Source organism: Oncorhynchus masou, chromosome 15 (assembly GCF_036934945.1).
Source record: "Oncorhynchus masou masou isolate Uvic2021 chromosome 15, UVic_Omas_1.1, whole genome shotgun sequence".
NCBI lineage: Eukaryota > Metazoa > Chordata > Actinopteri > Salmoniformes > Salmonidae > Oncorhynchus > Oncorhynchus masou.
This window is the reverse complement of record NC_088226.1, coordinates 46,310,275-46,432,170: the sequence shown is the minus strand read 5'-3', so window position 1 is coordinate 46,432,170 and position 121,896 is coordinate 46,310,275. Positions and strand designations below refer to the sequence as shown.

Here is a 121,896-nt window from a genome sequence, read left to right as displayed (position 1 = left end):
AATTAAGATAATCACTCTAAGTCTACACGCTCTAAACTACACAATTATCTTGGATACGATGACAGCAAAGACAACTATGTAGCTAGCTAACACTACACTAATCAAGTCGTTCAGTTGAGTGTAATAGTTTCTACAGTGCTGGTAGACGGTGGACGATAGCTAGCTGCTGGGCAAATAGCAGTGTAGACTACGTTAGGACGACGAAATACGATAATTATAGACTAGACACATACCCCTAGATATAGCTAGTCAGTGGTGACACATCTAACTAGCTGGAATGAATGGAACATCCAACCAATACCTCGAGTCATGCTGTAGGTCCACCACATACCCAGAGGGATGTTGAGTCCTTTCCAGAAGCAACCCCGAGTCCCTACCCCTAGAAACTTGTGGAGATCTGAGAGGAATACCACCAAAATTCCACTAAGCCTTTCAGAGGGTAAGGTGTAGCTCTCACCATGTCACCCCACATCAATCCCTCTCAGATCTCCACAAGTTTCTAGACTCTGGACAGTAGGGGCTAGGAGTTGTTTCTGGACAGGCCATGGGTATTATGGAAGTGCAGTCAGTCAGTCTGGCACTGTCTAAAAATGTTAAAGGGGCAGTGCAGTTAAAAACGTGATTTTTCCGTTTTTTAAGAAAACGCTACATTACCAAATGTATGTGGACATCTGTTCGTCGAACGTCTCATTCCAAAATCATCGGCATTAATATGGATTTGGTACCCTGTTTGGGGCTATAACAGCCTCCACTATTCTGGGAAGGCTTTCTACTAGATGTTGGAACATTGCTGTGGGAACTTGCTTCCATTCAGCCACAATAGCATTTGTGAGGTCAGGCACTGATGTTGGGCGATTAGGCCTGGCTCGGCATTGCAATTCATCCCAAAGGTGTTCGATGGGGTTGAGTTCAGGGCTCTGTGCAGGCCAGTCAAGTTCTTCCACACCGATCTCAACAAACCATTTCTGTATGGACCTTGCTTTGTGCAAGGGGGATTGTCATGCTGAAACAAGAAAGGGCCTTTCCCAAAATGTTTCCACAAAGTTGGAAGCACAGAGTCATCTAGAATGTCATTGAATGTTGTAGTGTTAAGATTTCCCTTCACCGGAACTAAGGGGCCTAGCCCGAACCATGAACCATTACAGTTGGCACTATGGTAGCGTTCTCCTGGCATCTGCCAAACCCAGATTCATCCGTTGGACTGCCAGATGGTGAAGGGTGATTCATCACTCCACGGAACACGTTTCCACTGCTCCAGAATCCAGCTTAACGTCACTCCAGCCGATGCTTGGCATTACACATTGTGATCTTAGGCTTGTGTGCGGCTGCTCGGCCATGGAAACCCATTTCATGAAGCTCCCGACGAACAGTTATTGCGCTGACGTTGCTTTCAGAGGCAGTTTGGAACTTGGTAGTGAGTGTTGCGCAATGATTTTTAATCACTATGCACCTCAGAACTCAGCGGTCCCGTTCTGTGAGCTTGTGTGGCCTACCACTTTGCTGGTGGGTCATTGTTGCTCCTAGACATTTCCACTTCACAATAACAGCACTTACAGTTGACCAGGGCAGAAATTTGACAAACTGACTTGCTGGATAGGTGGCATCCTATGACAGTGCCACGTTGAAGTGCCAAGTCACTGAGCTCTTCAGTAAGGCCATTCTACTACCAATGTCCATCCCTCATGTTTCTTGGCCCAAACAAGTTTCTTCTTCTTATTGGTGTCCTTTAGTAGTGGATTCAGTGCAGCAATTCGACAATGAATGCCTGATTCACGCAGTCTCCGTTGAACAATTGATGTTGAGATGTGTGTGTGTTTCTTGAACACTGTGAAGCTTTTATTTCGGCTACAATTTCTGAGGCTGGTAACTGTGATGAATTTATCCTCTGCAGCAGAGGTAACTCTGGGTCTTCCTTTCCTGTGGCAGTCCTCATGAGAGCCAGTTTCATCATAGCACTTGGTTTTGCAACTGCACTTGAAGAAACTTTCAAAGTTCTTGAAATTTTTCGCATTGACTGACCTTCATGTCTTTAAGTAATGATGGACTGTTAGTTTGTCTTTTATTTGAGCTGTTCTTTCCATATTATGGACTTGGTCTTTTATCAAATAGAGCTACAGTATATTCTGTATATGCCCCCCTACCTTCTCACAACACAGAGAGAGACAGAGAGTTCAGAGTAGGCACGTCTTTAATACACCGACCAGGTGAAAAAGCTGACGCCACTCAACACAAATACCCCAAACCACAGGGGAACTAAACTGTATCCGAAAAACAGCTCCCGTACATGACACAGCGTGCCATACATGCGTGTACGACAAGTACACATAGAACAATCCCGCACAAAGAGCAGGCGGGCCAGCTGGCTAATAAAGCCCAACTAATAACCAAATGAACAACAGGCGTAACCAATAAACAGACAAGGAGGGGGAGGAAAAAATCAGTGGCAGCTAGTAGGCCGGTGACGACGACCGCCGAGCGCCACCCGAACGGGAAGGGGAGCCACCTTCGGTAGGAGTCGTGACACTCTCTTTTCATCTCCTTCTCAAAACCCATTGAATGAGAAGGTCAGAGATTCTTCCCCTCTCAACTTCTTATCCAATAGGTTATGAGAAGGAAGCGAGGAGAGGACGTGAGGAATCAATGAAATGCAATTGAGAGTCTCCCCTTGTTTCCTCCCATTCCTCCCCTCCCTCTCAAAGCGCACTGGGGGAAAGGAGTAAAGGTTCCTCCCCTCAAGCAACAATGCACGTTCAATTAGAGGCTCGAGCTCAGTGAGGTTGGATGGAGAGCATTTGTGAACAGCAGTTTTCAGTTCTTTCCACAGATTCTCGATTGGATTCAGGTCTGGACTTTGACTTGGCCATTCTAACACCTGGATATGTTTATTTTTGAACCAATCCATTGTAGATTTTGCTTTTTGTTTTGGATCATTGTCTTGTTGGAAGACAAATCTCCGTCCCAGTCTCAGGTCTTTTGCAGACTCCATCAGGTTTTCTTCCAGAATGGTCCTGTATATGGCTCCATCCATCTTCCCATCAATTTTAACCATATTCCCTGTCGCTGCTGAAGAAAAGCAGGCCCAAACCATGATGCTGTCACCACCATGTTTGACAGTGGGTATGGTGTGTTCAGGGTGATGAGCTGTGTTGCTTTTACGCCAAACATAACGTTTTGCATTGTTGCCAAAAAGTTCAATTTTGGTTTCATCTGACCAGAGCACCTTCTTCCACATGTTTGGTGTGGCTTGTGGCAAACTTTAAATGACACTTTTTATGGATATCATTAACAAATGGCTTTCTTCTTGCCACTCTTCCATAGAGGCCAGATTTGTGCAATATACGACTGATTGTTGTCCTATGGAAAGAGTCTCCCACCTCAGGTCGCAAAGTTCAAGGGGGCCGAATACTTTCGCAAGGCACTATACATACATTCATTCATTCATTCATTCATGTATGTATCAGAATCTGGCAATCTCTCTACAGCTCCAAAATACATGCATATAGGTTCCACTTTCATAGGTACATCTTTTACAGTTAGGGGACATATCTGTTTTCATTCTATGGAGTCTCAAAGGAGTATAATAAAATTTGTATAGAAATGTGTAATTAGATTCTTTCATTTTTACATTGGTAGAGGAGCAGTATACCCTGTTGCAAACCTCCGCCCATAACTCATCACTGATAGACAGACCAAGGTCCTTTTCCCAGATTATTTCCAAAGGAGTAAAGGAGGAGCCTCCTTTCTCAGAAAGGAGTCTATAGATGTAAGATATTTTGCCTTTAATGGATTGTGCTGTGACAAGAAGGTTTCAACTTCATTCAACTGAGTTCTAAACTTCCTCTTGGAGGTAAATGAGGAAATTACATGTCTAATTTGAAGATTTTTTTTTTAATGGATCTTGGCACATCGAATTCACTGCAGAGCTCTTGAAAGGATTTCAGTGTCGTGGTTTTCTGATGAAATGGGTCTGAAAAGGTCCTAAATTCCTAGAGTATGCCAAAGATTAAAGTTGGCATCCCTCAGGGCTTTTGGCAAGTCTGGGTTGCCTACTATAGGTGAGTGAGAACATATTTAGGAGGAAATGCCCAGGTATTTCTTACAGTCCCTCCACGCTAGTAGGGTGCTGTAAATCACAAAGGTTTTGGCTATGTTGCCCACTTCACTAAAGTTATTAATATAATTGAGTTAAAGGGCAATGAACCACAGGATTGGGCTTCTATCTGAATCCACATTGACTCTTGTCTGTTTGTGATCCATGTTAGCATGTTGCGGATTTGGGCAGACCAGTAGTACAATTGAAGGGAGGGAAGGGCAAGACCACCCTGAGATTCAGGTTTCGATAGAGTGGAAAACTTGATCCTAGGTTTTTTATTGTCCCATATAAATTTGGTGATGCTTTGGTTAGTTGTTTTGAAGAAGGAAACTGGGGATTTTACTGATTTTAATGATGTCATTATTGGTTATTAATCAGATCAAATCAAATCTAATTTTATTGGTCACATACACATGGTTAGCAGATGTTATTGTGAGTGTAGCGAATTGCTTATGCTTCTAGATCCGACAGTGGAGCAGTATCTAACAGGTAATATCTAACAATTCCACAACTTAACTTAATACACCCAAACTAGTGTCACACCCTGACCATAGTTTACTTTGTATGTTTCTATGTTTTGGGATGGTCAGGGTGTGATCTGAGTGGGCATTCTATGTTGTGTGTCTAGTTTGTCTGTTTCTGTGTTTGTCCTGATATGGTTCTCAATCAGAGGCAGGTGTTAGTCATTGTCTCTGATTGGGAACCATATTTAGGTAGCCTGTTTGGTGTTGGGTTTTGTGGGTGATTGTTCCTGTCTTAGTGTCACATGGGAATGGTTCCGGGTTTTCACTTGGTTGTTTTGGTTATGCGTTTATGTTCAGTTTTCTAATTAAAAAACCATGGATAACTACCGTGCTGCATTTTGGTCCTCCTCTCCTTCAACAGAAGAAAACTGTTACATCTAAGTAAAGGAATGCAAATATATGGATGAGCAGTGACAGAGCTGCTAAGATGCAATAGAAAGTAAATAATAGATAGTAAGGATACAGTATATACATATAAGATGAGTAATGGGAGATATGTAAATATTCTTAGTGGCATTATTAAAGTGACCAGTGTTCCGTTTATTAAAGTGGCCAATGATATCAAGTCTGTAGGTAGGCAGACACCTCTCTGTGCTAGTGGTGACTGTTAAACAATCTGATGGCCTTGAGATAGAAGCTGTTTTTCAGTCTCTCTGTCCCAGCTTTGATGCACCTGTACTGACCTCGCCTTCTGGATGGAAGCAGGGTGAACAGGTAGTGGCTCTGGTGGTTATTGTCCTTGATTATCTATTTTTCCTTCCTGTGACATCGGGTGTTGTAGATGTCCTGGGGGGCAGGTAGTTTGCCCCCTGTGATGCGTTGTGCAGACCGAATCACCCTCTGGAGAGCCCTGCGGTTGTGGGCGGTGCAGTTACCGTATCAGGCGGTGATACAGCCGACAGGGTTCTCTCAATTGTGCACCTGTAAAAGTTAGTGAGGGTTTTTGGTGACATGCCACATTTGTTCAGCCTCCTGAGGTTGAAGAGGCGCTGTTGCGCCTTCTTCACCATACGGTCTCTGTGCGTGGACCATTTCAGTTTGTCGGTGATATGTACACCGAGGAATTTAAAACTTTCCATTATTATTATTATTATTGTCTATGATTTTGTTGACTTAACCCATTGTATTATTATTATAAACTATTAAAACATCTAGAAATGCTGTTGTTTGTCTTTTTTATTCTTCAGGAATGTTTAGCATGGCTCTAAATGATAGAGAAGTTGACTAAAACATAAAAAGACCTGGCAACTAGGCATGACAAAGAAACATGCAGTTTTCATGTTTCTTATGACATTTTGAATGACATGTAAATGTTTTGTTGCTAGGTTGAGTTATGCTCTCATTTTGCCTACCTATACTTTTATTCCTGTAACTACGCATGTGAAGAAAATCATATTTAAATGTATCTCAAACCATTTTTAAATGTTGACCCTGATGTCAGACATTGGCCCCTTAATTTATAGGAAGACCCATAAGACCCTCAGGTTATGGGACTTGTCGGGGAAATGGCAGTCCCTGATGGATTCTATTAACAAGATCAGCACTCTCTAAAAGGGTTTAATCTCACTCTCTTTCTCTCTCACACATAAACACACTGTTTACTAGAGACAAACACACATGGAAAGATGTCTACTGCAGACAAATGGAGGTGTAAATGAAGGGTTGCTCTGATTCTCAGTGGAAGAGGGATGGAGTCAGGGATGGGAAAGAGATCTATCTCAGTGTCTGGCATATCCTCTCTATATCAGCCTGTTACACATCTTAACAATATTCACATATGATACATTTATATTAACATTCCAGTGAAGAATGGCATACACCAATCATTGATCCCTTTATGCCATGAAATAGGCTACTTTGATCAATATTGCAGGGAAGTTTAGGGCTGAACTTGGAATGCAGGGCAGTGCCGTGGTGTCGGAATGGAGGAAGATAAGGGGGTGAGTAATGGTACTGAGATAAAGAACCACAATGCCATGATATATTTTTTTCACCATACTTACACCATGTGCACTTACTTTCTGCAAGCTGACACAAATCTAACCTTTGAGCAGTCATGTGGATAATACAGATGTTATAGTGGTTGTTCTGAGAGGGAAGCAAAAAAATAGACTGTTTTTGTGAAATACATGATTCTCTTCCATGGGAAGGTTTCACTACCACCTCCGTCTACCATAGGGGTTATTATTGTTGCGGGCGTCCATAACAATCTAACAGTATTACAAAGAAGGGTTGTCCGCTAGGGGTTTCAAATACAGTAGCCAAATCAGGATGAATTATCGACAAAATGTAAATTGTTTCATGAATTGAATAAATAATATCACAGGCAGTATTGTCAAAACATATTTAGAGTATGTGTGAAATCTGTTACATATTGACTGACATCCCATCACGCCCTCCCGCCTCGGTGAAGTAGCTTCGGCGTTTTCCATAGAATCAATCTAATTCATCATGGGGTTCGGAATCGGATACGGCAGCTGGAGTTTGTTACTCCCGTTGGTCTTTCCCAAACCGTGAATTTCCCGGTTTAGATACATGCTCTCTTGGACTAGGACAGTGCAGAATAAAATGTCTTGTAAAGGTTTTCTCTCCGTGGAGCAGAAAAGAGGGTGAAAACTATATTACCCGCCAAATAGGCTATTTCCCAAATCGCTCATTCGCTATCCAAGTCGGAGAGAGAAATTGTTTGGAGAGGAGAGGTGGAAGAGGCCCGACTTTGAGGTAAGATTTATGTTTTCAAGGGCGATTGTTTTTCCAACTTCAAACATATAATACACAAAATGGTAGGTGATTCAATGGCATTATTGAATCATTTGTATTGGTTTACACACTAATAACTAGTAATCACACAGCTACAGCTAACTTTAAAATCCCTCCCTCGTTTTGACACTGTTGTTTCTCAACAAACTAACCTAGTTAGCCAGACAAGTAGCCAACAAGCTAACCTCAGATATCATACATAATCCTATGGGACGCACTTAACTTTTTTCTTATGACCGACACTTAGCTAGTTGTGTCTTTAACTAATGTGTCTCTTTCGTACTGTGTGACATTGTAGCAAAGTTACGCAATAAATTGATGATTTTCTAAAAGTAATTTGTTGTGAACGTTCTTTTCATAACGTAACCATTCTGCTCCCAAATCTTGCGTTCTACGAAGTGGTCGTATTGTGTCGCACAAGGTCGTTATATTTCTTCCAAATGTACCTATGTAGTTTGTTACAGTCAGGGATTATGGTCATCAAGCACTTTCTTATAACATTCATTGGCACAGATACGCTTTCCTCCCGGTTAGTTCTGGACACAGAAATGCACACAAGTTTTGAGTTTTGCGCGGTTGTATTGTATGTAATAGCACCGCTAGAACGTGTCAACAACTCTCACCAGGGTTTCAAATGGTCTTTAATCTAATAATGATATATGTAATTTGTTGCATTCTCCAGTCAACAAACGGTAAATGTTCTGTTCGGAAAAATATTTTATCAGGTAGGATTGACTGGTATAAATGGGGACAATGCGATCGAACGTATCTGTGCCACTTTAGAAGACGAGGTGAAGGCATTCTCTGTTCCTTTTACATTTGGATGTGACTGGCATGATGACAGAGAACTACGGAATATAACAGTCTTGACCTTTGCTACATTCCGTACATTATAGTAGCAATACCTAGCATAATAGCATCCCCTTATATGCAGGAATCTGTTGCCATGTAATCTTTTTATATGTGGAATAACAAAGGATTTACCCCCATACTACAGCTGCTGCAGTCGCTATGGCCATAGCTGCGGCATGGGAGTGACGTGACATTCAGGATGGAAATGGCTTCCTAAACACAACCCCTAACCAACACTACCATCATGCTTGTCCCACTGAAGTAGAAACAAAGCTCAGAGGTGGAGGCAGAAAGCATGGATGAATCAGTGCTGTTGGACTTGCTGGAATGCCCAGTGTGTTTGGAGCGGCTGGATGCCACAGCCAAGGTCCTCCCTTGCCAGCACACCTTCTGCAGGCGCTGCCTTCAGGGCATCCTGAGCTCCCGGGCAGAGCTGCGATGCCCAGAGTGCCGTACGCTGGTGGAGTGTGCTGTGGACGAGCTGCCCAGTAATATCCTCCTGGTTCGGCTGTTGGACGGCATCAAACAGAGACCCCGCAGGGCGGGCCCTGTAGCTGGAGTCTGCACCAACGGCACAGCTGGAGTCAGGATGCAGGGCAACGGGCCCAGAGACTCAGGCACTCCGGGAGCACAGCCCCAGAGAGGCCAGGCAAAGAGCACCCCAGTGAGGGTAAGTAGTCCACTTTCAGGGGGTTGTTAAATATGGATGAGTGAGCATGTATGTGGTTTCTCATAGTTTGAGCCAGGGCTGAAACAAATCAGGGCAAATCTGCAGGGATTAGATAGCAGCATGTTGGCTCTAATCTTTGGCCCAGATGAACAGTTATCATAGTGATCCTACAGCTGGCCAGCTGACTAACAGCCCAGTGCTGAATACAACAGGGACTACTGACCAGATGACAGTTGAGCCAACAAATGTTTTCGTTCTCCTGGCTGCTAAGTACAATGGTGTCATGAGGTTCATATTGAACTGTTGTTGAACCATTCGTTTGATTGGAACATATGTGTGTCAGGTCCATGTTGTAGTGAGGGTTTTGGAATGAAGGTGATGCAGGTGTTTGTTAGGACTGACAGTTACTGTGCAGCACAGAGAGATAGTTATCAAGGATGATGCAGAGCCAGAGGTAAGTGCTAGAATCCTATTAGGTCTCCGACAACCAGCTTGGTGCTCTGAAGGACAAGTTATGCAGCTGAGAGAAACTGTCTCCACTGACGAGAGTAAGCAGAATTATGTTCTTCCCTCTTCTCCTTAGGGGCCACAGGGAGAAGACTGGTTGACGTGTTTGGTTATGTTAGGTGGATATTTGGGATCATATGTAACATGAAACCAGTCCATGATGTTCTTTTCAGATGGTGCCTTCAGAAGGTATTCACACCCCTTGACCTTTTCCACATTTTGTTGTGTTACAGCCTGAATTTGAAATGGATACATTAAGATTGTCACATGTCTACACATTACCCCATAATGTCAAAGTGGAATTGTGTTTTTTTAAACAATTTTTCCAAATGAAAAGCTGAGATGTCTTGAGTCAAGTATTCAACCCCTTTTTTGTTATGGCAAGCATAAATATGTTCAGCAATTAACATTTGCTTAACAAGTCACATAAGTTGCATGGACTCACTCTGTGTGAATGTTTTATATATTCTATGACTACCTCATCTCTGTACCCCACACATACAATTCTCTGTAAGGTCCTTCAGTCGAGCAGTGCATTTCAAACACCGATTCAACCACATAGACCAGGTAGGTTTTCCAATGCCTTGCATAGAAGGGCACCTATTGGTAGATAGGTAAAGAAAAAGGCAAACATTGAATATCCCTTTGAGAATATCCCTTTAATTACACTTTGGATGGTGTGTCAAACCCAGTCACTACAAAGATGCAGGCATCCTTCCTATCTCAGTTGCCAGGGAGGAAGAAAACTGCCCAGGGATTTCACCTCGAGGCCAATGGTGTCTTTTTAAAACAGTCACATAGTTTAATGGCTGTGATAGGAGAACTGAGGATGGGTCAACACCATTATAGTTACTCTAGAATACTGACCTAATTGACAAAGGGATAAGAAGCCTCTACAGTTACTTTTTGTTCTGATTACAGTGTTATGTTTGGGGTAATTCCAACACACTACATTACTGAGTACCACTCCTCATATTTTCAAGCATAGTGGTGGCTGCATCATGTTATAGGTATGCTTTTAATCATTAAGGGCTGGGGGAATGTATTTTCAGGATACAAAATAACTAATGGAGCTAAGCGCAGGCAAAATCCTAGAGGAAAACCTGGTTCAGTCTGCATTCCCCCAGACACTGGGAGAGGAATTCACATTTCAGCATAAGAATAACCTAAAAAACAAGGCCAAATCTACACTGGAGTTACTTACCAAGAAGACCGTGAATGTTCATGACTGGCTGAGTTATTGTTTTGACTTAAATCTATACTGACCCAAAATATAAACGCAACATGCAACAATTTCAAAGATTTTACTTAGTTACAGTTCATATAAGGAAATTGGTCAATTAAAATGCATTTAATTAGGCCCTAATCTATAGATTATTGGTCACAGATACCTTTTAAAAATAAAATATAAAGTAGAGGCATGGATCAGAACCAGTCAGTCTCTGGTGTGACCACCATTTGCCTCATGCAGCGTGACACGTCTCCTTCGCGTAGTTTGCTGTTGATTGTGGAATGTTGTCCCACTCTTTAATGGCTATACAAAGTTGCTGGATATTGGCGGGAACTGGAACATGCTGTTGTACTTGTCGATCCAGAGCATCCCAAACATGCTCAACGGGTGACATGTCTGGCGAGCATGCAGGCCATGGAATAATTGGGACATTTTCATCTTCCAGGAATTGTGTACAGATCCTTGTGACATGGGGCTGTGCATTATCATGCTGAAACATGAGGTGATGGTGGTGGATGAATGGCATGACAATGGGCCTCAGGATCTCTTCACAGTATCGCTGTGCATTCAAATAGCCACTAATAAAAAGCAATTGTGTTTGTTGTCCTTAGCTTATGCCTGCCCATACCATAACTCCACTGCACCATGGGGCACTCTGTTCACACCGTTGACATCAGCAAGCCGCTCGCCCCCACACAACGCTATACACGTGGTCTGCGATTTGACGTACTGCCAAATTCTCTAAAACAATGTGGTAGGCGGCTTATGGTAGATAAATTAACATTACATTCTTTGGCAACTGCTCTAGTGGTCATTTCTGCAGTCAGCATGCCAATTGCACTCTCAACTTGAGACATCTGTGGCATTGTTGTATGACACAACTGCACATTTTAGTATCATTTTATTGTCCCCAGCACAAGATGCACCCGTGTAATGATAATTTAATCCACTTCTTGATATGCCACACCTGTCAGGTGGATGGATTACCTTGGCAAAGGAGAAATGCTCATCACAGGGATGTAAACAAATTTGAGAGAAACTTTTTTTGTGAGTAACTTTTTTGTAATAGGCTAATTTGCACAATCCAGGTGTCGTGTATTTACCATCATTAACTGAAGACTGATAGTTTTTATCAAAGATTCTCTGTAATTAGTTACTACAAGATCAACTGATTAATCACGTAACTAATTAACTAGGAAGTCAGGGCACCAGATTACAAAGTTTATAATTTCCTAAAATAACTTTTCAGATATTTTATCTGATCAATTAGTCTTCGAATTAATGAATTATTTACTTTACCTCATGTTAGTCTCATTCCAAATGTCGTAAATGGTTGCTTATCTGCACAAACCCAGTCTTCACTAAGAGTCATCCATACATCAATTGTCTACAATCATTTATTTATAACTAAGTAATTCACAGAAATGCATAAACAAACAAACAAGGTAAATGTAATGATAGGAAAATGCGCCCTAGTGGGCTAAACCGGCATGGCGGCTTGTTCGACAAAAAGGGGAAGTGGGGGTCGATTAATAAGTCACTACAAAGTGATAACTATAACAATTGAAATGCTAATCCTTTGCACATGAACGCTCACTCAGTCACAATTGCAATCAATATATATATTTACACTCAGTGTCGTCTTGATCGCTGGTGAAAAGTTCATTTCATTTTGTAGAATTGTCCGTCTCTCCCTCTCTCTCTCGGTTAGTGTTAGAGGGGATTGTTCAGAGTGACATTTGTTATAGAATGGATTTTTCGGTGGTTGACGTTCTTTGCGTTCAATGATGCCGAATTCCTAGCTGCAGACAAGTAATCAATATCAAAGACTTTTTCTTATTCTGTCAGTATCGATAGTCTAAAAGTTTAACCACGTGTTATGGTTAAAAGATTCAGCAATGGTTTACAACCTTTGTTCCCCTCCTAATGGAGAAAAACATGGTCTGCAACCTTTAGCCATCTCTTAATTGAGGTAAGCTCGGTCTGCTGATCGAAAACCCGAGTGGGGTTTTATTTGGAAGGGTCGAAGAGGGCTGTCCCAGGATGTCTGACCCTAACTGGGCTCAGGGGCTGTCCTCTGATTTAGTTCAAATCAAAAGGGAATTGTATTTTTCTTCATTAAACAGTCCACAATCATTACACCATTCTACAAACAGTATCATACTCAATCATTCATCTTATACAACAATTAGATGTAAACCTCATATCTGAGGCTATTATATAAACAGTGTTATCGTCTCCCATGAGCTTCCCTAAGTTGTGACAAACGGACCAGTTTGTAGCTGGATTCTTCACCAATCTTTTACACTTTCTCCAGAACATGACATTTGTTCGTACCTCAAGTTCTGTGAGGTGGAAGGATTTCCTTTGTCCTCTATGAAAGTTTACTCTCTCTCTACTATGTGTCCATGAGGAGATTCTCAGGAATTTACGACGTCTCTCTGACCACAGCAACCGAGTTGAAGGAGGAGAGGGGGATGGGTTTGCTATACCCAAAGAGGCCAGCATCATGACACAGGTGTGGAAAGCTCTTAGGGACTTACCCAGAAACTCACATCTGTAATCGCCGTCGAAGGTGCTTCTACAAAGTATTGACTCGGGTGTGAATACAAATATAAATTAGATACATTTGCAAAAGTTTTCACTTTGTCATTATGGGGTGTTGTGTGTAGATGGGTGAGAAAGAAATCTATTTTAATTTTGAATTCAGGCTGTAACACAACAAAATGTGGAATAAGTCAAGGGGTATGAATACTTTCTGAAGGCACTGTAGTCATGGCATGTCATCTGCTCTTTCTCCCCTGCCAACAAAAACTGGATTCTTTTCTTTTTAAATGGAATAATCTGGTAAAATGTTAAGGACCATGTTACTGGCATGGCATTCTGTCACTCATGTCATATGAAATACCAGTGACGAAACAAGATTACTGCATGTACTGTAACAGACACTCTGTAATGTTTAGCCTAGGTATTGTATGAGCTGGCTTCACTCAGTATTTAGGTATTGACAAGTTGTGTTTGGTGTATTGTACCTCATTCAATAATACTCCAGGAAGAAGCTGGGTCAATGGACAGGTTGTATGTGGTCAGTGGAATGTTGTGTTACTGTGTCTGTTTTAACCGTTCAGGTATAGAGATCCATTCTCCTCTGGGTGAAACTACCTAATGCTGGTTGAGCTGCCTCATTTACTGTAGTATCACTTCAAAAGTCAGCCTATTTCAAGCTGGGCCTGTTGGAACTTCCCTCTATTCTGAAAAGCCTGTTTATTGGAGATAAGAGCTAGTCATACTTGTGACTGCTCCATTATATGGTCCTTTTGAGGTTTATATGATCCCCTCAGTAAGGGGATGGAACTCGCAATGCCCTGAGCTATCATGTTTAGCCTAAACAACCGCGTAACACATGAACGCACGCACGCACACCCACACATTACACAATACTGGGAAATTTTCCAGACTCCTTCGCCTTTTCCACATTTTGTAAGGTTATAGCCTTATTCTAAAATGGATTTCAATTTGTAATAGCAAAGTAAAAACATGTTTTTTAAAATGTTTGCTAATACTTTATTACATAAGTATTCAGACCCTTTACTCAGTATTTTGTTGAAGCGATTACAGCCTCAAGTCCTCTTGGGTATGACGCTACAAGCTTGACAAACCTGTATTTGGGGAGTTTCTCCCATTCTTCTCTGCAGATCCTCTCAAGCTCTGTCAGGTTGGATGGGGAGTGTTGCTGCACAGCTATTTTCAGGTCTCTCCAGGGCTGTTTGAGTTGGGGCTTTGGTTGGACCACTTAAGGACATTGAGACTTGTCCTGAAGCCACACCTGCATTGTCTTGGCTGTGTGCTTAGGGTTGTTGTCCTGTTGGAAGGTGAACGTTCGCCCCAGTCTGAGGTCCTGAGAGCTCTGGAGCAGGTTCTCATCAAGGATCTCTCTGTACTTTTCTCCGTTCATCTTTGCCTCAATCCTGGCTAGTCTCCCAGTCCCTACCGCTGGAAGACATCCCCACAGCATAATTCTGCCACCACCATGCTTCACCATAGGGATGGTGCCAGGCTTCCTCCAGACATGACCCTTGGCATTCAGGCCAAAGAGTTCAATCTTGGTTTCATCAGACCAGAGAATCTTGTTTCTCATGGTCTGAGAGTCTTTAGGTGCCTTTTGGCAATCTCCAATTGGGCTGTCATGTACCTTTTTCTGAGTGGCTTCCGTCTAGCCCCTCTACCATAAAGGCCTGATTGGTGGAGTGCTGTAGAGATGGTTGTCCTTCTGGAAGGTTCTCCCATCTCCACAGAGGAACTCTGGAGCTCTGTCAACGTGACCATCGGGTTCTTGGTCACCTCCCTGACCAAGGCCCTTCTCCCGTACTGCTTTCTTTGGCTGGGCGGCCAGCTCTATGAAGAGTCTTGGTGGTTCCAATCTTCCTACATTTTAAGAATGATGGAGGCCACTCAGTTCTTGGACATTCAATGCAGCAGACATTTGTTGGTACCCTTCACCAGATCTGTGCCTCGACACATTCCTGTCTCGGAGCTCTACAGATAATTCCTTTGACCTCATGGCTTGGTTTTTGCTCTGAAATGCACTGTCAACTGTGGGACCTTTTATATAGACAGGTGTGTGCCTTTTCAAATCATGTCCAATCAGTTGAATTTGTATGAAGTTGTAGAAACATCTCAAGGATGATCAATGAAAACAGGATGCACCTGAGCTCAATTTCAAGTCTAATAGCAAATTTTCTGAATATTTATGTAAATAAGGTATTTCTGTTTTGCTTTTGTCATTATGGGGTATTGTGTGTAGATTGCTGAGGATTTTTTTATTTAATCAATTTTAGAATAAGGCTTTTTTCTTATAAAAAAAGTGAAAAGTCTAGGTCTGAATACTTTCCCGAAGGCGATGTGCGCATGACCAAGTGTCTTCAAAGCACTTTCAAGCATAATTTCCCTGCATTTTTCTGCTGTAGCATGTTGTCTTTGTGAAGTCTGTTCTGCTCCCTCCCAAGGCATCTTACTGTAGAGAGAGAGCGAGGGAGAGCTGAATGGGAGAGGGGAGGGTAATGCAGGTGGAATACGTCAAAACATGAAAGGCAGAGATCAAAGCCTGGCTGGGTGCTAGAACGGTTTTATCCCTCCCTCCCTGCCCAGTGAGTCAAGGAGTGCTGGTCGACTCCTCAGGGACCCTTCGCCTCGCTGGCCCCACTTGGTTCTCCTCCTATTGGACTCGGTCCTCCACCACACCACACTGGCTCCCTCTCTCCTATTGGACTCGGTCCTCCACCACACCACACTGACTCCCTCTCTCCTATTGGACTCGGTCCTCCACCACACCACACTGACTCCCTCTCTCCTATTGGACTCGGTCCTCCACCACACCACACTGACTCACTCGCTCCTATTGGACTCGGTCTCTCCTTCAGTTGTTGTTGTGAGTTTCTCATTCTTTGAACTGGCCCCTTCAGATTGGTGCTCCTGTACAGCCCTGCCTGCCCCTCTAATTCTTATCTGGCCCAGAGAATGGACCTGAGGGGAGAGGGGGCGGAGCCTGACCGACAGATGCATAACAGGGATTTGTTTCTGCTCTCCTCTGACTGACTGACATGGGTGTCAGGAGGGACTTGGGGAGAGGGGGCTGTGTTTTTGTGGGGGGGGGGCAGACAAAGGGTAAGGAAGGAATGCTTTTGGAAAGGTGTTAATTGTAAAAGGGTCAATGGTCCCTCCCCTTCCTTGACCCTGGCCTGTCACAATGTAACAGAAGTCACCAGTGGGGTGACACCGTTGCCCTGGCATGTCTCTGAATAATGGGGAATAAAGGAGCAGAGCAGGCAGCCTCAGGGAAAGGCTGTGTGACTGTGGAGGGGACCTCATCACTGATGAGTCAGGTTAGCTCTATGGCTCTCCGATTACTGGGATGTTTTGTCCTCCTTGCTTTGTTGTTGAGTCGTACTAAAACAACACAGTAGTTTTCCATCCTCCCACAGGTTTGGATGAGATGATCATTATCATGTGATGTGGGTAAAAGCCGTTGTAAGTGGAAGTCGGGTCAGGCTCAGGGGTCATGGCTGTGTGGGGTCGGAGCCAGCAGAGACGGATGAAAATAACCTGCTCATTAACACAGAGGGGGAGAGGTCCCTCCCCCTGGATGTCTTTCATTTGCATTTTAGTCTTAGAGAAATTGTTAATCTACTGAAAGCTCAGGCTTGTTTTAAAACAGAATATTTTGTCAGCAATGGATTGCTATAGATGTGTGGACGATTGGCCAAGTGTCTTCAAACTGAAAACTGATTTAGTTGAATGAATCAGTGTACCTGGATCTGAAATTATTCCACAGCTGGTGTCATTATCACGTTGCCACTTTTGATGGGACGTTAGCTTTGTGTGAAACCCAGCGTGTACAATTTGTAGAGGAGGTTATCTGACATCCTGCTCGACGGCAAATGTTGATTTAACGACGCCGGAGGAGAGTTGCGTGAGCTGGACCTCCTGTCGTGTGGGCACGCTAGCGTGTGTGTTGAGGGGAGAGATTCAGCAGTATCCTCTCCTGTCTAGCTGAAGCTCGGGGCTAGAATTACGCCGTTGTTTCCTCTGTAGTAATGATGCGTTAGTAGAACTCATGGCTGCTTCCCTCTCTTTCCAGGGCTGTTAATTGCCGGGGACCTATTATCACGATAGTTAGGTGCCGATACGATATGTATTACGATTCTCACAATTCTACTGTATTGCCATTCTCTGTTGCGATTTGATGTTTCAAACATATTGCTCACCATATGTCTGCTGCAGAGAGACGAGGGAGCCATGAGTGAACGAGTTTGGATCAGTCAGGGAAATAAGTGCTTTATCTTTTTGTTTGTACCTGTTTTTTGTTAATAGTGAGTAATAATGTTGTTTACCGCTTTGTCCTGGTATAAGTGTCTCATTCAATTCCAGTGCTCCTCCTTGCATCTGAGTCCCACTGCTGTTGGCCCTCTTTGATGACATCATATTGTTGCTGGCGGTGTTCTCTGCTGGCTGTCTGGCTCACTTCGGCCTGTGTGATGGAACCACCTCATTACACCCTCACTCTGCCCACACACTGGCAAACACATACTTACACCTCCTCTGGGAACAGATGAACATGCCCTATACTTTTCCCTCTGTCTTTTCTCTCTCCTTCCTTCTCACTTGTCTCACATTGCCTATCTCTCTTCTCCTCTGTATTTCCCATGACAGTCCAGAGGGAGCAGGTAGTATTATTGTCTGAGGTTTTGATTATCCACCTAATGTCCTTTGTGAAACCATCACCCCTTCTTTCACGTCTCTGGGGTGCCCATCCTTTCTGCTAAGTGGCGTCTTCTGCCCGCCCCCGCCCCCCCTTTTCACTCCTCGTGGCTGTAGCCTGTCTCTCTCCATGTTAAAGGGTTCATGGAATTAGACTGGGATTGATTGGCCAGTGAGACAGCACTGCTCACATTCTGGAACTAGCAAACACTTCACTGTGTATGTATGCTCGGAATCAGGGCATTATGTCTGGGTGTACATGTTGCCCATGCTGGCTATGCTATGGGAATGACTGTCTCTCTCAGGTTTGCATCATTCAAAGAATGTTTTCAGCTCAGAAATGTAAGGTGTATGTAGGTCTGTCTCCCCAGACAGAACGGTGTGTCTGTGTTAATGTATGTCTGATCTGTTTATCTGCCTCCCCAGACAGACCTGAGAAGCTGTGCGTGTGTTCAGACAGAGCTTAGTGTGTGTGTATGGAATGCCACAGGTGGTCAACATCTCTGTTTTCTTAAACACTGGGGCTGTTTGGACGAGACCAGACAGGCCCAAGCTCACACACTCAGCTTCTTGTTGTTCTTGTGTGTGGTTTTCTGTGTCTGTCTAGTGAAGTTTGGTAGCTGTTTGATCTTTAGGTTATGCTCTGGTATGATATACGGTGGCTGTACATTAATTAGGCTTTAGCCGTGTGTGTTGAGAATCAGGCGGGCGGGGGGTGGAGGCAGGCGGGAGGGGATGCGGGCGGGAGTGGAGGCGGGCGGGAGGGAAGGCAGGCGGGAGGGGGGAGGGGAGGCAGACGGGCAGAATGGGGGGCCGGCAGGCAGACGGGCAGAATGGGGGGCCGGCAGGCAGACAAGCAGATGGAGGCCCCCAGGGCAGAGTCACCTGCAGCAGCTGTTGCCCCCAGGGCAGAGTCACCTGCAGCAGCTGTTGCCCCCAGGGCAGAGTCACCTGCAGCAGCTGTTGCCCCAAGGGCAGAGTCACCTGCAGCAGCTGTTGCCCCCAGGGCAGAGTCACCTGCAGCAGCTGTTGCCCCCAGGGCAGAGTCACCTGCGGCAGCTGTTGCCCCCAGGGCAGAGTCACCTGCGGCATCTGCCTCCTGTCCTGACAGACTGACACTCTCATATTTATGGGGGGAGATGAGTCGTCCATCTTTACTTTCGTCACGTATTCCAATGTAATGTAAGGCTTAAAGGGACATTTTTCTTCTAATCATTGGCATTACTAAAACAACTGTGTAATTTTAGACTGTAATCAGTTCCAATTCAGTGTGTGTGTTTGTTCTGTTGTCTGTGAAGGTGTGGTAGGAATGTTGGCCCCTGTGTAAGCACTAGACTCTGGGTGGCCTAAACTCAGCATTTGCCAACCCCCCCCCCCCCCCCCCCCCCCCCCACATTCCCCCATCCACATGCGCCCCCCTCCACATGTGCCCCATACCCCCAACAGCTCTGTCGGCATGAGGTTGGGGGGGTGTTGTCTGACCTCCATTTTAATGCAGTGCTGACACACACCTGTGATGACCAACCAAACTCTCTTGTCCATCTACTGGGTCTCCAGAGTGACCGTGTGTGGTCTGGCCACAGAGACTTCCTGATTTTTATATACTAACAAACTCATGGCATGAGTGTCTCAAACACACAACAGCAGGCACCTGGCTATGCAGCCTTTGGTTGATCATAGGGTTGCAAAGTTGTCCAGAAATCCTGGTTGGAGGATTCCTGTCTTCCTGGTTTATTCCCTCTTGATTCTGGGAATTGGAGTTGGGCAGTATCCAGATTTTTATACCATTTCTGTACCATACCAGGGTATACGGTATTACCGGAAGTGCCCACGAGGCGCTTTATCTATCTATCTATCTGCCTTTTGGACGCAGTCTCAACGTGCATCTAACTAGGCACGCTGCTCTATTGTGAGGCTTAAAATCAAAGCAGAGGTTTTGGGATTTGCAGCATGTGAGCTAGCAGCTTTGGGCAGACTGATTTCGTCTGGACAAATAAACTGTTGCTGAGCAACGGGATACCAACGTGTTCTGCTGTGATTGGAGGATGGCTGTGAGGGTTAAATCAAATCAGGATCAACTCCTCGGTTCTCCTCTCTCATTAATGATATAATTAATTTTTGAAGATGGCAGAAAGGCCTGTCTTTGGCAATATCAAATCAAAGTTTGTCACGTGCGCCGAATACTTACAGTGAAATGCTTACTTACAGGCTCTAACCAATGGTGCGGGAAGTAAAGAAATAAAACAACAGTAAAAAGACATTTGAAAATAACAGTAGCAAGGCTATATACAGACACCGGTTAGTCAGGCTTATTGAGGTAGTATGTACATGGAGGTATCGTTAACGTGACTATGCATATATGATGAACAGAGAGTAGCAGAAGTGTAAAAAGAGGGGGTGGTGGGACACAATGCAGACAGCCCGGTAAGCCAATGTGCGGGAGCACTTGTTGGTCGGGCCAATTTAGGTAGTATGTACTAGAGGTTGACTGATTAAGTGGATCGGCCGATTCTTTAGGACCGATTTTCAAGTTTTCATAACAATTGGCAATCGTTTTTTTGGGGCGCCAATTTGCCAATTTTTTAAAACAATTTTATTTATTTTTTAAAATATTTTTTTAAATACTTTTTTATTTAACTAGGCAAGTCATTTAAGAACACATTTTTTATTTCAATGACAACCCACCATTCCTAGGCTAACTGCCTCGTTCAAGGGCATAACGACAGATTTTCACCTTATCAGCTCGGGGGATCCAATCTTGTAACCTTACAGTTAACTCGTCCAACGCAATAACGACCCGACATACTGCACTTTTACTTTCTTCTCCAACACTTTGTTTTTGCATTATATAAACCAAATTGAACATGTTTCATTATTTACTTGAGGCTAAATTGATTTTATTGATGTATTATATTAAGTTAAAATAAGTGTTAATTCAGTATTGTTGTAATTATCATTATTACAAATAAATAAATAAAAATCTGCCGATTTTAATCGGTATCGTCTTTTTTGGTCCTCCAATAATTGGTATCGGTATCGGCATTTAAAATCATAATCAGTCGACCTCTAGTATGTACATGAATGTATAGTTAAAGTGACTATGCATATAAGATCAACAGAGAGTAGCAGCAGTATAAAAGAGAGGTTGGGGGGAGGCACACAATGCAAATAGTCCGGGTAACCATTTGGTTACTTGTTCAGGAGTCTTATGTCTTGGGGGTAAAAACTGTTCAGAAGCCTTTGTCCTAGACTTGGCACTCCGGTACCGCTTGCCATGTGGTAGTAGAGAGAACAGTCTATGGCTGGGGTCTTTGACAAATTTTAGGGCCTTCCTCTAACACCGCCTGGTGTAGAGGTCCTGGATGGCAGGCAGCTTTGCCTCAGTGATGTACTGGGCCGTATGCACTACCCTCTGAAGTGCCTTGCAGTCTGAGGCCGAGCAAATGCCGTACCAGGCAGTGATGCAACCGGTCAGGATACAAGGAGTGGAATGTTAGCGAATGAGACTTGTACTCCGACTAGAATGTCTCTGCTGTAACCAAGAAGCTTGATTTTGACATCTCGCCACTTAATTAGCAAGTTTGCAAACCAAATGCAAAGCTGGAGTCCTGAGCTGGATATCATTTATATGGCACATCTTAGATTTCTTATAGTTAAAAGCAGTGGCATAGCTGCCCCCAACACACCCCCTCTCTGAGTATACGTTATAAATGGTATATGGTATAAATCGTCCAAGCCTACTGTGAAATCTTAAACCAGGATTTGGGAAAACCATGGACGTTATTGGAAGTTCCTGGGATTTTGCAACCCGAGTGGATCATAACTTTTGAATCTCACCATACCTTCTCTGCTATGCAATCTGGTTTCAGAGCTGGTCATGGGTGCACCTCAGCCACGCTCAAGGTCCTAAACGATATCTTAACCACCATCGATAAGAAACATTACTGTGCAGCTGTATTCATTGATCTGGCCAAGGCTTTCGACTCTCGATCACCACATCCTCATCGGCAGACTCGACAGCCTTGGTTTCTCAAATGATTGCCTCGCCTGGTTCACCAACTACTTCTCTGATAGAGTTCAGTGTGTCAAATCGGAGGGTCTGCTGTCCGGACCTCTGGCAGTCTCTATGGGGGTGCCACATGGTTCAATTCTTGGACCGACTCTCTTCTCTGTATACATCAATGATGTCGCTCTTGCTGCTGGTGAGTCTCTGATCCACCTCTACGCAGACGACACCATTCTGTATACTTCTGGCCCTTCTTTGGACACTGTGTTAAAAACCCTCCAGGCAAGATTCAATGCCATACAACTCTCCTTCCGTGGCCTCCAATTGCTCTTAAATACGAGTAAAACTAAATGCAGGCTCTTCAACCGATTGCTACCTCCGCCTGTCCAACATCACTACTCTGGACGGCTCTGACTTAGAATACGTGGACAACTACAAATACTTAGGTGTCTGGTTAGACTGTAAACTCTCCTTCCAGACCCATATCAAACATCTCCAATCCAAAGTTAAATCTAGAATTGGCTTCCTTTTTCGCAACAAAGCATCCTTCACTCATGCTGCCAAACATACCCTTGTAAAACTGACCATCCTACCAATCCTCGACTTCGGCGATGTCATTTACAGAATAGCCTCCAATACCCTACCCAACAAATTGGATGCGGTCTATCACCGTGCAATCCGTTTTGTCACCAAAGCCCCATATACTACCCACCATTGCGACCTGTACGCTCTCGTTGGCTGGCCCTCGCTTCATACTCGTCGCCAAACCCACTGGCTCCATGTCATCTACAAGACCCTGCTAGGTAAAGTCCCCCCTTATCTCAGCTCGCTGGTCACCATAGCATCTCCCACCTGTAGCACACGCTCCAGCAGGTATATCTCTCTAGTCACCCCCAAAACCAATTCTTTCTTTGGCCGCCTCTCCTTCCAGTTCTCTGCTGCCAATGACTGGAGCGAACTACAAAAATCTCTGAAATTGGAAACACTTATCTCCCTCACTAGCTTTAAGCACCAACTGTCAGAGCAGCTCAAAGATTACTGCACCTGTACATAGCCCACCTATAATTTAGCCCAAACAACTACCTCTTTCCCTACTGCATTTAATTAATTAATTTATTTTGCTCCTTTGCACCCCATTATTTTTATTTCTACTTTGCACATTCTTCCACTGCAAATCTACCATTCCAGTGTTTTACTTGCTATATTGTATTTACTTTGCCACCATGGCCTTTTTTTTGCCTTTACCTCCCTTATCTCACCTCATTTGCTCACATCGTATATAGACTTGTTTATACTGTATTATTGACTGTATGTTTGTTTTACTCCATGTGTAACTGTGTCGTTGTTTGTGTCGAACTGCTTTGCTTTATCTTGGCCAGGTCGCAATTGTAAATGAGAACTTGTTCTCAACTTGCCTACCTGGTTAAATAAAGGTGAAAAAAAATCAAAATAAATAACCCCATATTCACCCTGAACCTTGGTTGTTTGTCAGTTAAATTAATGTTTGACTGTGTGTCAGATGTTTGCAATCAATCACATAGTGGTGCTCCATCTCAATTCCTCTAGTCCCTCTGGCCCTGTAACTCCACAGCTTTAACAGAGCAGCTTGACCGCTGACCTTGTGTTATTGGTCTGTGATTGGTTGCCCATTGGCTGGCCGTCATGTTAAGTGTGCAGTTCCCATCCCCAGGGCTGAGTCATGATTTGGTTTCGTTTTCATTTGATGGCCTCTGACCCCTTGCCCACTGGATGGTGTGTGTGCCTCACCTCTGAGGTTTTGCATACAGATGTGTGGTCCATCTTCTGAAAAGAGAGATAGGAAGGAGGTAGAGCTGGGTGATATGGCCTACAAATCATAACTCAATTTCTTTCAAACCTATGGGCGATTCACGATATCTAGACCAGTCAGCAGTAGTTGGATGAATTCAAGGCTTGTGAAGATATACCGAGGCTAAATAGAAGCCTTCCACAACCATAACACCCAAATAATGATGTTTTTAATCAAAATAGTCCAACCTGCTTTTCTTTTGCAATCACTGATCTCTCAAGTCTGTCTATTAAAATTCCTTTTTTGTTATTTTTTTTTACCAGAACCATGCATAATGCACATTCACTAATAATGACGAACTTCTTGTAGCAAGTATTGTAGAAACGTAACACCGGTCTCATTAACAATCTCTTAAGCACAAGCCCACGAGCTATGAGGAAGTAGGCAGGTAATCTTTATTTTTCAAGTTTAGCCAACTTGGATCTACTTGCTAGCTAACAAGGTAAAACAGTTGAATTATGAACACACCCTTCTGTCCGTCTCCAACTGTTTGAACAGCGTTCTAGCCTGTCCACTTTGTTCAGATGATGAAATCAAGTGGCCTACTTTATTTCTCAGAATGGGAACGAGTTTCCTATTCCTTATGTAATTGTTTTATGCTTACTGCACATTTTATAAAACAGACTAGACAGCTAGTATAACAGTCTTTGGTTAAAATGCTACTCGCAATGCCGCGCCGGTCGAACTGAGCATTAATTTCCCAGAATCTGTTAATTGATACACACGTTTTAGTAGTGTCCGCTCTGCTCGCAATTTTGAATAGTTGAGACATGAAAAGGGTATCGTTAGAAAGGTTATGTTGTCCTCTATTACCGTAAAATAATGTCTCCATGTGTCCCATTCTGTTGGACCAAACCTCAAATGCAAGTAGTGTGTTGAAACCGCTTGTCAGATTCATATGTGATCTCTCACCTTTGTTGACGTGAGTGGCAGAGGGAGGGGCTTGGTGTGTGTGTGTGTGTGTGTAAACCATAGAGGAAGAGGCGATGCGAGAGGTTTCAATTGCGCTAAAAACAGTCCAAAATAACCCTGATGTGTTTATGGGCTTATTTTGGACCTAAACTTGTCGCCCACCTTTGGGACAACGACTCCCATTGTTAGGGTGGAGATGTACATCTTGTCATTACACATCTCTGGTGTAGATGGGAAGGTGCGCACTGCACAGAAGAGTGAAAGACGAGACCAAAAAGACACCCGCTCGTGTAAAAAAAAAAACGGGATTCTTGCGATATAGGCATTTGGAATATCGAGCAAAAACATGCATTCAAATGAATTGGATTATATCGCTCAGCCCTAGAAGGAAGGCAGCCACACATGCAGGCTTCCTCTACCCCCTCCACTCACTTTTCTCTGACTCTCCTTTCAGATCCCTTTCCTTGCAAGGGAAATCAGAGCCCTGTGTTTGTTTATCTGCAGTGTGCCGATAAAGTTTCCAGTTTGTGCTATGGGGCCCAGGGGCACAGTTAATCTGCATTTGTCTCCTGAGTGACATCCCTCTCCCCATCAGAGGGGCACGGGGGAGCCAGCCAGGCACTGATACCAGGGGATGTGGTAGGGCTTGATGTGCTTATGGATGATTATGTATATGGGCTATAACAAGGACTATAGAAATGGGATTACAGTACAGTCACCTCTCTCCCCTTTCTCTCTCTGTCTGTCAGTGGGTGGGTGGCCATAGAAACACTTCTCTTCTGAGGGTCAGGAATCAAAGCCCTTGGTGATAAGCACAGAGCTTAAGAGCCTGGGGAACTGTGTGGGTATGGGAGATTGTTAGAAGTGGGTATAATGGTCAGTGTATATTGTCTGTTACTGAAGCGGTGATTGAGTGATAGAGAGGGCCCTATGAAGCTGCTGCTGGTGGGAGCTCTGGGTTTCAGGTTGATGTTGGTGAAGGGGAATGTGTAATTTAGAAGGCTACTCTCTTAACCTCTGACCTGTCTCCTTTCGGCGCCTTGTCACACACACCCACTGCACCCACTATGTTTTAACTTTACCAGACCGTTTCTCTGCTGGTCCCACTGGAGAGCTGACCCTTGGCCTGTTTGATACTTGTTATTGATGCCTTGTGTCTCCAAGAATAGACCGTATTTATTCACATCCAGTGCTCTTGAGTATGGAGAGAGGGGATACCATTGGATACCGCTGTGAATGGAAACCAGTGGATCTCAGCTGCTCTTCATCAGCCAATTGTTGCATCATTTGATCACCTCCCACCAGTTCTCTCAGCGCATACCACTACAGTCGTATGATTCTTCGATACTGAATCTGTTTCCCACAGAGCCACGGAGATGAAGTGTGTGTGTGTGTGTGTGTGTGTGTGTGTGTGTGTGTGTGTGTGTGTGTGTGTGTGTGTGTGTGTGTGTGTGTGTGTGTGTGGACATCCTGTATGAAGGAGACAGTGAAGGAGATATCAAGTGTTCTCACTCATGTGTGGGGCCTCTCCTGCTGACAGTGTGTGATTTTTAATTATTCAAGTTGGTTTGAATAGAAAACAGGAGCGCTGTTGAGGACCGAGGGAAGGCTCTACTTATTGGTTATTCTGTTTCACACACACATGCTCTCTTGCTCTCTCCCGCTACCCGGACTAGAAACAATCTACCTGGGCACACCTGAGTAATGTCACACATCTTCCTCCGTGGCGGGCTGACCGACCTACTTTGGGAGCCCCGGAGACAAGGATGTCCATTTTTTTTTTTAGTGCTGTTTGTTTATTTGGGTAACTCCCACACTGATCCAGTGGATTTGAATGTCGTCATTGTGGTGCGCTCATGGCTGATTTATAAAATCACACACGTCTCTCTGCTCTGTAACCATGCCGATGCGGTCAGTGCACAGTGGCGAACAGTGTTGAAGTCTGATGTCACATTCCAGGTGTATTGATATTGTGTGAGCTGGGCTCTGAGCTGCTGATAATAGCAGTGTGCATCCCTCGTTAGCTCCTACTGTATCTCACAGCCTGTCCTCTGGAGCCAGAAACACACAGCCCTCCCTCCCATACACTCTTTCCTCTCTCCCAGTCCCTTCCCTTCTCACCACCAGGCAGACCAGAACATAAGCCCCTCCCTGCCTGTTATTAGCCTGCCCTGACACCCTCAGTCTGATAAGCTGATGAAGTCCAGCTGCTCTGCAGACGCTCTGGCCTCTGAGTTCTGTTTGTATGGGCTCTGTGAACAAACAAAACCATTTTGTTTTGCTTACGGAGCTGTGATTGGATGTGTTGCTTCAGGTGCAGAGGCCCAGTCAAGGTCTTGGTAGACAGGACAGGGGTCAGGTCTAGTAAGGGGTTGCATAAGCTGGTGGAGTTCACAACGGTCTGACTCTCTAATGGTCTCGCTCAGGTCTGCCAAAATATGGGGGGGGGGACGAGCGTAGAGCAGCCAGTCTGTTGTCCCTGGCTCTCTAGCTTAGTGGCTCGAGAGCTCTGCCAGCATTCATCAGAGGAGAAGAAATGCTAGCCGTTCGATCTAAGCTGTGGGTGTTTTGGGAGAACACTGCACACAACACACTCCCATACTGGATTACACACACAAACGTGCGCTTTCTAACAGAATGGTAAATGATGGACATAGCTCTGATGGTCTTTGAAAGGGGGAACAGATGCAGCATTTGTATACTGGTCCTTTGCCGCAACTGCTTTGTTTGTCCACTGTAGAGGTGTTCAAATACCAGCCAATGCAAACAACCGTTTAGCTGTCCGCTGTTTCCTTTCTGTCCCCGAAAGGCCAAGCTCGGGCCTAAAGGCCAGTGGTCTGAAACTGGCAGGACCAACCCACAACCTAAAGTCTTAACACTGGCCATTGGTCAGGGCCCAATCACAGCCCGTGTAATCAGTAAATTGACTATGTACTTTCAACTCTGTTCGTGTGTTCCTCTTGTCTAAACGCTGCTAATTCATGTCCTGCGGTGCTGCTGTCTGCTTAGCAGATGATCCAGTCCTCTTTTTTTAAACAATTAACCCTCCCAGTGCCACTACCTCTGCCAAGGCCAAATCAGTCCAGACTGACTCTGCAGGACAGGAACAGCTGGCTCTGCCTCAGTCTAACTGATTGACTTGACTGGAACAAAAGCCTACCGACGACCATGCTGCACCCGCTTACTTCTAGGTGCTGAGCGGTAGTGGAGAGTTCTGAAGAGGCTCTTAGTATTCAGCTCACACCGAGCGGCACTAGATACACCGATAACTGACATTTCGTAAAGTAATCTCTTTGAATTTAGTCCCAATCCCACTTTATTTATTCTAAAGCCTCTGTCAGAGCTCATTCTCGATTAGGAGATTGAAGATTCCTATGTTCTCTCTTGCATTTTCCCCTGAATAGGCAAAAAAGTCATGGATAGAAACATGAGATTTTAACGCTGACTTCCCTCTGAACTCTGTGGTTCCAGAGTGGCCCAAAGGCTGACATCTGTGGGAGAAATGGTGAAAGAGAGGGAGGCTGAGCAGAAAACAAGCCCTTCAGAGAGGGGAGATGTGAACTTGAGAGAGGAGTTAATGTGCGGATGTTGAGCCTCTCGGGGCCACTCTTAAAGCCTGCTCCTCTACTCACCAAACATAAAATCCCAGCCTCCTCTCCTTCAGCCTAGAGCTGCACGACTCAGCCCGTTTAACATGCCTCAGCCAGAGCAAGATGGACTGGGAGAATAGGAGAGGAAAATAGACATAAGTGGAGGAGTTTTTTTGATTCATTGCTTTTAGTGACTGCATGGTCTTTGTGTGGCCAAACTGGCCCAGTGGAAGATCCCTGGTGAATTACTGGAAGAACTTGTAAGTGTACTGCTCTTGCTCGCATCACTGCAGGCAGGGATATAAAGTGAACAGATTTCCGTTTGCTTGTCCTTCTGGCTCCCCCAGCTGTTTCTGCTACATTATATTAGTCCTGGCCAACAAGCTTGCTGGGGCCCCGTCTCAACGTGTCGCTGTGTGTTTCTGGCTCCTGTTGGAGTGGAGGTTCTGTCAGAAGCATCACCATCACACTGACACTCCGATCTCAGTGCCTCTTCTCCCCCCCCCCCCCCAATCTTCCTCTACTCCTGCTCTTCTGTCTTTTGATCATGCTTCCTCCCTCCCCCTCTTTCTCCTCAGTGTAATGTGAGTGGGCTCTTTCCTATGAGAGTCTTTAAGCCCACTCAGTGTATGAACTGACACAGAGATAGAGGGTTCTGTTCTCAGGTCTGCTGCTTTAGCCAGACAGACCATGTGATTCCCCCAGCCACCCAGAACCAGTCTCCACTGCTGGAATGGGGCCAACCAGCCAGGTAAAGGCTAGACACGCACATGCACTCACACGGTCCATGCACACGCGTGCTCATGTAAGATGGCAACCTCACTGCAACGCAACGCATCGAACCAACCAACACACACACACACACACACAACACACACACACACACACACACACACACACACACACAGCCGCTCACAGCTTTATCAAAACCGTATGGTCTCCCATAAACCCAGACCCCCCTCCTGGCAAACGGGTTTCTTTTTGATGACTAATCTGTAGCTTACTACTAAATGCTCCTGCCTCAGCAACGTCTTAGTTGTACTTGTGTTGAATGTTTTTTATAGATTTTTTTAATCCCCCTCTCTTAAAGTGAATTCTGAATGTAGCCTAGTCCCTGGTTTAGACCTACACATGGCTGCCTCATGGGCCCTCGTTTTGTCCAGACTCCAGGAGAGGCTGTTTTGATCAAAGCCAAGGACTGCAATTCCCAGAAGCCCCCACACTGCAGCCCAGTGAATAGGCCGTAAAGGGAAAATTTGTTTGGGTCAACGAGTGGCTACTCCTGAGGTGTGTGTTATATCTGACACTCGGGAAGGGATGCAATGGCTCTTTGTATGTGCATTAGTCTGGATGAGAAAGACCTTCAGTGACCTGACCTAGGAATGAGGCTTGGGCGGTCTCCAGGGTTTTACGGTATTACTGGTGTAGCACACAAGGGTGTTGGAAAAACGCAAGGAAAGCCCATTGGGCCTCTTACCAGAATACCCCTCAAATTATGCAAGTAATAGCGAACTCGCATAGACGCTGAATGCTAACTAACAAAAATGAACATATACTAATTGCAAAGATCAACAACTCCAGCTAATAAAGTTATACAGGCATAGCAAGTAGCTACAGAATGTCATTTTTCAGTGAGTGTGGACATTTTACAAGCGGAAGTGTGAGATTGCTCAGTTGCACAAAGTTGTGATTCATGCTTTTCTGACAGAAGAGCAGCATGTGTACACTGAGGGGAGAGGAGGAGGAAGAAGAGAGGGGGAAAACGCTAATGGGAAGCAAGGGGGAAAAAATAAACTAATCCAGAGCTCTTTGGCTTCTCAAACACGGCAGAAAGCCGGTATAAGATATGTGTTGGCAAACATGTAATAGTAAATGGCAAGTATGACTTCATCACCTCATGTGCACAACAGAGACTCGTGGACTCACCAGCTCCCGCTTTCTCCCGTTGTGCTATTTACAAACACTGGCTTAACTGTTCTGGGGAACTACGGTAAGCTTCATAATGTGAAGAACGCAATCTGCTTCATATCTTAACATTGCACAAGTTGACTGCATATATTAACTTAAAAAGTACTACAAATATTCCAAAATTTTCGAAAAACCTATTGGGGATAGCAGGAGGAACCGGAAGATCATTAGTGCCAGTACACTGAGCCAGTAGTAGAGTTGAGGACTAGTGAGATGTTCATGTGTGAGCCAGACCTCCATCTGTTCACTCCTCTATGGCGTGTTACTGTAGCTTTTACCCGTCTAGAGAAAGTGATAGTCCATTAACTTCAGCACTGCCCTACGCCCCTCCCCTGGCCCCACCAGCCCCCCCAGGAACTGCATACCCCTCTGACTTTGAATGACTCTCTTTCATAAGATTCACTACATTGTAAAGAGGCCCATAAATAGCCCTCAAAAAGGCTTGCTGAGACGAGTTGCCATAGAAACCAGTGGTTGGAAGTTAGTCTTTGTCTTGGTTCCATGCAGGAGTGCGTGCAGGGGCAGTAGGAGCAGTAACGCTAGCTAGCTGCTCTTTGGCCCAATGAACAGACCTGTGAGGTCATTTGAGAGCGCTGGAGGTAGACTCCGATCTGTCTGGCTTCCTGAGGTAACCTTTACAGGACTCGGATAACCTTTTAGAGGACTCAGACAGGGCTAGTAAGTCTATTTATGGCTAAATAGATTTACTAGCCCTCTATCAGTCAACCCACTCATCTTTTCTCCTGATCGGTGCTGTCTCCATGTGTCCGGACTGATCTGCTCATTCTTACCTCTGGTTAGGGACATCAAACGTTCAACCTGCTGCACCCTATGGAGCATCCAGACTAGAGTGCCTGGTTAGATTGTGCTTGGGAGCAATTTAAAAAAAAAAGTCTAAATGGTTAAACTAGTGAGATCTGATTATTGAACAAATCTTTGCTAAATTTCCTATCCTAAATTAAGGTATTTAATTGTTTTGCCATATCTAATTAATGTATATTACTCAGCTTTCCATGATGTGTACAGTATGTGCTACTACATTACACAAACTGGTGTTTTGACCACATTGAATTGGGGGGAATTAAACATCGTTTTTACCTCTGATTGGGTGATGTTAGTATAAAAGTTTAGTCAACGAGATGACACGATCATTTGCTTAAACAGAGCAATATCTTTATTTGGGTATTGTTGATTTTGTCATACACGCTGGAGGTTGCAGGACTTAGAATGCAACTGTCATTTTCTTTCTCAAATGGCACCGATAATTAGGGGGGATCTCTAAAAGTTGCTGGCCACACCAATACGCTGACTTGACAGTCAAACTACCACTTAAATAACAGTGACAACTACCCGTCCGTTGTCACGAGGGATCTGTCCGCAGGAGCCCAAACCACTCCAAATGTAGCATGAATCTGTCAGAAAATCTATTCAAAAGTCCCAAATCGCCAGTTCACAAATGTCTTACTCATTACTTTCTTTCTACTTTCTGAAAATATCAAATTTTGTGACAACTGTGTCTTCTCCTTCAGTGTGGAACTAAGCATGTCATTGGTCGACAAGTAATTTTGCATGCCGAACAACCCCAGTATTAGTAACATAGTCAAACTGCGAGTTGTGTGCCGCCTCACGCGCTGACCAACGAGAGGAACGCCTATTCATGATCGGGCACATCTGGTTGTCACGTTCAGCATTCGAATGTTTTGAAGTGTCCTGCGCAATATTAGTCTTTATTAGTTGAGTGATAACCAAGGTAATTATTTTTCTTCAAATGCGCTGTTGAAAATTATGTTTTAATGGTTTAAAAGTAGCCTAAACTAGCGCGGAGACAACTAATCTGGCTATAATTTACATGCTGATCAGGGCTTGCGCACGCAACTCAATGTTAGGTAGGTGTTCCTAATGTTTGGTATACTCTGTGTATATTCATTGGCTATGTCATACCGTACATGACAAAGTAATATAAATTAAACACTTCTAAATGCAGATGGCTGTCTTCTACAAATTGTCCACTATCCAGTGATGCACACATTTCCAGATTCCGTGTCCGGTTTTTGAGCTGTGCTAGTATTAACAGGACGTGCAACCTCAAATCACCCTCTCGCGCAATTGATTTCAATGTGATAATCGATAGGAGTGATTGACAAACGTGTTGCATTTCTCTTTCTGTTTTGGTGACCCACGTATCAAAATGCAATATTCCAAAATGTTGCTGACTGTGTTTTTTATTTATTTATTTTTTTATGTTTTTTTTTAACAACAAATCAATACATAAAGCACATGAGGGAACACAAGCATACATAGATTACAAACAATGGACAATCGAGCTAGGGGGTACAATATCACATTACAATTACACAAGGACCTTAAGGGACATGCATATACTTACAATTCTAACAGCTTTTTTGTTAGTAGAGCATTTAACCGTCTTAATATACAGTTCAATTTCTTTTTGTAGGATACGAAAATGTGGTTTTCTGTTTGTAAATTTACATTTGTGTATATGAAATTTGGCCAAAAGAATAATGAAATTAATTACATAAAAATGATTCCGCTTATTTCTATTGTATGTAAAGAATACAAACAGTACATCTCTCCACAATAGTGTAAAATCTTCATAAATGTGTTCAATTATAAACCTACTGATGTCTTGCCACAGTTTTCTTACATGCTTACAATGCCAAAAAAGATGCACAACTGTTTCTGGGTGGTCATTACAAAAGGAGCAATTTGAGTTGATGTTTTCCTTAAACTTCTTCATATAGTGGTTGGCAGGATAATATTTATGAATAATTTTAAAGGAAACTTCCTTAATTTTGTTAACAAGTAGGTATGTTTGTGGCAACATCCAAACTTTTTTCCAACCGATATTATCAATAAAACCATTCCAATAAGGCATGACATAAGGTATAGATACAACATTCTGCTGTGTTGCTGACTGTGTTCTGCAGGTTGTCTTCTAACCAGTGACGTGAAGGACCCCCCCCCCCCCCTAAATCTTTGAGCGATTTTACAGTGTTTTCAGAAAGTATTCACACCCCTTGACTGTTTTGCTGTTACAGCCTGAATTTAAAATGGATTACATTTTAGATGTGGTGACACTGGCCTATACACAATAACCCATAATGTCAAAATAATTAAAAATGAAAATCGGGGATGTCTTGAGTCAATAAGTATTCAACCCCTTTGTTATGGCAAGCCTAAATATGTTCAGGAGTAAAACATTTCTTAAGTCACAAGTTGCATGGACCCAGTCTGCAATAATAGTGTTTAACAATGTTTTTAATGACTACTATCTATGTACCCCACACATACAATTATCTTTAATGTCCCTCAGTTGAGCAGTGAATTTCAAAGGACAAGGGAGTTTTTTTTAGGATAAAAAGAAACGGAATAGAGCTAAGCACAGGCAAAGTCCTAGAGGACCTGATTTCAGTCTGCTTTCTGACACACTGGGAGACATTCACTTTTCAGCAGGACAATAACTTAAAACACAAGGCAAAATCTATATTGACTTAAATATGCTTGAAAATATATGGCAATATTTGAAAATGGCTGTCTAGCAATGAGCCACAACGAGCTTGAAGATTATAATTTTTTAAAGAATAATGTGCAAATACTATACAGTCCAGGTGTTAGAGACTTACACAGAAAGACCACTGTAATCGTTACTAGAGGTGCTTCTACAAAGTATATTGATTTAGGAGTGTGAATACTTAGGTAAATGAGATCTGTATTTCCTTTTCAATAAATGTGCAAAAATGTCTAAAACAAAGTGTTCACCATTTCGTTATGGGGTATTGTGTGTGAAGGTGACAGGTGAGACAAATTGAATTCAGGCTGTAACACAACAAAATGTGGAACAAGTGAAGGGGTATGAATACTTTCTGAAGGCACTGTCTCAAATATTATTTTACCATATCAAATCCATTTTTGGCATATAGTGTACTCTATTTGCAGGTTAGCGTTTTTTGTCATGGTGTGATTCATTTATTGAAATGGCAGACATCACAACTGGTTTGCCCTGCCTACTCTGACTAGCTCAAATTAACCAAATTAACCCCCAATTGAAATATTCATTAGGTCCTGAACTATGGATTTCACATGACTGTGAATACAGATACAGTGCATTATGAAAGTGTTCAGACCCCTTTTGTACATTTTGTTACGGGCAGCCACTATGTTCTTGGGGACCTTCAGTGCTGCAGACATTTTTTTTGGTACCCTTCCCCAGATCTGTTGACACAATCCTGTCTTAGAGCTCTACGGACAATTCCTTCAACCCTATGACTTGGTTTTTGCTCTGACATGCATGGACCCTGTCAACTGTGGGACCTTATATAGAAAGGTGTGTGTGCCTTTCCAAATCATGTCCAATCAATTGAATTTACCACAGTTGGACTCTCAAGGATGATTAATGGAAAGCGGATGCTCTTGAGCTCAAGTCACATAGCAAAGGGTCTGAATACTTAAGTAAAGGTATATATATATTTTTATAAATTAGCAAAAATTCAAACCTGTTTTTGCTTTGTCATTATGGGGTAATGTGTTTAGATGAGTGTTTATTTAATCCATTTTAGAATAAGGCTGTAACGTAACAAAGTTTTGAAGTCAAGCGGTCTGACTACTTTCCCAAATGCACTGTATGCATCTGTTGGTCACACATACTTAAAATAAAATAAAATAAAAAATGAATGTAAGAGTGTGGATTAGAAAACCAGTCTGTATCTGGTGTAACCACAATTTTCCTCGCGCGACGCATCTCCTTCGCATGGAGTTGATCAGGCTGTTGATTGTGGCCTGTGGAATGTTGTCCCGCTCTTCAATGGCTGTGCGAAGTTGCTAGATATTGGCACAAACTGGAACACATTGCCATACATGTCGATCCAGAGCATCTCAAACATGCTTAATGGGTGAAATGTCTGAGCATGCAGGCCATGGAAGAACTGGGACATTTTGAGCTTACAGAAATTGTGTATAGATCGTTACGACAAAGGGCTGTGCATTATCAATTTGAAACATGAGGTGATGGAGGAGAATGAATGGTACAACAATGAGCTTTAGGATCTCGTCACGGTATCTCTGTGCATTTTAAATTGCCATTGATAAAATACAACATTCAATTCTCTGGAAACCGCTTTGGTAGACATTGCTGCAGTCAGCATGCCAATTGCACGCTCCCTCATCTTGAGAAATGGTGTTGTGTGAATGGCACATTTTAGTGTGATCTTTTATTGTCCACCAGCACAAGGTGCACCTGTGTAATGATCATTCTGTTTAATCAGCTTTTTCATATGCCACACCTGTCAGGTGGATTATCTTGGCAAAGGAGAGATGCTCACTAACAGGGATATGAACAAACATTTTAGAGAAGCATTTTGTGTATATGAAAAATTCCTGAGATCTTTTAGCTCATGAGACATGGGAACAACACTTTACATGTTGCATTTATATTTTTGCTCAATGTTGTTAATTATTTCCTTGACCTTAGTCCTTTCCCTGCTTATGATCCACAATCAGAAGCCCCCCACCCACCCCAGGATTGGATTGTATGTACAGAGAGGGATTAGAGAGAGAAGGCAGGGAACAGGGAAGGCTGCGCTCTCCCAGTGGTCATAAACGAGACCATTAGGAAGCAATTTAAAGTAATGGCACTTTAATGAAAACAAGATGGCTACTGCCCGTAGCATTCCACACGTCCACATTGTCACTTTCTTACTGTGTGCTTTCTCAACTCTAGGGGAGACTCATCAGTAAAAAATGACATGTTAAATGAAGACCAAATTCCATGTGCTGGTTGGAGAAAGATACTGTTTTGTCCAGGAATGTCTGGGATCTTTCTGGCTTGGGGGGGTGGGGGCTGACAAAGACCGAGCTCAGGGGCAAAAGACAGGAGGCTTGGCTGGAAGAAGAACCGCTCTACAGTCCTCAATCCTCCCAAACTGGGGACTGGAGTTTTCTTTGGCCAAGGTTTTTTTGTCTATGATCAGCGTAGACCTCACTTCCCTAAAGGCCCCTGTAGTCAATGGACTGTGTGTCCGATGGCCATCTATGGCAGTTCCAAACAGTATTCTCACTGTTACTTGGTAGAGTAGCTGTGTGATGAGCAGCAGACATTCTCTTCATAATCTACTACAGTAAATCTAAATCATGGCAGGTATACAGCCTATGATTGCTCAGTTAAAATGGCAGTGTAGCCTAGTGGTTAGAGCGTTGGACTAGTAACCGAAAGGTTGCAAGTTCAAATCCCCGAGCTGACAAGGTACAAAATCTGTCGTTCTGCCCCTGAACAGGCAGTTAACCCACTGTTCCTAGGCCGTCATTGAAAATAAGAATTTGTTCTTAACTGACTTGCCTATTACAATAAAGGTTAAAAAAAAGATTGTTTTTCTAGTGCGCTGTCGTCATTGGTGGCTAGGGTTAGTCTAGTCCACAGGCAATGACCTAAGCTTACCCCTGTGTGTCTGTATGCATATAGTGTTTTGTGTAGTTGTCTGTTTGCTCGCTGGTGGTTGACATCTGGCTGTGCTTTGGAGCAGAACAGTGTTGTAATGATTCGATGCCGTGGAAGTGAATAGTATTAGAGCCAAATCCACGTAGCACTCCACTCAGGTCTAATTGCATTATCTTTGATGAAGGTAGGATTACACACACCATCTGATGCCAGACAATCTTGCCTTACACCAGGGTTCCCCAACTGGCGGCTCGCGGGTGACTTCTACCCGCCCCAAGTTTTGAGCAACAAAAAAAGTTACTCTACTGCCAATGTTTGTCCATGGTGATTGAATGGCGGTGTGCTCAAATTTATATACCTGTCAGCAACGGGTGTGGCTGAAATGTCCAAATCCACTAATTTGAACAGGTGTCCACATGCTTTTGTGTGTGTGTGTGTGTGTGTATATATATATTTATGTGCGTGTGTGTATATATGTCTATATGTGATCGTATACAAATGTAAGCAAGGTTTGAAATGATTGTTTTAGTCAAATATGATATCTGTTTGGACTTCTTGTGGTCAATTTGCTGTTATTTGTAATTATGTTTCGGTCCCCTGACCATCTGCTCAAGAAAAAGTCTTCCCGCGGCTGAATGTATTGATGATCCCTGCACTCACACGCAGCCTGATACTGCTGTTCCTGCACATGCACGCACACAAACACATTTTCTGCAAATTAGAGAGTGCATGGTTGTGGATCGAAATAGTGTTTGTGTAGTCAGCCTCTGTCATGCATGATGTGGAAGTATGTGTACTTGTTGTTCAACCGCAGTCCTCACACCACATCACACTCAGTAGGCCTGTGATGGTGTACTGTCATATCATGTGCTTAAATCTATAACCAGGGCAGAAATGACTAGTTGTGGCCTGTAGTCAGATTCTCATTAGAGGTGCAATGGTGAGATAAAGCTCCCTGCTCGGCTCTGCTCTGTCTGATACAGAGTTATGCTGATGAATGATGACTTCCATTAAACATTTCATTCAGAGCAGCTGTTAATGTGGGCTGGAGCAAGAGGGGGGAGAGGTCGAGGGAGGAAGGAAGGAAGGGGACTAGAGCAAAAGTTTACCCTCTTCCCTTGGCTGTATTTAAAGCCTTAGTATCTGTTGATCTCCATCTCATTGCTCTCCCTGGGAAGGGAGCCCCAGCCACATCCACACACCGGTATCAAGGCTTTATCTGTGGGAGCAGAGTGGCTGAGGAGCAGGGAAGATGTTCCCTGATGCAGTCTGTTCTGTCTGCCTCTCTCCGGAAGGGGGTGAAAAGCCAATCGAGATTGTACCATTTGTGTGGGTGTGGGGGATGCTCTCCCTCTTTTATAAACAAGAGGGCATTGGCATCAACTGGTACATTGTGAAACCCAGTTGTACAGTGACTAACACACTCATGGCGGGAGGGCTGGCGGCCAGTTGTTTGGACTGGACTGGAGCCTGGATTAGACTCCTTCATGTTGGTCCAGTTCAGACACATTCGCATAGTTTCCATGGTTGCAAAACGGAAACGACCCCCCCCACCATCCTTTTTCCATCTCATTCATGCAGACCAACTCTTCCATTCAGAAGCCCCCCTCCCTCTCTTCAACCCCACGACCCCTACTCTATCTCTCAAACTGGGATGGAACAGGGACATGTCAATCTGCTGACGGCTCCTCTTGTGCGAGGCAAGTAGAGGGGTATCGAGTTGAGGCAGAGAGTCTGACTGCGTGTGTGTGGAAAGCACTACTGGACTGCAGAGCACTGGGTTTGTGTGGAGAGTAAAGTCAATACTCGATACACTGACTGTAGTTGTTGTGTACTGACCATTGTTGAGTTTAAAGGGCCCTACACACCCTATGCAAACAGAGCGTCGTATACGGTCCGTTCCAACATTTTAGCCACACAAAGGTACGCAGAAAGCGCCGCTCAGTCACTGCGTTTGCGTACGGTGTGTAGCGATCTTAAGGGTGGTTAACGAACAGCCATGTCATGAAAATGAGGCGACCTGAATGTGCCAACAGTCTGAATGTACACACTTTTATATCAGTTTGTTCTTCTTTTTTTGTCCCTTTCTCCTCTTCTGCATAACATGCCATGTTATTTTTAAACGAGTAGCAGCGCTTTTAACGTTAATGTGCATTTACATCTGGGGGGCTGCCTGGCCCATTCTTCTCTCTCCCCCAGACCCTCCCACCCCCCTTAGCCCTGACCACCCTGTGCAGCGTGTGATTGGCTGAGGTCCAGGCAAGACGGAGCCCAGGTCTAAGCAGGGCTGTGTGATTGTGTGCGGGTGGGTTAATGTCTTCCTGGCTCAGCATCACAGCTATGTGTTCTGTACTCTCGTTCTCGTCTCAGCCGCGAAACACTTCATTAGCCTTTAACGAGACCACAGCGCCTGCCTGCGCCAAACTCTACTTTCACCTCTTTCTCTCTCTCTCTCTCTCTCTCTCCCAGACACTCTCTCTCTCTCTCCCAGACACTCTCTCTCTCCCAGACTCTCTCTCTCTCCCAGACTCTCTCTCTCCCAGACTCTCTCTCTCCCAGACTCTCTCTCTCTCCCAGACTCTCTCTCTCTCTCTCTCTCTCTCTCTCTCTCCCAGACACTCTCTCTCTCTCCCAGACCCCCTTTCTATCACCCATTTTCTCTTTACCTTTGACTGTATCTTTCTCCCGTTTTCTCTTTAATGCTTAGTTTCTTTCCTGTCAGTGTTTGGATCCAGGCACTGTTGGTAGTGATTGTGATTCTGAGCACTTCTAAAGGCCTCTAACAGAGTACAGGGAGGGATAGGAAGGGGGTAGAGGATTTTTGGACGGGTGCCCTCCTCTTGGACAGCCATCCTGAATGGGGCTCATTGATCCCCCTGGTACCCCCTCTGTGTTCTCACCCCTGAATGGTCCTTTCAGGGCTCCGGACTAGCAGGTCGAGACCACCAAGCCTTCCTGTGTAAGAGAACTGGGCCAGGCCCAGGGCGTTTAGACTGCTGCATCACCCCCTCCCCCCGCCAGCCACAGACACCCAAGCTCATCAGTCTCACTCTGATCCTGTACTACAACCGACTTTCTCACTTAAAGGGGCCCTAACAAGACACATTCTTGTCTCTCGCGCACACACACACTCCGACAGATGCAGGTTTTGTTTACTCCTTGTTTTGGGAATGCAGTTTTCTTTTCTCTTTTATTGCTTCTTCTTTCTTTCTGCTCGCATAGCAAGTAGGCCTTCCTTTGGTTTCCATAGTAACTGGTGTCTGTTTTGGGCCAAGCTTCTTTTAGGTACATCGTTTTGAGTCTCTCTCTTTCGGTTAGAGAGAAACAGAGAGGTGAGAGTGGTGACTGAGGCCTTCCCTGACTTGGAGGAAGCCGATGATTCACCTGAGGGAGGGATGATAGACCGCAACACCCTCACTCACCACTAGCCTATCTGAAAGTGTTCCTCTGCTCAAGTCGGGGTGGTTTATTCCTGATTCCCTCGTGTGTGTGTGTGAGAGACCCATCACTACTACCCCTCACTGTGTTCTTGTCCCAAGTGGCTCTGGTCTTCAGTTACATTTTTCAAAATCCAGAGAGGTGTATGTGCTTCTGAGAGGTGCTCCATCAGTCCTGATATTTTGGGTCTAGCCTGAACTCTCTTTCTCTCTCTCTCTACAGGGTGTACCCCAGCTGCCCTGTGCCAAGGCCCTGTACAACTACGATGGCAAGGAACCTGGGGACCTCAAGTTCAGTAAGGGTGACGTCATCATCCTGCGACGTCAGGTGGATGAGAATTGGTACCACGGGGAGATTGGCGGAGTCCACGGTTTCTTCCCCACCAACTTTGTCCAGATCATCAAGCCACTGCCGCAGCCCCCGCCACAGTGCAAGGCCCTCTATGACTTTGAGCTCAAAGACAAGGAGGCAGACAAGGATTGCCTGCCCTTTACTAAGGTGAGTTATAGACAACTTTGTACATCAGTCTCAAAGTGCTGTACAGAAACCCAGAGAGCAATGCAAGAAGCACGGTGGAGGAAAAACTCCCTAGAAAAGCCAAAACCTGAAGAAACCTAGAGAGGGAGATTATAACAGAACATGGCCAAGATGTTCAAATGTTCATAAATGACCAGCATGGTCGAATAATAATAAGGCAGAACAGTTGAAACTGGAGCAGCAGCACGGCCAGGTGGACTGGGGACAGCAAGGAGTCATCATGTCAAGTAGTCCTGGGGCATGGTCCTAGGGCCGCGGTTCAGTTGAAACTGGAGCAGCAGCCGGCCAGGTGGACTGGGGACAGCAAGGAGTCATCATGTCAGGTAGTCCTTAGGGCTCCGAATTGGACAGGAGAAGTACTCCAGATATAACAAACTGACCCCAGCCCCCGACACATAAACTACTGCAGCATAAATACTGAAGGCTGAGACAGGAGGGGTCAGGAGACACTGTGGCCCCACCCGAGGACACCCCCCAGGGCCAAACAGGAAGGATATAACCCCACCCACTATGCCAAAGCACAGCCCCCACACCACTGGAGGGATATCTTCAACCACCAACTTACCATCCTGAGACAAAAGTATAGCCCGCAAAGATCTCCGCCACGGCACAACCCAAGGGGGGGCGCCAACCCAGACAGGATGACCACATCAGTGAATCAACCCACTCAGGTGACGCACCCCCTCAGGGACGGCATGAGAGAGCCCAGCAAGCCAGTGACTCAGCCCCTGTAATAGGGTTAGAGGCAGAGAATCCCAGTGACAGCAAGGGTGGTTCGTTGCTCCAGAGCCTTTCCGTTCACCTTCCCACTCCTGGGCCAGACTTCAATCATATGACCCACTGAAGAGATAGTTTGCGTCTCTGACATGGGTAGGCAGACCGTTCCATAAAAATGGAGCTCTATAGGAGAAAGCCTGCCTCCAGCTGTTTGCTTAAGTAGGGACAATTAGGAGGCCGCGTCTTGTGACCGTAGCGTACGTGTAGGTATGTACTATCTAGAGCAAGCCCATGCACTTTGTAGGTTAGCCTTGTGCTTTGACAGGAAGCCAGTGTAGGGAGGCTAGCACTGGAGTAATATGATCAAATTTTTTGGTTCTAGTCAGGATTCTAGCAGCCGTATTTAGCACTAACTGAAGTTTATTTAGTGCTTTATCCGGGTAGCCAGAGCATTTCTAACCTAGAAGTGACAAAAGCATGGTGCATCATTTTTGGACAGAAAGTTTCTGATTTTTGCAATGTTACGTAGATGGAAAAAAGCTGTCCTTGAAATGGTCTTGATATGTTCTTCAAAAGAGAGATCAGGGTCCAGAGTAACGCCGAGGTCCTTCACAGTTTTATTTGAGATGACTGTACAACCATTAAGATTAATTGTCAGATTCAACAGAAGATCTCTTTGTTTCTTGGGACCTAGAACAAGCATCCTGTTTTATCCGAGGTAGAAAGTTTGCTGCCATCCACTTCCTTATGTCTGAAACACATGCTTCTAGCGAGGGCAATTTTGGGGCTTCCACCATGTTTCATTGAAATGTACAGCTGTGTATCATCCCATAGCAGTGAAAGTTCCGCTAGTGAAAACAACAGCGGTCCTGAACAGCAAATTTACAGTTGATTTGTCAGAGGACAAACCATCCACAGAGACAAACTGATATCTTTCCGACAGATAAGATCTAAACCAGGCCAGAACTTGACCTGTCCAATTTGGGTTTCCAATCTCTCCAGTGGTGATCGATGGTATCAAAAGCAGCACTAAGGTCTAGGAGCACGAGGACAGATGCAGAGATCCATTCATGTCATTTACCACCTTCACAGTGCCGTCTCCTATGATCTAAAACCAGACTGAAGCATTTCATATACATTGTTTGTCTTCAGGAAGGCAGTGAGTTGCTGAGCAACAGCCTTTTCCAGGCCTAGTTTTTTATATTTTCTGGGTCAAGGTTGGCTTTTTCAAGAGAGGCTTTATTACTGCCACTTTTAGTGAGTTTGGTACACATCCGGTGGATAGCGTTTATTATGTTCAACATCAAGCACAGCATCAGTAGTTTAGTTGGAATAGGGTCCAGTAAGCCAGGCCTGATTATTTTCATCACCCACCTGCTTCTTGATCCAGCATCCCACTACCAGACTCACCCTGAGCTTTGAAGGAATACTTTAAGGAGAGTCTGTAATTTGCTTTCTAATAATCATAATTTTTTCTCAAAGAAGTTCTCAGTCATCCCCTACCAGCCCTTCACAGTACCTAATTTTGGATTGTTCTTATTGTCCTCAATTGGAAGCTTAGAGCAAAAGCTGAGTTTTTCAGCAGCCTGCTTCTTTTACTACCAGGGAGCTAGTTTCTTATGAGAAATGTTTTTAGTTTTTAGTACATCAGCAAGGTTAAATTGAGTTCCTCAGTTAGGTGGTTAACTGATTTTTGTCCTCTGGTGTCATTGGGTAGACAGAGGGAATCTGGAAGGACATCAAGGAATCTTTGTGTTGTCCTTGGTTACCTGTATACCTGTATACCTGTATCACAGTACCAAAGCGTAATAATACTTATGATACCAACATTTTAGAATACTGTAGTACCGTTTTCATATAATACTATTCACTTTTTCGGCCCTACCAATCTAAAGAAACCCACTGGCGCCTGTTGTAAAATGTTTCTAAAGTCAGTTTTAGTTCAGTTGAATTTTTGAAGCAACAGCAACTCGTCTCTTGTATGCATCGGTCCAATGTCCAGTTCACTTTCATGCGCATATCAGATGTGATCAGCCAGCCACATCCCCTACCAGCCCTCATCCACCTGCTTCTCTCAGCATCCCCTACCAGTCCTCACCCACCTGCTTCTCTCAGCATCCTCTACCAGTCCTCACCCACCTGCTTCTCTCAGCATCCCCTACCAGCCCTCACCCACCTGCTTCTCTCAGCATCCTCTACCAGTCCTCACCCACCTGCTTCTCTCAGCATCCTCTACCAGTCCTCACCCACCTGCTTCTCTCAGCATCCCAGCATCTCAGCCACCTGCTTCTCTCAGCATCCCCTCAACAGCATCCCCTCACCCACCTGCTTCTCTCAGCATCCCCTACCAGTCCTCACCCACCTGCTTCTCTCAGCATCCTCTACCAGTCCTCACCCACCTGCTTCTCTCAGCATCCTCTACCAGTCCTCACCCACCTGCTTCTCTCAGCATCCCCTACCAGCCCTCATCCACCTGCTTCTCTCAGCATCCCCTACCAGTCCTCACCCACCTGCTTCTCTCAGCATCCCCTACCAGCTCTCACCCACCTGCTTCTCTCAGCATCCCCTACCAGTCCTCACCCACCTGCTTCTCTCAGCATCCTCTACCAGTCCTCACCCACCTGCTTCTCTCAGCATCCCCTACCAGCTCTCACCCACCTGCTTCTCTCAGCATCCTCTACCAGCCCTCACCCACCTGCTTCTTTCAGCATCCACTACCAGCCCTCACCCACCTGCTTCTCTCAGCATCCTCTACCAGCCCTCACCCACCTGCTTCTCTCTGTCTGCCCTCCCTGCACATCTATTCCTCCATCAGTTTTGTAAATATAATATAGCCTTGTGTGTGTGTGTGTGTGTGAACTGAAGAGTAGGTTTCATGCTGTTTTCTTCTTACTGACACAATGACATGCAGATTGTTATGCATGTATATTCCTTACTCCAATTCCGCCAGCGAATCACAGGTAGACCATTGCAAATATGAGAAATCACCCATTCTATGTTATACATTGAACAGTGTGACGTTAAATTCAGTATGTGTTGTATTGAGTAGAAGTGTGAACATCAGTCACAGATTGGTTGTGTAGCACATGAGCATAACACCCCCCCCCCCTCCCAATACTACTTGGTATCGTGACGACACTAGACTTTACAGACGTACCACATAGGACATAGTAGCAAGAGTTTTAATTACAACCTATACTGTTTTTTTTTCTAAGCTGTCATTTTCCTGTTTTGGAGCATCTAACAGCTCAGTAACTGTTGATTGTAAAAGCTCTGTGGCTTAACCCTGACCACACTCTGAGTGCGTTCGTGGCGGTCTTTGTGGACGTGTCCTTCTGAGCTTATGCAATACATGTTCCCTCCTAGTGTAGAGGACCAGTTATCCACGCTCACACTGCACCTGCGCTACAATTGCTAAGCGGGTTGGAACAAATTATTTTCCAATCGTTTCGTTCTGAACAGAACCATTTATTTATTTTTTTCATTCCACTATTCTAACCAGAAAAATAAAGTTCTGAACCGGTTCAAAACCCCCAAAAAGTACCGGTTTACATTGTTCCTTTTTAAACCTCAAATACATAGGGCGTGAGATACAACTGACATCTTTCAGGTGGGGAGAGGGTGGAGCATGAGTCTTGACTTGAAGCGCTGGTCATCTTGACACATGTTATCTGAATTAGATTACATTATAGTATCCTTAACTAGCATTGAAAGAGTTAAATTCTTCTCTAATTAAAAATTTCTCTCCCTAATTTCTGAATCACAGTTGTAACATCGTCAGCATTCTACAGTAACCTATGCAGTGGCAGGTAGCACTGACAGGCAGACACTGGAACATGTTTCTGAGTGACAGAGTGAGGGCTTTGCATAGACGCTAAAAACTGTCACATGAATAGAGCTTTGATGCGATTTTTGTGGGACTAGGAAAAAAATGGCCAGAACGTAAAAGAACGGCATTAACCGGTTCCCATATGTTTAAAATAACGGTTCTGTTTCAGAACAGTATAAATGTAAAATAATTGTTATTTTAACATATCCCTGAACCGGTTTCAACCCCTGTTGCTAAATTACTTAATTCCTGGATCTATTCAAATATAGCCAATGGGTCATTACTTTCTATCTTTGACTTTTATAAGCTGTCTGCTGTTTTTTATGTCTTATGAGCAAAATCTGTAACAAAGGAAAGTGCTTGGCTTGTTCCTTTCTAAACAGGATCCAGTTTATTGCTCTTATAATGCAGTCTAGCCTTAATGTGGGCACTTCCTTTTAGTTTTTAATAAAACATGGTCTCTCTCTCTCTCTCCATAAAGGATCTAAAACTCTGCTGGTTAGCAGCATCTTTAATGACAGTCTGCCCGGTAACAAACTCTGTATATTTTCTCTTCTAGGATGATATTCTGACTGTGATTCGCCGAGTGGATGAAAACTGGGCAGAGGGAATGCTGGGGGATAAAATAGGAATCTTCCCCATATCATATGTCGAGGTAAGCGAAATGGTCCTCCAGGTGTTAACCGGAGCGTCCCTGATATGTCCAGGGGACCATTTTACCTCAGGAAGAGGTTGGAAAATGCTGAGTGTGTTAGTGCTATCATTTTTTCTTTATTGGACATCTTGCAAAATGTGCACATTAGTGCTCTCTCTGCTCTCCCCTGTTGCTTCGCCCCTGAAAACGGTCAAAATATATTTCACCAAAGTACTAAACATGCCAGTAGATTTACTGCTGATTGGGCATCCTGAGGTGATTCACTGTCCTACTAAAGCCTCACTGATCACTGCTGTTTTAGTAGAGAACTGTCTGCTGGGATGATGAACCTTACCTGTGTAATAGACCTGAAACATAACTGGAGAATGTAGAAGTAACATGCAGAAGTAACTAGTGGCACTATGAGAACCTTTTAGAACATCATTTCTCTCTTAATGGAGGAGCATGGTAGAGAGAAACACAGGAGTGGGCGGAGACATGTCATAAAAGGAAGCACAATTTGAGGAAGGCAAGACCTCTTTCCGTGTGAATTCTTTTGTGAAGGTAATCTTTGACTGATGTCGAAATTGACATTCTTAGAAGCAGAGGAGGAGAAAAAGGCCCTATTTATGTGACAGATTTTTAGGTTTGTCTAATATCCCGTCGGGGGCGTCTTTGAAGGGAATGGATGTGAAACCATTCGTGCATATACAATTGGCTGTGTTTTCACAGCAAGAGAAATACTATGTTTTCCTCCAGGGAAGACATTTTTCACTCGTGTCTCGCACACATTACACAAATATCCAAATGATGAGCACTGTGCATTCAGCATATGTCACACAGTAAATATCTTTTTAAAAGAAAATATGAACAATTCTGGCACTGTCATAGAGGACAAACTCAAATCTAGGTCTTGCATAACCACACTTGATTATGGATGGGGAGTTCTGTCTGTGCAGTGATTCTATACTGATACCCGTTCTATATTTGGCTGTATATACTTGGCTGTACATCTGATCTCGTGCTACGTGTATACACGGGACCATTTGGTGAACCCAGCTTAGCACTGCCTCTCCTCAGGATTGGTGTGAAAATTCTCCGCTTTGATGTTCTAAGTAGAGGAAGAGCAGCTCGGGGCTATCTGTGTCGTGGAGTGCTCCCTCGTCCTCCCTGTGATTAGCTAAACCCCTTTTAGTGTTCCTCCTTTGATTCCTGCCTCACACGAAAGAGGCCGTGAAGGCCTGCAGTCTCCTCCGCACGCTGGCTGCCTGAAAACCCTCCACTTCCCCTGAGCCCAAGGTCCTCTCTCAACCCCCTGGCACTGGCTGCATTCTCAGCACACTGCTTTCTCCCATCAGATAACGGCAAAGGCTGGTTTTCACTACGGCTAGTTTCATTATGAGGAGTGACAGCTTTCATTATCATATTAACAACTCCCTTTCTCTCCTATCTACCCCTCCACATCCTGCTCTCCATGTTCTCCCTTCACCTTTTCCCACCTTCCCTTCCCTATATCATCCTGTTCCCTCTTTCTGTAGTTTAACTCTGCGGCCCGCCAGCTGATTGAGTTAGACAAGCCTGGGGACTCCAGTGGGGAATCTGGCGAGGGGGCCTCGTCAGGCCCCCAGAGTAACGGGGGCCCCCACCGGGCCGGGGAGAAGAAGAACAGTAAGAAGCGCCACTCGTTCACCTCCCTCACCATGTCCCACAAGCCCTGTCTGGCCCCGCCCCCCCAGAGACACTCCATGGAGATCAGTGGGCCGGTCCTCATCAGCTCTTCCAACCCCACGGCAGCCGCACGCATCAGCGAGATCAGCGGAGGACTGTCCTGCAGCGCACCCTCACAGGTGAGATAGGAGGGAGAGGGAGCTACTGCTTTCCCTCTTGTCCAGTGTCTTTGTACAGTTTGGTTAGGGGCCTTGTATTCAACGAGGAAGCCACTAAATCGAGAGACCCTTATGTCTGAAGCACTCTTGTATATGATGAATGGAATTAATTTACCCAGAACATAAAGTCTATTGTACCTAGTAATGAATTCCTCCACAATTTACTGTAGAATTTTGTTCTGAACAACCCCCTTAAAAAACAGAATTGTAAAAACTGTCATGTTGGCCAGCAAAACAGCTCATTTGTCAATGGGTGGGTGTCTGTACTATGGACTAGTGTATAATCACTGCCATTGATTTCGTGGGATAGATGATGATGGACTTGTCACTCTGTCACCAGATCTGTCATAACCCTCAGTGTGTGTCCTTCTTCCTGTCCATGTCGGCTCCACACTGTCCATCTGGGCTTGTTAATCAGGCGTAATGAGTGAGGAACCGAGGGAAACTATGTGCACTAAAGGCGCTCACGCAACAAACAAGAAGCAGATTCCACACTCTTGTTTTCATCAGATATTTTTGTTCCCCCGATAAAGATTCCCACTCTCCTTATGTCAGCAATTACCCCCCCCTCTCCCCACGTCATGCAGAACAGGCCAAGGCTTCGTCCAAGCGTTTGAAATTAAGGCTGCGTGACTCCACTCGCCCGCAAAAAAAGACTCCAGCTTAGCCCCCGAGGTTTCCACAGCAACCTCGGAATGGCAACCACTCACAGCTGCTCCGTGGTTGTCAGGCTCTGTAGCAAGAGAGAGAGGGTGGGGTGGCTGGGGGCTTGACAGAGGCAGGCAGGCAGACAGTTTAGCAGGAAGACAGGCACGCAGACTATAAGATTGACAGACAGATGATTAGTTAGCGTGTCAGGCAGGCTGAAGCGTTTTGTGACTGACGGGGGGCTGTGAGAACCTTCAGTAGGTTGCTTAGTTTTTTTCCTTCCATTTTCTCTCCAGTGGAGAACAGCGTAGAGGAGCATTGAGACGACAGCTGCCTCACCCCAGCCTGCTTGGTATACAGAGTAGGGACTTCTATACTGACAATGCCAATGAGCATACATTCTCTTCACATGACGGTTAAATGTTGACTTCATTTCATGAGTATTATTTTGGTTTGAATGACACTATATATACAAAAAGTATATATATATACTCACCCTCCAAAGAGTGAATTTGTCTATTTCAGCCACACCTGTTGCTGTCAGGTGTATATATCTGAGCACACAGCCATGCAATCTCCATAGACACACATTGGCAGTAGAATGGCCTTACTGAACGTAGCACAAGGATGCCGCCTTTCCAACAAATCAGTTTGTCAAATGTCTGCCCTGCTATATCTGCCCTGGTCAACTGTAAGTGTTATTGGGAAGTGGAAACATCTAGAGACAACAACGGCTCAGCCGTGAAGTGATAAGACACACAAACTCACAGAACCGGAACGGCAAGTTCTGAAGCGTGTAGCGTGTAAAAATCTGCTGTCGGTTGCAATACTAACTACCAAGTTCCAAACTGTCTCTGGAAGCAACGTCAGCGCAATAACTGTTCGTCGGGAGCGTCATGAAATGGGTTTCCATGGCCGAGCAGCCACACACAAGCCTAAGATCACCATGCGCAATGCCAAGCGTCGGCTGGAGTGGTGTAAAGCTTGGACTGGAGAAGTATGTTTTCTGGAGTGATGAATCACGCTTCACCATCTTGCAGTCTGACGGACAAATCTGGGTTTGTCGGGATGCCAGGAAAATGCTAATTGCCCCAATGTATAGTGCCAACTAAAGTTTTGGTGAAGGAATAATGATCTGGGGCTGTTTTTCATGGTCCGGGCTAGGCCTCGTAGTTCCAGTGAAGGGACATCTTAACGCTACAGCATACAATGACATTCTAGATGATTCTGTGCTCCAACTTTGTGGGAACAGCCCCTTGCACAAAGTGAGGTCCATGCAGAAATAGTTTGTTGAGATTGGTGTGGAAGAACTTGAACTGCGCGCCTGGCCTAATTGCCCAACATCAATGCTCAACCGCACGAATGCTCGTGGCTTCTTGAAAGCCTTCCCAGTAGAGTGGAGGCTGTTATGGCAGCAAAGGAGGGACCAACTCCATTCTTTTTTTACGAGATGTTCGATGAACAGGTGTCCACATACTTTTGGTCATGTAGTGTATCTTAAAAAATGTGACTTTTCTTTACCTATTAAACCAACATGGCTTTATAGTCTGTCGTTTGACAGCATTCAGTGGTCTCCCTCGTAGTCCCCGGCCTTTTCTGACTGTTGCAGCAGTCAGAAATTGAGCATTTATTTTGGAGGGTGTGATTCTCTTCTTGGTTATATTTTGAGTAGGAGAATAGAATGTACTATTTGAGTGTCTTCTCGCTGTCTCACCCCCTTGGGCATTGGGCTGCAACACATTTCAGACACACTAACATGCTTTACCCACAGCTTCTCCTGGGAAACAGCATTCTCACAAATCCTTTCTCCAACTGCTGGCATTCCTCAGTGTGTGTGTGCTGACCGTTTCTCCAGAAACTGTCTGAGTGTTTTTGTGCATCCATATACCTTTTCATTTCGGGATGATCCAGCTCTCATTATAGCCTTGGCCACACGGGGAGGGGAGAATGATGTATTTTAAACTCTTCAGACTTTATCTGCCCTCATTATGAACGAGACACACTCTTTATTATAAAACCTCCGTTCCCACCTGGGAGGTGAGCCTGCTCTTTGAAATAGGCGCTGTACGACTCACGATGGTTTGATTTCTAGATTAATGGGCTTAATAAAAACACATAAAGATGGAGAGAGACCCCAGGTGGAATCTGTGACTTGGCCTCTCGCCTCTCGCTCCTTCAAAGCAGACTGAAAAACAACAATGGGAAGCAGTTGTTGCCCGGGGGGCCAGAGGGAGGGAGTGTATGGAAATGAACACGCCCTCTGTCCACTGTTTTATTTCAGAGGGAATGGACTTGAAGAGACTGTTGACTAAAGGAGCCTGTAGTGTATGAAAACAGAACTGCTACTCTTTTAATGTGTTGTAAATTGGAAACACTGTTACGTTGTAACTGATGTGCTGTACACATACACTCACATATATGCGGCTCATACACATATAGCTAAATGCTCAACACAGATATAGCCTAGTACAGTACTGCAAGTGTGGGTACTGCAGCCCCTCACGATGAGACTGTTTCTGTGGCCGTCTTGCCTCATTGCACCTTCCCCTGCTACAAAGTTGATTTGAGTTTGACGTGGGTCCTCGGTAATGATTTACCTTTCGGCTGCTCTGCTCTGTCTGGGGCAGTCATGCTTGACTTGCGGGGAGGAAAGGGTACAAGGAGACATTGTGTATCCAACAGTATTGCCCTGTGAGTCAGTGTCATGCAACGTGTGAGTCAGTGTCACGCAATGCGTGAATCACTGTGGTTCACTCTCTCTCAGCAAGGGGCCTCAGCAGTTATCCGTCTTCACCCGGCCAATGGAAACTTGTTCTTGACAGTCATATGACCTCACCCAGCCAAGCGTGTCATCAGGACACCAGCACAGCTTGACTTAGCCAATTGGCTCCATCGCTGTGAAGGCGACATTTCATTTCAATGTGACATTTTAAGGCCATGTGTGACATGTTTTAGAGACTGGGTTGGGTAGGTTACTTTCTAAATGTAATCTGTTAATTACGAGTTACCTGTCAAATTGTTATCAGTAATGTAACTTTAGGATTACCCAAACTCAGTAATGTAAATTGATGACTTTCCCTATAAGAGGTATTAGAAGAAGACAAAAGGGATCCATCAAATGCATTTGGTGTGTCATCATAGTGGTCTCTGACTTGTGGTTAGACTCGCTCAGGTGGAAAAAGTCAGCCTTTTTTCAATGCTGACTTGAACGTCATTGAGAACAGAAATGTGTCAATATATTATTTCGCGAACATCCTTTCTGAATTGAAAAGTAATTCAATAAGGAATCATCTAGTTTTTCAAAAGTATCTCTAATCTGATTACAATATTTGTGCTGGTAATGTAACTGGGTACTGTTTTTTTTTAGGTTTTTTTGTAATCCGATTGCATGTAATCAGTTACTCCCCAACCCTGTTTAGAGATTAAATAACTAGTCGGTCAGATCAAACATAAGTCTTCTGCCCATGTGAGACTGGATGCGAGGAGACAGACTAGCACAAATGGAGGGTTGCAACTATCGTTGAAATACCATAGTTGTTCTAGCACACGGTCCTGTGCTCTGTGTGTAATGCTATTATATTGTAGCAGTAGTGGTGGTATTGAGGAAGTTGTCTGACTTTGTCCATCCTCAACAGGTACACATCTGCACAGCTGGACTCATAGTGACCCCTCCCCCCAGCAGTCCTGTTACTACGGCAACTGTCTTCACGTTTCCCCCAGAGACGAGCTACACATCCATCCCTGTGGTAGGTGGAGTTCTCTCTTCAACTGAAACTACACTACGGGGCCTCTAATACTGGCTTTAAAATATTTTTAATTGGCCCATGGCACTTCACTTACATCAGATTCCTCTTAAAACGGAACCTGCATACAGTAGCTTATGTAGCTTATGGGCGTCTGCTGCCATGGCTGTGCCGTGTTCAGCGGAGTGTGGGGAAGGGTGTGTGGCTGTGTTGCTATGTGGTACTGCTGAGAATGTATACATAAAGGTTGAGCTCTCCGCTTCAATGGAGAACTCTACATGATGTTTCTGTACAGATGATTTCTCTGGCCTGCAGGCAATCTAATTATCTCCGCTCTAGTGTCGGTAACACACACACACACACACACACACACGTAGGCCCTTCTGAGTGCTGTGCCACTCCCTCCCCCATTGCTCCATAGTAGTTATGTCTGTCTGCTCCTCAGGCCTGTTAATGTCAAGTTGAGACACATTTATCTTGTTCCTTGTTTATTTCTCTGCAGATACAGTGCCGTCAAAGTATTCATACCCCTTGACTTATTCCACATTTTGTTCAGCCTGAAATCCATTTTTGTTTCTGTTTCACCTATCTACACGCAATACCCCATAATGACGGTGAAAACATGTTTTTCGAAATGTTTGAAAATGTATTGAAAATGAAATATCTCATTTCCATAAGGATTCACACATGAGTCAATGCTTTATCACCTTTGGTGGCGATTGCAGCTTTGAGTCATCTTGGGTATTTCTGTTTCATCTTTGAGTCATCTTGGGTATGTCTGTTTCAGCTTTGAGTCATCTTGGGTATGTCTGTTTCAGCTTGCACATCTGGATTTGGGGATTTTCTTCCTTGCAGATTTTCTCAAGCTTTGTTAAGTTAGATGGGAAGTGGCTGTGAACCGCAATCTTCAAGTCTTTCCACAGATTTTCATTGCGATTCAAGTCTGGGCTTTGGCTTTGCAACTCAAGGACTTTCACATTCTTGTTCTGAAGCCATTCCAGCGTTGCTTTGGTTTATGCTTAGGGTCATTGTCCTGTCGGAACGTAAATCTTCACCCCCAGTCTGTTTGCACTGTGAAGCAGGTTCTCATCAAGATTTTGCCTGTATATAAGCTCCATTCATTGTTCCCTCTATCCTTACCAGTCTCCCAGTCCCAGTTGCTGAAAAGAATCCCCATGGCATGATGCTGCCACCACCATACTTCACGGTAGTGGTGGTGTTAGACGGGTGATGAGCTGTGCCTGGCTTTCTCCAGACATAGCGCTTTGCATTCAGGCCAAATATCTTTACAAAATTATCATCGGAAGACAGTCTTTCACGTGCCTTTTTTGCAAACTCCAGGCGTGCTGTAATGTGCCTTTTTCTCGGGAGTGGCTTCCGTCTGGCCACTCCCATAAAGCCCAGATTGGTGTAGTGCTGTAGAGACTGTTGTCCTTCTGGCAGGTTCTTCCATCTCAGCCAAGGAACTCTGTAGTTCTGTCAGTGGCCATTGGGTTCTTGGTCACCTCCCTGAACAAGGTCCTTCTTGCCCGGTTGCTCAGTTTGGTTTTGACGTCTGGGTACTTACATATTTTTATCATTTCCCAGTGATGGAAACCATGGTGCGCTTGGAAACTTTCAACACTCTAGAAATGGTTAAACCCTTCTCCAGATGTAAGCCTCATCACAATTCTATCTCAGAGATCTACAGACTTCATGGTGTAGTGTCTGCTCTGACATGCACTGTCAACTGTGGGACCTTGTAGACCGGTGTGTTTCTTTCTAAATCATGTCCAAACTGAATTGGCCACAGGTGGAATCCAATCAAATTGTAACGACAACAAGGGTGATCAAAGGAAATTGGATGCACCTGAGCTCAATTTGGAGTGTCATAACAAAGGGGTCTGAATAATTATGTAAATTAGATGGTTCTGTGTTTCATTTTAAATAACTGAGCTAAAATGTCTAAACGTGTTTTCATTTTTGTCATTATGGGATATTGTGTGTAGATGGGTGAGAAAATCCATTTGGAATTCAGGCTGTAACAAGAAAATGGGTATAACTACTTTCTGAAGTCACTGTACATGGATAGTTACACATGTTTAGAAGAAACCCACCTCTTTCTCAGTACACCAATGTGTCTGTGTATGATTGTGTAATAGTTGTTTAGGTCTGGTTTCTGTCCCGTTAGAGGCAGAACAAGTAGAGCCCAGTGGAATCTGCTCACTGCGGGCCTGTGGGCTGAACTATATAATGTTTAAAGAAATGTTTTTACTTTCATATGGTCCTCATTAAACACAGCAATGGATTCACCAGGCCCCAGTGTCATTTCTATAGCAACAAACAAGCAAACAAGCATGCTGGAGATTCCTTCTCAGATCTCAGGGGAAGTTGGGGACAAGACCAAACCTCTGTGTCAAGTGATACTCTCCCTCATTGAACAGAGTAAATGATATCCCTCTTTCACTGACCAGTTTCTCTCATTATGTAACACCTAGGTTAAAAGGCCAGGGGTGGGCCTCCCGAGTGGCGCAGTGATCTAAGGCACTGCATCGCAGTGCTAGAGGCGTCACTACAGACCCGGGTACAATCCCAGGCTGTGTCACAACCGGCTGTGATCGGGAGACCCATAGGGCAGCGCACAATTGTCCCAGCGTCATCCGGGTTAGCGGAGGGTTTGGCCGGGGGTGCTTTACTTGGCTCATTGTGCTCTAGCGACTCCTTGTGGCGGGCCAGGCACCTGCAGGCTGACCTCTGTTGTCAGTGGAACGGTGTTTTCTCTGACACATTGGTGCGGCTGGCTTCCAGGTGACGGGGGGTGCTGCTAAGAAGCGCAGTTTGGCGGGTCATGTTTCAGAGGACTCAAGACCCCCCCCCCCAAGAGCTATAACAGTAATATAACACTGTCATGTTGCGCTAAAGGCAGTGAATTGTTTATTTGTGGTTCCGGTCTTTCTTTCGGCTCCAAACAAAGATGTTTTTGTATGTGAGAGATTTGATTCAAGCTCACTGTAAACTGTTCTAATATGCTGTCTAATCTCTTTCAGACTGTCGTTGTTGATGTTTGTTGTTTTTCATTGACAGGATGCTCGCCCTCCTCCCCCGCCGCCTCCACCACAATCCTCAGCGGTGGGAGCAGCCTCCTCGTTGGCTGCCAGTCAGAGACCCTCCCCTAGCACTAGCGAACAGAGTGGGCGGCAAAGACCCACAGTGTGAGTACACACACACACAGATGCATGTAACACTCTTCCACGTATAAAGTACAAGCACGCTAATCCCGAGAGAACATGCAGTGAAACAGCAGGTTCCACACATGGCTAGGGCATGGGTCCTTCTGGGTGGGTTCTGGGAGTTCTCCAAGCCTCTGAATGACCCCTAAGCTGTCAGTGTGGAGCACCAGAGGTTGACCCAGAGTTCCGTTGACGGATGAAAGGGCAACACCTGTGGGGGACAGTCTCATGGGTCCTGTCTGTCACCTTTGACCCCTGGCCCCTCACATCATTACTCCTCTGAGACTCCAGACACCTGATTGGAATTAAATACGGCCCACCACCCCAAAGCGTGTATCTGTCCGTGTGTCTACATTTTTCTTTATTTCCCCTCCCCTGACACCAGTGAAAGTGTCTATGCTGTTTTTTAGCAGTGGTTCTTTAAAGCCTCTGAGGTTCCTGGAGACATGCCTTTCCCACTCCCTTTACAGCACCTCCGTGGTGCCCTGACCCACATAGCTGTGTCATTCAGAACGTAACCATAGCTTCACTATACTACTGTAGAGGAATGCTGTCTCTTAATGTACTGTAGGAAGATCAGTCCAGAAGGGACTGTCCACCTCTGTCTTCCAGTAAGGGTTTCAGAGAGCGAGAGAGGAGATGTTGACGAACATTCTTTAGACTGTGGTAGGGGGGTAAATTTAGCTCATGTGACAGACTAAATGTTCGAAACACACAACACGTCTTCGTTTGACTCATTTCCTCCTGAGGGTAATTGGACAGTCCCCGTGTGTGTCCATATATGTGTTTGATGTTCCCCGTCTCTCTCGCCTCCTTCTCCAGCTACGTGGCCCTGTTTCCCTACACCCCCCGTAAGGATGATGAGTTGGAGCTGAGGAAGGGAGAGATGTTCCTGGTGCTGGAGCGCTGTCAAGATGGATGGTTCAAAGGCACCTCCATGCACACTGGCAAGATAGGAGTGTTTCCTGGCAATTACATGAGCCCCGTCAGCAGGTCTGACGCAGACATTACACACCCACACACACACACACACTGATTATCTCTGTATATGCAGCGTTCCTAAGGCTCCCCTGCCCTAACCCTTCCTCCCTGTCCTCTGCTTGTCCCATTAGGACGGTGTCCGGCAGCACCCAACCCAAAGCGCCCCTTGCTCTGTGCACCCAGGCTGGGCGAGGGGTCACCATCGTCAGCCCCTCCTCCACTCCTCTGGGGGCCATTGTTCCAGGGCCTGACTTCAACAAGGCCCTCCCCATCTGCCCGGGCCCCGCCCTCTCCAGCCCTTTACCCGCGGGCATGGTGACTGCTGCTCACGTGACAACGGGACAGGCCAAGGTGCTCATGCACATGACGTCCCAGATGACTGTAAACCAGGCACGCAATGCTGTCAGGACAGGTAGGGTCCCCTGGGGGAAGAGGAAGGGTGCAAGCATACATTCTATGTAGCCAGTGTAGGATAGTGTATGTAATTGTGAATTTATGATGAAAGGGGCATATGGTTCTGTGTGTATGGTCTAACCACGTGCCTCTCCTCTGCCCCCAGCTGCATGCCACAGTCAGGACCGGCCCACGGCTGCTGTGACGCCCATCCAGTCACAGACATCTGTAGCCTACCTGGCAGTGTGCCAATCCCAGACCTGTTCCTCCTCCTCCAACCCTGCCCAGGGCTGTGTCCGCGCTGGGGTGGCACTGGGATGTGCTGCTGCCTCCCTCACCCCGCCAAACGTCAGCGCCGCGTCCCTAGATGGCGATGCCCTGCGACAAGTGGCAGTCCTCACCATGCCTGTCGCCCCTGGCAACGGCAACTCCATGTCAGCTAACTCCTCCCTCGCCTGTCGGCTGGACAAGGATGGCAAGGTGGGCACTCGTGATAGCACCCGAGTTGGGATGTGCATCGATCCCTTTCCAAACGATTCTATACGTATCTAGATACTTGGGGTCCGATACCATACAGGAACGATACGTTTTAGTTTGAAACGATGCAATTCGGTTTGATGCATGAACACATTTTCCATTCTAAATTAAAATCTGCTGATGGAGCTCATATATATATATATAGCACAACTTTAGATTTCACCCCTATCTCATAATAAACATTAAGAACACCTGCACTTTCCATGGCAGACTGACCAGGTGAAAGCTGTGATCTCTTATTGATGTCACTTGTTGAATCCACTTAAATCAATGTAGATGAAGGGGAGGAGACAAGTTAATTGAAGAAGGATTTTGAAGCCTTGAGACAATTGAGACATGGATTTTTGTATGCGTGTCATTCGGAGGGATTGATGGGCAAGACAAAAGATTTAAGTGCCTTTGAACGAGGTTTAGTAGTAGGTGCCGGAGCACCGGTTTGTGTCAAGAACTACAATGTTGTTGGGTTTTTTACACAACAGTTTCATGTGTGTATCAAGAGAATGGTCCACCAGCCAACTTAACACAACTGTGGGAAGCATTGGAGTCAACATGGCCAGCATCCCTGTAGAACACTTTCGAATACAGCTGTCCCCATTTAGTCGACTTGTTTGATCGATAATATTGCGCCAGCCATTTTACAAACATTTGAATGCAGAAGGTGACGTGCAGATGTGCCAGATCAGGAATAGGCCTACCTATTGGTCAGCACGCGAAGCTGCGCACGGTTTGGGCTCCCGCGAACCGATGCACTCCATATCTTAAACATTTGAACTGGGGACCGATGCACATCAGTGAATCGTTACATCCCCACAACTTTGCCATCAAGCATTGCTATCTGCAATGGTAGCATATCTCTCACGTTTATATATAGTGTCAAGAAAAGGTGTGTGAACCCTTTGGAATTACCTGGATTTCGGCATAAATTGGTCATCTAAGTCACAACAGATAAACATAGTGTTCTTACAATAATTTGTGTGTTATTAGTTAGTTTATCTTGTATATATTGAATACATCATTTAAACATTCCATTCACAGTGTAGGTTGGAAAAAGAATGGCTAATGACTTCTCCAAAAACTAATTGGAGTCAGCTAACCTGGAGCCCAATCAATGAGACGAGATTGGAGATGTTGGTTAGAGCTGCCTTACCCTATAAAAAACACTCACCATAAGCGTTGCCTGATGTGAAACATGCCTCGAACAAAAGAGATCTCAGAAAACCCTAAATTAAGAGTTGTTGACTTGCATAAAGCTGGAAAGGGTTAAAAAAGTATCTCTGACAGCCGTAATGTTGATCAGTCCACGGTAGGACAACCTGTCCTATAAATGGAGAAAGTTCACCACTGTTGCTACTCCCTAGGAGTGGCCGTCCTGCAAAGATGACTGCAAGGGCACAGTGCAGAATTCTCAATGAGGTTAAGAAGAATCCTAGAGTATCAGCTAAAGACTTACAGAAATCTCTGGAACATGCTAACATCTCTGTTGACAAGTCTACGATACGTAAAACACTAATCAAGAATGGTGTTCATGGGAGGACACCACAGAAGGAAGCCACTGCTGTCCAAAAAAAAACATTGCTGCACTTCTGAAGTTTGCAAAAGTGCACTTGGATGTTCCACAGCGCTACTGGCAAAATATTCTGTGGACAGATGAAACTACAGTTGAGTTGTTTTTCAAGGAACACATATCACTATGTGTGGAGAGAAAAAATGCACAGCACACCAACATCAAAACCTCATCCGAACTGTAAAGTATGTTGAAGGGAGCATCATGGTTTGGGGCTGCGTTGGAGCCTGGACAGCTTGCTATCATCGACGGGAAAATTAATTCCCAAGTTTATCAAGACATTTTTCAGGAGAAGTTTAGTCTGTCTGTCCGCCATTTGAAGCTCAACAGAAGTTGGGTGATGCAACAGGACAACAACCCATAACACCAAAGTAAATCAACAACAGAATGACTTCAACAGAAGACAATACGCCTTCTGGAGTGGCCCATTTAGAGTCCTGACCTCAACCCGATTTGAGATGCCGTGGCATGACCTCGGGAGCAGTTCACACCAAAGAGGAATGGTCCAAAAATCCTCCTGACTGTTGTGCAGGTCTGATTCGCAACTACAGAAAACGTTTGGTTGAGGTTATTGCTGCCAAAAGAGGGTCAACCGGTTATTAAATCCAGGGGTTCATACTTTTCCACCCTGCTCTGTGAATGTTTACACAGTGTGTTCAATAAAGACATGAAAACATATAGATGTTTGTGTTATTAGTTTAAGCAGATTGTTTGTCTTGTTGTGACCTAGATGAAGATCAAATTTTATGACCAATTTATGCAGAAATCTAGGTATTTCCAAAGGGTTCATATACTTTTTCTTGCCACTGTAGCTACTTCTATCATGCCGAGCATATTTGGCTGATGTGAAACACGGCTACAGTGGATTGGTGAAATAGTTCACATTTGCCCGGAGTTTCTGGTGCCCTTGTTTTGAATACCAGGCGCTCAGTATTTTGTTGTTGAACACAGGAGTCATTCCAGTTTATCTTTAGAAACAAATTCTCACACAGAGCTCTGTCTGTTTCACGGGTGGGCCCTGGGAATTGAGTTAGAGAGTGAGAGAAACTCTGCTGGCTGTAGCCCTGGAGCTCTGGCCCTAATGACCATGACAATGGATTATGTTTATGCAGATTTGACTGTCCACACAGTGAGTTCCTGTAAGACAGTCTATATGCAGCTTACACCATTATCAGACAAGTGCATGGTAGTAGCACCGTGAATTGAAATGTTTCTCTCTGTTTCGTTCTTTTGTTCTGCAGAGGGAAAAGAAAGGTATTCTGAAGCTGTTGTCGTCTAACAAGAAGAAGTCTCGCCCCTCTCCCCCCTCATCCCCCACCCTGGAGGCAGAGCAGGCTGCTACGGGGGATGTCTTCCAGGGGGCCATGGGCCCCGACATTACCCCTTCTCCCTCCTCTGCTGGCGTTGTCGTGGGTAACCATGGCCGTGCTGTCCCCTGCCCTGTGGAGCCTGAGTCTACTGCCGCCTCTTCATCCTCCTGTTCCTCAGCCCCGGAGTTAACGCACCGTAAGAGTAGCCCCCTGGACGGATGTGCCCCCATCGCCCCGCCACCTCGCCAGGCATGCTCCTCCCTCACCTCCCAGCAGCACGACGCTCGGCCAATCCTATGCGAGAGGTACAGCATTTCTTATATTGTAGAACAGTGACATTGTTAAAGGTCTGTCTGATGTTGTGATTCTGCTGGAATTGTGGTGTGTGTGTGGCGTCTCTGATCTCCTGTGCTTCTGCAAAGTGTCAGTACAGTATCCCCTCTGATCCCCCCCCCTTCTCAGGTACAGAGTGGTGGTGTCCTACCCCCCTCAGAGTGATGCAGAGCTGGAGCTCAAAGAGGGAGACATAGTGTTTGTCCACAGGAAGAGGGAGGACGGCTGGTTCAAAGGAACACTCCAGAGGAACGGCAGGACCGGACTGTTCCCTGGCAGCTTCGTAGACGGCATCTGACTCACACTTGACCACAGTAGACTGACCGTGACCTGACCATACCATGAACTGACCATCAATGGAACCACATCTGACTTTGTTGTTGCCTTGTTTTGGGATCAAGCTGCGAGCCAACCAGCTGAAGTTGCTAGGGACAGGATGAGATGGGTACATACACAACATTTAAAGTGGTCCTCAAAGTACAGAGGAGAAGAATGATGAAATAATTTAAACTGAGCTGCAGAGGAAGAGGAGCTAGCTGTCAGTTGGAAGCACACTACTCCTGTTGATTTCCTTTTTGTCAGTTATTTATATCTGTAACAATTCAAAACGTTAAATGTGTGCCTTGTACTGTTCCTCACTTTAGTGTATATAAAGAAACAAAGACCAGAGAGTCAGAACTAATAATATGAACTGTTAATAGATGGAAATATGACAAGTTGAAACGTGTTTTTGCGGGGGGGGGGGGGGGGGTGTTCAGTAAAAGATGTGCTTGACCTTTCGAGGTTTAGGGGTTGTAGTCAGCGCCTGTCTTATGACATGTTTCCTACATCACTTTGTGCTCGTCTCTCATTGGCTGCCGTGCTGCATGTTAATATTGCATGGTGTCTCCACTGATTGGCTGTTTGAGCGCAAACGTAAAGAATACAGCAGATGGGAGGAGAATCAGTGATGTTATCATCAGCACATGCAGTGAAGCAAGAAAAGGTGTAGAGGTGGGCCCAATTCCAATCTGATCCCTTGAACATATTATTCTATTGACAGGAAGGTATCAGCTGGATGTCATTAGCTCCATACCCTCTGGTTGGGTAGTTGGAGTTTCTGACATGTCAAACGAATAGATAGGTGTTTGCAATCCAATTTGGCCCAGAACCTCTCTCCAAAAATGGAATTTGCACAACCTCCTCCTGTATCCCTTGGACCTTTTGGTGTTCCAAATGGCTTCTCCTTGGGCTCCAGGACCCCTTATTGGAGAGAGGGAGAGTCATCTTGGTGGAATTATTATACCGTTGATGATCTGATGCCTGGTGAGGTTTTCCAAACATTTCCATAACGTTAAGAAAGCCAGCGTCTGCTGTTGATTTACATTATTATTATTATGGATTTTGATTTGGTCTTGCCTTTTTTGACATGTTAACTAAACACACTCCATAGATGTTGCAATCAAGTGTTACTTACTGTATATGGTTCTGTGTGTACTTAATGAACATTGTAGCTGTTCCCCCCACTCCTCTAATAGTAGACCAACCTCATCGGACATACTGCAACTCAAGATCTCAAGTGAACGACGGACACAATCGCGTACAACACAGGAACCATATCATGTGACTCTGATAGTTCCGTCTTAATAATACATGGATATCTCTATCCACTTGGATCTATACGACGCCAGATGCTCTGGACAGCGCCTCCTACAGCATGGAGATGCAGCAAGACATCTGACAGCCCTGCTCTATGTATGACCTTCACGGGCTCTCAACCCTCATTTCAAAGATGAATTCATTCCTAACGTGTCGTCAATACAAGACAAATCACTGCCTACTTATAAAGCAGATTGTTTTCCTAATGTAACCATATCACTGATATCACTCCCGCAATACAATCTAGTGTTTCTCCTTGAAGTTGCGAGTAGTTTTTTAAATTTCATTTTTTTATAAATACGATCAATGACTTGGACAACATTGATTCTTGGTTTTGTCGGGTTTAACTGTACAGTGCGTCTATATAATGTGTGTGATAATAGGTGTTCTATTGACTTGAATATGATTTGTGTGTGGCTGGTTTGAGTTTTGGTGGCCGTTTTTCTTTTGTTTTCTGTTTGTTTCAAAGCACAAAAAAAGAGAGCGAGGTGTGACTTGATTCGGTTTGGAGGGTGTGAAACCCCAGAGCCCTGGGTCCTACTTTATTCTCAGCCTCTTTTGATTTCAAAATAATCCAGTCCCACTCCACACTCTCCACCTCATCCTCCTCCATAGGCCTTCAGTCATTGTAATGAGATTGACAGCACTGCTAGTAAGAAACACCAGGCACCACACGATGAGCCATTGATTTGATCCAATCTCCTATTTTTTGGCAGTGTAGAAAAGTCTAAATTGGATTATATTAGTCAATGATAGACAGTAAGTGGCTGTTCTATTGTTAGTGGGCTCCCTTCACTATAGCACACCAGGCAGACACCAAGAGGACAGTGTCCTTGGTTTTCCTCCTGCTGCAGCCTCTTCTATCAGATGCTATGGTGCAATATCAACAGCTGAGGCCACTGTGTCTAAATGACAGGTTGGACCTGTAGGCATTAATCCACCGCAACAAGAGATTTGCTCTTAGTTTGCTCCTAGAAACTGGGTATCAACAAGCATAAGGAGGTTGGAAGGCATTTTGGATATTTCATGTCAGACCTGAGGGGAATATTTTCCAAAGCATGTTTAAGTGGGTGTCATACAGTAGCTGGGACCACTATGTGTGACTGCTGGATATGTTGTAGTTTTGTTGTTTTGAAATAACATTTGAGTTGGGAGTAAAGGCTCTATAAAGTGGTACGAAACACTGTTCAGACCTGTTTGCTTCTCAATTTGCCTATGTAGACTGAACCTAATGTTCCACTGCTGTCTTGGCATTCACCATCTCCACCTCACCTCTAATGCTGAACTGGGTTTTGCATTTGGAGTGCTTTCTGTTACTGATTAGCCTTGTTTCATACATTACACACACTTAACTACTGTACCATCAGTATATACAGATGTAGGATCGTAATTTGAGCCGGTTTGCTACAGCATGAGGATGGTCCTGCAGCAACACGAATTATGTGGATAACAATTAGTGGATATTTTTGTAGGGGCTGATACATTTTTTTGTAATTGGACATTTCAAACCTGAAATACTGCAAGTTTTACATTTCCTGCATTGCAGAAAAGTTCTCCTGCAACAAAGTGATCAAATTAAGATCTTCCATATGTACCATAGTCAGTTTAGTCATATTGATTTTCACATAGTTTAATGATCAAATAATGACATTCTCTGACTCGAGAACAACCGAAGCAGTTCGGTGTTCCTGTGAACATGTTTTCACTGTAATCTCATGCCTTGTTGGAACACAAGGTAGCACTAAAGTCTGCTTTATTCAACTAAACAGATTCTCCTCATGCCAAGGTGACTTGCTTGATTTTTATGTTTTTTTTGGCGGGGTTGTTATAATTAGTTTTATATAGTTAGTCTGATCATGGTGAAATTGGCATCCATTCAAAACAAAACATTAAGTATGAGGGAATAGCACATTTTGTAAAAAAATAACTAGAACAATAAAAGCTAATGGTTTCCATGTTTGTCAGTCTTAATTTGTGTGTGTGTCTCTCATTGCGTTTAGCTGGTCTCTTCCTGCCAGTGTAGAGGTGTCTGAAAGCATTACCACAGACATGAGGGACTGAAGACACGACAGCAAAGTCACCTCTCGTCTCTATTCTCATCCCTCTGCAAGATCTGCTTAAGATTGTGCGTATGCATTGAAGCAATCCTCTCTGTATGAGCTATGTTACAATCCCCACCAAGTGGGTTTACCTTATTGGCGCAATGCGTAGGGTGTTTCCCTTTTACACAAGGGTTCGCTTCCCGCTCCTTCCATTCACTACATTGGTGTCAGAAGTGGGATGGTGACCATGGGGCCATTGGAACACACAGACCGGGACTTGTGAGGGGGGCTGAGATTAGTCAAAGCACAGGGATGTGCCTTCCTGTTCAGAGGGGCAGTGTAGCGGTCCTCGCTATATGAGCCATGTTTCAATTCCCACCAAGTGGGTTAACCCTATTGGAGCGATAGGTAGGGTCCCACTTCTGCCTTTCACGTCAGCAACCCAGGCTACACAGTTAATATAGGGCTATACACAGACAGACCAATTGGCAGTTTGCAAAATGCCAATTGGTCTGTGTCTGTATAGCCCTATATTAACTGTGTGTACATAACATGGAGATCGTTTCAATGTTCTTGTATATTTGTTTAAAAAATTTGAAAAAGCTGTTTTCGCTTTGTCATGGGGTGTTGTGTGTAGATGAGGGGAAAAATTAATTGAATCCATTTTAGACTAGGGCTGTAACAAAATGTGGGAAAAGTCAAGGGGTCTGAATACTTTCCAATTGTACTATATACCCTAACATCACTTTGTCAGGCAGACTCAACATTAAACTCAATAACAGAAAATTACTTCTGTTTCACTACTCCACCTTGTCTGCGTCTCACCAAACGATGAGCATCACAAACAGAGAACCTTCCCCTTCGGTTGGTCAACTTTCATATATCCTGCTACCTCAGTAATCACTCCCTTCAATGGAGCCCTTTTCTTGAGAGCTAAATATCTCTTGTCCCCATTTGTTTTAACTTGGAGCGGCTGCTCCCTCTGACCAGCAGAAATAAAAACAATTATCACAAGACCACTTCTGGTTACCTTCACCGATTCCGCAGCACCCTACTCTGTTTTCACCCACCCTAAAACCACAAATGGATCAGCCGAAAGGCAAAGGTCCACTCCTACCGTCACTCCTCTTTATCCTGACCCTCAGTGCAAGCCTCGGGCTCAGAGAACTTCACCACACTTCCGTCTGATGCTTTGCCCTCGCTCACTTCCATTTCTCCTCCTGTCTTCAATACGGTGTAATGCTCACTCTGCTTCAACTTTCTACCATTCTTTAACAAACCATCTCCCTTTTTTCCACCATTTTAACCGATTCAAGCTCACCCTCTTCCCCTCTCTTCGATCTCCTCTACCTCTTTTTCCCTCCATTCCTCCTCCGTATTCCAAATATACGTCTTATGATAATACTGAACTTTTCCTGACATCTTATTCTTGCCCTCTCAAGGGATGCAATTTCCCCCTGGGATAATCCTTTCTCCTCGAGCACTCTGGATGTGTACTGTGATTCTGAAAACTTCAATGTTGCCTTCAGCTGAACTTGCAAACAGCCCCGTTCTTCTGTAGCAGCGACGCTAACTGGGAAGGAACATTTGTGGGTGTGGTCGAGGGGAATTTCTTATTACTTGAATATGGACTCAGACTTTCTGATAGGATTGAAAGAAAAGCAGCGCAGCTCTCGGATCAGCTTTCTCAATTCAAATTTTACCTTAACATTATAATTATTTCACAATTTTGACGGAGGAAGTACCACCTATGGCTGCAAATACGCTATTGAGGCGGCTTATTGGCCTATTCTTACCAAAAAAAGAATGCACTAAATCAAAGATTGGGGCACATCATTGCGAACATGTCACACATCATGAAACGCGTTGAGTCAAAAATTACAGATAGTAGTCTAGTCACAAAATAGAACGCAATTTATTGAACATGAACTTGTTTTCAATATGTTTGAAATAGCCTATATAGCTAGGCCCATGTATGCCTATGTATATTTTAATGCAGTCGTCTCAGTGTTCATTTGAAGCCTCATTTCATCCATCACTTGTTTGTAACGATTGCAAATACTTTGGCAGCTTTGTATTTCTAGTCAACTTCGTTCTGAAGTTATTCGCAGTCACATTCAGACAGCATAAACATCTTGATTCTATGTTTAGCTGAGATCTTTTTTTGAAGATCCACGTTACTAACGAAAGCTCTGGGAACACAGCTTTTGGCTACTAAAGATGCATCGCAAGAAGGTTCTAATGATGATCTTAACGCTATGAAGGATCTGGGAAACGAGATCTTAGTCACAATACAAAGCCAGGTGTTCACTTTAACTGAGGTCAAACACAAAGCCCCAACAGCCAAACACTGCATATAGAGTCTATATAACAATGCATGGCTTAAAGCTCCTTGCCGTGGCTGTTCCCAGAGGGAAATAAACTCCCCAGTGCTGCTCTGTGAGGTAGGTGAGGCATGCAGTAGCCTCCGCTCCTGTATTTTTGTGTGTGATGATGCTGAGCTGGAAAATGTTGAAAAGAGCTGAAAGGGGCTCTGTGAGGTCACTGGTGCACTGACACTTCCTCTAGATGATAGGTTGCCATGGAGATTGGTTATTCCAATTTGTGCGCATGACTCTGGTGGAAAGAGATGGTTAGGTGGCTCGATGGGGGGTACAAAGACAAACAGTTGGATATTGAGATAAAGAGAACGTGTGTTTTTCCATTGCTTTTAATCTGCCTTGGCTCAATTGGCTGCTCTTTTCCCTCCCTCTCTCCTGCCTCTCCTATATCAAGGTGTTTTGGTACCTCCCTTATGTACTACGGTTTTTTGCATGCTAGACTTTTACTATAACACAGGTCAACATACTGCCCTAACAAAGGCAAAGGCAGGTAGCCTAGTGGTTAGAGCGTTGTACTAGTAACTGTAAAGGTTGTAAGATCGAATCCCTGAGCTGACAAGGTAAAAATCTGTTCTGCCCCTGAGCAAGGCATTTAGCCTAGGAACACTGGGTTGTCATTGAAAATAAGAATGTGTTCATAACTGACTTGCCTAGTTAGACAACTAAAAAACCCAGTTACTACCCTTTTAGTCAAAATTGAGCCAAGACTGAAATCAGACTTTGCAGTATCTGTTTAGTCTTGTGACATAGTGTCCCGATACAGTGATGTTCCGTTTCAGAGAAAATGTCGTTTGAAATTTGCAATAACTACAAAATCCAATAAAAACCAAGGCAACCAGCAGTAACTGAAGTTACTGCACTTTGGCTTTGTTCCACTGTGTTTTGACTGCAGTTACCTGCTCTGCCATTACAGAGGCAAAGAGCAGTAACTTTGCAAACAGTAAAACCGAGAAAAATGGCTTTAAAGTTTATTTGCTGTTCAGCCAAATATGTTGTAGGTAGATCAGTTATAATGCACTGATATATTGTCTCATTATGATGTAATTTCTTATGCATATCAAGCATGACCTCTGATTTGACCTATGACCCCTAAGTCAAGTAAAGTTTGATACACTTTTAAGTTGAAGATACTGCACAAAGTCAAATATTTCAAGTATACACATTCTTTGTGACGAAATAGGCCTTACCTTATGGTGAAAGAAATGTTTCAGGGTTACATGAATACAACATTCAAAAAATGAAAACATAGCTACATCAAACCATCATACAGTTGGAATGTAGTTAGAACTCTCAAACTGTTTCCATCAAACAGAAAAATAACAAGTTTTATAAATACAATTAGATTGTAGATACTGCACTTAAAGTTGTTTATGGTCAAACAAAGGCAGATTTCAGTATCTGCATTTTAGAGGTCATACCCACACTGCCAGAGAGGGTACACGCTACAGCAACACCATTTTCTTTTTTGTGACAAAACAATGTGTAGATCTAGAGTTGAAAATGCAATGGAAACCCATTGAACTTGTATTTTTTTATTCAGAACATGGGGATTTAACAGCAAAAGTCATTTTATGTGCACTGGGTATTTATGCACAGACTTTAATCCACAACAAATCAATTTGATGGAAAAACAACTCTGATGGGAAAATTTGCATATTGTGTTTATGCTGATTTTTGAATATTCACATAAATCTGTGGCCAATTGGAAGGAAACCTAGCTATAGACACCTTAAAGACTCTGGCAATTGCGCTAGTCCAGTATCACTTTGATTATGCCTGCACATCATGGTCCACCAGCAGCCCCAAACATCACTGAGGCGCGCACGCTCCTATTATGCACAACAAGCATTTCAGAGACATAGGACACAGACGCATGGAACTCCAACATAAACCGGGAAATATGAACAAAGGAAACCATACACCTGATCCTATATATAGCAAAGGCACCCGATCCTATAGCTGTACAGCAAATCAGCAATCTGTCCACTAGCTCACCTGACCTGTGTTGATTGACAGTGTGCTCGTCCAATCAGTGTGTGTGTTTCACTAGCCAATCTGTTGAAGTTTTTTTTGCAAGGGCGATGCTGTGGCTACTGTCTCTGGCTGCATGTAGAGTAATCCACGTAGACTCTGTGACACAAAATGAGTGACAAAACATGACAAAACCTGGCCAGATAATTTCAAGTCAATCTCAAGATAAAGTTGAGTTCTCAGTCTTGAGGCTCCAAGTCCAGTCTCAAGTCATCAAATTTGTGATTTGAGTCAACCTCGAGTCTAAGTCGTCACTCAAGTCCACAACTCCGCTACTAGTTAGTACCATTGGATGCAGAAAAAAATAGATGAAGTCTGCTCAAACACACAATATTTAAAAAAGGGTGAGAAGTCCTAATCACACCCGTGTGAACAGTAGAACATTTTTTTGTCTGTATGTCTGTAATGTGTCTGTATCTATGTATTTATGTAAAAAATGGAAATAAGTCTGACTTTATTGTGTAATCCCGGTCATTTAAAAGAATGTTTGTACTGTGTATATATATTTAACAAATGTATTGACAAATTAAATTAATCAATCAATTCAAACTGTGCCGCAACCATTTAATAAATGGAAATAGAGCTATATGGAATCATTTTAAGAAAGCCATACCAAGGATCATTTTGCTATTTGATTTTGAATTTTAAGATCCCTTTAAGTATGAAATATGTAAAAAAAATATCAGGAAACTTTTTTATTTTTTACATGTATGAGACACTCACCCCTTATTTTTGTCACTAAACAGTCTCCACATACAGTGGGGAGAACAAGTATTTGATACACTGCCAATTTTGCAGGTTTTCCTACTTACAAAGCATGTAGAGGTCTGTAATTGTTTATCATAGGTACACTTCAACTGTGAGAGATGGAATCTAAAACAAAAATCCAGAAAATCACATTGTATGATTTTTAAGTCATTCATTTGCATTTTTTTGCATGACATAAGTATTTGATACATAAGAAAAGCAGAACTTAATATTTGGTACAGAAACCTTTGTTTGCAAATACAGAGATAATACATTTTCTGTAGTTCTTGACCAGGTTAGCATACACTACAGGAGGGATTTTGGGCCACTCCTCCATAAAGACCTTCTCCAGATCCTTCAGGTTTCGGGGCTGTCGCTGGGCAATACGGACTTTCAGCTCCCTCCAAAGATTTTCTATTGGGTTCAGGTCTGGAGACTTGCTAGGCCACTCCAGGACCTTGAGATGCTTCTTACGGAGCCACTCCTTAGTTGCCCTGGCTGTGTGTTTCGGGTCGTTGTCATGCTGGAAGACCCAGCCACGACCCATCTTCAATGCTCTTACTGAGGGAAGGAGGTTGTTGGCCAAGATCTCGTGATACATGGCCCCATCCATCCTCCCCTCAATACGGTGCAGTTGTCCTGTCCCCTTTGCAGAAAAGCATCCCCAAAGAATGATGTTTCCACCTCCATGCTTCACGGTTGGGATGGTGTTCTTGGGGTTGTACTCATCCTTCTTCCTCCAAACACGGTGAGTGGAGTTTAGACCAAAAAGCTCTATTTTTGTCTCATCAGACCACATGACCTTCTCATGACCTTCTGGTCATTGGCAAACCTCAGACGGGCCTGGACATGTGCTGGCTTGAGCAGGGGGACCTTGTGTGCGCTGCAGGATTTTAATCCATGACAGCGTAGTGTGTTACTAATGGTTTTCTTTGAGACTGTTGTCCCAGCACTCTTCAGGTCATTGACCACGGCCTGCTGTGTAGTTCTGAGTTGATCCCTCACCTTCCTCATGATCATTGATGACCCACAAGGTGAGATCTTGCATGGAGCCCCAGACCGAGGGTGATTGACCGTCATCTTCAACTTCTTCCATTTTAATGAGCGGAGAACAGGAGGGCTTCTTAAAGAAAACTAACAAGTCTGTGAGAGCCGGAATTCTTACTGGTTGGTAGGTGATCAAATACTTATGTCATGCAATAAAATGCAAATTAATTACTTAAAAATCATACAATGTGATTTTCTGGATTTTTGTTTTAGATTCCGTCTCTCACAGTTGAAGTGTACCTATGATACAAATTACAGACCTCTACATCCATTGTAAGTAGAAAAACCTGCAAAATCGGCAGTGTATCAAATACTTGTTCTCCCCACTGTGTACTTCCAATTATGTTTTCAACTGGTACAACTGAGTCTTGTGAGGCCTGTGTGAATCCTATAACAAAACAACTGACATGTACGTGTTCATGAGAGACTTCAGTCAAATCCCATGATGCTTGTGGGGGTCGTAGAGCAGAACGGAGACACCACAGTGTTTGTGAGTGTCTCCGTTTTTCATAGAGGGGTCATAATAGAAACCAACGTTACAGAATTGGGGGGGGGGGTGCATTTTGATACCTTAATGTTGGACCAGCCCTCCCCCATTACATTGTGGACTGTCCCTAATGGTATCGGGTACTGTAACAGATTAAAGAGGTGTCTGCTTAATCAATAGGCCTTGCTCTGGCATGGCAGGGCCTTCCTACTGGAGAAGGAGGGAGGAAATCATTATCCCTACTACAAATAGTGTGAATTTTGTGTTTGTGTACATGTTGATGAGGAGGTGGAGGGCGCGTCAGTGTGTCAGATACACTATATATTCATGTGTGAGGGAGGAAGTGTAAATATGTGTAAGATGTGACCATGATTGATAAAGTGTTTATGGATTGGTGTCAGACTCTGGAGAATAATCCAGAGTCTGAGATCTGTCACGTGCGCCAAATACCAACAGTGACATTTTTAAGTAAAAAATAGGTATTAGGTGAACAATATTCATGCGAGTGTATGCAAGCAAGAAATAGAGTACATTTATTTGAGTTGGTTGAATAGAAAATGTGTGTGTGTGTGTTGTGAGGAAGAGAGCAGAACGTGTGTCTATGTTGGCAGGCGTCATTAGACCACAGGAGTGTGAAGGAGGAAAATGAGGTCCTGATGTTCAGGATGATGATCTGAATACAAATTAAGCACTGTGACACACACACACACACACACACACACACACACACACACACACACACACACACACACACACACACACACACACACACACACACACACACACACACACACACACACACACACACACACACACACACACACACACGCAAACTGTCTCCTTCCATATAAATCATAATACATTTCAGTCGACACCAAATGTTGCTCAACAGTTTTTCTTGTGAGTGGGGAGATGTGCTTCGTATTTTCTTACAACATCTTCTGTGTTTTTCCATCTGAGGGCATAACTCATAAGACAGGGGTCAAATGTCAGCTTGTGATTTACCCACTCCTCTCCTGGAACCAGGTCTCTGAGGACAGCAAATCAATCCTGAAGAACTTACAAACGATTAAAACCCTCCAGCTGTGTTTGACCATTGTTTTTCCACTGGTGACCAGTAGTTACATTGAGCTGGGCTCCTGGACCTTGGGTCAAAGGGAGAGGCACGCAGAGCCAACATCCAGTATCTTACGGGTCCAAAGCGAAAAGTAGGATAAAAGCATGATAAACCAAAGTTAGGGTTGAAGTTGGGGATAGGGTTCAATAATGTATGTAAACCCTGGATTATTGATGCTATATTTTGGCCAGGCTTTGAGAGAGGCTTTGTAGACACCGGTCGGCCATATTGGCACTTCCCAGAAGAAGCAGTCCTCCGTATGAATGAATGGAATTCTACAGTACTTGAATGAAAGGTTTCAAGGACAAAATTACATGTATTTAAGTTTTTTTTATAAAGTATTTGTTTTATTTTTGTTGTTGTAGTGTGAACAATAATATTAAAACTTCCTAAAACTTCCTAAAAATTATACTTTAAGGATTTAGTTTTTAATAAAAATATGCATTAAGGTGTCTTCATTTACTTCATGATTCCATATGTGTTATTTCATAGCTTTGACGTCTTCACTATTATTCTATAATGTAGAAATAATGAAAACCCTTCAATGAGTAGGTGTTCTAAAACTTTTGACTGGTACTGTATAAAAACATGAATAGATAGCATACGATCATCGATTCAATTTGGCTACCTAGGCCTACAATCAATTTACAACAAATAGCAAAAGAACAATAATCACAAGAATGGCGATAGGTCAAAGTCTACGTCGAGATCAAAGGGAGCAAGGGTCTTTAAATTAAAGATCCAGGCAGCCTCTCATTTTAACAATAAATTGTCGAGGTCACCCCCTCTCCTAGGGAGGGTGATGCGTTCGATGCCGATATGACGTAGGGACGAAATAGTGTGGTTCGCTTCCAAAAAGAGGGCCGCAACTGGTACGTCGAGTTTTTGCACCTAACGCTGGACTAATTGCACTTAGCACTTGCACTATGAAACTGCAATTACCCAGCCTATTTGCTCGTAAATATCCTTTGCTATTTTTTTTATGTGATATGTTTTATGGCTGCTGCAAAACGATTTGCCTCTCTGAGGACATTAAAGTTTTCTGAATCTGAATGTCCATATCCCAGTTCCAACCTTAACCTCAACCACAACCACAACCACAACCCTAACCCTAACCTCAACTACAACCATTGCTCCAGGATCGCTGTTAATAATGGCTGATCCCTGGCTCTGACCCCACTCTCCGGGGTTGTCTCAGGGGGAGAGAGAGTTGCAAAAAACATACATACATACATACATTTGTACATTTGTGAAATATGACAAATGTAAGCACCCACCTAATTATCTTATTTTTCCCAGTTCAAACCTAACTGTAACTCTAACCCTTAACCTAGACTAGGTTGAATCATCACGTCTAAACTGTGGACAGACTGTGATGTGGTATGTCTGTGGGTCCAGCTACCTGTGAATGACAGCCTACCTCAGTGGTCCAGGGCCACTGGCACGAGCTGTGAGATTTAGATGCGTATCTCTTGCTCCCCCATGTGGTCGAAATAATAAACGCACTACAGGAAAAAATGGCGACCTCCGTGTGTGTACGGTGTCAATGATCAACTAACGTTTGCACATGTTATTGTCAAAGGACCCGGATACTCAAACGATACCAATTATATGGAGCGAAATGCCAACTTGGTATCCATCTTAAACGACAGCAGAGTTGCGTGAAAAAGTGAGTTTTGCACCAAAATACCTTCAAATTATCTTGCTAGCATAGCTAGCTAACTTAGCTTTGAAATCAACTAACAGCCACACAGACAGTTGCATGCTCTGTCTAGAATAATTTTACTAGCTAGCTAGTTAGCCGGTCTATCAAATATTTGTTTAACTAAACCATTGTTCTATCGGTGGGTCTATTGCCCAGCCGTGTTGTTGTTTTGACAAGGCCAAGGGTGTATTCATTAGGCCAGTTCTATTGCAAAACGTTTTGCAACAGAACCCGTTTAGTTCCATTCTGTTCTTAAAGGAAGTTGTTACACATGTTTTGTTGTTTTGTCTCTGTACTCCAGCATTTTGGATTGAAAATAATACCGTGACTATGAGATTGAAGTGTAGACTTGTCAACTTTAATGTGAGGGTAATGTGTCATTTTGGAATCACTTTTATTGTAAATAAGAATATAATATGTTTCTAAACACTTCTACATTCATGAGGATGCTACCATGATTACGGATAATCCTGAATGAAATGTGAATAATGAGAAAAATAGTGAGAACGTTAGATGCATAAATATCATACCTCCCCAAAAAATGCTAACCTCAGATGTTATTGAAATGGTGAGAGGATAGCATGTCTTGGGGTATGATATTTGTACGTATAACTTTCTCACTCATCTTCATTCAGGACTATTTGTAATCATGGTAGCATCCTCATGAATGTAGAAGTGTTTAGAAACATATTATATTCTTATTTTCAATAAAAGTGACTCCAAAATGACACATTACCCTCACATTAAAGTTGACAAGTCTACACTTCAATCTCATAGTCACTGTATTATTTTCAATCCAAAATGCTGGAGTACAGAGAGAAAACAGCAAGGACCTTGTGAAGATGCTGGAGGAAACAGGTAGAAAAATCTATATCCACAGTAAAACGAGTCCTATATCGACATAACCTGAAAGGCCCTCATCAAGAAAGAAGCCACTGCTCCAAAACCGCCATTAAAAAAGCCAGACTACGGTTTGCTACTGCACATGGGGACAAAGATCATACTTTTTGGAGAAATATACTCTGGTCTGATGAAACAAAAATAGAACTGTTTGTCCATAATGACCATTGTTATGTTTGGAGGAAAAAGGGGGAGGCTTGCAAGCCGAAGAACCTCATCCCAACCGTGAAGCACGGGGGTGGCAGCATCGTTGTGGGGGTGCTTTGCTGCAGGAGGAACTGGTGCACTTCACAATATAGATGGCATCATGAGGAAGGAACATTATGTGGATATATTGAAGCAACATCTCAAGACATCAGTCAGGAAGTTAAAGCTTGGTCGCAAATGGGTCTTCCAAATGGACAATGACCCCAAGCATATTTCCAACGTTGTGGCAATTAAGGACAACAAAGTCAAGGTATTAGAGTGGCCATCACAAAGCCCTGACCTCGATCCTATAGAACATTTGTGGGCAGAACTGAAAAAGTGTGTGTGAGTAAGGAGGCCTACAAACCTGACTCAATTACACAAACTCTGTCAGGAGGAATGGGTCAAAATTCACCCAACATTGTGGGAAGCTTGTGTTAAGCTACCCGAAACGTTTGACCCAAGTTAAACAATTTAAAGGCAATGCTGCCAAATACTAATTGTGTATGTAAACGTCTGACCCACTGGGGATGTGATGAAAGAAATAAAAGCTGAAATGAATCATTCTCTCTACTATTATTCTGACATTTCACATTCTTAAAATAAAGTGGTAATCTAACGGATCTAAGACAGGGACTTTTTACTAGGATTAAATGTAAGTAATTGTGAAATACTGAGTTTAAATGTATTTGGCTAAGGTGTATGTAAACTTCCGACTTCAGCTGTACGTATTTAGACCCTTTACTCAGTACTTAGTTGAAGCACCTTTGGCAGCGATTACAGCCTTGAGTCTTCTTGGGTATGGCTCTACAAGCTTGGCACACCTGTATTTGGGGAGTTTCTCCCATCCTTCTCAAGCTCTGTCAGGTTGCAAATGTATTAAAAATACAAAACTGAAATGCCTTATTTACATGAGTATTCAGACTCTTTACTATGAGACTCGAAATTGAGCTCAGGTGCATTCTGTTTCTGTTGACCGTCCTTGAGATGTTTCTACAACTTGATTGGAGTCCACCTGTGGTAAATTCAATTGATCTGACATGATTTTGAAATGCACACACCTGTTTATATAAGGTCATGCACAGTTGACAGTGCATGTCAGAGCAAAAATCAAGCCATAAGGTAAAAGGATGTGTCCGTAGAGCTCCGAGACAGGATTGAAGGTCCCCAAGAACAGAGTGGCCTCCATCATTCTTAAATGGAAGAAGTTTGGAACCAACAAGACTCTTCTTAGAGCTGGCCACCCAGCCAAACTGAGGTATCAGAGGAGAAGCGCCTTGAACCCGATGGTTGACCAAGAACCCGATGGTCACACTGACAGAGCTCTAAAGTTCCTCTGGGGAGATGGGAGAACCTTCCAGAAAGACAGCCATCTCTGCAGCACTCCAGCAGTCAAGGCTTTAGTGTAGAGTGGCCAGACGGAAGCCACTCCTCGGTAAAAGGCACATAACAGACTGCTTGGAGTTTGCCAAAAGGCACCTAAAGACTCTCAGACCATGATAAACCAAGATTAAACTCTTTGGCCTGAATGCCAAGGGTCATGTCTAGAGAGAACTTGGCTCCATCCCAACATGGTGGTGGCAGCATCATGCTGTGGGAATGTTTTGCAGCGGCAGGGACTGGGAGACTACTCAGGATGGAGGCAAAGATGAATGGAACAAAGTACAGAGAGATCCTTGATGAAAACCTGCTCAGGACCTAGGACTGTGGCGAAGGTTCACCTTCCAACAGAACAATGTCCTTAAGCACACAGCCACGACAACGCAGGCGTGGATTCTGGACAAGTCTCAATGTCCTTGAGTAGCCTAGCCTGAGCCCGGACTTGAATCCAATCGAACATCTCTAGAGAGACCTGAAAATACTGTAATATCTTATGTTTCACAGAGACTTGGCTGAACGACGACATGGATAATATAGAGCTGGCTGGCTTCTCCATGTTTCGGCAGGACAGAGCAGCTACGTCTGGCAAGACGAGGGACAGGGGTGTGTCTATTTGCCAATAACTGCTGGTGCGCAATGTCTAATATTAATAAGAAGTCTTGAGGTATTGCTCGCCTTAGGTAGAATACCTCATGATAAGCTGTAGACCACACTATCTACCAAGTAGTGTTCTCATTAATATTATTCGTAGCCGTCTATTTACCACCACAAACTTATGTCGGCACTAAGACCGCACTCAACGAGCTGTATAATGCCATAAGCAAACAAGCAAATGCTCATCCAGAAGCGGTGCTCCTAGTGGCCAAAGACTTTAATACAGAACTTAAATCTGTTTTAACTCATTTCTACTTGCATGTCACATGTGCAACCAGAGAACAAAAAACCTCTAGACCACCTTTACTCCACACACCGAGATGCATACAAAGCTCTCCCTTGCCCTCCATTTTGCAAATCTGACCATAATTCTATCCTCCTGATTCCTGCTTACAAACCAAAACTAAAGCAGGAAGTACCAGTGACTCGCTTATTACGGAAGTGGTCAGCTGATGCAGATGCTACGCTACAGGACTGTTTTGCTAGCACAGACTGGAATATGTTCCGGGATTCATCCAATGGAATTGAGGAGTATACCACCTCAGTCACCGGCTTCATCAATAAATGCAGCGACGACGTCATTCCCCACAATGACCGTACGTACAATTCCCAACCAGAAGCCATGGATTACAGGCAACATCCGCACCGAGCTAAAGTCGAGAGCTGCCACTTTCATGGAACGGGACACTAATCTGGACGCTTATAAGAAATCCCGCTATGCCCTCAGACAAACCATCAAACAGGCAAGTGTCAATACAGGACTAGAATTGAATCCTACTTCACCGGCTCTGACGCTCGTCGGATGTGTCAGGGCTTAAAACATATTACAAACTACAGCTGCCCAGTGACGCGAGCCTACCAGACGGGCTAAATGCCTTTTTATGCTCGTTTCGAGGCAAGCAACACTGAAGCATGCATAATCAGCTAACACCAGCTAATCCGGATGACTGTGTGATAACGCTCTCCGTAGCCGATGTGAGCAAGACCTTTAAACAGGTCAACATTCACAAAACTGCGGGGCCAGACAGATTACCAAGACGTGTACTCAAAGCATGCGCAGACCAACTTGCAAGTGTCTTCAGTGACATTTTCAACCTATTCTGTAATACCTACATGTTTCAAACAGACCATCATAGTCCCTGTGCCCAAGAAAGCGAAGGTAACCTGCCTAAATGATTACCGCCCTGTAGCACTCACGTCGGTAGCCATGAAGTGCTTTAAAAGGCTGGTCATGGCTCACATCAACACCATCATGCCAGAAACCCTAGACCCACTCCAATTCGCATACCGCCACAACAGATCCAAAGATGACGCAATCTCAATCACACTCTACACTGCCCTTTCCCACCTGGACAAAAGGAACACCTATGTGAGAATGCTGACTACCGCTCAGCGTAGTGCCCACAAATCTCATCACTAAGCTAAGGACCCTGAGACTCAACATCTCCCTCTGCAACTGGATCCTGGACTTGTTGACGGGCCGCCCCCAGGTGGTAAGGGTAGGCAACAACACATCTGCCATGCTGATCCTCAACGCTGGGGCCCCCCAGGGGTGCGTTGTTATTCCGCTCCTGTACTCCCTGTTCACCCACGACTGCGTGGCCAAGCACGACTTCAACACCATCATTGAGTTTGCTGACGACCTAACAGTGGTAGGCCTGATCACAGACAACAATGAGGTAGCCTGTAGGGAGGAGGTCAGAGACCTGGCATTGTGGTGCCAGGACAACAACCCCTCTCAATGTGAGCAAGACTAAGGAGCTGATAGTGAACTCTTGGAAAGGAGGGCCGAACAGGCCCCCATTAAGTGATCACTGTGCTATTGCCTTTGTGAGAGATGGTAAAATTCCTAAGAAATCTCCACGTGTCATTACAAAAAAAGAAACTGGAGGCGGTTTGATATTCAAGGATTTTTACATGATGTATCTAGCATTGAATGGAATTAATCCCTGATGTTGAACTAGCCTTTTCTTACTTCCACAACGCATTCCAGGATGTATGCAATAGGTATGCCCCTTTAAAAAAAATCAGGATTAAGGGCAGAGAGAACCCTTGGTTTACTAATGAGCTTACAAAAATCATAAGGGAATGAAATGCTATGTGGGCTAAAGCAAGAGGGACTGGTTTGGCAGATGATTGGATGGATTTTAAACGTCTTCGAAATATGGGTGTGACTATGATCCGTAAATTGAAAGCAGACCACTACCTGAAATCTACTTCACATAATTTATATAATCCATCCAAGTTCTGGCAAGTAGTGAAAGGTTTGGTGTGCAAAAAAGATACACAGCTTCCCAAACAATTGTTGGTAGACTCACATATTGTAACTGAGAGAAATTCCACCCTGAAAGCCTTGAATCAACATTTTCTAGATGCAGGGAGTTTATTTGAAAAGGTCAAAGGTACAATTGAGACCCCTATGAATTTACCTGACACCCCTGTGCACTCCTTCACCATGTTCTCCTTTTCATCCTACTCTATTTTAGAAGTGTGTAAAGACCTGAAATACATTAATGGGAAAAAATCCCCTGGCCCTGATAAACTAAACCCCCGCTTCCTACACCTAGCTGCAGACATCATTGCTCCCCCTTAACATGTATTTTTAACCTCACGCTTGATGTTAAGGAAATCCCCAAGTTATGGAAATCTGCTCCTGTACTGCCTCTCCTGAAAGGTGGAGATCCTTCGCTACTTGACAATTATCGACCCATATCAAAATTGTCTGTACTGTCAAAGGTACTGTAGTCCTTTAGTTAGTAGGCAGCTGAAGGCCTACTCCCAAGAAAACAACATCTTAAATGGAATTCAATCAGGTTTTTAGGTCTGACCACAGCACTGTTTCAGCAACGTTGAAGGTTTTAAATGACATTCACTGCGCTCTTGATAAGAAGTTACATTGTGTGTCTGTCTTTATTGATTTGTCGAAGGCTTTTGACACCATGGACCATGCTGTGTTAGTGCAAAGGTTAAAATGTTGTGGAATTACTGGTCATGCTCTAGATTGGTTTATAAGTTACCTATCAAATCGTACATAATGTGTAATGGAGGATGGTTGTAAATCTGAGTCCATAGAGATGTGCTCAGGTGTTCCACAAGGTTCTTTTTTGGACCCACTGCTGTTCATTTTGTATATAAACAACATTGGGGATCTTATTGAAACAGCGGATGTTAATTTTGTATATCAACAACATTGGGGATCTTATTGAAACAGCGGATGTTGTTGATATACAAAATGAACATCCGCTGTTTCAATAAGATCCCCAATGTTGTTGATATACAAAATTAACATCCGCTGTTTCAATAAGATCCCCAATGTTGTTGATATACAAAATGAACATTGGGGATCTTATTGAAACAGCGGATGTTCATTTTGTATATCAACAACATTGGAGATCTTATTGAAACAGCGGATGTTCATTTTGTATATCAACAACATTGGGGTTCTTATTGAAAGAATCTGTATGATTTAAAGCTGGTTCTAAATTCAGTAAAACAAAAGGCATGGTATTTTCGAATGCCAGGCATGTTACTAATCATGTCATTGCTCCATTGGCTGGACATACTATAGAGCAAGTTAAAGTCTACAAATATTTGGTTGTGTGGGTTGATGATAAGCTGAGCTTCACTGTGCATGTAGAGAACTTGATAAGGAAGCTCAAGCTGAGAATAGGTTTTTGTTACCGGCATAAGGCTTGTTTTTTCTTATGAGGGCAGGAAGGAGCTGGTACGATGTACATTACTGGCGGTTTTAGATTTGAATGATGTTATATATATGCAGGCCTCAGCCACTACCCTGAGAGCACTTGATTCAGTGTTTCAGTGTATCATGAAGCCCCCAGGTTCATTACCAATCAGAAATGTCTAACACATCATTGTGATCTCTACAACGCCGTTGGCTGGTTGTCATTGACCTTGCGTAGGCTTAAACACTGGTATACACTGATTTATAAGGCCATATTGGGTAAAATGCCATATTATCTCTGTTCTTTTTTAGTCAGGTTGGTAAATAAATATTAATTTAATGTCCCATTCTCATTTGCTTCTAACAGTACCAAAAATTAGAACAGGTCATGGTAGAAATAGTTTTAGTTACTTAGCTCCATGGTCCTGGAATTCTCTCCTGAACATTTTAAAATGTGATGATCTTGTTTGCTTGGTGGAGTTTAAACACTTGATCGATGTATATATCATAGAAGAGTGTAATTCTCTTTTTACGTAAAATGTTTTTGTTGTACTGTGTGCGTTTATAGTTTTGTTTAATGTTGTTGTGTCAGTGTATGTAAGTTGTTTTGTCTGAAACGTTGTTCCCCCTGCTGCTATTGGACCAGGTCTTTCTTGGAAAAGAGATGTTATCTCAATGAGAAAAAACCTGTATAAATAAAGGTAAAATAAGAATAAATAATACATAAACATTGACAGGACTGAAGTGGAGCGGGTTGAGAGTTTCAAGTTCCTTGGTGTCCACATCACCAACAAACTATCATGGTCCAAACACACCAAGACAGTTGTGAAGAGCGCAAGACAACACCTTTTCCCCCTCCCCAAATCCTCAAAAAGTTCTACAGCTGCACTATCGAGCTCATCCTGACCGGTTGCATCAGCGCCTGGTATGGCAACTTCTCGGCATCTGACCGCAAGGCACTACAGAGGGTAGTGCGTACAGCCCAGTACATCAGTAGGGCCAAGCTTCCTTACATCCAGGACCTATATACTAGGCGGTGTCAGAGGAAGGCCAAAAACATTGTCAAAGAATCCAGTCACCCAAGTCATAGACTGTTCTCTCTGCTACAGCACGGCAAGCGATACCGGAGCGCCAAGTCTAGGACCAAAAGGCTCCTCAACAGCTTCTACCCCCAAGCCATAAGACCGCTGAACAACTAATCAAATGGCCAACCGGACTATCTACATTGACCCCCCCCCTTTGTTTTTACACTGCTGCTACTCGGATAAGTTAATTTGAGTTAACTGCACCTCAAAAATTGCAGCCCAAATAAATTATTCTCAGAGTTCAAGTAACAGACACATCTCAACATCAACTGTTCATAGGAGACTGCGTCAATCAGGCCTTCATGGTCGAATTGCTGATCACTACTAAAGGACACCAATAATAAGAAGATACTTATTATTGAAGAAGTGAGACACATAGTAGGTGAACAGATGATATCCATATGTGTGGTTCTCACCATGAAGCATGGAAGCGGAGATGTGATGGTATGGGGGTACTTTGCTGGTGACACTGTCTGTGGTTTATTTACAATTCAAGGAACACTTAACCAGCATGGCTACCACAGCAATTTGCAGCGATACGCCATCCCATCTGGTTTGCGCTTAGTCCCACTATCATTTGTTTTTCAACAGGATAATGACCACACCTCCAGGCTGTGTAAGGGCTATTTTTTCAAGAAGGAGAGTGATGGAGTGCTGCATCAGATGACCTGGCCTCCACAATCACCCGGCCTCAACCCAATTGAGATGGCTTGGGATGAGTTGGACCACAGAGTGAAGGAAAAGCAGCCAACAAGTGCTCAGAATATGTGGGAACTCCTTCAAGACTGTTGGAAAAGCATTGCAGGTGAACCTGGTTGAGAGAACGCCAAAAGTGTGCAAAGCTGTCAAGGCAAACAAATGGTGGCTACTTTGAAGAATATAAAATATATTTTGATTTAAGTTTTTTGCTTTCTACATGATTCCATATGTGTTATTTCACAGTTTGTGATGTGGTCTCTTCTGCAGGGCAGGGGCATGTCCAGGCTGTGTGTGGTGTGTGGGGGCTCCAGGGGCATTGGCAGGGCTGTATCAAAGCTGCTGGCAGAGAGAGGCTGCAGGGTTGCTGTGGTGTCCAGGAACCAGGATGCTGCTCAGGCCACTGTGGTGTCCCTCGCTGGAGGTACAGTATTATACCTGCAGGGGTGTCATGCACCTCTTAGTTGGGCTCTGCTGTTCACAGTCTAACCCAGCGTTTCCCAAGTTCGGGGTCACGACCGCATGTGGGGTTGCCTAATAAAAAAATGTGTAGCAAGAGAATTGCGCTTGTTTCATAGAACCGGGGTTATGTCGGTAACCTCAGGTAGCCGCTAGATGCGGTTGTCATAAACGTCACGTTTTCTGTTTTCTTCCAACAAATGTCTTACTATCTTTTGAACCATTTAAGCTGCAAAAATGTAATGAGCCCATCAATGAAAGATAAGGCTCTCAGGAACACAGAGTGGACAGGGCCAGGCACTAAATACGACTGAGAGAAAAATAAGGTACAGGCTAGTTTCTCAACACATAACATCATACAAAATGATTGACTGATGATCTACTGAACCTCTGTCAATTCTGTCGCTTCAAACCATACTTCCTTCAGATTTAAATACTGTGAAAAGTACTGTCAGAATGATTTGTAATAAACTGTCATAGCCCAATTTAAAACAGTTAACATTGGCCGTTGATTACATAACTTATTTTTACATGGTGCGATGGGGTCGCATATTTTTTTAAATATCAAAATGGGGTCATGAGCCAAAAAGATTTGGGAACCCCTATTCTAACCTGATGATTAGGCCTAAACACAGTTGTAGTTTTCGGGTTTACCTTATGTTTAACCAATCTCTCGTTTTCTAGCTGACCATATGGCCTTTAGTTGTGACGTCTCCAAAGGAGAGGAAGTTCAGAATATATTTGAGACGATCCAGAAGACCTGTGGAAACGTCTCATACCTGGTCAATGCAGCTGGTATCAACAGGTGCGTGCGAAATACTTGCATGAATCAGTACTCGTACAGGTGTACAGGTTAGTTTCATACCTTCAGAACTCCCATGATAGTCCTAAGCCGGTGAGCTTGCATGTGTATAAAAAATGTAGTCATCCATCTCCTGTGTGTGTGTGTGTGTGTGTGTGCACCTTCCTGTCTTTGTGTGTGTGTTCAGGGATGGTCTGTTGCTGAGGACCAGGCCCGAGGACATGGTGGCTCTGCTCCATACCAACCTACTGGGGAGCATGTTGACATGCAAGGCAGCGCTACGGAGCATGCTCCACACCCAGGGAGGGGCCATTGTCAACATAGGTACTGTTACTGTACAGTGCCTTCGGAAAGTATTCAGACCTCTTGAATTTTTGTTACGTTACAGCCTTATTCTAAAATTGATTAAATAAATAAAACATCCTCAGCTGTCTACACACAATACTCTATAATGACAAAGTAAAAACAGGGTTTTAGAAATACCATATTTACGTATGTATTCAGACCCTTTACTATGAGACTCAGGTTGCATCCTGTTTCCAGTGATCATCCTTGAGATGCTTCTACAAATTGATTGGAGTCCACTTATGGTGAATTCAATTGATTGGACATGATTTGGAAAGGCACACAGTTGACAGTGCATGTCATAGCAAAAACCAAGCTATGAGGTGGAAGGAATTGTCCGAAGAGTTGCAAATTGGATTGTGTCGAGGCACAGATCTGGGGAAGGTTACCAAATTATTTCTACAGCTTTGAAGGTCCCCAAGACCACAGTGGCCTCCATCATTCTTAAATGGAAGAAGTTTGGAACCACCAAGACTGGCTGCCCGACCGAACTGAGCAGGGAGCTGACCAAGAACCCGATGGTCACTCTGACAGAGCTCTAGAGTTCCTCTTTGGAGATGGGTGAACCTTCGAAAGGACAACCATCTCTGCAGCACTCCACCAATCAGGCCTTTATGGTAGAGTGGCCACTCCTCTGTAAAAGACACATGACAGCCCACTTGGATGCCAAAAGGCATCTAAAGACTGAAGCGCCACGTCTGGAAGAACCTGGCACCATCCCTACAGTGAAGCATGGTGGTGTCAGCATCATGCTGTGGAGATGTTTTTCAGTGGAAGGGACTGGGGAAACTAGTCAGGATCGAAGCAAATATGAATGCCGCAAAGTACAGAGAGATCTTTGATGAAAACTTGCTCCAGAGCACTCAGGACCTCAGACTGGGGCGAATGTTCACCTTTCAACAGGACAAGGACCTTAAGCCCACAGCTAAGACAACGCAGGAGTGGCTTCGGGACGAGTCTCTGAATGTCCTTGAGGGGACTTGGACCCGATTGAACATTTCTGGAGAGACCTGAAAATAGCTGCGCAGCAATGCCTCCCATCCAACCTGACAGAGCTTGAGAGGATCTGCAGAGAAGAATGGGAGAAACACCCCAAATACAGGTGTGCCAAGATTGTAGCGTCATACCCAAGAAGAACTGCCAAAGGTGCTTCAACAAAGTACTGAGTAAAGGGTCTGAATACTTATGCAAATGTGATATTTCCGTTTTTTTTTTTAAATATACATTTGCCAACATTTCTAAAAACCTGTTTCTGCTTTGTCATTATGGGGTATTGTGTGTAGATTGATGAAGGAAAAAACTATTTAATATATTTTAGAATAAGGCTGTAACTTAACAAAATGTGGAAAAAGTCCAGGGGTCTGAATACTTTCTGAATGCACCGTATGTCCAGCCCCTTCACACTACTGAGTTACTAACCTAACATAGCAGACGTAGAGGAAAGCGCCTGAGCAGAGTTCCCACATCCGGTTTTCAGCAAAAAGGAAGCGAGGTTGAATTTGCTGCATATCCCAGAAAACCGGATACATCCTGTTATTGACATCTCCGCTCAGGGTGCTGAGATACCAGATGCATTCTATGTTGCCATTTGGCCACAAGGTGGTGGTTGTGGTCCAGGGAATAAACAATCTCTAACTTCACTTTACGTTGAGTTAGCCAAATCACTGTGCTCATGGTTGTGATTTGTGTGTACTGTAGGCTCTGTGGTGGGGTCGAAGGGGAACGCAGGTCAGTGTGTGTACAGCGCCAGTAAAGCAGGTCTGGAGGGCTTCACTCGCTCCCTGGCCAAGGAGGTGGCCTCGCGCAATGTCAGAGTTAACCTGCTAGCTCCCGGTATGGAGCTGTCTCTTCCTCCTTTCTTTACTGCTCCTCTCTCTCTTTCATCTATTGTCTGCTTATTCTCCTCAACTTCTCTCCTGTCTTGTCCTAGCCTTTGTACTCCTGTGTATGCTTCAGCCATCTCCTTCATCATTGTCATGCTAAAATAGAAACAGACTTGTACTGCACCTAGGATATTGGTTTCCAATGTCCTCTCAGCTCAAATTCAGTTTTCTTCTGATGCTGACCCTCCCTTATCTTTTCTCCTTTCTCCTAGGTTTCATTCGGACAGACATGACAGTGGGGCTGAGGGAAGGGGAGGGGGTGCGGACCATCCCCCTGGGGAGGTTTGGGGAGCCTGAGGAGGTGGCCATGGCTGTTCTTTTCCTCCTGGAGTCTCCCTACATCACAGGACAGGTGCTGGTGGTGGACGGAGGGCTGCAGCTGGCCATGTAGGGAGGCCCTTGACCCCTCTATATACACCTAGTGCCCACTATACCTCCTAACACTGTCAGCTGGGTGGTTTAGAGACTCTCAGCCTGCCTCTTGGATGAGAATTACAATAGAGAGTTCTGTGATTTCCAGAATATGAATTGTTAGGATGGGCCTGGTTCATGCATAGGAAAGGGATAAATATCTGCTTTTTATCTATACTGAACAAAAATATACACGCAACATGTAAAGTGTTGGTTCCATGTTTCACGAACTGAGATCCCAGAAATGTTCAATTTGCACAAAAAGTGTATTTCTCTCAAATGTTGTGTGGGCTTGACCTTGTAATAGTTAGGACCAGAGATATTTATACCTGTGTATGGTTCATGTAATACTGTTGCCCCTATCTGTACACAGTGCTGAGTCACAGGGTACTGCTCCACATAGCTCAGAAGGAGTGTGAGTGACAGTTTTTCATGACTAACACTGCTGACTCCACTGTGTCTGACTCAGTCTGGCCCTCCACGCTCCTGAGGCCTTAACTTTGATCAGCAGATTTAATGATATTACTCTTTCCATGACTTATAGGCACCTAGTGCTGACCAAAGCTCTCATGTTTCACTCTCCCACTCCCCTGGGGCACCGCGACACAGCGCAGGCCCCAACCGCCGCCCCCCCTTGAGCCCAGCCCTGGAGGGGCCCAGAGAGGGGGTATGGATGGGGTCTGACTGCCTGCCTAGTGCCTACAGCTGGAGGGGATTTTTAGCCCATGGAATATTTTGAGGGTCCAGTTACAGCTCAGGATCGGTGGTGCAAATGGATGGGGTCAGAGGTGACTGTCATGCTCAGTGTGGAGATTTGAAATGCTGTGATCTCATCTATTATTTCCTCCAGTGGAGATTTCACCTCACTGGAGTGTGCTGCCCAGTCCCCTCACACACACAGCTCCAGGGTGCTCAACAGTCACATATATTTACACGTCATTAGAAGCTTTCATGGATCTGGGGCATCTGCACTCATCTGCTGTCTATCATGTGACCTAAGATCAAGGTGGAGACAATGTAAACTAGGGATCGAGGTCAAATCTGATAAGAATTCTCAATAAAGAAAGGCATTTCCCCTGTGATGAATGATATGGCTGCTGGGTATGTTTTTGTATGGAATTGATTTGAGCAGTCTCCTACGGTCTCCTCACTCAACATAAACACAGTACCTCTAGACACTTAGGTTGTTTTATTATCTTTCATAAACTAATGTAATATCATGAGAACATTCCATATACAGGCATAGAAATCAAAAAGGTGTCCTATATGTTTGTGACTGATCACAGTAATGACAGGATGAAACATGCTGTGAACAGATACAGCAAAATAAGCCTATTTAATAATGCAGTAGTGAGAGAAAATATATCATTACTTATTTCAATACAATTCTGTGTATATATTTTCCCTTGACAGCTTTGCTATAATTAATAATAATAGTCATTTGTTATAAGTGCCTCATAAAAACAAGTGATCTTTTAAGGCAATATATATTGTTTCAAAAAGTGTGATATTTTAATACAGACAGGATTATGTTTTGTCATTGAACATTTGAGAGAGAAAAAAATCCCTAATATAATTTATGTCAAGTTTCTTGGGAAAGATTTCTCATACAAAAATAAAGCAGACAATCTGTGGTGTTCCCTCACGACGCCAGGACAGCGGAGTCAATCACCACCTTCCGGAGACACCTGAAACCCCACCTCTTCAAGGAATACCTAGGATAGGATAAGTAATCCTTCTCACCCCCCTCCCCCTTAATGATTTAGATGCACTATTGTAAAGTGGCTGTTCCACTGGATGTCAGAAGGTGAATTCACCGATTTGTAAGTCGCTCTGGATAAGAGCGTCTGCTAAATGACTTAAATGTAAATGTATTGTAATGTGTGTGATCAATCAACTGAAGCCATTATTAGGACTGTCTCACATCTGTCTCACATCTGTGAAGATTTTAACCTTAAAAAATAAACCAAAGAAAATTACTGATCTCCAAAATCAGTCATAACCATCATTTCATCATCAACATAGTCAATTTCTTCTTTGTCATCTACAGTGAATTCTATTCCAAAAAACTTGCTTTCCTCTGTCCTTGACTTTCACTCATAGATCACACAGTTCACAAGCGTTGAAGTGACTGTTGTCACTGGGCTGAGACTGATCACCTGGGCATCCTGGCCCAGGATAACCCTTCTTCCTGTCCCTGTTACAGTCAACCTTCACACACCAGTACCTCCTAGCCAGTCATTCCCTCTCTATCCATCAATCAATCACTGAAGTTACCATGGTAACAGTGAGAGCTCTCAACGGTGTCCGAGTCATTCAGCCAACATTCTCTTTCACAACTCATCTCATCACTAAATAGTTTGAACTTTCAAGGTCATTTGACCTGACAAAAAAAAAACAAGAAGAAAAGTATGTAAGTCCTTGTGCAATATCGATGGTATTTGTGCTAAATGTTGAACCTGACAATGCTGATATCTATGGTATTGTGCTATTAATAACTAAAACCAGACACTATTTATATCCATCTTGTGCTATATTACCAAGACTATGCTGTGATAACCATATAAAAGAACAACTTTGTGTCTCTCAACAGTCCAGGGAAACATGACGTGTGGCTCCCATGCTTTGGACTTTCCATACCTTTACATTGAGTCCAAAGTCTGTCCCGTTTCTATATATCTCGATCCCTATAATTTGGTGCCTTTGTTGGGGGAGTATTTCATAAGTAAGGCATCAATTTAGATAGAGCATTACAAATGGCACCATTGTCACATGCATAATAACACTACTTTAGACTTTAAAATATATATATATATATTTTTTTTTTACAAAGAGTTCATGTGAGAGATATCTTAGGCACTGAAGAGGTGACCCCCTTGTGTGGTTATGGTAGTGTTACTTTGAGAACTAATTTACCAACATTCAAGTCTTCTTCAGTTCCACCACCCATTATCAGAAACTTGTGAACAATATATTGTTTTAATGGACCACAGAATTTCAAACAAACTTCAATGGCCACCAAGGGTAGATTCCTCTGGCTCCTATGGTAGTTCCTATTCCTATGGTTGATAAAATGGAACCATATTTTTATTAAATCTTTATTTGACTAGGCAAGTCAGTTAAGAACAAATTCTTGGGTTAACTGCCTTGTTCAGGGGTAGAACGACCCATTTTTACCTTGTCAGCTCGGGATTCGTTCCAGCAACCTTACTAGTTGGGTTACTAGCCCAACGCTCTAACCACTAGGCTACCTGCCACCCCATCTGATCCTAAGTTGGGATCCATGTTTCACTGACACTGAGATATTATGGGGTGTCACATTGCCCGTCATCCATCTTCCAAAATAGTATCTGTGGGATTGTCGTAATACGCCTCAGATGGAGGGCGTTACATTTCCCCCCATATGTCTGGGGAGAACGGGGTTGGTGCTTGTAGCACTGGGGGCAGTTTTAAGGCATTAGGGGCTTGAGTGGGGTGTGTGAACCCCGCTGGTCTCTACAGGTCATCACTCTCCACCAGGCCTCCAGGCTGCAGGGGGCTGGAGTCAGGGAAGAAGGCTGCCTTCACGTCCAGTCCTCTCTCTGTCAACGCTGCGTAGCGACTCGTAGACGGACGCACCTTCTTAGGCTTGGGAGTGTTGGGCTGCTGCCACTGAGCTGAGGACGGAACATAGGTGGAAGAGATGAGAACAGAGACAATAACAGTGATTTAGCCTTTTACATTTGGTCCTGTGTGTTTAGAGGGTATATAATATTCGGTTGGTTTGTGTGGACACAGAGAAAGACATTGGTGTCTGGGGGACTTACTGTGGACGTCGAGTCGTGCGGTGCTGGACACGATGCCAGCGTCATTTTTGGCTGACACGGTGTACCAACCAGCATCCTCCTTCATGGCTGGCTGGATGATCATACACAGGTAGCCACAGTTGTCCTGGTGCATGCTGGGAAACAGAGTTCAACACACTCCCTCAGGACCGAGTTTCACCAACTGTTGTCATATCATCAATATCTTTATAATTTGCAGGTCCAGTTTAAGAGGCTGCTTACCAATAATATTGCTACACTACTTCCTTAGACTTATATAATACAAGCCATAGACGGTGAATGGTAGAGCTGACTTACCTGATCCTGTCTGTATTGTGAGTGAAAGACTCGTTCTCTTTCTTCCAGAAGATCTTTGGGTTGGGGACAGCCGACACACGGCACTCCAGACGTACAGGGTTACCCTCGGCAACAGCAGTGTTCTGCAGCTTCTCGATGAACGAAGGAGCCTTGTGAATCTCTTTGGCTGGAGACAAGAGAGAGACCACGGTCAGTCAATAGTATATCAAACTATGACATATTGTGATAAGTACTACGGTATTTGCATCAACAAATAAAAATAGACAAAGTGCCCTTATATCTGAAAAGACATCAAAAATATTATGGCCCGTGCTTGACTTGCGCAGGAGGAGTACCAACACCTCAAATGTTCTACTGCTTGAGCTCCTGTTCCTCTTATAGAATAGTAGTTCAAATGTATTGTAGAGCTCCTGTTCCTCTTATAGAATAGTAGCTCAAATGTATTGTAGAGCTCCTGTTCCTCTTATAGAATAGTCCTGCTCCTTTTCCTCTTATAGAATAGTAGCTCAAATGTATTGTGGAGATCCTATTCCTCTTATAGAATAGTAGCTCAAATGTATTGTAGAGCTCCTGTTCCTCTTATAGAATAGTAGCTCAAATGTATTGTAGAGCTCCTGTTCCTCTTATAGAATAGTAGCTCAAATGTATTGTGGAGCTCCTGTTCCTCTTATAGAATAGTAGCTCAAATGTATTGTAGAGCTCCTGTTCCTCTTATAGAATAGTAGCTCAAATGTATTGTAGAGCTCCTGTTCCTCTTATAGAATAGTAGCTCAAATGTATTGTGGAGCTCCTGTTCCTCTTATAGAATAGTAGCTCAAATGTATTGTAGAGCTCCTGTTCCTCTTATAGAATAGTAGCTCAAATGTATTGTGGAGCTCCTGTTCCTCTTATAGAATATAGAATAGTAGCTCCTGCTCTTATAGAATAGTAGCTCAAATGTATTGTAGAGCTCCTGTTCCTCTTATAGAATAGTAGCTCAAATGTATTGTGGAGCTCCTGTTCCTCTTATAGAATAGTAGCTCTTATAGAATAGTAAATGTTCCTCTTATAGAATAGTAGCTCAAAAAGCTCCTGAGCTCCTGTTCCTCTTATAGAATAGTAGCTCAAATGTATTGTGGAGCTCCTGTTCCTCTTATAGAATAGTAGCTCAAATGTATTGTGGAGCTCCTGCACCTAAATATAAACAGTACCGGTACCCAACATGAGTACAGGAACCTATTTCAGTCCAAGTCTAGCACTGATTATGGATACTTTCCTGGGACAATGTTTTAATGTTGTTCATCTGTCTATACTTATACATCTATGTACTGTATGGGTGTCTACCTGCGACAATGAGTTCCAGGTTGAAGGAGTTCTGTCCCGCGCGGTTGCTAGCGATGCAGGTGTAGATGCCTGCGTCGCGGCTGGACACGGGCTCGATGACCAATGAGTGTACGCCATTCTCCCTCACTAGCATCTTGTGGGCGGAGTCAGGACGGATGGTCTGACCATTCAACTGCCAGATCAGATCTGGTGTAGGCAAGCCACTCACCTAGAGGGGGGAACACAACACATACTCAATGACTCATTCATCACACTGTGTTATTTATACAGTGATGTGATGATTTGAATCTAGATGGAGCATGACTCTATCTGCAGTGAATATGTGCTGGTATATATGTGCATTGTGAGTACAGTAATATGGCGTGTCTCTGTCTGCAGTGAGAGCAGCCGTGTTTTATTGTTGCTTGTCTGGAGTCTCCCGGTCGCCTGCATGTTTTCTCATGAGAACTGCCTGGCCTTTAAAAGGACCCGTCTCTCTTTTCAGCACCCGCTGCATACCCCACACCTTCCCCTCCCTCAGGTCTGACCAGTAGAGTCCCCGTGTGTGTGTGTGTGTGTGTGTGTGTGTGTGTGTGTGTGTGTGTGTGTGTGTGTGTGTGTGTGTGTGTGTGTGTGTGTGTGTGTGTGTGTGTGTGTGTGTGTGTGTGTGTGTGTGTGTGTGTGTGTGTGTGTGTGTGTGTGTGTGTGTGTGTGTGTGAGTGAGTGAGTGAGTGTGTGTGTGTGTGTGTGTGTGTGTGTCTCCGTCTCCGTCTCCGTCTCCGTCTCCGTGTGTCCGGCCTTGACTGTATTGAGTGCTGGAAGAAGAATTTATACATTTTTGGTTGAACAACATGGTTCAGCCTGACTGCAGAACAATTCCTGTAGAGACACTATTGGCATGGAAAGTTTGGAAACCCGCAAACGATTTGGAAATAAATATAGTCTATAAATATAATTGACATTCAGAGCCCCAAGACATTGGAGACTCACTGTGTTTATTTTTTGGACGAGTATAAAAAGAGAGTCTTTTTATAGCGTGTGAAATCCGTGTATGGTGTTGTTTGGTTGTATTACAGTTTTGTAGCATAGTTTTGTAACGGTCTGACCGCACAGGGAGGATTAGTGACCAAGGGAGAAAGAGAGAAAAGGGGACGGACAGAGAAAGAGAAAACAAAGAAGGAGAGTGTGGAGAGAGACAGCATTGCAGAAAGAGTGAGAGAGGGATCCCCGTAATCCTAGCAAAATGACCCCAGGATTTACCCTCCTCTTGCGCTCTGTCTGAGCCATTCATCATGAAAGAAGAAATTAACTATATAGCCCGCAGTTTTTTCTTCCCCAGTATATGGAATTAATGGGGAGGACACCTTCCTCAGGCCCCCAGACACTCCTCATCACTGACACATACATACAATTAGAGGGTGGATCTGCACTGCTTTCCTCCATTTTCTATGATTTACTATTTGTTGAACACCAGGGTTAATTTTGGAAAGTTGGAATGTTCCTTTTAGGAATTCTTAGAACCTGCACTGCTTCCAGTAATGAAAAAGTTTCCAGTCCTCCATAAACACCAGGCCTATAATGGTCGAATCCTAAAGGTGTGGCTGTAGTTGAAGAGGTAAGGAGAGGTGGGTTCAGTGTTAAGGGGGCGTGGTCTCACCTTGCAGTCCATCCGGCAGAGCCTGCTCTCCTGGACGATGAGGTCACCGGGCGCCTGCAGGAAATGGGGGCGGAAGTGACGCTCCTGGATATTGTCGTTCTCATCACCACTGTCTCTGGACCGAGACCTAGGTCTAAGAGAGGGAGGCAGAGCAATAATTTTACAGCTAACAGAACCCAGTACTCCCACTACCAGCACCCTGTCTCTCCGTTTTGGAACTCTATGGTGGGTCATGACCCCAGGCATTCCCTGTCCTCCTGCACTATCACAACAATGACATCACCATCCCTCCACACAGTGTAAATACACCCGAGCTGTGCAGAGCGAAGCGAGGGGAAGAGAGAGGGTAAGAAGGAGAGAGATAAAGGGAGAGAGACGTACTGATGGATATCTTCAAAAGCTTCCCTCAGACAAATGAAGGACTTATCTGGGAGTGTCTGTGTACAGATCAGCTTTCCGTAATGCGTGTGTGTGTGTGTGTGTGTGTGTGTGTGTGTGTGTGTGTGTGTGTGTGTGTGTGTGTGTGTGTGTGTGTGTGTGTGTGTGTGTGTGTGTGTGTGTGTGCGCGGTTGGGTGTGTGTGTGTGTGTGTGTGCGCGGTTGGGTGTGTGCGTGTTATTATACGTGGGACAGGTATTATGCAGAACAAATATTACACCTATCAATCTAACAGAGCAGAACCAACAGGTGTTTCCGCCCTCTCACGCTACACTATTCACCTCACATAAAAATGTCAGCACAATGATTTAACACACACTAGTATCAACAATACTGTACATAACTCTTTTAAAATGTCATAGTAATGGTAGTTTGGAATTGATGTTCATACACCTGGTATCATTGTGAATATGAACATTTAGGCAATAATGTTGCTTGACCGGTGGTTAGGCTGGACAAAAGTAGGCTACATGAAAAGTTCAATACTGGTCATATAACCGTGTGTCAGTGTAGGTTATCAGTGAATTTATGGAACTCATAAAGCTCATCTGCATTTCCTGCGATGCAGGTATTGTAGTCTCCTTCTGTGTCAGGTATTGTAGTCTTCCTGTACCTGCGAACATGTCCAGGTGCAGAACGCTGGCTCCTCCCTCTCTGGTTCACTGCCTGGACCATCATCCTGCCAGTACAGCTCACCCTCCCCTGAGATAGAGAGGGAGAGAGAGAGAGAGACATTTGTTCGACATTTATGACTGTTCATACTCAAACTCAACTAAAACCCAACACTTCAGTGAGGAAGTACAATGTGTTGAAGTTGGCCAGGCTCTCAGACAGCCAACAGTACATGAACTCTCGACCCTCATGAAGGCTTTAGTGATTTCCTGTCTCACTCAACGCCTGCTTCCCCTTGCTTGCTGGAGACCCTTATCTTCTCCATGGCTATTATTCTCCAGAACTAATGACTGCTAACAGCATCAGCACCACTGGCTGCCAAATGGCACCACTGGCTGCCAAACGGTTTGGTCCTGATAATGTGCGTGTCCATAGATACAGTGTGTGTATGTCCCTTGTGTACAGTAGATTAGTGTGAAACAACTTGGTGTGAAAGTCTGTGCAGAGTTTTCTACATGGGGTGTGAATCAGTCAGGTCCTGTGTGTGTGTGTGTGTGTGTGTGTTTGTGTGTTGGGTGGGTGGGTCAGGTGTTCTCACCTCGGGGTTTCCAGCCATGATGGTGTAGTTGCCGTCATCGTCCAATGAGGCGGCGGCGGTGTGGAGGTTGCAGGTTCCGTCAGCGTCGCGGCTGATCCTATAGTGTTCACTCCTCTTAGAGATCTGCTTCCCATCCTTAAACCAGTAGACCTATAGGGGACAGGATAAACACAACACAGAGTTACACAATGACCTGCTTCCCATCCTTAAACCAGTAGATCTATAGGGGACAGGATAGACACAACACAGAGTTACACAATGACCTGCTTCCCATCCTTAAACCAGTAGACCTATAGGGGACAGGATAAACACAACACAGAGTTACACAATGACCTGCTTCCCATCCTTAAACCAGTAGACCTATAGGGGACAGGATAAACACAACACAGAGTTACACAATGACCTGCTTCCCATCCTTAAACCAGTAGATCTATAGTATATCTATAGGGGACAGGATAGACACAACACAGAGTTACACAATGACCTGCTTCCCATCCTTAAACCAGTAGATCTATGGGGGACAGGATAGACACAACACAGAGTTAGACAATGACCTGCTTCCCATCCTTAAACCAGATCTATAGGGGACAGGATAGACACAACACAGAGTTAAACAATGACCTGCTTCCCATCCTTAAACCAGTAGATCTTTAGGGGACACAATGACCTATAGAAGTGGATAGGAGTAGGGAGGGAAGGGAGGTATATTATTATATTACATCATATCATACTCCCTCCCTCCATCCTCTATCTATCCTCTCTTCTTCTATCTCTTCCATTCATCTGATGCCTGTCATCACCCAGTCATTACAGAGGCCCTCTGATGCTGCCCGCAGTGGCGGACTCAGAGATGTTAGTACGGCAGGCCACGCCCCTATAACTGTACATGTACCTCCTACTAACAACACCACACATCATCAACTCCACATTATCAGAACAATATGGCAGCACATTAAATAGGTTCAGCATACAACAATACACTATAACTAAATAGTGTAGCAATGATAATATTGACATTAAATACAATTAAAAAAAGACTAGAATACGGCGTCCTGGTATACGAGACCAACGATGAATCAGTCCACTATATTTCCACATCATCACTCTGTGATATGTGTGACCTCTGACCTTTGGCTTGGGGTCTCCGATGACCTTGCAGGAGAAGGTGACGGGCATGCCCTCAAACACCTTGTAGTGTTTGAGCTTGCTGTCGAAGAATGGCACCACCCCCTGGCCTGTAGAGTCTTCGTCATGCTGCACATCGTCGTCAGACTCCTCCGCCGGAGAGCGCTCCAGACGGAACTCCATCTCACTGATCAGGCGCTGCTCGAAGCTGGACACCTTGTACTCCTGCAGAGCACACAGAGAGGGAGCAGGGTTAACCCTGGGAGACGGAGTTCAAGGAGCATCACTATTACAGGAAGAGCCTGAAATCACAGAGGAACGGGGTCACAGAAAAATCAGATGAACAAGAAGCACACTACACCAAGAACATTCTGTCACTCGTGCATGCATTGATTTATCCTTTCATTCATTCAAGAACAGTGAGTTACGGAAAACCAAGATTCTCCTTTTCCCGTCAGCCATTCCTGTCAACTCTCTATTCCTCCCTCCTTTTCTGTCTATTCCTCTTCTCTCTCTCAATTCCTCCTCCTCTCTCTTTCAATCTCAAACTGTCACCATCCTGGCCCAGTCTGTTGAGGCAGAGGCAACATCTGGAGAGTAGAGTGTACTGACTGACTGACTGATAATTACAGGCCTAAGACACAGCTGAAGGGTTATGACATCTCAAGGGGAGGCAAAGCTTTGGTAATGGGAGGACTGGAGTATGTTGCCAACGCTCACCAAAGTGTAAATCTATTTCTCTGCCTCTCCCTCAATCCCTGTCTCCCCTCCTTCTCTCAAACGTTTCTCTCTCTCTTCCCCCCCCCCCTCCCTTGAATTCTTGTTCTCTCTGTTTCTCTCTGTTTCTCATTCACTCGCTCACACACGTACACAAACAAGAGACAAGTATATAGGTCATGTGACACGTAACACACACACACGCACAGCTATGGGTGTAACCCATAGTTCTGATGACAGTGGACCATGTTCATTTTAGCATCTCATGTCTCGTGTTGGAAACAAGCTCATGCAGGCGCCAATATCTGATTGACACATCAAAAGTGACCAATCAACACACCGAGAGTCAATGAATCAACATACACATTAAAAGTAACAGCCATGCACAGGGACAAAGCCTTGGCCATACTTACTGGGTTTCTCATAAACAGTATTGGTCAGTAATTGGGTCAGCTCTGACTGAAGACCACAGGCGGTCAAAAGATATGGAACCACCACAATGACCTTAACAGAACCATGAATTAACTTTTTCCCATCTGCTTTTTTGTCAAATGTATGTTTGTCTTTATCAGTTCATTTGCAGGTTCCCAGGCCGGATCCTGTTACGGTCAAAGTGTGTGTGAGCACATCTGATATCATTATTATCAGTGTGGCTTTGTTGAATGGCTTAAGCACGGGGAGTGACCACACACAGTGAGTGAGAAAGAGAGAGAGGGAGAGAAGGAAAGAGAGAAAGAGGGGGAAGAAGAAGGAGAGAGAGAGAGTGAGAGCGAGAGCAGGAAAGTGGCTTGAATAACCTTTTGAGGGACCGATTCTATATCAGATGAACTGGAGTCCTGCGAAGACATAAAATAATAATGAGGTGTTGCCTCTGTGTTACTGTATGACGTCACGACCTGAGGTCCAACCACACACCAGGAGGGCGTGGGCATGCATGCACTTAACACAATTCATGAAAGAGTGTGTAACATTGTCAAGTCTTATACCATTTCCCATTTCCACAAAACACACATATTTGCATCACATATCCTCTGTTTTGGAACAGGCAAACTCACAGCCTCAGGCAGAGTAATGCCCAGAGCCATGCAGAGCCAATCTCTATCAGACAGGGAACCAGGCTCAGTCCCATGGGCCTCCAGGCAGCCAGGGCCCAACGTCATCACAGCACAGCAGCAGAGAACCCTGACCTCCACAAAACACCGCTGCCACTGTCTGCAGCTGTGTGAGGACAAACTCTGTTTACTTGGCACTGAGGCTTGACTTTAGTCAATGCAACAACTAGGCGTGTGTTCTGCAATGAGGTTTTGTGTTTTGGACATCTTTAAGACTGCGTGTTGTATTAATCTGTGTAGCTGTAGTCTATATTTGACACTTTATCTCAGTTCTACACATCTTTTTAATGTTTCTGAGGGGAACAAATGGCTACATTCAACTAATTTCCAACTGCGTCCGTATCAACACTGTGGAGCCAGTTTTAATAATAGAGTGTTTTTAAAGAGGGTTCTGCAGGACAGTATTCTGTTCATATCAAAGCTTCATTGCATGCTTTAAATTAAAGTGTTTCCAGTGTAGCCAAAATATAATATAGCCTTTTTCAATAATAAACATCACAGGCCAGCATTCAGATGGAAAAATAGACTCAGACATTCAGTAACCCTGCACACCGACACAACTCTGAGTGAAGCGGTGTGACTGACAAATATGACTAATGTAGGTGTGTATGCCACACACACACACGCAATACTACAGTATAGCACAGAGGCGGTGATCCTAGACAAGTATTTTGTGACTCTGTGAGTAGTGTGTGAGTCTGCACCTGTCCAGTACAGCCCAAGTGAGTGTGTGTGTACCTGTCCAGGTGTGTGTGTGTATACCTGTCCAGGTGTGTGTGTGTGTGTTCCTGGTATAGTTGCAGCAGCAGCGTACCTGTGTGACTGGCTCCTGGTCCTGCTGCTGTGTGTTTAGTACTGTGGCTGCGTTGTCTGCCCCCAGCAGCCTGCGAGCCATCTTCTCCTCGTAGGTTAACCTCTGGAAGCACCGATTAATGGGTCAGCTGGGGTTAGTGTGTCAGTCGCAACAGCAACACACACTCGTCACAGATATTAATAAGATACAGTCTTCCTGAGATACACTTGTGAAATGGATGACATGGGGGGGAGGGTGGGGGGGGGGATGTTTTGTCCTCTCCAAGTCAAAAGGCTCTTTTGGACTCACTATAGTACCGGGCCTGTTCTAACATCAGCAGAAACGCTGGTCTGTGAACATATCTGTGGCATAGTTATGCATGTATTAATGGTTGGGAATGAAATTTGATTGATATTTGACATGATGAACCGCTTGTTAATAATATGTATTAAATAATGTTACAGCAATACCTTAATTCCCGAGTTACCTACAAACACACAGTCATCTACAGTGTTGTGAAGGCACTCTGTAACACACACCTGTTGTCCATTGCTCATGCGCTCCTCCTTAAATCGTAGCTTCCTCTCCAGGTCCTGAATGACAGCATCCTTGGTTCCCTGGATGTCAGAGTCAGAGGCCAGGCGTGGGGTTCCTCTGGACTGCTTCCGGGGAAAAGCACTGCTGACAGAACACAACAACAGACGTAGGGTTTAGAACATGGGACCTCAGACCGTTAGTCAACAGTGGCTGCTGTTTCTTTCTACAGTAGATCACATAGCCATGATATGCATTATGCTGTGTGTGTGTGTGTGTGTCAGACTGACTAGGAGTTATTTGAACCCTTGATTGAGACAGAATAAGCCTATTCTTTCTGTTTCTCATTCCCTTATCTGAACATGTCCGACTGCAGCCTTCCAGACAGAGTCCTCTTATCTCTCTCCCCTGCTGCAGGAATGCCCTGGTGAGGGGGAAAACAGGCAGAGGAGAGGGCTTGATGAAAAAGAGGGCGAGGGAAGGAAGGAGATGTGGAATTGCCTTAGAGGGGAAGGGGGAGAGCGTGTTTGACAGTGGATGTTTTCTCCAGAAGGCCAGGCATCATCAAGCAGAACCAGAGCCAGGATTATCTACACAACACCATATCTCTATCAATTAAATAAACATAAACATGACCGAGCTCACTCTGGGTGCAGTCGACTCATAGTCAGGCCTGGCCTGAGAAGGTAGGGTTTCTTGACTTGAGAAACACTATTGTGTTTTGGAAAATGCCCAGTAGTGTGTGTTGAAATCTCAGCTTTGCATAAACCCTTCAAATAGATGTTGATTTGACTTTGACACACCCTTTATTCTAAAGTCTTGTGTATATTTTTCAGATGACAGGGCAAATATTCTTAACTCACACACACACATTTACACACCCCAGGACACTGAGAGGCACGGTGCTCTCTGAGCTGAGTGTCTGTACGAGCCCCTGGCTGGTCTCTGGGTTGTAAATATTGCTGAATAAGAATTTAAACAGGCCATCTTCCATCTAGCAGCAGAACTCCAGCCTCCAGCTGCTGCCAGGTGGCAGGCTCTCTTGATGAGAATGGAGGGAGAGGGAGAGCCAGCCTGGCTCCACAGAGACAGACCTGCCGCAGGCTGCCCTGATGAGAATGGAGGGAGAGGGAGAGCCAGCCTGGCTCTACAGAGACAGACCTGCCGCAGGCTGCCCTGATGAGAATGGAGGGAGAGGGAGAGCCAGCCTGGCTCCACAGAGACAGACCTGCCGCAGGCTGCCCTGATGAGAATGGAGGGAGAGGGAGAGCCAGCCTGGCTCCACAGAGACAGACCTGCCGCAGGCTGCCCTGATGAGAATGGAGGGAGAGGGAGAGCCAGCCTGGCTCCACAGAGACAGACCTGCCGCAGGCTGCCCTGATGAGAATGGAGGGAGAGGGAGAGCCAGCCTGGCTCCACAGAGACAGACCTGCCGCAGGCTGCCCTGATGAGAATGGAGGGAGAGGGAGAGCCAGCCTGGCTCCACAGAGACAGACCTGCCGCAGGCTGCCCTGATGAGAATGGAGGGAGAGGGAGAGCCAGCCTGGCTCCACAGAGACAGACCTGCCGCAGGCTGCCCTGATGAGAATGGAGGGAGAGGGAGAGCCAGCCTGGCTCCACAGAGACAGACCTGCCGCAGGCTGCCCTGATGAGAATGGAGGGAGAGGGAGAGCCAGCCTGGCTCCACAGAGACAGACCTGCCGCAGGCTGCCCTGATGAGAATGGAGGGAGAGGGAGAGCCAGCCTGGCTCCACAGAGACAGACCTGCCGCAGGCTGCCCTGATGAGAATGGAGGGAGAGCCTGGGAGAGCCATGGAGGGAGAGGGAGAGCCAGCCTGGCTCCACAGAGACAGACCTGCCGCAGGCTGCCCTGATGAGAATGGAGGGAGAGGGAGAGCCAGCCTGGCTCCACAGAGACAGACCTGATGAGAATGGATGAGAATGGAGGGAGAGGGAGAGCCAGCCTGGCTCCACAGAGACAGACCTGCCGCAGGCTGCCCTGATGAGAATGGAGGGAGAGGGAGAGCCAGCCTGGCTCCACAGAGACAGACCTGCAGGCTGCCCTGATGAGAATGGAGGGGAGGGAGAGCCAGCCTGGCTCCACAGAGACAGACGCAGGCTGCCCTGATGAGAATGGAGGGAGAGGGAGAGCCAGCCTGGCTCCACAGAGACAGACCAGGCTGCCCTGATGAGAATGGAGGGAGAGGGAGAGCCAGCCTGGCTCCACAGAGACAGACCTGGGCAGGCTGCCCTGATGAGAATGGAGGGAGAGGGAGAGCCAGCCTGGCTCTACAGAGCCAGACCTGTAGCTGAGCTGTGCTAGAGCCAGTGGAGGGTACTGGCTGAGACCTGCCGCAGGTGCCCTGATGAGAAGAGCCAGTGTAGCTGTGGTCTACAGAGCCAGTGTAGCTGTGTCACTGACTGAGCCAGTGAATGAACTGGCTGAGTCATGGAGAGCCAGTGTAGCTGTGTCTAGAGCCAGTGTAGCTGTGTCTAGAGCCAGTGTAGCTGTGTCTAGAGCCAGTGTAGCTGAGTCTAGAGCCAGTGTAGCTGTGAGCCAGTGTAGCTGAGTCTAGAGCCAGTGTAGCTGTGTCTAGAGCCAGTGTAGCTGAGTCTAGAGCCAGTGTAGCTGTGTCTAGAGCCAGTGTAGCTGTGTCTAGAGCCAGTGTAGCTGTGTCTAGAGCCAGTGTAGCTGTGTCTAGAGCCAGTGTAGCTGTGTCTAGAGCCAGTGTAGCTGTGTCTAGAGCCAGTGTAGCTGTGTCGAGAGCCAGTGTAGCTGTGTCTAGAGCCAGTGTAGCTGTGTCGAGAGCCAGTGTAGCTGTGTCTAGAGCCAGTGTAGCTGTGTCTAGAGCCAGTGTAGCTGTGTCTAGAGCCAGTGTAGCTGAGTCTAGAGCCAGTGTAGCTGTGTCTAGAGCCAGTGTAGCTGAGTGTAGAGCCAGTGTAGCTGTGTCGAGAGCCAGTGTAGCTGAGTCTAGAGCCAGTGTAGCTGTGTCTAGAGCCAGTGTAGCTGTGTCTAGAGCCAGTGTAGCTGTGTCTAGAGCCAGTGTAGCTGTGTCTAGAGCCAGTGTAGCTGAGTAACATTGAGGATACTCACATAGTCCCATTCCCTTTAGGCAGGCCCAGGGCGTTGACGGACGGGCTCGTGGGCGTGGCTGGCAGGACGGAGGCCAGGAAGCCAGCAGGTGATTGGGGCATGGAAGTGAAGGGGGAAGAGCTGCTGGAGTGGCCGGGGGAGAAGGGGGGAGTCGAGGAGATGGGTGGAGGAGGGGGTGGGGGAAAGTCTTGGCTGGGGCCTGATGGAGAAGACATGCTGCTGCTGCTGAGGAAGGGAGGGGGTGGAGGAGGGAAGGAGGGAGAGGACGGGGACTGAGACCCGATGCTGCTGCCCTTAGTGAAGGGAGGCAGGGTGACCCTGGTGAAGGGTTTGTGTGAGGTGGGTGGGGAGAGGGGTGAGGGCAGGCTGGATCCAGAGGAGCCAGAGGACTGGGTGACGTAGCCCCCCACAGGGACTGTCCCCCCGGGGCTCTGGGCAGCAATGAACTGCTTGGGCCGGGCATAGTTGAATGTGCTAGTCTGCATGGCGCTGCTCTCCAGCTCCTGGAAGGAGGGAGGAGGGGGAAGAGGAGGAGAGGGCGGAGAGGACACTTCCTGGGGCTGCTGCAGCAGAAGTGGGACTTCCTGCTCTTGCTCCTGCTGCTGGATCCAATTGGCTGCTTCTTGCTGTTCCAATAGAATCTGATCTTGCAGCTGCTTCAACTGTTCTATGTTCCTAAAAGGAAAGTTGATACATAGGCATCATCAGTAACATGACTGCTGGACAGTGGGGTCACTTTGAATGATCAAGCCAAACAGTCATTTTTTATTTTTTTTAAACACTATTGCAGAACAAAACTGGACAAAGTTTTTAAAAGTTTGTGAGCTAAATGAAAGCAGGAACACACACCAGTAGATCAGAAGCATTCCGTACAGGCCTTCTTTTTTCCCCGGACCAATGGAATCCCTACAGTAAAGCCCTAGACTCCATACTGTGTCCACGTATTTTGTGTCAGGGTCAGTATAAACGCCCAGAGAGCCTAACAGTAGTGGTTTTCCTTCCCCAGGTCACCAATCAGAACATAGCACACATACCCCTGTAACACTCAACATCTTCTCAACACCACTAGAGGGGATGAGATAACGCTGCTAAGGTTACAGGCACGTTGTAAAAATGTTAGAAAAGCATGCGGCTGTAATCCATTTTGACCTTGACTGACACAATACCCCAATACCCGTCTCTCACTCTCTAGTTACACAACCACGGTTGACAAATTAACAAGGTTGTGATTGTAAAAACATCAATCACAGAGAATGAGCCTCCCAGTCGTGCCGAGACATTGCTCTAATGTTACGGATGCGTTGTGAGGATGTTACTGTCAGTGGTTGAAAAGCACACACAGAGCTATCGGGATGACTTCAGCACTGGGCCATCCAAGGGCCTCACTCAGGAATTACACTGGAGCTTTTTACACCAGCCTGGAATTGATAGCCTGTCAGGCCTGAGTTGAGAGGGTTCAGTGTACCATGAGGTGTGGTTAATTCAGCTAGCCAACCTTGCCACGGTGTGTGTGTGTGTGTGTGTGTGTGTGTGTGTGTGTGTGTGTGTGTGTGTGTGTGTGTGTGTGTGTGTGTGTGTGTGTGTGTGTGTGTGTGTGTGTGTGTGTGTGTGTGTGTGTGTGTGTGTGTGTGTGTGTGTGTGTGTGTGTGTGTGTGTGTGTGTGTGTAAAGTGCTGATTAGTGATGTTCTGGGGAGGAAACCTCTGCATAGTGAGTCTACCAGTAATTACATAAAGACTTAAAAGGCCAGCTTGTCGACAGCCACGTCAAAAAGTACAATTTTAAATTAAACATATTCATTTTGTTTGGCATATTTTAACATCTCAACCAATGCCTTTTAGCATAGGAGTCCTGTATTTTTTCAAATATGGTTTCAAACCCAGAAGTGAATATTAGCAAAAAAATGGCCACATTTTCAGCACTAATTCTGTATAAAATTGAAAATTACAAGACTGTAAAATGTTTTTTCTGATATCTATTTCTTGGTGTGACAGTTAAAGGGTTAAACTGCAGTGCGATGAAACAAAATAAACACAAACACACATCTCTGTCATGTCTTGTTTTCAGGGGTGAATCCTAATTATGCAGCATTGTATTCTGTCATAGAGGTATGGCTGGCTGAGGATTTCACACACAGAGCCCTCCTACACTGTCAAATCCCGACTGGCCTGGTCGGGGATCAGTTGGCTGGGGAAACGAAGGCTCTCAGGGAGGTTCCTGATCCTAGAGGGGGTGGATGACATGACTGGACTGGAATAAAGAAAGAGGGGCTAGTAAACTAGACTCATTCTATGTCCACTGCTTGCTTTGAATGTGTTCATTTATAATGGGGAAATATTTTATTTGGGTCTGGGGGCTTGTATCGGGACTGTACAGTGGGAACTTCAGGACACATATGACGTGGTTTAGTTATCTTCTCAGGGTAGCAGAAGGGGTCTTGGGGAAATCTATAAAACCCCAATGTTAGAAACCTTAAAGTTTATGGCCCAGTCTGTGACTGGTAGTGGGTCCATCAGAAAACCTGGATAGAAGGGTCTAGATACAGCTACATGACTTCACTAGGACAAAATTCTCAGAATCTGTTTCAGATGCTGAATAACCAGGACATTTTTCATTTCTGTCTGAGGTTCCAGGGGATAAGGCCCCCATTCCCCAGCCTCCGCTCTCTCTCAAAAAATATGAAGACCACAACAAAGGTAATGAACATTTTACAGTAAAATGACAGAACTGACAGTGAAAATACCATGAGACAGATATCCCACATGATTTGAGATCAGTCACATGCTCCCCTCATTAGTAGCATAGCAACAGTGGTACTCCAGGCCCAAATAAACACTCATTATTCGAATCACTCCAACCTGTCATAACCTGTGTGATGGTGTAGACTATTGTACATGAAAAAATAGCACGTGAAATAACTAAATGAAATAATGCAGTGTCTACTTTCCCTATGTGTTTCTCTTAATAACCCAGCAATGTCGGACATCCAAGCCTCCACCAAAAGAGCGCTTTTACAGGAATTGTTTGGCAGCCCCTGAGAGCGGCAGCCCTGGCCTCCACTCCTCCGTGGCACTTTCTGTCCTTTTTTGGCTGCGTTCTCTCAGCGCAAGGCAGAAGCTCTCGCCTCGCCCGCTCGCTTGCTCAAGCAGAGTGGAAACACACTTTATTTCCTCAGCGCCTTGTCTTTCTCTCTCCTTCACTGCCAGACTTCGCGTGTGAGTTGCGCATGAAATGATTTCGATGACAAACCGTTTGTCCGGCGTGCCTGCATTTTTGTAATAACCCACCTGATGGTTTCTAGCCTGCCTGGTATATTTTAGAGAATGCTTGGAGCCCAGTTTGAGTATACTAAATATATCTGAAACGTTGTCCTGGTGTTTTTACTCCTGCCTCTGGAATTTTTCTGAGTATGTTTGGGAGGCAGAGTGGATGCTGGCCAGCTGTGACCGACTGACATCATCTTCTTGCCTTAAAAGGTGTTACTTCTTTATATAGAACAGCTACTTCCAAACAAACATCGCAGCCCATTATTCCCCAAAACAACTGATGTGCACCCCTCTCTCCCTCTCCCTCTCTCTCTCCCAGCATGGTCAATCAATTCCACATTTAGTACAGTCTAATTGCCCTTGCTTATTTTACAAAAGGGCACTCACATGATTAAGATTAATTTGTCCTTCTTTCCACATAATGACTAACTTTCCAATTGTATTCTACGTTATGCAATCTGACATGTCAATTTTAATTGAATTTTTCCACTCAATTGAATTACCATTTTGTCAGATAGTATCATCTTAAATATTCTGAAACTCTAAAACAGCCCATAAACTTCAGATATTTTTATGGTTGTCAGTGAGAGGGTCAGACTGTGTAATATTGTAGCTGCATCAGTGGTTTTATTGTGCCTGGTCTGTCTGCCTCTAGGACAAAAGGAGTGGGCCACCTTGGCTGATCCCATGGCCCTGGCCAGACCAGCCTCCAGCCAGCTCTACCCAGCCAACATCCACTTCCGAAAACTATTTCATCTCTCTCAATCAATCTTTTTCTCTACTGATTCAGAACAGGGATTGTCTATTAGGCTTGAATGAGCCAACAGACAAATCATTGGGATAATAAAGTATCTCTTGACTTGATTTAGTCACCAACTCTGGGAACAAAGAGAGGAGCCTTCCGCCCAATCAACCACTCTTAAAAAGAGATTTAAAAGAGGTGGAGGTTCATTCTAGCATATAGCATTCACTTATAGCCATACAGCCTTTTCATTTACAGTACTTTCACATCTCCACATAAATCCTCCCATTGTTAAGTCTGAAAAATGGCATTTTCTTATAGCTGTTCAGAACAGCCTGTTCTATAGATGCCAGTCTGACTCTCTTGGGGACAAGAAACAAAACGCACATTATTTAGAACTTCTAAAAGGTTTGTGAACAGAGTTGGTGCTTGGTAAAACAAAATAAAAATGTTTTATCTCTCATGTGAGCAGCTAAAGAAATGACAGAAACTGCTGAAAAGGCTGGAGTTAATTCCTTTTTTCTTCCATTCCTCTGAGAGTGTGTTCCTATCTGTCTTGCGGTGCAGTGGGGCCTTGCAGGGAGGGAGAGAGGGAGCCGTCCTGCTCTCCATCTCCATGCCAACGGCCCAGTGTTGTGCTTTACCGAGTTGAGCCAACTGGCCCACACAACTCTCAGTTCCAGTGTGAAAAAACTGCAGAACTCTGCCCTGTCATTTCAGACTGTAACAGTACATTACCGTTAAATCTCTCTCTTCCTTTCTCCTCTCTCTTTCCCTCCATTTAGAGGTCCAAATAAGCCAGGCTGTTAATAAATATTCTCTCCCTCTCATCTTGAAAAATACTTTGAGTTGGCCTGGTTCCTGGTGTAAATGATTTAACATGGAACACAATGAAAGAGAACTTTAGAAGAAACGTTTGATTGACAAACCATTCTTCACATTACCCTCATAGTAAAATGTCAATTATAAAGGATTCTGGTGGTGCTTTAACTTTCCAGTTTCTACATGGGAACATTAGCAGCATCGCTGAGCTTAACGGGGTCAGGCACAGCTTGTCTGAGTGAAAGTTAATTGAATCGGTCTTTTAGAACACCATGTAGCAAGCTGAAACAGACCATGTTGTGGCAGTCAGAAAGAACAAGCTGAAACAGACCATGTTGTGGCAGTCAGAAAGAACAAGCTGAAACAGACCATGTTGTGGCAGTCAGAAAGAACAAGCTGAAACAGACCATGTTGTGGCAGTCAGAAAGAACAAGCTGAAACAGACCATGTTGTGGCAGTCAGAAAGAGCAAGCTGAAACAGACCATGTTGTGGCAGTCAGAAAGAGCAAGCTGAAACAGACCATGTTGTGGCAGTCAGAAAGAACAAGCTGAAACAGACCATGTTGTGGCAGTCAGAAAGAACAAGCTGAAACAGACCATGTTGTGGCAGTCAGAAAGAGCAAGCTGAAACAGACCATGTTGTGGCAGTCAGAAAGAACAAGCTGAAACAGACCATGTTGTGGCAGTCAGAAAGAGCAAGCTGAAACAGACCATGTTGTAGCAGTCAGAAAGAGCCAGCTGAAACAGACCATGTTGTAGCAGTCAGAAAGAACAAGCTGACACAGACCATGCTGTAGCAGTCAGAAAGAGCAAGCTGAAACAGACCATGTTGTAGCAGTTAGAAAGAACAAGCTGAAACAGACCATGTTGTGGCAGTCAGAATGAGCCAGCTGAAACAGACCATGTTGTGGCAGTCAGAAAGAACAAGCTGAAACAGACCATGTTATGGCAGTCAGAAAAAGCAAGCTGAAACAGACCATGTTGTGGCAGTCAGAAAAAGCAAGCTGAAACAGACCATGTTGTGGCAGTCAGAAAGAGCAAGCTGAAACAGACCATGTTGTAGCAGTCAGAAAGAGCAAGCTGAAACAGACCATGTTGTGGCAGTCAGAAAGAGCAAGCTGAAACAGACCATGTTGTGGCAGTCAGAAAGAGCAAGCTGAAACAGACCATGTTGTAGCAGTCAGAAAGAGCAAGCTGAAACAGACCATGTTGTAGCAGTCAGAAAGAGCAAGCTGAAACAGACCATGTTGTGGCAGTCAGAAAGAGCAAGCTGAAACAGACCATGTTGTGGCAGTCAGAAAGAGCCAGCTGAAACAGAAACAACCCATGCCAACAGTCAGCTACAGAGGGTTCCCAATCTGTGATCGCCACCAGCTGCCTCTCCTCCGTAGACTCCAATCATACTGTCTTTAATCAATGCTCTCTCTAATCAACATGTCTATAATGGTCATCTTTACACACAGTCGCTTGTTTGTGCTTCCTGGACAATGATGGCCTCGGGTCCATACAGACAGGCGGTTCTACAATTAGACTGACTAACATTACCACAAGCAAGCTGTGAGCCATCGCTGGGTTTTACGACCTAACTTGTTCGGGTGCGAGGATGGGGAGCTTGTCTTTGATTGGCCACTGGTTTGTTGACTAGGAGAAGGAGAGGAGAGAAGGGAGAGGGTTTATGGGATTCCGCCAGCAGCACTCACTAACCACAGGAAGTGACCATGGGAGGACAGGAAGTAGTTGAGTGTAAACAGCCAATAAGGAGGGGGTTCCTTCTATAAACAACAACAAGAGGCTAAGCTTCCTTCTGCATGATGTGTACATACAAGCCAGCCATGAAAAGCTGTTGATCCACTCAAATGTCTGAACAACAGGTTTACATTTTCCCACAATGGAAGTAAAGAAAGTTTGACTTATATTAGTGTTTGTCTGTGAGTACAGCAGTGAAGGCTCCTCAGAGGAGGAAGGGGAGAACCATCATCCTCAGTGAATCTCATAAAAATAAAAATGGTAAAACATTGAAAAAGTTATCCTTTTTAGATAAAACTACACTAAATATATTCACGTCACCAAATAATTTATTAAAACACACTGTTTTGCAATGACAGTCTAGAGTAGCCTCAACAAGGTAGCATCATGTGGTAGCCAGAGGACAGTTAGCTTCCATCCTCCTCTTGGTATATTGACTATGTCATGACTGTCCTGTGGGGATCCAAATAGGTCAGATCAACTTTGCAATAAATAACTTCAATTAGACCCTCTCTCACCCACAGAGGGGGGGGGGACTGGTCAAGGATAGAACATTCAGACATCCCTCTCCAAATTCAGCCAGGGAATGTGCCTTTGTTTTAAAAAGGCTTTTCCCGCAGAACCTCTAACACGTTCAGAGGCGATCTGGAGACCACTGGTGACGTTTCGGGTGTTATTTTGTGATGTAATTAAAAAAAAATTATAAAGGAAATATATTAGTTTTTTTTACCTTTATTTAACTAGGCAAGTCAGTTAAGAACAAATTCTTATTTTCAATGACGGCCTAGGAACAGTGGGTTAACTGCCTGTTCAGGGGCAGAACGACAGATTTTGTACCTTGTCAGCTCGGGGATTTGAACTTGCAACCTTTCTGTTACTAGTCCAATGCTCTAACCACTAGGCTACACTGCCAACAACTTACTGTATGTGTGAAGTGTCCATCCGATGAGTTGTGCATGAAATATGAAAAATTATGAAAGTGTTTTTGTTAAGAGAGGGACATGATTTTAGGAGCCATAAGAGATAATAGTTTTGCAGAACTTTGCACAGAGACAAGTCACGCCATTGAGTGAGGTCAGCCTGACTGAAATAACTGTATAAAATGATGGGTTAAGAATGAACATATCAGACCAGAGAGACGTTGAGCTGCAGCTCACTTTTTATTTTTTTCTCCCCAATTTCGTGGTATCCAATTAGTAGTTACAGTCTTGTCTCATCGCTGCAACTCCCATACGGACTCAGGAGAGGCAAAGGTCGAGAGTCGAAACACAACCCAACCAAGCCGCACTGCTTCCTGACAAAATGCCCACTTAATCCGGAAGCCAGCTGCACCAATGTGTCGGGGGAAACACCATACACCTGGCGACTGTGTCAGCATGCACTTCGCCCTGCCCGCCACAGGAGTCGCTAGTGCACGATGGGACAAGGACATCCCTGCCGGCCAAACCCTCCCCTAACCCGGACGACGCTGGGCCAATTGTGCGCTGCCCCATGGGTCTCCCGGTCAAGGCCAGCTGCAACAGAGCCCGGACTCGAACCCAGAATCTCTAGTGGCACAGCTAGCACTGCGATGCAGTGCCTTAGGTCACTGGGAAGCCCGCAGCTCACTTTTAAAGTAGATTAAACTTTGAATCTCAACATGAGGTAGAGACGATAAAGCCGGGAGGGACAATCACTGGTACGGCTGATTAGCTGTCCTAAGTAAAGTATCTCGAAAAAATAATTTAAGTGGGACCATTCCATTACTCTGTTCAAATCATCATATTATGCTACTCTCATCACCCCACTGGGAACCATTGACACAGCTGGCTAGAATATCTTCAAAGAAGCATCTTCCAGAGCAAATGGAATTAGAATAAAAATCTGTAGTTCTGCTCAGGACTACACAATAAATCACCGGATGCCAGACGGCTACCGGATACCGAATGACTGCAGAGAAGAACAACAGTAAAAGACGGGTGGGGACCTATTTTCAGAGCCTTACAAGCGTGTCGCGAAAAGGCCCAAACAACCCCCTTTCCAAGAAGGCCCAGTTAGGAGAGATACATGGCAAACCAAGGCATTTCCACGTAAATAGATTAATGATTTCTTACTCCAAGCGGGCGGCGGTTCGTGCACAAGGAATAAGTGAGAGTAGTTTCTAAATGTACCACCATTGAGTGTTTCTGTCCCTCTCTCTCTTTCTCGCCCTCTCCATGTCTTTTGTAACAAGCAGCCATATCGTTGTCAGTCCGCTAGGGACCTGTTTCTAATGTATTAAGTGTGTATGTTTATTCTGTGTTATCAAGGGGTGGCAGGTAGCCTAGTGGATAGAGCATTGGACCATTAACCGAAAGGTTGCTGGATCAAATCCCCAAACTGACAAGGTTCAAATCTGTCCTTCTTCCCTTGAGCAAGGCAATGTTCCCTGGGTGCCGAAGACATGGATGTCGATTATGCCAGCCCTCCACACCTTTCTGATTCAGAGGGTTTGGGTTAAATGCAGAAGATGCATTCAGTTTTACAACTGACTAGGTACCCCCATTTAGCTAGCTAAACCAATTTGTGTAGTACTGAACCATAAGCAAGGCTAGGGTTTTTGCAGATGCAAGGAGGTTACGACTGTTCAGAATGATATGATTAATAAGTTGACTGTTTATGGATGTAATATGTAAAGACCTTTAGAGTTTAATTTGGGAGATGATAACTTTAAAGAACCGCTCTTGTGGTGCCCCAAATCCTAATGAATTGTTACATGATTCATTTAATTTAATCGGGTAACAATTAAACATAGTTAGTTGATTAGATAAATAACAGTCATCCGATTAATGAAAGTAAAGTCACGACAACTTCAATACATAACCTCTTGGTTCCATAGACTTACACAGTAACTATGACAACTTCCAATCTATCAGAGATCTTGGAGCATGAACTGACATGTTGCCCACCCAATCAAATGATCAGATAATTATTATAGTACTGAAAGCATAAGCTACAGCTAGCTAGCACTGCAGTGCATAAAACGTGGTGAGTAGTTGACTTAAAGAGAAAGACAATAGTTGAACAGTTTTCAACAAATTCACTTCTTTAAAAAATGAAGAAGCAAGAGAGATATATATAGAGAGAGATTTTGTCTTTTTTTTAGTTACTCAAACCCCCGGCTCAAACAGAAGGATGCTATGTTAGCTAGCTGGCTATGACTATCCAACACAACACTGGAACTCGTTAAATTCAAGGTAATCTTTTGGTTTTATTAATTTATTTCCACCGGGGCCCCGCCGGTTTAACTGCTTAACTGGGTTTACTAACACATTAGTTCTATTACCTATGTTGACTAGGATGTTACTTTAGCTAATATGGGGACAACGATGTAGGCTGTGTGTAGCGGTTATGGTTTGGCTTGGAAATATGTTTTTGCCTGGTCACATACAGCTGATGTGTTGTTCATTGACGTCCACAAATGAAGGGAAATGGTGAGAGGAGACTGCATAGAGGCTACAATGAAGACAACATGGCTGCTATGAAAGTGAACTGTGTTTATGTGTGATTAGGGGTTTATTCATTCCGCCGATTCTGATCGAAAACATTTCTTAAACAGAAGCAAACAAAACATGGATAAGAGTCCCTGAATTTGTCCAATAGAAACTCTCGTTTGCAACTGTTGGACTAATGATCACACCCTAAATAAGCTAGATGCAGGCAAGAGTGTGTGAGGCCGTATTGGATGTGTCACTGTCTGTCCACGTGTCATTGTCTGTCATCTCAAATGTTTCTCTTGACCTGTGTGCACCTACATTGTAAACTTTCATACATAGGCTAGGTTGTAGCAACCTCGTGATGAATACAGGGAAAATGTCAGTGTAGTATGTAATGTAGTAGCCTAAATCTATAGATGTTACATTGACCTGGGTGAATGGAATATGAATGACAGTCATCCAACATGCTGTAATAGAAATAAGGCCATGCTCATGAAAAAAATAAATGGTCCTCCCTCATCATAAACGTCACTGACCACCACTTGAGTACAGTATCTGTCCGTGTCATTGTTTAACCACACGTCACTGTGCCAGCTTCTAAAAAGCATGTCCTTGTCAAACAGGAATTATTTATACCCAAACAAGCTAGCGGAGCTCCAGCATCACACCTCCAAAACAAACACAGCCCCTATATGTGTGTTCTACTGTGGAAATACACCTCAAGGTGGTAACACAACAACATGCTGGCCCCAAACCATGCCCGAGCCAAGAGTTTATCAGAACAGATCCAGGGACGCATGATGAAATCAATGGGAGTATGGGAAAATACCAGACTCCCACTGCAATCACATAGACAAATACACCTCTCCCTGTCACCTCCCCCAAGCATGACCAGACATACAGTACAGTATGATCAGTGGTGCATGTTGTCTCTCTGTGCCTGACAGCATCTGTTTCACATTTCCCTCACCTGTGTTATACAATATTACCGTGCCCCCATTACATCACTGTTACAGTGCGTCAACCTGCAACTTGACCAATGACAGAAAGTGTCTGGTCTGTCACTCTGTCTGACATGCAGACTGATACAACGAACGTCAGACTGTGACTAATTGACTTAGTATCTGACTGACTGGCTACGACATGATTGATTGACTGTAAGGAAAATTGTGAATTCATTCGACGTGTCGCTCAGAGACACACACCTATCAGGCTGAGTGTAGATCAGAATAATGTCATGTTTGTGTGAGATCAGACTGCAAGAGGAGGAGTAGAGGGGAGGCATGCAATCCTTACACATGTTTAAACACATGCACAAACAGGTACAATACCCAAGTCTTTTACAAGTGACAGGAAGTGTAGATATGGGCCAAAATCCCCATGATCCACTTGTTAATGATGACCTCTATCGCTTCAGAATAATGTCGACCCTGTGGTATCTGTATGTACCCTAGAAAAGTAACAGGTCATTATACACACAGTTACACATAGACTTTGTTCACCAAGGATCTCGAATAACAACAATGAGCTTTTTTTTTAGGTAAGTTGACATCCATTTGAAGGTCCATGGTAAGTTTACGGTAAGGGGCTGCATTAACAGCTTACATGATTCCAGTATACAAACAACTCCAGCAAGATAGCCAAATGTTTATGTTTGACATCATCACATCCGATCGCCGGATGAGATAAACCAGTGAGCGTGATAAACTTCCATCAACAAATTCATGTGAAGCCCTCAAACTGAGGGTTATAGTAAAAAAGCAGGTTCATTGAGTTAGCCAGCTAACTTGTCTAAATGTTCTGAAATAACTTTTTTTTAGAAAGATAAGCTTCAAATGAGCATGGTCTCTTTAACTCAACAACACATATCGGAGTTTTGTTTTGTTTTTACTCATTGAACTTGCTTTGTAGTATACCCCTCAGGTGTGTTCACACAAACCACACCAAACTAAACACACGCAGAGACAGTACACACAGGTAGGCCTACACATGCGCACAAGCTCGACCTGAAATTAGCACTTTGGATCACGTTTTTAAGGAAACACCTCAAACATCTCCGCCCCGTCCATCTGAGGGCACGCGAGCTGATATATTACAGGTAAATTGCCAAACCTGGTGTTAGGGCTGGAAAATGCCAGTGCGGGAGTTTTTACATGACGAAATTGCAAACTAACGTGCTTTTGACACTAGAGCCGCTTTAACGCCAGCCGAAAATAGAGCCCTTAAATCAGATCCGTTTCCACATGAAGGAGCATGTAGGTCAAACCTCCAGTCAGGTTTAGAACCAGAGTTAAACCCATTTAGCTGACCCACATCACAGGCTGACTCAACACCATGCAGTCCCACTCTGAGAACCTCATTCACCACACACACACCCTAACCTCTCAACACACACAAAACTCATATACACCCTAACCTCTCAACACACACACACCCTAACCTCTCAACACACACAAAACTCATATACAACCTAACCTCTCAACACGCACAAGACTCGTATACAACCTAACCTTTCAACACACACAAAACTCATATACAACCTAACCTCTCAACACGCACAAGACTCATACACACCCTAACCTCTCAACACACACAAAACTCATATACACCCTAAACTCTCAAAACACACAAAACTCATATACAACCTAACCTCTCAACACGCACAAGACTCGTATACAACCTAACCTTTCAACACACACAAAACTCATATACACCCTAAACTCTCAAAACACACAAAACTCATATACAACCTAACCTCTCAACACCCACAAAACTCATACACACCCTAACCTCTCAACACACACAATACTCATATACAACCTAACCTTTCAACACATACAAAACTCATATACACCCTAAACTCTCAACACACACAAAACTCATATACAACCTAACCTCTCAACACACACAAAACTCATATACACCCTAACTCCTCAACACACACAAGACTCATACAACTCTCCCTAATCCCCCCCCTGGTTTGGCTGAGTGCTCCTCCTCAGTAGAGAGCTGCCCAACTTTCCATGGACATTTCATAACCTCCTTGATTCAGCTCCTAGCTCAGATCCTTTGAGGTGCTTTATTGGCAGAAGTAGTCCCTGACATTTTTCATATAGACAACAAAGGAAAACAGAAAAGCCCTTTTTTAATCAACTTCCATTCCTTGTCTCTTTCCTTGTCCCAATTCAATTTCTCTCTGTCTTTGTTCTCCTAGACTTCCAAACATATTTTCAACCTCTCCATCTTCCTCCTCCCTCCGTCTGTACCCTACCACCTCCCTCTATGGTTCTAATTGCACACACTTCATATAAAACACAACCAGACTATTTTCTCTTCCCCCTTTAAACGCTGCACAGAGCGTGTGGCTCATTCCAACTAGACTAACAGTTCAGGGCTGCTCCAGCTCTAATCACCCCCTTCTTTATGTCTCTCCCTCTCTCTCTCCGTCCATCTCTCTCTCTATCATCTGTGGAGCCATTTCACATATATAATAGAATAACAGGTGAGGAGTACAGAGAATGAACAGTGAGCTCTCTATCTCTCTCCCTCCTCTGTCTCTATCTATCTCCCTCCCCTGTCTCTCTATCTCTCTCTTTCTCCCTCCCCTGTCTCTCTTTCTCTCTCTCTCTCTCTCTCTCTCTCTCCCTCCCCTATCTCCCTCTCTCTCTCTCTCTCTCTCTCCCTCCCCTGTCTCCCTCTCTCTCTCTCCCTCCCGTCTCCCTCTCTCTCTCTCCCTCCCCTATCTCCCTCTCTCTCTCTTTTCCCCTGTCTCCCTCTCTCTCTCTCTATCCCATTTCCCTCTCTCTCTCTCCCTCCCCCGTCTCCCTCTCTCTCTCTCCCTCCCCTGTCTCCCTCTCTCTCTCTCCTTCCCCCGTCTCCCTCTCTCTCTCTCCCTCCCCTGTCTCCCTCTCTCTCTCTCCCTCCCCTGTCTCCCTCTTTCTGTCCGGTGAGACGGAGTGTTTATCTTTATCGCAGGGAGGCTCAAGACATTCTTCCTGGGATTGGAATGGGAAAGACATTCTTCCTGGGATTGGAATGGGAAAGACATTCTTCCTGGGATTGGAATGGGAAAGACATTCTTCCTGGGATTGGAATGGGAAAGACATTCTTCCTGGGATTGGAATGGGAAAGACATTCTTCCTGGGATTGGAATGGGAAAGACATTCTTCCTGGGATTGGAATGGGAAAGACATTCTTCCTGGGATTGGAATGGGAAAGACATTCTTCCTGGGATTGGAATGGGAAAGACATTCTTCCTGGGATTGGAATGGGAAAGACATTCTTCCTGGGATTGGAATGGGAAAGACATTCTTCCTGGGATTGGAATGGGAAAGACATTGCCATCAAGCGGGATTAGCAGCAGGAGTGGAGAGGAAGAAGGAGAAAGAGGAGGCGAGCCAGAGAAAGAGAGAGGAAGGGAGGGGGTAGAAACCAGAGAAACCAGTGAAGGACCTGGTACTACTGTTCCTTCCTGACGGACACTTTGCGCTAACTAATCCAGCAGACCCCAAAAGTCGCACCACACAACTGGCCTATATAAGCGTACCTAGTCTTTCACCACTAACACACCACGGACACAACCCACAATAAAGCAATGGGCACTGGACTGCTGTCATCCCTACATCAACTCACACTACAACTCCTTGCAAACTCACAGACCCTACCACCCTTAGTAAAGCAGTCATTTGCCTGCAGCAGTCCTCTTCAGACAAACCACTTCCCAGAGCCTTCGGTGAATGAATGGGCTTCTATCTCTGCCTCTCTGTGTCCTATAAACCACACATCCATACTCCAACACATGCTTTCAACATTAACTGGGTGAGCGGCTGGCAAAGCAGACAGAAATAAAGGAAAAGCATTCCTGGCTCTGCTTCTCTATCATTTGTGTCTCTCCTTATTCTGCACTCCCTCATTCCCTCTTTCAATTCAACCCTTCGGTTTGAACGGTTTTTCCAGAAGATTCTGGGATTTTAATCCCATCTGTTTTAGCTCGTGAAGTTTTACTACAATGGCAACACTGTATTTCATTAAAGCAGTGAGGTAAGCACGAAGCAACAGTGGCTGTGCTAATGTGGTGTGTGCTCATTGTTCTCTCTCCAATGATCTGAACATGACAGAGAGTTAATGAAAAGCATCTTGCTCGTTGCTGCTCACCCTCTCCTGGCTTCCCCTCTTCCTTCTCTCCCTTCTCTCTCTCTCTCTCTCTCTCTCTCTCTCTCTCTCCATAAACAATTACTTCCACCGAAGTGAGTTAAAAAAAAAAACATTTTTGTTTTAAAAGGTTGTTAGTACCTTCAGTGATGCGGTCCAGGTGAGTGTGTCTGTCTGCGCCTCAGGTAGTCCCCAGGAGTTGTGTGTGTGTGTGTGTGTGTGTGTGGTTGTTTCTGTGCCGGTCTGCCAGGTAGCAGAGCAGCATATATAGAGCAGCCAGCAGCCAGACAGTGACAGACTCAGCCTCCCTCCCTCTCTCTCTCTCTCTCTCTCTCTCTCTAACTGCGTGAGTCAGCCAGAGCCTGTCTGAGAACCACCTATTTCACAATAAAAGCTTGGCAACATGGGCCACTGATCGAGAACTTCCCTTTCAGAACCGGACTCCAAGAATAACAACAACTATTTTTGAGTCAGAGACAAGAGACTGAAAGTGAGAGAGAAAGAGAGAGATTGTGAAAGAATGCGACAGCTCAAGGTAGACTCCCAGATCGTATTACATTCGGGTACCTGACGTATGTTTATCACATTGTTATTTCGGACTAAGATCTGATGTATAATGTTCCCACTGATTCATGGGAAATTAAGTTCCTGAATCAGAGAAGAAATTCATCAAACATGTTCTTCTCTCTTCCTCAGATAAGATACAATAGGAAGGGAATCTCCGTTGTAAAGTCTCTATTGTGACTTTATACTGGCAGGAAATAGAATCCATATTATGTTCTGTGTACTATAGTTGTCATGGGTGGCACACAGAAACAGTCTCTGCTGTGCTTTTCATATGTTTACAGAGCAGAGTTTGCATTATCTACATGCCAGCCACATAACAACCAAGTAGTCTGCGCTTTCTATAAATGACAACCATGGTACGTAGTCGCAGCAGTCTATCTCGGAACTAGGATTAGTTAGAACAGTGGATCACACTTAAAAGGCCACACAGTCCATTACAGACTAACAATCTTCCCCCACCACCACCCCCACAGATCTGGAGCATGTCAACAGTTTTTTCCCCCAGAGATTTTGGCCTTCAATTTTGGGAGGCAGACATACATTTTTGGTGCATTTATCAGTTCTGTTTTGGTGTGTAATGTCTATTTGTAGGTCGGCCCGTGTTCTCCATCTCATCTGCTCTGCTGTTGTCTCTCAGTGGCTGGAGATGAGTCCCAGAGGAGAGATAAGGGGGTGAGGGGGTGGGGTAGGGGTCAGTGGTAGGGGGTGGGGAACATGGGGGCGAGGGAATGTTCAGTTCCTCTCTCATGAGGGCTCAGTCATCTCCCCGGTGTCGAGTCACACCATTCACGGCCGAGTCAGCTTCTATGTATCTCACTCTCCTGCTTATGGAAGACAGGTTCAACAACTGTGTGAGTAGTATAGTGTTGTAATGGCGATGGATGTATGCAATAATTTTGCTGACGTTACAGTATATCACAGACAACCTGTAATTAATGCCACTCTGCTCGCTGTAAAGAGGAAGTTATGTCTACGTTTCCTGGGTGTCAGGATGTGCATCTGCGCGCATCTGGGTACCAGAACCCCCCCCCCCCCCCCCGCACGCAAACAAGGTCAGGGATCTGGACAGCAGCTATAATCAAAGGCTGATTGACTTCATGCGGAAACAATGTGATTCTCAAAAGAGTATAGCTGCTAGAGCTTCTCTGTGTTTAGAATGTCATTCCCTCTGGGAAACAGCCCCTGCTCTCAACAGGCCATCACTAAGACCTCTGTTTCCATGCTGTCAACTAATAAGCATACACTCTCTCTCTCTCTCTTTCTCTCTCTCTCTCGCTCTCTCTCTCTCTCTCTCTCTCTCTCTCTCTCTCTCTCTCTCACTAATCTCTCTCTCTCTCTCTCTCTCACTCTCACTAATCTCTCTCTCACTAATCTCTCTCTCACCAATCTCTCTCTCTCAATTCAATTTTCATTTCAATTCAATTCAAATTTAATTTAAGGGCTTTATTGGCATGGTAAACATATGTTAACATTTCCAAAGCAAGTGAAGTAAATAATAAACAAAAGTGAAATAATCAATACAAATTAACAGTAAACATTACACTCACAAAAGTTCCAATAGAATAAAGACACTATTAACATTAATCTTGCTGCTGTGATGGCACACTGTGGTATTTCACCCAATAGATATGGGAGTTTATCAAATTTTTTGTGGGTCTGTGTAATCTGAGGGAAATATGTGTCTCTAATATGGTCATACATTTGGCAAGAGGTTAGGAAGTGCAGCTCAATTTCCACCTCATTTTGTGGGCAGTGTGCACATAGCCTGTCTTCTCTTGAGAGCCAGGTCTGCCTACGGTGGCCTTTCTCAATAGCAAGTATATGCTCACTGAATCTGTACATATTCAAAGCTTCCCTTAAGTTTGGGTCAGTCACAGTGGTCAGGTATTCTGCCACTGTGTGCTCTCTGTTTAGGGCCAAATAGAATTCTAGTTTTCTCTATTTTTTGTTAATCCTTTCCAATGTGTCAACTAATTATCTTTTTGTTTTCTCAGCCTGTTTAGGGAACTCATCTCTCTGTAGGTGATGGCTTTGTTATGAAAGGTTTGGGAATCGCTTCCTTTTAGGTGGTTGTAGAATTGAACAGCTCTTTTCTGGATTTTGACAATTAGCGTGTATCGACATAATTTTGCTCTGCATGCATTATTTGACTACCAGAATCAGGTGGGTTCTGGTAGTCTTAATCGTTGAATCTACGATTGTTATTTGATCACGTATATGTTTTGGTTCTTTGTTATAGGGCCAAAAAGATTGGAGAAGTGGTTTACCCATACATCTCTGTTTTTGATAGATAACTATTTGTGTTGTTGTTTGTTTATTGTTTTCCAATTTTCTCAGAAGTGGTTAGAGTCATGGATTCTGCAGTTACATTGAGCTGATTTCTGTTCCTACTTTTTCCGTAGTGTATTTCTGTATTGTTTTAGGGATTCACCATAGTGAAGGCGAGGACTCAGGTTTTCTGGGTCTCTATGTTTTTGGTTGGATAGGTTTATCAATTTCTTTCTTAGGTGTTTGCATTCTTCATCAAACCATTTGTCATTGTTGTTAATTTTCTTCCGTTTTATGTTAAATATTTTTAGATTTGATAGGGAAGCCGAGAGGTCAAATATAATGTTTAGGTTTTCTACTGACAAGTTTACACCTTCACTACTACAGTGAAACAATTTGTCCAGAAAGTTGTCTAAAAGGGATTGAATTTGTTGTTGCCTAATTGTTTTTTGGTAGGTTTCCACACTACTTTCCTTCCATCTATAGCAGTTCTTGATATTATTCAGACCCTTTGGCTTTGATGCCTCATGATTTGAGTACTGCACTGTTCAAGTAGACTGTGATTTTGCTGTGATCTGATAGGGTTGTCAGTGGGCTGACTGTGAACTCCCTGAGAGACTCTGGGTTGAGGTCAGTGATAAAGTAGTCTTCAGTACTACTGCCAAAAGATGAGCTATAGGTGTACCTACCATAGGAGTCCCCTCATATCCTACCATTGACTATGTACATACTCAGTGTACCACAGAGCTGCAGGAGTTGTTGTTATGTTGTTGTTATGTTGTTGTAGTTGTGCCTAGGGGGGCATATAGGGGAGGGAATGCTGGGCAGGATAAGTGTTTGTCCCCCTGTGTGCTGAGGGTTTCAGGTTCTTGTCCAGTTCTGGCATTTAGGTTGCCACAGACTAGTACATGTCCCTGGGCCTGGAAATGATTGATTTCCCCCTCCAGGATGGAGAAGCTGTCTTCATTAAAGTATGGGGATTCTAGTGGAGGGGTATGTGATATAGGTAGCACACAGGACATTTTTCTCTGTTAAGATCATTTCCTTTGGAATTTTTAGCCAAATGTAAAATGTTTCTGTTTTGATTAATTTAATAGAGTGAGTTAGGTCTGCTCTATAGCAAATTAGCATACCCCCTAAGTCTCCTCCCTGTTTCACACCTGATAGTTTGGTGGATGGGACTACCAGCTCTCTGTAACCTAGAGGGCAACCAGTGGGTCCATCTCCTCTATACCAGGTTTCTTGTAGGATGACAACGTCTGTATTTCTGATTTCTTTGGTGAAGTCCAGGTGCCTGCTCTTTAGGCCAAAGGCAGGTGACCTCAGGCTTTGGATATTCCAGGATGAGATAGTGAAGGTTTTGTGTTCCATAAAATCCAATGTTGTTAGTCGTGTGGTTTCGTGAGCAGAGACTGCTGTGTGAGCAAAGTCTGCTGAGCATCTGCTACATGCCATGCCATTGCCTTTGGCTGGTGTAAGAGTGGGGGTTGGGCCTGTTTGCCTGCTCACAGCCTGGGCGTATATGTGTGACTTTCATGTTGAGGGCCTCTTTGCAGGAATGGGGTGCATGGGGTGGGCAGAAGGGGCATAGGTCAGATCTGAGTGAGCCTGAATGGGGTGTGGGCATGATTGACTTGGGGGGTGTTGATTGGTTGGGGTGGGGGTGTGGATGTTGCTAGTGGTGCTGTGGTG

General features: G+C 44.5%; 3 protein-coding genes across 12 annotated transcripts in view; 2 read left to right on the top strand and 1 right to left on the bottom strand.

The window, feature by feature from the left end:
* The first annotated feature begins 7,078 nt into the window (after window positions 1-7,078).
* Window positions 7,079-61,154, top strand: LOC135556328 (E3 ubiquitin-protein ligase SH3RF1-like). Its single transcript, XM_064989442.1, has 12 exons — window positions 7,079-7,338; window positions 8,375-8,899; window positions 40,310-40,585; window positions 45,730-45,825; window positions 47,343-47,651; window positions 51,974-52,084; window positions 55,145-55,272; window positions 56,113-56,283; window positions 56,403-56,683; window positions 56,831-57,144; window positions 60,007-60,380; window positions 60,538-61,154. The coding sequence occupies exons 2-12, from the start codon at window positions 8,525-8,527 to the stop codon at window positions 60,704-60,706; spliced, it is 2,604 nt and encodes an 867-aa protein (XP_064845514.1). The 5' UTR covers window positions 7,079-7,338; window positions 8,375-8,524; the 3' UTR covers window positions 60,707-61,154.
* A 12,252-nt stretch (window positions 61,155-73,406) lies between these two features.
* Window positions 73,407-87,175, top strand: LOC135556327 (carbonyl reductase family member 4-like). Of its 2 annotated transcripts, XM_064989440.1 has the most exons (6): window positions 73,407-73,567; window positions 82,457-82,610; window positions 83,330-83,450; window positions 83,635-83,771; window positions 85,491-85,625; window positions 85,888-87,175. In XM_064989440.1, the coding sequence occupies exons 2-6, from the start codon at window positions 82,466-82,468 to the stop codon at window positions 86,064-86,066; spliced, it is 717 nt and encodes a 238-aa protein (XP_064845512.1). In that variant the 5' UTR covers window positions 73,407-73,567; window positions 82,457-82,465; the 3' UTR covers window positions 86,067-87,175. The 2 variants fall into 2 exon arrangements, with proteins under 2 accessions (XP_064845512.1, XP_064845513.1); XM_064989441.1 differs by lacking the exon at window positions 85,491-85,625.
* A 664-nt stretch (window positions 87,176-87,839) lies between these two features.
* The window catches only part of LOC135556325 (palladin-like), a 121,272-nt gene continuing 87,215 nt past the window's right edge, over window positions 87,840-121,896 (bottom strand). For 4 of the 9 annotated variants that reach the window (XM_064989433.1, XM_064989431.1, XM_064989438.1 and 1 more), the window contains 12 exons: window positions 102,189-102,863; window positions 99,100-99,241; window positions 98,582-98,683; window positions 97,453-97,491; window positions 95,942-96,163; window positions 94,814-94,963; window positions 94,217-94,305; window positions 93,167-93,299; window positions 91,531-91,738; window positions 90,208-90,373; window positions 89,893-90,026; window positions 87,840-89,742 (listed from right to left, as the gene is read on the bottom strand). In XM_064989433.1, coding sequence (XP_064845505.1) covers window positions 89,582-89,742; window positions 89,893-90,026; window positions 90,208-90,373; window positions 91,531-91,738; window positions 93,167-93,299; window positions 94,217-94,305; window positions 94,814-94,963; window positions 95,942-96,163; window positions 97,453-97,491; window positions 98,582-98,683; window positions 99,100-99,241; window positions 102,189-102,863 — 2,221 coding nt within the window. In that variant the 3' untranslated portion in view covers window positions 87,840-89,581. Of the gene's footprint in view, window positions 89,743-89,892; window positions 90,027-90,207; window positions 90,374-91,530; window positions 91,739-93,166; window positions 93,300-94,216; window positions 94,306-94,813; window positions 94,964-95,941; window positions 96,164-97,452; window positions 97,492-98,581; window positions 98,684-99,099; window positions 99,242-102,188; window positions 102,864-117,510; window positions 117,658-121,896 lie in introns of those variants that run through there. The other 5 variants (XM_064989439.1, XM_064989432.1, XM_064989436.1 and 2 more) reach the window with 5 other exon arrangements.

Coding starts and splice junctions, on each gene's coding strand:
- LOC135556328 (XM_064989442.1), top strand. CDS start 8,525: ATGGATGAATCAGTGCTGTTGGACTTGCTGGAATGCCCAGTGTGTTTG. Junction 56,284..56,402: donor TACATGAGCCCCGTCAGCAG/GTCTGACGCAGA, acceptor TTGTCCCATTAG/GACGGTGTCCGGCAGCACCC. Junction 56,684..56,830: donor ACGCAATGCTGTCAGGACAG/GTAGGGTCCCCT, acceptor CTCTGCCCCCAG/CTGCATGCCACAGTCAGGAC.
- LOC135556327 (XM_064989440.1), top strand. CDS start 82,466: ATGTCCAGGCTGTGTGTGGTGTGTGGGGGCTCCAGGGGCATTGGCAGG. Junction 82,611..83,329: donor TGTGGTGTCCCTCGCTGGAG/GTACAGTATTAT, acceptor CTCGTTTTCTAG/CTGACCATATGGCCTTTAGT. Junction 83,451..83,634: donor AATGCAGCTGGTATCAACAG/GTGCGTGCGAAA, acceptor GTGTGTGTTCAG/GGATGGTCTGTTGCTGAGGA.